Source organism: Pimephales promelas, chromosome 8, assembly GCF_988280905.1.
Source record: "Pimephales promelas chromosome 8, fPimPro1.hap1.1, whole genome shotgun sequence".
Taxonomy (NCBI): Eukaryota; Metazoa; Chordata; class Actinopteri; order Cypriniformes; family Leuciscidae; genus Pimephales; species Pimephales promelas.
Window position 1 is genome coordinate 38,284,176 of NC_142776.1, and position 137,636 is coordinate 38,421,811.

The window sequence follows — 137,636 nt, forward strand, 5'->3', positions numbered from 1 at the left end:
AAAAATGTTCCTCTGGGTTCTATATAGAACCCTGGGGTTCCATACTTGGCCAATAGAACCTTTTACCAACAAAAAAAATGGTTCTATATAGTGAGTTCCATATATGAAGCGGGGGATGGAACCATTTCTGGTTCTAAATAGAACCATTTCTTCTAAGAGTGTACTATAGTGCCTACTATTATACTTCAGAAATAGTATGTGAAGCAATATAAACATTTCAAATAGTATTACTGTATATGCTACATGATTGTCACACAAACTCAATATGTTGATTTTTTTTGTGCATTCACATATTATTTTGTGTAAAAATGCCAATGTTAGCAGTGCATCAGAAAGATATGTAAAATTAAAACAGTAGATATTGCTTTGAATGTGCATGCATTGCTGGAGTGAAGGACTTTTATTAGACACAAACACTCTTTAAAACTACCGCCAGAGGGCGCCACATCTTATTATAGCTGCAACACAGAAAATCTTCAATTATTGTGGCATGATGAATTGAATGTATATTTTATTTTGAAATATTTTGAACAGTACAGCTCACACAATACGTCTATAGTGCGAGTCTGGCTTGTGTTTTTATAGTGCTTAACAGTTTATAAAAAGCAGGAGATAATTGGCTGTCTGGAGGTCTGAATATTTTTAATAGACCCACATGGAAGATTTCACCACAGCTTTAGCCCGGGGCTAGTTGTCACATCCGTATGGCAGTAAAAATTGAATTTGAGACATGTTTATTTTGTCACATTAGTTTTGTATGTTGCTTCCGAACACTTCATTCAAAATGCATATATTTTGTGAATTACATCCTTTAAACTAATATATTTGTGTAGCTGCAGTTAAATAAACATATTCGTATCAAGTATTTTATATGATTTTGAGCATTTTTTTTCCAAATATATATATATATAATTAACATTTTTTTATTATATTTTGATGGGTTTTTTAATTATCAAAATGTATAATTAATTACTGCATGTAATTTAATTACATTTTTCTTTGAAAAAGTAAAGTCAGGGATTACTAATATTTCAGAAATTGAATTACAGTTCCTTCTGGTTTAATCACATTAAATACTGCATAGACTATATAAATCAATAGTGGATTTAACATCAACATTTTACATCTAATTTTAAAGGTTTATATTTTTAAATGTAACCTTTTGGCTGTACACACTTTAAGAACAATTTATCCAATTTTATTTTTTTATTTGAAAGTATTAAAAGAGCAGTTGTCTCCTTATATTGCTCAACTGGTCAGGGTTGATATGGGATTTAAGTCATTTGTAATAAGTAATGCATACATTTTAGAGAGAGTAATTAGTATAGTAATCTAATTACACTGTTGAAGATCTACTTACCCACTCTAAATAATGCTGGGCTGTTTTAACCCAAAATTGGGTCAAATATGGACAAACCCAAATGTTGGGTTAAAAGTTTAATTTAAAATTTTAACCCAACTTCAACTTTCACTTTCAACTGTACATTTTGGGTTTGTCCATATTTGACCCAAATTTGGGTTAAAACAGCCCAGCATTATTTAGAGTGTATACGTATTAATATATATATATGAAGAGTTCAGATGCAAAAGCCTCTAAATGCCATTTGAAATTTTCTTCTTTAATGATGATTTTTATCAAACTTGTATATTTTATTTCATTAATTTCACTTAAATAACAATTAATAAGTAATTATCATTGGCATTTAAGTGAAATTACTGAACTTAAATATACAAGTTTGATAAAAATCATCATTAAAGAAGAAAATTTCAATTGGCATTTAGAGGCTTTTGCATCTGAACTCTTCATATATATATATATATATATATATATATATATATACACACACACTTTAAAAAAATGCTGGGTTGTTTTAACCCAAATGTTGGGTTAAACATGTAATTTAAACATTTAACCCAATGGCTGAGTTTGACCCAAAGTCGGGTTAAAACAACCCAGCATTTTTTAGAGTGTAAAGCCAATGCTTCGATATTTTGTATATTATATATATATATAGTCAAAAAATATATATTATTTTGACTTATAAAGAAACCCACTCTGAAAAAAGCATAACAACTAGCCTTACTACAGTGCACAAAGATAAAGATAAGCATTCATTATCGCCAGCGGCTCTAAACGCGACTGACGTGCAGCATCTCCAGCATAATCCGGGGTTTCCACATCAGCCAAGACACAAATCCACCAGAGATCATGGTGCCGGTAAACAGGACACGTGTTAACCGCTGACTGACCCGTCTACAGCTCGCTTCAGTGCGTAATAATGCAGATCTGCACGTTTAGAGACGACAACAACTCCTGCGTCGTATTACACTATTGTTTTTTATCTTACAAAGCGGGTTCTGGAAATGATAAGAAAAAGCAATGCTTCGTCCACAAAAACACAGTTCTGAGTTTGCTAGCATGCTAACAGAGACAAAAACTAACGAGAACACAAATTCAGTGATTATAATGGACTTGAAGTATATGTGGCAAGACACTTATTATGAAAGTGCAACAAGACCTGCTGAAAGCATACAGTATGTGCACACATACACCTGGTGAAAGCTAGCAAAACCTAAGCTCAGATAAAAGCATTGTTGTCCAATGTCTGGAAGCATTTTTTATCTCTTGACATCAAAATAGCTTTTAATAGGCCATCTCCCGAAGGTCAGAGTGGCAGTATCAGCTGTCGGACGCTCTATGTTTAGCTAAGCCGACATATGGGCAACTTCACATTCCTGTCATTTTCTTACAGAGATTAATATTGTCTACAGTTAATATTTTAATCAGACTTCGGGTCAAACACACAGCAAATCAATCTGTCAGAATAAACTATCATCTCACAAATCATCGTGTTTAGCCTATATGAATGCAAATAATTATTATACGAAAGGAAAACACTGAAACCCTTGTTATTAATAAACAGACTTATGAGAGATAACGTAAATCTTCTGCAACTTCAGTGCATTATCAGTTGTTTCATTGAAGCATCGACTTACTTTCAGATGTTTCTTCTATACAACACAAATAAATGAGTCGATCACACAGTAAGAAGTGTAGAGCTATAAAAGTTATATTAATAGCAGATCATTTGATATTAGAGGAGTTGGATGAGAAATGTCTGACTTTGGTTTCTTGGCCAGTTTGAGATATCTTTCAAAAACCAATGCAATTATTTTACTAAAGGCTTTTTTCAGGCGAAACATCTGAGAAGCAGCAGTCTTAATGTGCTAAAAATGATTTTGTCTTATTTCCTAGTATAAATAAACATATATATATCGATACATGTGTAGAATTTCTGTCTCTGAAAACAGGATTATACAAGCTTTAGCCCATAGTGATTTTAGCTCTGTTAGGTTTACATCTAGACTGTGGAGACATTGGCGCACCTGTTTGTATATTGCAAATGAAAGGTAATGAATTTTGTATTTTATATTTATTTATTGCTTGTTGTAACTGGTGTTATGTTTTTGTTTTTTGTTTTGTTTTTTGTACTATGGACCTTTCTTTTTGAGTCCTGAATAAAGTAATATTATTATTATTATATATATATTAAATTTTTATTGTTCTTTACCTGCATTTTGTACTTGCTTTTAATTGTTTTGCCTGTAAAGCACTTTGAACTGGATTCATTTGTTTAGAAAAGTGCTATATAAATAAAATTTGCTTGCTTGCTTTGCTATATATATATATATATATATATATATAGTACTTGTTTTCCCTTAAAATTACTCCATTGGCTTTTTTATTTTTATTTAATTTGATCAATTGTTCAGAAAACAAGACATAATGTCTTCAGTTATTGCTTCTGAAGTAAATGTATATTGATTTTGAGTACAAATCTTTTTCCGAGTCAAATCGTTCGTTTCGTTTGTTGAATGAACCAAATGACTCGGAAAAAGATTCGTTCATTTTGATGAACGAGTTCGAACAGGAGAGTCCCAGAACAGAGCACTTGTGCTTATAAAACTAAAACTTTTTTATTTATTTATTAAATGAGCGATCGTTTCGCTTGATAAGACCCTTATTCGTCATCTGGTGTCATTTAAAGCCCTTTGAAGCTGCACTGAAACTCTAATTTGGACCTTGAACCGTTTGGACCCCATTGAAGTCCATTATATGGAGAAAATCCTGGAATGTTTTCATTAAAAACCTTAATTTCTTTTCGAATGAAGAAAGAAAGACATGGACATCTTGGATGACATGGGGGCGAGTAAATTATCAGCAAGATGGACATTTTCTTTTAATGAGATTGCTTTTTCTTCTTTATAGTAAGCTAAATGAGGTTGTAAGCATCGTGAGGAACCACAGCTGTCTGATAAGAGCCTATCAACAGCCGAGTGCTGGATAAAAGCTTCATGTGTGTGTGTGTGTGTGTGTGTGTGTGCTAATAATATCACCCAGTAACAGGCCGAGGATGAACAATAAGAGGGTGTCTTAAAAAAGAGAGGCATTGTTCTCGAGCATCACTTTGAAGAACATTTCTGCGCTGCAAAGGTAAGTGTATTCACTTTGCTTCCATGTTAAGTAATGTTAACTTTAATATACGTCAACTTTTATCGTCCTCCATGTTAATATTTCCAGTCAGCAAATGTAAAGATTTAAAAACCAATCATTGGAAAAACATATTCAACATTTTTAATGGAGACGTCAATGTGTCGGGCATGAATATCTTAATATTATGATTATCTTAATAATCTTTCCGATTTTTCTCTCTCAGATAATCACAATCTGATTTACTTTTGGCTTTTCAATATTGAGATGCATAAAACCTCATAGCAAATAATGCATAATGGTTTTAAAACCAAAACCACCTTTGGTGTTTGGAAAAACCAATCCGGATAAATGATGATGTGCTCTTTTTCGTTTTATTGCAACATTTAGAATATTGTGATAACAATGAGAACATCACTGAGGGGAAACGGGCCGGGTTAAGTCCTGAGTCTATTTATGGTGCATTGCAAGTGGATATGGGCTGGAGAAAGCTGGGATTGTTATCTGTGTGGCATAGTTACCATGCCCATATAACCACACCATGATAGGCGTCTGCCAACACCTCATTTCCTAGGGGACCACTTCAGGACTCTCAAGTGGTTAACAGATGACTAACAGACTTCACATCAATCAATTAGTGTCAGTTCATCCATTTTAAAAAGCAGCACTTAGATGCACGACAAATTATATATATATATATATATATATATATATATATATATATATATATATACACTACACTACCGGTCAAGTTTTAGATTGGTAAGATTTTTTATGTTTTTAAAAGAAGTCTCTTCTGCTCACCAAGGCTGCAATTATTTGATAAAAAAAACAAAAAAAAAACAGTAATATTATTACAATTTATAACAGTGGTTTTCTATGTGAATATATAGTGAAGTGTAATTTATTCCTGTGATCAAAGCTGAATTTACAGCATCATTACTCCAGTCTTCAGTGTCACATGATCCTACAGAAATTATTATAATATGATGCTCAAGAAACATTTATGATTATTATCCATGTTGAAAACAGTTTTTTACATTTTTATCTCAGGATTCTTTGATGAATAGAAAGTTCAAAAGAACAGAATTGATCTGAAATGGAAAGCTTTTGTAACATTAATCACTACCATTCAATAAGAATTTATTTTTTATTTTTGGGGGAAAGAAATTAGAAAATACTTTTATTCATCAAGGATAAGTTAAATTAATCAAAAGTTACAGTAACGACATTTATAATGTTAGAAAAGATTATATTTTTAAATAAATGTTGTTCTTTTGAACTTTCTATTCATCATTACATTTTTTTGGGGGAAAAATGGTACACGACTGTTTTCAACATTATGTTTTTTTAGCATAAAATCAGCATTTCTAAAGGATCATGTGACACTGAAAACTGATGTGTAATCAGCAACAGTAATGATGTTAAAAATTCAGCTTTCAAATTACATTTTAAAATATGTTAAAATAGAAAACAGCCATTTTAAATTGTCATAATATTTCACAATATTAATGTTTGTCATTATTTTTTTCATCAAATAAAGCAGCCTTGGTGAGCAGAAGAGACTTCATTTAAAAACATTAAAAAAATCTTACTGATCTAAAACTTTTGACCGGTAATGTATATATATATATATATATATATATATATATATCATAATAACGGCGATGATTTCAAGGGTCAAATACGTGAGATTCCCGTTGCTGGAGATAACGCTGTCTGATTAGCACACTTGAAGAGCCTCCCAAAGGTCCTGCCCTTTCCAAACAAATGCCTTTATTTTTATCTCCTAGGTTGAATCGCCATTGTAAAGATGCCCGAGTGAGTATACTGTGTCTCTGCTTTCTGTTGTTCGTCATCTTAGACAAAAGAGCTCTATTCTTGGATTTGGAGGCTGTGTTGTTTTAACTTAAGGCCTCAGTATTAAAGGTGCATTGCGCAAGACTCTGAGTGTTTGCAGAACTACGCCCCCTCTGGCGACAAGCGGAACTGCAACCAGAGGTGCACGCTCACGGACCACACACACACATAACCAAAGGAGCATCTGCCCCACAAATCTTTTGTTTACAGTCAGGTAATGAAGTTATAAATCTGCAAGTCATTTTAAATATATGAAAGGAAAGGTGAAGTAAATTAGACACTTGTGAGTGTGTGTGTGTGTGTGAGGGGAAAACGGGGGGTCGGTTTTTGTTTCCATCAATCTCCATGTTGAACTGTTTTATGTGTTTACTGTATCCACTTATGATTGTATTATTATGGAAACATGTTCATGAACAATATAAGTTATTACTATCCCGTTTGAGCCGTCCGGAGATCTCTCCATTTGTTGAAATCTTCCCGATGTCGACTCTCGTCTTATTCCGACGCCCGGCACTAGACAAACGTTTTATTTTCTTTGTCTTACGTGGAGTTTGCGTCGGGGTTTGGAATGAACTACAAGCCGGTCTCTCTGAATCAATCTTCTACTTTTGTGGAAAGTTGACTAAAGTTGTGTCGCTCGAGTTGTCTTCGCTGATACGGAGAATGGCGGCGAACACACAAACCCGCCAGACGAGCGTGAACGCGCATGTCTCAAATCCGTCCCGAATCCCTCTTATTCATTTTAAAGTACAGGATTATAGAGGCAATCGCAGTGATCAGAGAAGGGCTCATTTAGCCCATCAGGCAATCAGTTCAGCATGTATGGGTAAGAAAAACGGCTATTTTCATCATGAAATGTTGCGCAATGCACCTTTAACAAAGGAAACCTTATTGTAAAGAGTTACCGAAGCGTTTGCATTGGGGTCTTAGACTTTTGGACATTAACTTCGTTATGAATGAGGATTAAGATATTTATGATCTAATTATGTGTTTTATTCCTTTGCAGGCAAGAGGTAAGAGTCAAAAGCCGTCGTCGAATGCCACTTTTTCAATTAGTTATATAATAACAATAACACATGATATTATGAATGATAGTATTCGGAGTGATGCATATATAATGAGTGCTTTATATAACCAACGCTCATTTCAAATTTGACAGAAAAAGTCCAAGATCTCTGCGTCTCGCAAGCTGATGCTAAAGGTACATTTGCAATGCAAATCATTTTCTGCAATTGTTGTAGCTTCACAAATTATGTTTCTAACTGTATACAATATATTTTTTGTATTTTCTGAGGAAAAAGTAACAAGTTTGCCTGTGCAAAATGCCACATTTATGGCTGTTTGCTAAAAAAAATAATAATAATTAAGAAAGTGCATTATTATAATTGATTAAAGAGCATGTCTATGTGTTTGTCAGAGTCTTATGGTAGCTAAAGCAAAGGATGATTTAGAGCAAGAGCTGGTAGATAAAGAGGCAGAGAAGGAGAGATATCTGTCTGAGAAAACTCCTCCGATACACACGAGAGAAATGTCTTTCGCTGAGCTTCAGGTATGTCCACAACTCACAAAACTCTACTGGTATTATTATAGAATAGAAAATGACCACGATAAAACATGTTCTTCAATACGGAAGCGTATTGCATTCACTTGAAGAAACAAAATCTACTCTGTTTTTTAATGAATTATCTCAGAAGATCATTTTTCATGGAAAAAGTTTTCTGAATTAATGACTTGATTATCTAAAAAATGATAATTATCTTGTTAATTCAGAAAAACAGAGCAAAAACTTTTTTCCATTAAAAATGATCTCGTAATTCTGAGATAATTAACTTGTTATTTAAAAAAAACAGAGCAAAAACTTTTTTCCATGAAAAATTATCTTGTAATTCTGAGATTATTAACTCGTTATTTCAGAAAAACAGAGCAAAAACTTTTTTCCATGAAAAATGATCTTGTAATTCTGAAATTATTAACTCATTAATTCAGAAAAACAGAGCAAAAACTTTTTTCCATGAAAAATGATCTTGTAATTCTGAGATTATTAACTCGTTATTTCAGAAAAACAGAGCAAAAACTTTTTTCCATGAAAAATGATCTTGTAATTCTGAAATTATTAACTCATTAATTCAGAAAAACAGAGCAAAAACTTTTTTCCATGAAAAATTATCTTGTAATTCTGAGATTATTAACTCGTTATTTCAGAAAAACAGAGCAAAAACTTTTTTCCATGAAAAATGATCTTGTAATTCTGAAATTATTAACTCATTAATTCAGAAAAACAGAGCAAAAACTTTTTTCCATGAAAAATTATCTTGTAATTCTGAGATTATTAACTCGTTATTTCAGAAAAACAGAGCAAAAACTTTTTTCCATGAAAAATGATCTTGTAATTCTGAGATTATTAACTCGTTAATTCAGAAAAACAGAGCAAAAACTTTTTTCCATGAAAAATTATCTTGTAATTCTGAGATTACTAACTCGTTAATTCAGAAAAACAGAGCAAAAACTTTTTTCCATGAAAAATTATCTTGTAATTCTGAGATTATTAACTCGTTAATTCAGAAAAACAGAGCAAAAACTTTTTTCCATGAAAAATTATCTTGTAATTCTGAGATTATTAACTCGTTAATTCAGAAAAACAGAGCAAAACATTTTTTCCATGAAAAATTCTCGTAATTCTGAGATAATTAACTCATTAATTCAGAAAAACAGAGCAAAAACTTTTTTCCATGAACAATTAGCTTGTAATTCTGAGATTATTAACTCGTTAATTCAGAAAAACAGAGCAAAAACTTTTTTCCATTAAAAATTATCTTGTAATTCTGAGATTACTAACTCGTTAATTCAGAAAAACAGAGCAAAAACTTTTTTCCATGAAAAATTATCTTGTAATTCTGAGATTATTAACTCGTTAATTCAGAAAAACAGAGCAAAAACTTTTTTCCATGAAAAATTCTCGTAATTCTGAGATAATTAACTCATTAATTCAGAAAAACAGAGCAAAAACTTTTTTCCATGAATAATTTTCTCGTAATTCTGATATAATTAACTCGTTAATTCAGAAAAACAGAACAAAAACTTAGATTTTGTTTCCTCAAGTGAATGCAATACGCTTCCGTACTTGAATGCTATAGAGTTCCAAAAAGTGCTATTTAAGTGCCATGAGATATAAATATCATAATTAAACAATAGCATGCTGTATACTGTATGTAAACTACCATGATTTTCAGCTAAATTAATAAATGATTTTACCATTGTCCTCTAAAAATTATTTGTTGTCTCTGTTAGGAGCTGTGCCGCGAACTACACGCCAAAGTTGATGTGGTGGACGAGGAGCGCTATGACATTGAGGCTAAAGTGCTTCACAACACAAGAGAAGTAACGTTTAGCCTTTCAATGTATATAGGCTTCAGTAACAATGCTAGGAAAATGAAAAGTGTCCTAACCAGACATGACCGTTTCCAGCATTAATTATAATTTGTCATCACATGTTAAAAGCGAAATTGCTGACACAAACTTTTTATTTGATGGTTTATTTGAGTATAAAAAATATATTTGTAATAAAAAATAATTAAAGAATAAGAGTAAAAATATTTTTTATTTTTTCAAATTCAGTTTTTTCAGTTAAAATATTTCTGGATTCGGTTTTGTATTTTTCTTTAAATTAAAATGTACAATTTTAGTAATTTATAATTTTACGTTTTAGTTTTTCCTGAAATTCCATTTTATTTTTCTGTTTACTGGATTCCATTTTAATGGTTTAATTACATTTTAATAATCCAAAAGCATATCTAATTAATTGAATTCATAAAAACAACTTTTTTAGGGTAAAAAATTCTGTTTTGTTGTGTATTAAAAAAAAAAATTCTGGCAATAAAATGAAGGTATAAAACAATAATCAAATTTTTCTTTGAATCATATGAAATTAAACAATTTTTGGTCAAACAAAGTGCATATGATTATTCCTTAAAAATAAAAAATAAAAATTGTATAGAATTTTTTTTTTTAATCCAAACTTAGAACCTAAACAAACAGATCCAAGATGAATCCCAACTATACACAAATTTAAATACAAAATTAAATATTAAAAAGAAAGAAAATTATGTGTAAAAGTGCTAATAAATTATGCATTGCAAATGCCCTTATTGGTGAAAAAATAAATGCTGGCAATAACTCATGGATATAAACGACTTTAAAGGGATAGTTCACTTTGAAATTAATGTTTGGTATGTTTTAGCTTACCTCAAGGGCACCCAAGATGTAGGCGTCTTTGTTTCCACATTTTTGATATTTTTAGGTCAAACCGTTCTTGTCTGTCAGTCATATAATGGAGGTCTATGGTCACCACCTCAAAGAGCATGCACAGAGAAGTCCAAATTAAACATGATTTAATGACTCGTAAATGTAAGTACACATTGATGGCCTAAGACACGAAACGAGCGGTTTGTGTGAGAAAACGAACAGTATTTATATCGTTTTTACCTCTTGTAACCACAGCCACAAAGCGCCCGCACCCTCAGATCACTTGGACGTGGCTGACTGTGATTACACGAGGTAAAAACGATATAAATACTGTTCGTTTTCTCACACAAACCACTCATTTCGTGTCTTAGGCCAGCTAAAACATACCAAAAATTAATTTCAAAGTGAACTATCCCTTTAACACCAACTGTAAACACCAACAGACTGTGCCCAACTTGAACAGAACAGATCAGTCATCAGGAACAAATTACATTCATAATCTGGCTGACAGCCGTGTTGTGTGTTCCCGGTTTAAGAATGTAACGTTACGTAAGAACAGAACATCAGACTCATTCAATAGAAACGTGTGTATTATGAAACATGTAAACCAACCTGTTGCAGATCAAAGATCTGAACATCAAAGTCCTGGACCTGAGGGGCAAATTTAAGCGTCCCCCGCTGAGAAGAGTCCGAGTCTCGGCTGACGCCATCCTGCGCTCTCTGCTGGGGTCCAAACACAAGGTGTCCATGGATCTGAGAGCAAACCTCAAGTCCGTCAAGAAGGAAGACACAGAGAAGGTGAGCAGTGGGTCCATCTGGGCTGAAATGAAAGAGTTTATCGTTACTCAGACTGTTATTTTAACCCAATTCTGTGATGCATTTGTGTGTCTCTTTGTAGGAGAAGACAGTGGAGGTCAGTGACTGGAGGAAAAATGTGGAGGCCATGTCTGGAATGGAAGGGAGGAAGAAAATGTTTGATGCAGCACAGTGAACAAACGATCACAATCAACATCTGCAAACATGCAAGTATACAAGAGAATTCATGGCAATCAACATGAAGTCAAAATGGACCATATCTAATAAATTTTTTGTCTTTTCGTAGGAAATCAGATTGGGATGAATGGACAACGCTGAATATTATAGGAATGCATACAGGCCTACTTGTCAAATACAAAATGATTTGTCAGTGTGTTCATGTCAAATTAAAAGCTCTGTGATGTGAAGTGTCAAAAACGTATTGTAAATAAATGTAAACTCCAGATATGTATCAATAATTGTCATTTCATGTGAATGTTTGTACAGTCAATGTTTAGTAAGGACTAAAGCTGATAGTGTTTTGGGGAAACTGACTAATAAAATGAAATGATAAGTAAATAATCTGGAAATTCAGTGCGCCGGTGAAAAAAATAACATTTCTAAAGGGAGTTATCATGTGTCTGTAATGGAAAAAAAAAGTATGTGAATGATAAGGCCAAAGCGACCTGCACATTTCTCAGTTTACCAGTCAGGAGTTGGTCATCAAGTCCTCCTGAGAACTTCGTGTTTACGAATTGGGAAGTCGTGTTCACGACGGCTGGTGCGTTTCAGTCACTTCCGTCGAAGCAAGATGGCGGCGACATATCTGATTTAATCTTGTTTTTTTAAATCTTGTTTCTCATTTAATCTTGTAATCATGTTTTTATGGTTTACAATGATGAAATAGAAAGTCTGCTGCTTCAGTAAAACCAACAGGCCACTAGGAAACTGGTGGTCATACCTGTACCAGCCGCTAGAGTGCGCTGTTTACCAGCAGCATATTTAAAACACTGTTGAAACTTAAAGAACTTTATTTTTAAGAGTTTATCTGTTTGTGTTCTTTAAGCGGGTTCTTAATAATTTCATCATAGCCTACGTTCAATTTTAAAGGATTTAAGGAATGCCTGATAAGCGAGGCCAAAACCATTCACACAAAACGCATGTCCAAACAAAACCAGTTATGACATGATGCAAAGGTTAAAAGGTGAAACATTTCACTCCTAAATGACCGACTTTCCATTTCACAAGAGAAAGTTGCAATGCATTTTTGTGATTGCCCCTCCCTGGTCACATGATTCACCTCCAAACTATGAAAGATCTGACTTTATGAGTCGCTCGCCTCGCATTACCCCTGAATTGACTGTAACATAATGATGTTTTGCTCTAGAGCTGGAGTTTCCTCAGGATTAACCGGCTGAATAGCGTTTCCATCCAAGTAAACGTCTGTGTTCATTGATCTTTCTTTTATCGAGCGACTTAGCAAATAGAGCATGTTTCGTTTCGAAAGAGCAAGTGAAGACTTGAAGATGGTTTCTTGTCAGTGTATATTACACTAATAATTCTTAATAGTAGGATTAGGAATGTTATCTATTTTTTATATTGTAGGCCTATGTTATTTCTATGATACTTTACCCACTATAACACACACACATTGTGTTTTCATGTTTTATGGGGACTTTGCATAGACAACATTATTTTTAAACTGTAGCTACATGTTTTCTCCCTTTACCCTATAAACCTGAACCTACCCATCACAGAAACTTTCCACATTTTTACATTTTCAAAAAAACATCACTTAGTGTGACCTATAAGCGGTTTTCCTCATGGCATTTTACTGTCAAATGGTTGACCCTTTCAGTATAAAGGAATGTATGAAAGCAGTTCAGGTGAGGAGGGTCACCTTGAGTGTTGTTTGTTTATGTTAGTTTTTATTTAATATTCTTTATTTGGAAGTCAATAAAGATTTCACTGACTGCAAGCAGTGTCTCCTGTGTTTGCTCTGGTCATGTCTTCACAAATATGGACTCATTATGTTTATTTATTTATTATGTTGGTTTAGCACTTTCATATGACAATTTATATTAGCCTAATTAAATAAGTAGCTAAAGATTTAATATTTAAAACGACTAACTGCACTTGGATGTTTTATAAATGTAGCCTAAATGTAAGTATGTCATTATACCTCAAACTTACACTCTAAAAAAATTCTGGGTTGTTTCTTTAACCCAAATATGGACAAACATTTTTAATTAAATTTTTAACCCAACATTTGGGTTTGTCAATATTTGACCCAACTTTGGGTTAAAACAACCCAGCATTTTTAGATTGAACAGTAACGCATATTTGATATATTCACTAAACAATACTGGGTTGTTTTATCCCAAATTTGGATCAAAAATGTACAAACCCAAATGCTGGGTTAAAAATGTACCTAACAAAAATCACAGTTGAAAGTGAAAGTTGAAGTTGGGTTAAAATTTTAAATGACATTTTTACCCAACATTTGGGTTTGTCCATATATGACCCAAATTTGGGTTAAAACAACCCAGCATTGTTTAGAGTGAATATATCAAATATGCGTTACTGTTCACTCTAAAAATGCTGGGTTGTTTCAACCCAAAGTTGGGTCAAATATTGACAAACCCAAATGTTGGGTTAAAAATGTAATTAAAAATGTTTGTCCATATATGACCCAAATTTGGGTTAAAACAACCCAGCATTGTTTAGAGTGAATATATCAAATATGCGTTACTGTTCACTCTAAAAATGCTGGGTTGTTTCAACCCAAAGTTGGGTCAAATATTGACAAACCCAAATGTTGGGTTAAAAATGTAATTAAAAATGTTTGTCCATATATGACCCAAATTTGGGTTAAAACAACCCAGCATTGTTTAGAGTGAATATATCAAATATGCGTTACTGTTCACTCTAAAAATGCTGGGTTGTTTCAACCCAAAGTTGGGTCAAATATTGACAAACCCAAATGTTGGGTTAAAAATGTAATTAAAAATGTTTGTCCATATTTGACCCAAAGTTGGGTTAAAACAACCCAGCATTTTTTGTTTCGTGATGACGTTGCAGGATGTTCCGAATAATAAATAAAAAAAAATTGTCAAGCTGAATTGTAAATTGTTAATATTGTTTGTTCAATGCATATAGCCTAAATATGTTTATTTCTCAATAAAAATAAATAAAATGCATCAAGTGCGGTGAACTTCACCGGATCCCATATTCAGGGAATAGGGAGCACTGCAGTGAACACTTCATAGGGACCGCAGACCCACTCCTGTCTGTCCTCGTCAGACTCGTGTGTTGGTTTACTCTCTGTTTACTCTGTAAAGTCTGATCTCTCATCTCGGCTCACCTGTCAAGAAAAACTGTTAATCTGTGTAATGTTGTCCTGTTTATCTAGACCTGTCAAACCATTCAACACAACCACGCTTTGAGTCAGGAGACAATATATTTATATTGGCCTTTTATACTGGATATGATCATTTAATAAAGATCAAGTTGCTGAAAGTAATAGAAATACAAGCAAATATAGCCTTTTTTTCTATTCTTAATCTTATTTTGTATTAATGACAGTGGTGAATATCAAGCTGCCACATAACTGACAACCAAACCCTATTAGAATAAAGTTTTTCTTTCCTTTCCAAGTAAAAATAATACATGTGCAGTTGTCAGACTGCATGGCAAGTTGTTTAATGGGACTAAAGAGCGTCTGAGCAGAGATCCTGAAGACAGGTGTGTGTTACGGTGTGGACCTGCGAGGTTAACATCTGGTGACCCTTCAGACGGTCAACTGAACTTCAGACGTCAGACCGGACAAGCTAAAATGTCTAGACTTTTTATAGACAAATGATGTGATTAGAGATGTGAAAGATTGATGCATCAGTGCTGCAACATTACACTCTAAAAAATGCTGGGTTGTTTTAACCCAATTTTGGGTCAAATATGGACAAACCTAAAATGCTGGGTTAAAAATGTAATGTAAAAATTTAACCCAACGGCTGGGTTAGTCCATATTTGACCCAAAGTTGGGTTAAAACAACCCAGCATTTTTTAGAGTGTATGCATTTGTTAGAAAAAACAAATAATATGCAACTATCATTCCACCTAAATATACTTTAAGTCAATGATTTTTATTGTTATGTATAAATGCATCACTCCAAAACATTCAGATCTCATCATATGAGCACACAGTTGTCAGCCGATCTATTAATAGACACGATGCACAGCCACAGAGAATGTGTCCAATGTTTTGTGCATGTGCAGTGATGTAAATCCTCTGAAGACAAAACATCACAGTCATGTGATCTTTGGATAATTTATATATCATTGGGGTCCAGCTTCAGGAGCAAACCTTCGGTGACGGACTCGTGAGTATAGCATCACCTCAACCAACCTAAAGACAGGTACCATCTCTCCACCAAATGCATGATTTATTCAACCTTTTCATGTTGTCCGACTGCTATAATGACGGTAAAACTCACACATTCTTGTAATCTGCATATGAAACAGGTCTTAATCTATAGCATGTCATACAGAGAGGACGTTGAGAATGAGTAAGTGTCTTTGTGTATTTCATTAAACAGGATTTTGATAGATTTGAGAATAATTGCATACTCACGTTTAATCACGGACACGTTTAACGCAAAAGTTGAATTAACATCCTCATGTTGTTTGTTTCTGCAGGGAGAAAGAGGGTAAGTTTTACTCTTCTGTAAATAATGCATCTATTGAGCAACTCACAGAAGTGTCCATAACATTCATAAAAATCACACTGTAAAAAGTGAAAAGTAATATTACTGACTTGAGTAATGTAAATTTAGCTGTTTGCATCAAGTATAATTTTAGATTACATGACAAAGCTACATTCAACAATATACTGAAATAGCTATGGGGTAAAAAGATGTGGCTATTATGTCATAATTATGAACTAAACTAAAAAGATGTTCAAATAACTAGTTTTCATGTAGAACATTTCACCTTTTATGCAAACCCATTTCCAACAGATATAAGGGGTAAATCGTGCTTTGGTAAATGATAATTTTGACAGCCCTTATGAAAAAGAAGTTTATTCAAGTGTGCCATTAGTATACTTCTTTTAAACTAAAAAAAAGAAAGTATACTTTCAGTTCATTTTTCCTGTACTTCTCAGAAGTATACTATATGTACTTCTCAGAAAGTATAATTAAGTATAATTTCAAAGTATACTTGTATAAGTATTACAGTAAAAAGTAAACTACTAGTATACCGATAAATTCACTTGCAGTACACATGAGATACACAATTATGAACTAGTTGTGCACTTACTGGTATAGTACACTTAAACATATACTTTTATGTACTAACAGTGGGCCAATTTAGTCCCAAGCGGTATTAAAATAGTACACTTACAAGTTTACTACTACATAGTGACATTAGTATACTTACTACATAATGTATACTTAAAAATATACTTGAACATTACTTAAGTATACTACATAAAATTAACTTGAAATATACTTCTTTTTCGTAAGGGAGTGTATGAATTAAAAATATTACTGCCTTAAATGTTAAGTACAATCAACAAGTAATTTCATTAAACTGACTTTCTTTAAATACAGTGAGTCTTAGATAACATAAAAACGTATTTTGATGAGTTAAACCAATGTAAAAACATGGAATATCTTATTGATCTTTTTATTTATTTATTTATTTATTTTTTTACAAAAAGGTAGCTATTACGTTTCGTCATTTTGATCAAAATAATAATTTTGACCGTCATAATTCTGAGTTTTCTAATATTTTTGACTGTCAAAGTTATTAATTGTTATTACCATAGCATGTCAGAAATAAGATTCTTTTCACACAGATGGAGATTTACTGATAACTTGAACACTGATGATTGGCTTCAAACTATAAATCTATGCTATTGTGGGATAAAATGCGTATTATGTGGCGATCTTTCATTTTATAATTGGTTTAAAGAAACATGAGCCGTCCTTGCATGACCCAGCGTAAATACAGGTTGATGACCTAAACAACATTATTTAGAGGCACTTAAATGACACAGTTCTGAATATTCAGAATGACTAAAGTATGAAGAGAATGTATTTGAAACCTGTGATGGAGAAACTTCTGGAGTTTGTGGCGCGGAGAAAGGTTGGGGTGTGTGTGCTGTTGAGAGGGACTGTTGTTTTGGAGCACAATGGCGATCTCAGTCTGTCCCTCTCTCTTCGGCCCGAATGGGAATCATGTTTCCTCCGTGTAGATGATCCGGTTTGCACACCGGCTCCTGGGCTTTTACCCTGATACTCGAGTTAAATGTTAGCCTACCTTTATTGACCAGCGGCGAAGAGAGTAGCCTTTCTTGCTAGGTGAGATTCACAGTGAACAAGGTATTGCACAAAGAGATGCATTTCGAAAACAAACCTTTCATTATTTTGAGTGTTTAGCACTGAAAACACACCCTAGGAAACAATTAAGGGATCAGGGAGAACAATTTATCTGGAAATCTCCACAAACAGGACACTGCTATAAGTAGCATTAGCATTTGTATTGCCAGTAATTATCCTTCATCATAAAACAGTGATAGACAAATAAATAATCTCAATAACCAAAATAGTAATGTTTTAATAAGAAGTTTCATTCATTAAAATATACATATGGAATATTTATTTATATTAAGAAAAATATTTTACATGTTTTGTTTTATTATTATTATTTATGGGAAACTTGCGTCTATCCCTAAAAAAATTGTCCCAAACTATTGACTATTATATTATATTTAGGATTCAAATATCCATCCCTGTTACTTGGAAACACATTATACATTATGACAATTGCATTACTTTACAAAAAGGTTTCAATTAACATGGATTAAAATTAACAATTACTTCTACAACATTTATTAATCTAAATTAATGTTAATTTGAACACATTATAATTTAACACATTATAATTATCATTTAATACATCCACAACAGAACCAGAAGACAACACAAGGCTGAATAAAGTCGTAGTTTTTGTTATTTTTGGACCAAAATGTATTTTCGATGCTTCAAAACATTGTGTCACATGGACTACTTTGATGATGTCTTTATTCCCTTTCTGGACTTGGACAGTATACCGTACACACATGTTCAATGGAGGGACAGAAAGCTCTCAGACTAAATCTAAAATATCTTAAAAGATGAACGGAGGTCTGACGGGCTTGGGACGACACGAGGGAGAGTCATTAATGACATCATTTTATTTTTGGGTGAACTAACCCTTTAACACAACCTCTTAATTTAAAAATAAATCGGATTTTAAGCACCTCTTTTCACCGATCATTTGCTGAAAACAAAAAAATGACATGATGTTTTAGAGTTTGAACCGTCTTCATGAGAAGTGCCAGCTGTATTGAGTTGTGCTGCCTGAACCTGCCCGACATCAGAGCAGGAGAATGAGGTTTGGTGTGGTTTGGCAGCAGAAGCTGATATGAGAGAAGCTGCTAAAGAAGGGTGTGTTCATGTGTGGATTAGATGAAGGGTGGAGGATCAGGATTACATTATGCAAGGACACTGAGTTACATCATTCACAAGTCTAATCCTTAAATGTGGCACGATTTCCTTCCTCAGCCCTGAAACAACTCATGTGCATTTAAATAGTTAAATGACACTGAAGTACACTCACCTACCATACTAATACTGCGTTTGACCCCCTTACGTGGCATTGATTCAACAAGGTGCTGAAAGCATTCTTTAGAAATGTTGGCCCATATTGATGATCTATGTTATGTATGTCCTGGATTAGATTGAGAGTGTGTGTATTTTGCATGCATGCATTGCTCAGTTGCATCCATCTGCATGATCATTTTCTCATCATGCTTTCTGTCTGCATTGCACAGCGGAGTTGCAGGATGAGGAAGAGGAGCAGGAGGAGGAAGGTAGTGTGCTCAATGCTGTTGCTAAAGCTACGCCTAATAATAAAAGAGGTTTGCCAGAATGGACTCAGAATTAATAAACAGATTATGTTGTCTGGTGAATCATGAATTGTGTCATGCTAAAATAAAAATAGATAAATGGTGTTTTGCATAAAAACAAATATTTTGGATATTTTATGAAATTCAATGCTTAATTTTTCACACCATCAAATTATTTTTCATGATCGAAATATTTATTAGATAATTTCTTTTGATCATGGGGTGAAATAAAAAAATCCTTTATTTGTGTGCATGTATTGTGCACATTCTATAAATATTTATCATCATTTTGACTCACTGTAATGAATTCAAAGACATATATAAAACAAAGGTTTTTGACTGTTTTAAAAGAAAATACCTTTTTAGTGTTTAATTCAATGTGTTAATTCCCATATCTTTGTCATTATTTGTGAAAAATTCCAGAGTGAAAATTGTTAAATCTTACACCATTTTTTAAAAAATATAAATACTATAATTATAATCACTTAGTTAATTATTATATATAATGCACACCAATTATAATGATCAAAGGAAAGACTTTAAAACAGCGTGTTTTCGGATAAATCACTGTTTATGCGTTCATTTTTAGGGCTTGTAGAGGCCGCTGGGAAGCAAACACTCCATTCAGGTAAAAAAAAAACAAAAAAAAAACACAGGATCAGCAAGTGCTTCTAAACAACACCCAATAATTATACTTTCACAAAGTCTTTGATTAAACCAAGTGTGACACATTTGAGAAGAAGTTTCGAACAATGCCGGCTATTGTGTGCTTAATGGACCGATCCATCATGTCTAAAACCCTCCTGGCTCAAAATGACCCCAAAGCAGCTTTGACCTCTCTGAAATATAGGCCTATGCTAATTGTATCTATTATAAGTAGTCGAAAAAATGCACTCTTTGTGTTACGGAGTTGAAAGGTGACCACCCGAATTTTTTTGAACAGGTTTAGACAAAATAGCTTTTAGTCCAGATTCCCGTGTCTGATAAGAAGCGTGTCTCCAGGGCTTTATCCGTAGATTAGCACACTGCTGACAGGTGACATGCTGTCTTTTCTTATTTAGATGCGGCCGAGGAACATGGAGAGGAAGGTAAACTAATCCTCATTTAAAACTGGTTTGTCCCCGATGAGCAATGAACTAAACCACCTACATTACTTGTATGCAAGTGTTTTCATAAATCCACATTTCTCCCTTTCCCTTATGCAAACTGAATGGTACAGGAGAAGCAAAGCCAAAGCATAAGTGAGTGGTTTTTCAAATATAAATTAAAAGAAAAGAAAAAGACAGGTTTATGTTAGGACTTTTATTTTGTATCACATTTTTCTTTTCCTGTTTCTATGGTTCCCGCTATCTGTCTCCTATAGGTTTCTGATTGTTGTCATGGTTATGATTTGCACCTGTAGTTGCATTTGTTTAGTGTAATTTGTCCGTTCTGATTAATTAAAGACTTTAATTTTGACTTTAAATTAGTATTTTCTAGTGTGCATGTTGCTTACCACTCAACATGATACATAGCCTAACTATAAAATAACCAAAAATTCCCAAATAAAAGACCGTTTTATGAGAAAAAAAAAAACAAAAAAAAAAAAACTAATGCATTGTTGTTGATTTTAAGACCCTTTGTGCCAGCTTTAGTGCCTCCCAAAATTCCTGATGGAGAGAAAGTTGATTTTGATGTGAGTACATTTTGTTATATTTTATTTTATTATTTTTTATTTGTATTTTATTTATTTATTTTATTATTTTTTGAATTATTTTATTTTAATTAATATTTTATTTTATTATTATTCTTTAATGGTATATTATATTGCACCATAAACATGACATTTCCTTTTGTTTTCTCTGTCTACCAGCTATAGGCAGCAAATACTTTCTCAATACGAACATACGTTTACTGTCATACCAATAAATCACACTCAACTTCCAGTTATTAAACTAAACAATGTAATATGACCTGTAGATTTTAGTAGCACTGCCATTAAACAAGTAGTTTTTACTGCCTAGTCACCTTTAAACATGTATCCTTAGGATATTCACCGCAAACGTATGGAGAAAGACCTGACGGAGCTGCAGACTCTCATTGAAGTGCACTTCGAGAGCAGAAAGAAAGAAGAAGAAGAGCTAATCAACCTCACCCAGCGGATTGTAAGGCATTTGACAATTAATAATTAAATACCCGACCGCTGCAACCACGATAAGACAAGTGAAATGACCCTGCTGAATGACATGCCAGACCAGTCGGGTTTGTTGGTAAACAGTGAGTTATACTGGTCCACCGGCTCTAACCAGTTCCAGCAGGACTGGGATTATCCTCACAGAACCAGACTAACCACTACAACCTAGAAAACTGAATACATTCAGTAGATACACTCATATAAAGGCTTGTAAAGCTGAAAGAACTCACTCTTGTACAGTACATCCAAAAGTACTTCATATTTTACCAAAGCAAAATATGAGTGTCTTAGAAAACTATATCAAATTATATGTGAGTCTCCTGGAAGTGAATGCATAAATAACATTATTTTGCAAGTAAGAAAGATTATTCCATTCATGCACTGTAAAAAAAAAAAAACTTGTTGGTTTAACTTAAAAAATTAAGTAACCTGGTTGTTGAGTTAATACAATGAAAGAGATTGATTTAATCATCTGAAACTCAAAATATTATGTTATCTTAACCACATAAATTATTTAAGTTGATTTGACAAAAGAAAAAAAATTGTGATTACAAATCATAAACATTATTATTTATTTTTTTATTATTATTTTTTTACAGTGTGTGATAAAACGTGACATAGATTATCACTAAATAGATTCCAGATCCCATTCTGGAAATAAAATAAACGTGATACACTACCATTCAATTTGATCTTGCAAAAACACTTTTTATTCAGCAATGATGCATTAAATTGATCAAAAGTGACAGTAAAGACATTTGTGATGTTTCAAAAGGTTTCTATTTCAAATAAAAGCTGTTGTTTAGAACTTTCTATTCATCAAATAATCCAAGGATGGAAAAGTATCAGCTTCCTCAAAAATACGAAGAGTGTTTTCAACACTGATAATAATCAGTATATCATCATATTAGAGTGATTTCTGAAGGATCGTGTGTGTGTTGTGATCATCAGGAGAACCGCAGGGCCGAGCGGGCGGAGCAGCAGCGGATCCGCACAGAGCGGGACAAAGAGCGGCAAAACAAACTAGCCGTAAGTCTCTTCAAGAGGACGTCATGGCGATCCTATAGGAGGAAACAGTCGCTTATGGGATTGGTCATTTATTTATTTCAGGAGGAAAAAGCACGAAAAGAGGAGGACGAGGCCAAGAGGAAGGCGGACGATGACGCTAAGAAGAAAAAGGTTCTCGCAAGCTTTCAGTACACGGGATACATGCAGAGGGTAAGACGCCTCAGAGGTCAAAGGTCACAGAGATCAGGTCACCAATGCTCATGTGCTGTTTGGATTTGATTGACAGACAGATAAAAGGGGCGGACCTAAGAAGCAAACTGAGAGAGAGAAGAAAAAAACCATCCTGAGTGAACGGCGTAAGGAAATGAACGTGGAAAACATGAGCGTCGACAAGCTGAGGTAAAATCGTCAAACACCTCAGCCAGCGGGGAATATCCACCTTATTCTATTTCCCATGATTCATAGCGGGTTCAACTGACTAAACGGTTTTCTACTTCCGGTTGAAGTGTGTGTTTACATAGAATGCTAGCCATAGATATGTATATAAAGGCTAGACGTGTTACGGCGGAGTTTCCATCGTCATCACCGGCGGCCATCTTGTCACAGGCAGGCTTTCTGGCGGGCTCTGTTGGTATCTGGTGTAAGAAATACTCTTATCTCGTTGAAATCTTGACGGATTTACAAACGGTTTGGTTTCTTACAAACGTTATTAACGTGGCTATAATTATTTTATATAATTATATTTATCGTTTATAACAAAACAAACCGTTTGAAAATCGGTAGAAAATTGAGCAAGTTACGGTGATTTAAATCGTACATGTACCATTGTTACGAGTGAGCGAGCTGCCTGTGGCAAGATGGCCGCCAGGTGCAGACGTCGACCTCCATTGGCCAGCAGTGTGGGCGACATATCTAGCCTTTATATAGATATCTATGATGCTAGCACTCTAGTCCAGACATTAGAAAAATAGCAGTCTACATGCGTTTTATATTTAATATGAGCCAAATACACACAACACAACAAATCTTTAACTTTTAGGTGGCGAATTATTTTAATGAATTACAAAACAAAAGTAATAGCCTACTAACCGGATGAAGAAGGGTCGGCCTCCACAGAACATAAAATATTATTTTTTATTTTATTTTTTGTGTTCGCATTTATGAGAAAAAAAAATTGCTACGAGCGTGACAGTTCTCCATTACCGACATGAAGCGACTCGCAGAGAGAGCCTTAATTTCTTTAAGGTGAATTTTGTTTTGTATTAATTGTATCTTAATTTCAATCAATGTTTCTTCAACCAGTTGTCTGGTTTTAATAAATAAGTAAATATAGTAAATATAGGCTAGTAGAAAATAGATCATCATGAATAGATCATCTGGTGCGCAAACTGGACTCTGGTCTCATAAATGAAGCGAAACTCGGCGTATAATGTAGCTTACTTTTCCTGAGTCAACTAAAAATATTTAAAATGTTTTTCAGGAAAAAAAGATAATAATAATAATAAAGTTGTTGATATAGTTTCTGTTTCTCCTGTAATCTCGTACTGGAATAGATTATTCAAAAATGTATATTGGGAAAAGATTTTTAACAAATTAAGTAAAAGAAGCGTCCTTCACAATAATAAATACATTTTACCCTGCTAAATATTTCATGATTAAATATAAAAGTAATATTGACACGAGATGCTCATTTTGCCGAGTTCACACAGAAACTGTTTATCTTTTTTGGTCATGTTTCTACACTAAACAATTATGGGAAAATATGTCTTTTATTAAAGACAATGTCCAGCAAGATATTTCAGTAACCTTTGAAGAGGATACTCTGATTCTAACTGTAACTTTGTTACTAATTTAATTTATTTTATTGGCAAATTCTATAAATATGAATGTAAATTCACAAGCTATTTTTTATTGGGTTTTTTTTTTTTTTTTTTTTTGCAAGAATTTGAAATGTACCTTAACACCATCTCATCCTCAGTAAATAAGAAAGCATTAAAAACATTTTTATATGTATAAAATATCTTAATATCTTATTTATTTATTTATTTGTTTTTATTTGAGCAGTAACCATTCAGCTCAAAAGGAGAGAGCCGAAGCAACAGAGCTTAAAAATATATATCTTAATCTCTCTCTCATTTATTATAATTTCTTCTTTGTTTTAGATAATTACACATTGCTAACTTCTTTTCTCATTTCTCAATTTTGTAAAGACATGTTTTGCAATTTTGTTACAGAATTTTATGCTATGATTGTCATCTCTGTTCTGTTTGTAAGCATAAAAAAAGAGAAAGTGCAAAAAAAAAAAGAATAATGTGGATGGCGAGGTATAGCTTTAACATGTGTTAGTTAATCATGTTCTCATCATGCAGAGACGCTGCCAACGAGCTCTGGACGTGGATGCGCCAGCTCGAGGCCGAGAAGTTTGAGCTGCAATACAAATACATGTGCCAGAAGTACGAGGTGAGGTTTCTTACACACAATTATTGCATCACCAGATCGAGATGTTAAAGACGAAAGTCACAACATAAGAACAGGACGTTTATAACATGTCATACATCCATCACATGCAGTCACACCCAGCACAGACTCGACGCGACCGCTTGCCAGAGGCTCAGTTTGATTGACATGAGAAGAGGTTTTATACAGCAGTGATTCACCGAGATTAATTCATATGTGTGTTTTTTTTGTCTTATAGATCACCGTTCTCAGGAATCGAGTCAGTGACCATCAGAAAATGTAAGTGGCTGTGATGTGAGATGATGTCCCCATGCATTATCAATCGCTATTCACACCACAAATGAAAATACCCAGTTTTTATACTTTATTTTGGTGAGGTTGTTCACATGACCCGTATCAGACAGAAACCTGATGATTAAAGTTAGAAGAACTTTGGGTAACGCTTTAGATTACAGCCTGAAACGTACTGTGTAATTATGGGGAATTTACAGTGTAACTTTCTGTTATTATAGTCTACAATAAAATATAAGTATAAGGGAACAATATTTTAAATTTGGGGACAAAAGGGGAACAGCCAGGAGAATTAAAAGCAAATATTTATAATGTAAGTATTAAAGAACAGGGGGGTGCTTATTCTACTATTTATAATTTGGGAGCATTTTAGCGAGAACATACACTGCGTACCTTTTTGTAATAATTGTGTACCAGTATAGGCTTTTAAAAAAATGACAGGGTACATACAGTATCTATGCATTTATAAAAAATAAAAATAAAATGTTTTTTTTTTATTGCAAAAGTGCAGATGTTTATGTTTGGGCTAAGATTATTGTGATTTTTTTTTTTTTTAAATGTACTGGGAAATATATCTGGTTTCATGTGCAGGGAAAGTGGAGCTTGTATAATAAATAAAGGTTTCCGAATCAGTGATATAAGATTGTTTGTGTGCATTTTCCTTTAACAAGAGGGTAACAAACACCACTACATGAAACAAGAGTATCTCTCCCCAATATTTAAGCAAAAGTTGCAATAGTTTTCATTTTCAGTGCACTTTTGTTGTTATTTTTTCTACTAAATGCATAGAAATGTACCCTCACTGTAAAAAATATTTTCAAGATTTGTTATCACAACATATTTTCTTTTGTCATATCAACTTTATAATAATTTATTTAGTTTAGATAACTTATTATTTTGAGTTTCTGATGGTTAAATTAATCTCCTTCATTGTATTAACTCACTTTTTCCAGTTCAATCAACTTAAAATTTTAAGGCAACCAGGTTACTTACTTTTTTAAGTTAAACCAACAAAAAAAATTATAGTGTAGTAATCACAACATTTTTTCTTTTGTCAAATCAACTTTATAATAATTTATTTAGTTGAGATAACTTATTATTTTGAGTTTCTGATGATTAAATTAATCTCTTTCATTGTATTGACTCACTTTTTCCAGTTCAATGAACTTAAAATTTTAAGGCAACCAGGTTACTTACTTTTTTAAGTTAAACCATCAATATTTTTTTACAGTCCTGTCATTTTTAAAAAGCCTATAGAGTATGAACTGGTTCACCATTATTTTAAAAAGGTGTGCTCTTGCTAAATTGCTCCATTAATTATGCAGTACTTTCCGGGCTGTAATCTAAAGCGTTACTGAACTTTGCACTATAGTAAAAGAGTCTCTTAGCTCACCAAAGATGCATTTATTTGATCAAAAATACAATAAAAACTGTAAAATTATGCTGAATTAAAGCTGAATTACTCCAGTCTTCAGTGTCACATGATCCTTCAGAAATCAGGATTTACTGAAAATAAACATTTCTGATTCTTATCGGTGTTGAAAACAGTTGCTTCAGATTGTTGTTGAAACCGTCATGCATTTTTTCAAGATTCTTTGATAAATATAAAGTTCAAATATACAGCTTTTAGTTGAAATCGAAATCTTTTGTAACATTATAAATGTCTTTGCGGTCACTTTTAAGCATTTCTTTTACAAAAATCGCACTGACCCCAAGTGTGCATTGATATTTTTAAACATATCACCTCAAATAGTGCAATCCATAAATGAGGATCGTGCATGACCTTATGGTTCAGATTGTTCTGGCATTCTTCTATTGTCAATACAGCCGCATTCAACCTGTCTGGGTGTTAAATATCAAGCAACTGTTCAACAAGAAAACAGTCCTAAAATAACATATTGACCTCAGTGAAGGCCTCGGTAAAGACCTAGCTAAGATGCGTAATGCCGCTAAGATAATCTAGCATAGCATCGTGTTTCCAGAACTTTCTGTGTGAAATAACAGTTGCTGCTTTGTTGTAGCATGACCATTGATCAGATTGTGATCCTAAAAGCAGACAGATGACTCATTGTGTACATGCGAAGTACACGGTTCAATGAGAGGATCAGATGGTAATATGCTGGAATTTTGATACGCCTTTTTACTGAAGGATCATATTTATACAGCATTGAAAGGATAACATGTTACCATTCCAAAACATGATTATATGGGAGCTTATCGCAATTTATCTCACAATTCGGACTTTTTCCCTCACATTTGCGGTTTATAACTCACAATTCTGGCTTTCTTCTCACTTGTGAGTCAGAATTGTTTATCAAGAGTTAGAATTATGAAACATAAGCTTGCACTTTATGAGAAAGAAATCAGAATTGTAAGATAAAAGTAGCAATTCCTTCTTAATTCTTTGTTCCATGGAGGAAACAAGCTTTTATATAATATATTTTTATGCAAAATATACACGATTTTTGGTCAACTTAAGTATATAGTCAAACTGAATCAATCCAATGAAATTAAATGTATGCAAAAAATAATTTAATAATCAGATACAAATGATTACACCGAATTACCATATTTATTCATATCATAAATTGCACTGAAAGATACTTTAAAGAATATTACATCATGCTCCTGTCCAAAACATGCTATTATCATATTTTATATAATATATATATATATATATATATATAAATGTGTCAGGTTATATTAATCTAAAACAACTTGTTTAATTCAAGTAAAAAACACTGTAAAAAAATATCCGTGATTTTAACAGTAAAAGACTGTAAAAATGCTACAGTGCAAAACTGTTAATTGGTTAACAGAAAGTTTTCATACTTTATATGGTAAATAACTGTGATATAATTTTACAGTAAAATACCGTTAAATTTACAGTTTTTGAAAGTGAAAAAGAACAAATCGTTGTATAATTTACAGATATCAATAAGTTGGTAAATCAACATTTTATCAGAAAATAAAATACGGTTTATTACTGTAAATTTTAAGTTAAGTCTGTAAAACGATTAACGTTCCTACCGTATTTTTAACGGTAAAGTTCTGGCAACCACAGCTGCCGTTTTTTTACCGTAAAATTTACGTTTTATTTTTTACAGTGAATATATTATTTAACATTAATGAGTCATTCTATAATGCTATAAACATAATTGAATTATGTGGCAAAATGAAATTTAAATTACACTGTACACTGTAAAAAAATATTGTTGGTTTAACTTAAAAAATTAAGTAATCTGGTTGCCTTAAAATTTTAAGTTGATTAAACTGGAAAAAGTGAGTTAATACAATGAAGGAGACTGATTTAACCATCAGAAACTCAAAATAATAAGTTATCTGAACTAATTAAACAATTTAAGTTGATTTGACAAAAGAAAAAAAATGCTGTGATAACAAATCTTGAAAATATTTTTTTTTACAGTGGTACTGCCATGCTCGTGACCAAATGACACATTATAATGCAAAATATAACAAAAAATTGTCAGATAACTTCTTTAATTTAAGCAATATAGGGTACACTTTAATATTATTAAATCCCACAAAAATAACAGAATTGAATGCATGATACTAAAACATATGTGGGGGTGTAAAGCTCGTTTTGCATGCATGTGGACAGCTGCTGAACACTAACCCGGAGGTACAAACCAGCATTAACTAACAAACCAGCAGTCGATCCCATCATTCACAGGACTTAACAAAGCCTTAGTCCAACCCAGTGTTCAGATCGGTGATGTATCTCACGCCAAACACACATGATCCTGCTTGACTCATGCCAAATCTGTTCAGACTTGCCGAGTTGTGGCTAATCTGAGCGGCACTGAACTGAGATCAGCTTTAACAACCGCTGGAGCCTCGACTGTGGGAATAACACAGGAGTTTATGATGTCTCTACAGGCTCCAGTTATGATGCTGCCGATATCCACATGTCATGTCAGCGCATTTAAAGCATGACAGATCCGGCAGCTGTTCAAGGGGTTAAAGGGGTCAGACAGACCCGGGGCTCCTGGGAGATCTGCTCTAAGCCACCCGAGATGCTGCAAAATAACACTAATCTGATGCTGGCTTAAATACATGGATTTTGTTAACACCTGATGTGCTACCGGCATATACTGTATATTAGGTCATGCTACATTCCTGCAAATAAACACATGGATCCAAGAATCTTCACTTTTAAAAGAACTTTTGCTGATAATTTACTCACCCACATGCCATCCAAGATGTCCATGTCTGAAAAGAAATTAAGGTTTTTGATGAAAACATTCCAGGATTTTTCTCCATATAATGGATTTCAATGGGGTCCAAACGGTTCAAGGTCTAAAAGACACTCTCAGTGCAAACTGAAAAGTGTTCAAAGGGTTTTAAATGATTTCAGACGATGAATACGGGTCTTATCAAGTGAAACGAGCGCTCGTTTAATAAATAAATAACAAAGTTTATGTTTTATAAGCTCAAATGGTCGCCTTGCTCTGTTCTGTGATGCGTCTTTGTGACTGTCCTGTTCGAACTCGTTCATCAAAATGAACAAATCTTTTCCAGAGTCAAATTGTTCATTTCGTTCATTGAATTAACAAAATGACACGAAAAAAGATTCGTTCATTTTGATGAATGAGTTTGAACAGGAGAGTCACGAACTCGCATCACAGGCGAGCATTTGTGCTTATAAAACTTAAACTTTGTTATTTATTTTTTAAATGAGTGCTCGTTTCGCTTGATAAGACCCTTATTCATCGTCTGCTGTCGTTTAAAGCCCTTTGAAGCTGCACTGAAACTCTCATTTGGACCTTGAACCATTTGGTCCCCATTGAAGTCCATTATATGGAGAAAAATCCTGGAATGTTTTCATCAAAAACCTTAATTTCTTTTCGACTGAAGAAAGAACGACGTGGACATCTTGGATGACATGGGGGCGAGTAAATTATCAGCAAAAGCTTTTTTAAAAGTGAACTACTCCTTTAAGTTTAACAAATAACCTTTTTATTCTTTGTGACCTTGTAGATCACGACCTCAAATAGGTCACATGTCTATTCTGATCTGAAAATCAATATGCAACCATATTGATAATTTACACATTATTTATTTAAAATAAATAAATAATGCATTTTTGTTTTTCCCCCTTAGAACAAAAGGATCCAGGACTAAGAGAGGACTAAGAAAATAATACAGAGATGCCAGCAAACTCATCATACAACATCATTTGCATTGATAATACGTTTAAATATAATTCTGACTGAACTGAAGACCTACAGAGAAAGAAATCAGCAGTCTGAAGAGAATGAACCGAGTGAAGCTGGCTTTTAAGATTAAATGATCTTGTTGATTTAATGAATCATATGCATAATGTGAAAGTTGGCATGCATTTTCAAAGCACGACTATAAATCAAATATTACCGGGAAGTAAAGATGTTACAGTAAATCAGTTAAATCAGTTTCTTTTTGCATGGGTGAAATTGTGATTCTGTAAAAGTTATAAATATTTAACAATAAAGTGTGACAGAGACATGGCACTGTTGAAAACTTTATTGAAAGTCAATGTGAGCTGAAAAACATGATTTATCCACACCCTAAACAGAACAACCACAAGATTTGTAATGATGAACAGATGTCAAAATAGAGACGCCTTGATATACGTTTATATTGCTAGATATATATATATAACAATATATATATAACAATGTATAAAATATAATATAATTATATGATATGAACCTATAACATATAAAGTGACTGTAAAATGTCTTTAACATACTAAAGAGTAACAATGGAGTATTTAACACTATAAAAACTGCCAAACTGAATGAAAATACTACAGACATGTGTCAAAATGAAGACAAAAAAACAGTTTTTGTCATTGCATTCATCATGCATTGTTCTTAACAAAAAAGCATCTACTGCCCCAAAAGAAATTAAAGCTCATTCTTACCATTTCTTCTTAATACTTGAATGAAAATATTGATTTATTTACGCCTATTTTCATGGCGAAAACAACATAATTCATTCAATTAACAAAAAACTACTTAAGACATTTCGGGTTCTTAAACGACATTACAGTGCAATGCAATTAAAACGCCGTTCGTTTGTAAAGTGCGTCTCAGTCGACCACCTGGAAAGACTTGAAAGCTGCCGATGTGATGTCATTCACGAAGGACTTCTTATTCATGCCTTGCTGCAAGATAAACACACACGCCAGATTAGATATTTCACTGTGAATATTACTAAACATCAACAACAATCAAAATGTAGAATTCAGACCATGCACTCTAAACAATACTGGGTTGTTTTAACCCAAATTTGGGTCAAATATGGACAAAAGCTGGGTTAAAAACGTAATTAAAGTTGAAGTTGGGTTAAAATTTTAAATTACATTTTAACCAAATGTGGGCAAAATAGTTTTGATTTATTTTTTAAAAAATACTTCCCTTGATCTGAGCGGTACAAGACTTGGCTACTTTTCCTAAGTTTGCCTCCTGAACACAATTCTACAATATTAAGTGGGTGAAAAAAAACTTCTTAATCTTGTTTTTGGGTCAAAAATGGGCACCCATAGAAATGAATGGGAAAAACTGTAATTTAGCCAAAATAAGACAGCAAAGTCACTTCATCTTTAGGTTTGAGCTCTAAGAACTTATTGGGATGATATTTTAATGTAGTTAAAAAATAAAACATAAAAATAAGCATAATTTACATAGAAAATATGGTACTTTTTGAAGTAAATAAATTCAAAAATACCCCCCAAAAATAAAAAAACACCATAAATGGATAGACAAAACTTTATCAAAGACAGTGATATAACATTTATAATAAATAAAAGTTAGGATCACACCTGAGTCCTCTGTGCCCACATTTGTCCACAATTACAGGATTAAGGGCTATAAAGTCAATACGGTTTGAGGGCTACCCCAACATTTAGGTTTGTCCATATTTGACCCAAATTTGGGTTAAAACAACCCAGCATTGTTTAGAGTGTGTTATTAGCCAGCAGATGCTTGTGTACAAGTGCTGTGCGCTTTCCTCTCAATAACAAACACACACACACACACACACACACACACACACAACAACAGTGAGAAAACAGCAGCTGGATGTGTTAGCTCTCATATTCACCACACACACTGTTGTGATAACAGTTTACACACTTTGGTCCACTAAATGTGCTTAATAAATCAAATGTGTTTTAAAATCAACAAATAAAATGTTGATTGACTGATAAAAGTATATTTGAGACTCTAAACTATATAGATCTGGCTGTGTTGCACTAAACTACACTATAATCTTTTATCTTTTTCTCAGCAAAAACGTCCTTCACTTAGAAACTAGTCATAGAAGTCGGGGAAGTTTTGTTAAAAGCTGTTCATTGGCAATAATAAAACAAAGAAGTGATTAATACATGAAAGTTCTCACATTAAATACAGTAAACATGATCTAACAGCAGTATTTACCTGTATATGTGCACACAAAGACTAGCATGGCATTATCGGAGTATTATGAAACCAGTGAGGTTAGATTCTTTAGGTCATCTGCACACACACACAGTCGGTGTGGTGTCATTGGTTTTCACCCGTAAGCACTCTCACACACACCTCACATCTAGTTCTCCGTACCACACCCATCCACTAATCCACACCCGCCCGACACACACACTGACGCATAATATCCCACAGCCAGCTTCGGGAAGGACATACACACACTGACAAACTCTCACACTACTTTTCTTATATACGCATGCTTATAAATAAGAGGTGTTTACATCTATAACTCACCACTTAACTGTCACCGTCCCACAGGTGGGACGTTTGCCACTATATTTTTCAAACAATAATATCTTAGTAAATACCTTAAATAATATTGACAAACTATATATCATTTGAAAGCTTACAATCTCTAGTTTCCATATTTGGTGACTGATTTTCAAAATATATTACAGAGGAGCCATAATTTATCAATATAAAACAAGAATATTTTCATACTCATAAGGCGTGTTCAGACCTTTATTTAAAAATAGCAGTAAACATGAAAAATCATGAAAAAATGGTAGATATCTCAGTTTGTTTTCATGCCAAAAGTTCAAAAGATAGAATCCATTCAATTATTTTGGAAAAAAAGGTCTGAAAACTTTGAAATATCAAGAAAAAAAAAAATAAATTCACCATTTGTGACGTGGCAGCTAGCTATGACTTACATGCGTGTTCTTTGTGTTTCTTAGAGGTTCAATTCATATCAAAATCTGCCAAACTTCCCATGCTACTTCTGAATAGGATCTCTACTTCAGAAATTGTATGAAAATTGTGAAAATAATGGTTCATATCACTCAAAACAGGAATGGAAATGCAGGCGCCCTTATATGGGCAGTAATGGAGTCTGATTGTGCCCTAGTGAAAAAGTTTGGTACTGCGCTCAAACAAAATCTTACTGAAAGCTCATTTTTTGAGATATCAACCTAAAATTTGAAACACAACTTGTTCAGATTTTTGGCTTTGATCTTTCTGCCGTTTTAGAGTAGCCCAGGTTTTGAAAATATATATTTTATGTAAAATATGAATAATTAATATTTTTACATTGTACATTTCCATAAACTCAAACTTCTATAACTTTTTTTCTGTTTCACTTTCTTAATTTATTTCACTTCTACAAAAATCTGCCAAAATGTCTTCTTTAAAACAAGACCAATCATATGTCTATATTCCAAAGCATTCTTGAATTACAACCATTTAAGTTCGAAATGTGCATTTTCATGTCTATTCAAAAAAGGGGGGGTGACAGTTAACAGGTTAAACACATATTTAAACACATATTTAATCAGTTTCAGGAACTGTTTACTGTACATCTCCAAAGAAGCTTAAGAAACAGTTTTGATTCAAAGTTCAAAGCCAATATTTTGGAGCAGATATTTGGCAGATCTGGCTTATGTTTGCAGTCTTACCTTTTTAAGAAAACTCTGAAAGCTCTTTTCCGACCACAGACTGTGAAGGAGGACTCCGGCCGCAGCGCTGGACTTCGGCAGACCCCTGACGGAAAATTCAGACAGATGTTCCTCAGAAATCAATTCTTACCATTTTTACTTTTTTTCCCTTTATTTTTTCTATTTTCTGCAGCTATTTTGGACAAAATGTATATCTGTAATATATATATATATACACACACACATTTTTGGCCCATTTTTTTTTTTGCTATCAAAATGTACATCTGTAATACACACACACACACACACACACACACACACACACACACACTTTTGGCCCATATGTTGTTGTTTTTTTTTGCTTTCAAAATGTATATCTGTAATATATATATATGTATACACACACACACACACACACACACACTTTTGGCCCATATGTTTTTTGTTGTATTTTTTGCTTTCAAAATGTATATCTGTAATACACACATACACACACACTTTTGGCCCATATGTTTTGTTTTTTTTTGCTTTCAAAGTGTATATATTTAATACACACACACTTTTGGCCCATATGTTTTTTTTTTTTTTTTGCTTTCAAAATGTATATATGTAATATACACACCCACACACTTTTGGCCCATTTAGGGTTTTTTTTTTTTTTTTTGCTTTCAAAATGTATATCTGTAATACACACATACACACACACTTTTGGCCCATATGTTTTGTTTTTTTTTTGTTTTTTTGTTTTGCTTTTTTACAAAAAAAACCAAAAAAAAAAAAAAAACACACACACACTATTGGCCCATATGTTTTTTTTTTGTTTTTTTTTTGCTTTTTTTTTACACACACACACTTTTGGCCCATATGTTGTTGTTGTTGTTGTTTTTTTGCTTTTAAAATGTATATATATAATATATTAATATATATATATATATATATATATATATATTTATTTATTTATTTATTTATTTTTTTTTTTTTGCTTTTTTTTACACACACACACACACACACTTTTGGCCCATTTTGTTTTATTTTGTTTGTTTTTTTGCTTTCAAAATGTATATCTGTAATACACACACACACACTTTTGGCCCATATGTTTTTTTTTCTTCTAACTGTACGTTCACACCGCCGCCGTCGAGCACGCTCATCTATAGTACGGGGAAGCGCGTTGACGCTTTGAGCGCTCTGACGTTGCAGGAGAACAGAAGCGTCACAACAGAAGAAAAAAAAGCACACGCAATACATTGAAGAAACCCTTTATAATCACAGCATTTTTATTACCGTTTTGGTCACATTCGGACAGGGAAAAAAGAATAGTTAGCTGTTATTATTTGCATTAGGTCAAATCGGTGTCACCGTGAGCAAATGAATTGCGAGCGTTCGTAAATATTTGAAATAAAAGTTGCGCTCATAAGCAAGTCATAAATGATAGGAAACAGCATCGGCGATTATTAGCTTCTCTTCCATTTTCTCGGAACTAATGTTTTGGTCAGCCGGCGCGAAGGACGTCTATATTCTGATTGGTTGCTGGGGTTTTGCCGCAGCTCATTACCATAAAGTTGAGCTTCTTTCAACTTTCTGATTGACGCTCAAACGTTGACGCTCCTTGCAGCCGAGAGAAGCCAGAATGACCCCCGCCGCTTTGGAAGCTCAAAGGTGTGTGACAGAGATGTTCACAAGTCATTTTTTGGAAGTCCAAGTCTTAAATTAATTGTCATTGTCTAATTAAATATGTGCGAATTTGCATATATTTAAAAAAAAAAAAAAAAAAACGAAATCTAAATATAGCCTATTAGATAAAGCCAGGTTTAAAATAATTTTTTCATTGTGTTCACATACAGTAATAGATGGGGGGAAAATAGATATTTATGGATATCTACTTTCGTTATCCTGTTATCAGATAGATTTTCGCCATGTTTTTATAAAAACATTGTTATATAAATCAAGCTAGGAATAATATATTTACAAATCCATCTGTAATAGTCTTCCTAATAAAACTAGGTACAGGTTTGGTACATACTGTAGGTGGTACTGAAGTGGAGATTTCAGACTTGGAGTTTGAGAGAAAAGTCATTTTGAGAAAACGCAAAACGGGATCTAAAGATTTCCATCAGGCCAATGAGATTGCTCATTTAGAGTTAAATCCCCCCTTTTACTTTCGCGATTGGTTGCTGATTAAAAGGAAATGACCATATTTGGATCCGACAACATTGAACTGGAGAGAGAGAGAGAGGGAGTGAGAGAGCTTTCTAATGAGCGGGATGTTTTACAAAGCCAACTTTTGTTGAATTTATGAGAAATCTACAGACGCAAAGTCAATAGAGACGGTTGGATTGTTTTCCCCCGCTGTGGGCGTGGCCTAAATACGCTCTGTCTCATGCACAGTATGACAAAGGGCGGGGGACATGCAGCTCATCATACGCTTCCCCAACGTATGCGCCAATAAAAGAAAATAGAAATACATTAAAATGAATTTAGATTTAAAAAGCGATAATTGCATGAAAACAGGTTGCCGACGAGTCTTTTGGGTCGAGTCACGAGTCAAGTCTGAAGTCAGCTGTTTGTGTGACTCGAGTCCCCATCTCTGGTGTGTGACGGTGTGAACGTACAGTAATTCATCAAGACTCAACTGAACAGTACTCACAGATTGAGACTCATGTTGTTGAGGGAGTTGATCAAGCCGTTGTTCAGCAGACTCTTGCCGATCTCAGGATCGGCCTTCAGCAGGGAGTGTGCGCTGTGGAGAGCGGTCGCCATTGTGCTGTCGTGTTCGGGAGAGGAATCGCCCTTCGTGAGCCCCGAGTTCAGGAAACCGACCAGCTGCGGGAGAGTCTGACGGGCTGGACCATCAAAACACGTTCATCAACATCACGCTGACCTCAACATCATACATGTACCACACACCACAACAGTACTTGTACTTGCTCAATATAAACCAGACAAAAGCATACAGCACTAGTGATCAAGTTCTGTAAGCTTGATATGCTTGATTTTTGTAGAAGTTAAATAAGTTTGAGTTTATGAAAATGTCAAAACCTGGGTGACTGTAAAACGGCAACAAAATCAAAGCCAAAAAATCTGAACAAGTTGTGTTTCAAATTTTAGGTTGTTATCTCAGTAAATGAGCTTTCAGTGAGTGTGTGTGTGCGCAGTACCGAACGCTTCCACTAGGGCACAACCAGACTCCATTACTGCCCATATAAGGGCGCTGCCATTTCCATATGTCATAGCTGTCAACATTGAACATTGAAAATAAGGGAGTTTTCCCGGAATCCCTCCCCAAAATAAGGGATTTTTTTTTTTTTTGCACGATTCTCACCCACAAACTTTAAAAATAAAGCACAATCCTTAAAAGTCTAAGGTGTTCATAACTAGCCTATGTGTGAGAGAGAAAGAGACAGTGTCATTTAAAGGGAAAAAAATCTACATTTGGATTAGCGTGTGTTGCTCTAGCATTTGGACAACAATTTCAACATTTAGCCTATCACACATCTTCCAAAATCCGCAAAATAGGGAAGTGGGCTGTCTGTTTATTTTAATTACATTTACACATTTTGTGTAGCTTTAAAGAGCCTATTTAGCCTGATGGTGGACCATCACTCAGAAGACACACTATCTTTATATCCTCCTATAGGCCCAGAACGTTTTTTTTTTCAAGTTTTTTTTTTCTTCTTCATGTAATCACATTGTTAAGAGCATAAGAAACAAATGGAAAAAAAGAAAATATATTTTATTCATATATTTGAAAATCTATTTATAATAATTATTATTTGTTTAAATTACATTGATATCTGAATTTATGTAAAAACCTAGACTTTCAAACATCAAAATGTAATGTATTAATATGTATTCGAGTACAAAATTACATTCAGCTAGCCTAAACATCGTTTCCTATTTTTTATTTATTTTTTTGCCTGGAAACGCAAAGAAATTCCAGGCAAAGATACACGCTTGCCTGTCGCGTGAAAAATAGGCGTCAGTTCTATTTCTAGCATGCACGCGTTTTCTGGAGACGCGCGTGTCACGCAGGCAGCGTGCAATAAAAACGGACACGCCACGCAGCCAGTGTGTCTCCGGCCAGCGCGCGCGGCACCGCATCCGAGGATAAACGACTTCAAGCCGAATCTGTCCGAGCCCGTACGTCTCACACAATCAGAGAGTAAAAATACGGTATATTTTACGGGAAAATACTCAAACGGGAAGACAGCGGGAAAAGAGCTAAAATACATGAGAAACCCGGAAAAAACGGGAGGGTTGACAGCTATGCCATATGTGTTTAGAGTGATATGAACCATTATTTACACAATTTATGAACTAGACATCATGTTTAGAAGTAATATGAGAAGTGTGAATTCAACCTCTAAGAAACATAAAAATAACAAGTATGTGCGTTATAGTTTCCTGCAACATCACAAATGGTGAAACTATCATTTTTTTCTTTATTTAAAAAAAAAAATTCTTGATAACAATAATTGAGCGGATGCTATCTTTTGAACTCTTGGTATGAAAACAAAGTGAGGTTTGTACCCTTCTTTCATGATATTTCATGTTCATCACTATTTCAAAATAAAAGTCTGATCACGCCTAAGGAGAATGAAAATATTCTTGTTGCAAATTGATAAATTACGGCTCCTCTGTCATTTATTTTGAAAATCAATCACCAAATCTGTTTTCTCAATAGATTGCAAGCTTACAAATGATATATAGTTTAGGTTTAGTATAAGATATTACTGTTTTAAAAATGTAATGTATTTGGTAATATTATATATTTGTATTTCAGATATTGATATTGATGTCACTAAAAAACAAACAGTACTTTAAGTTATAATAATACCTAACCTCAGTATTTATTACTTTACTAATTACTAGAAACATACATGCATGCCACAAACACGGCAACATGTATCCAATGCAATCAGAAGTGATGCAAAACAACTAACCTCCCAGACCATGATGCAACTCTTTAAAACAATAGCATCACAATGTTAAGCCGTCTCATATGAATGATGAATGATGAACGATGGCCTGTTGACACTCACCCATGGTTTTGTTTGTGCGTGTGGACCTGGACAGATTCCCGAGGAGAGCGACGGCGCTGTTCTGTAGCGCGGGATTGGACGACTGCAGCAATGGACTGATGTACTTCAGGCCGTTCAGCTTCTGAACGATTGTGTGACTCAACACATTTGACACCTGCAAAATAAAACATAGGGAAAACTGATTTATTCTACATAAAAATAAAAATAAATCATGCTTAATATTATTAATAATTATCATATTCTTTGATTCCAACCATGGACATCAGCATGCAAAATCTTTTCAAATAAATTATTAAAATTATTAAATAGTTTTATTTAAATATATATACATAAAAAAAATTATTTTTACAATAAAAAATATATTTTTCATATAAAAACTATTTAATCGTAATAATTGTCATGATATTAGAAAAAAAAAATCAGGGGAAAATTTAATTAAATATTTTTAAATATATCACAAAACAAAAAATACTTGATTTTCTTTGAGTCTAATCCATGAACAGGTACATAAAAAAGGCTTAATATATAAAACATTACTATATAAATAGATAAAATACAACAACACACTAAACCAGGCAGATTGGTCATAGCCGGCGCAAATGACTTCGTACCCTGACGCAAGTGCAAAGTGGGCGTTTCCCTCCATAGACGCACGTCGGTAAACTAGGAAATGAACTCGCGCTCCCTGGGCGGGTCGGCGTGTTTCGGCGCAAACGTTCCCTAGTGCTATTTTACACTTCCAGAAAACACCTGGTCTAAAGTCAGTGGCGCGATGCTCGTTGTTCATAATGCTATTTTAAGCGCGCATGCTTGGCCATAATGTAGCAGGTGCACAACACACACACACACACACACACACTTTGATTCTCTCATCAACACAGATGCAGCAGTTTTCATCCATTAGAACAAGGAAACATACGAACACATGAGGGAGATCATTGTGGTGTCCATGAAGATGAGCCTGAAACTAGCTTACACATTCAGGCTAATTGTACACTCAGAAAAAAAGGTACAAATGCTGTCACTGGGGCTGTACCTTTTCAAAAGGTAAACTTTTGTCCATTTTAGGTGCTAATATGTAGATTTTAGGCCCTAATATGTAAATTTTAGGTGGTAATATGTACATTTTAAGTACTAATATGCACATTTTTAAGTGTTAGTATGTACATTTTAGGTGCTAATATGTACACCATAGGTCCTAATATGTATATTTTAGATGGTAATATGTACATTTTATGAGCTAATATGTACATTTTAGGTGCTAATGTCTATTTTAGGTGGTAATATGTACATCATAGGTCCTAATATGTATATTTTAGATGATAGTATGTACATTTTATGTGCTATTATGTCCATTTCATGAGCTAACCCAGATAGCAAACTGACATTGAATCAACGTGGAAATATGACATCGAAACAACGTTGATCTGACATTGTTTTGCTCATCGAATTAACGTTGAACCAACGTCAGATGCGTCATTCTTTCAAAACTAACGGAAAATCAACTTGAAATCAACGCGTTGTTTCAACGTTATGAAAGCAAACCAATTTTCGATTTCATTTAGCTTTGAAGAATGCCGCGTCTGACGTTGGTTCAACGTTAATTCGATGAGCAAATCAACGTTGTTTCAATGTCATGAGAGACGTCGTTTCCACGTTGATTCAATGTCAGTTTGCTGTCTGGGAATATGTCCATTTTAGGTGCTAATGTAAATTTTAGGTGCTAATATGTCCGTTTTAGGTGCTAATATTTACATCATAGGTCCTAATATGTATATTTTAGATGATAGTATGTAAATTTTATGTGCTAATATGTCCATTTCATGAGCTAATATGTCCATTTTAGGTGCTAATGTACATTTTAGGTGCTAATATGTACATCATAGGTCGTAATATGTATATTTTAGATGGTAATATGTCCATTTTATGTGCTAATATGTACATTTCATGAGCTAATATGTACATTTTAGGTGCTAATATGTCCATTTTAGGTGCTAATATGTACATCATAGGTCCTAATATGTATATTTTAGATGGTAGTATGTACATTTTATGTGCTAATATGTACATTTTAGGAGCTAATATGTACCACTAAGGTACCAATATGCAGCCTTTGGGTAGAAAAGTGTACCTTTTGAAAATGTACAGCCCCAGTGAAAGCTTTTTTACCTTTTTTTTCCGAGAGTGTAGTAATGACGGATCAGACCTGTTTGCCCAATAGTGGCGAGACACATATGTATATAATTTGTGTGTGTTTCCCCCGTCCCCATACACCGTCACTTCTGTCTTTCACTGTCCTGACAAGAGCGTCGGTCTCCACGGCCGTGAACGCTCCTGGTAAATCCGCCATTATAATATCAATCCGCTACCAGCTCTTAAAGGGTGTGTTAGATGACGCTCTGATTGGTTTATTTCACGTTACGCCCAAACCACACCTATGAATTATGAAGCTACTTCAGACCAACCCCTTTTAAACTTGAGAGTCATTTATCCCGCCGGTAAAATAACAACAAGACCCGCCCATAGAGATACTTGACACTTGCGTTTCAGAGGGTTAAAATAGGGCCCATAGTCTTACTAAGCCTTCGTTGGCGGTGAGGTTCTGCAGCGCTCCACAGCTGGCCTCGAGCGTGGCGGGTCTCTCACTGGAGCTCAGCAGATTGAGGTACATCTGCAGGGCTTTAGAGTGGAAGAGCCAGCCGGTGCCTTTAGGATTGTTGTCCTCTATCACAGGATAGTCAAAACCGCTCTGCAACACAACAACGAACATCCTTAATGCCACACTTCTGCACATTCATGAGTCTATATGGTCTAGAACTAAACTGTACTGTTGTATATATATATATATATATATATATGACCATGGCACTAACCTCCTGCTGCAGTTTCTGGCTCTGGGAGCTGAAGCAGCCGATCGGACCAGCGTCTGAAGGACTGGAGCGATCGCGAGCGTGACTTGCCAGCATGTTTATTTTAGTGAAGAGAGACGGCATCTCGGTCTCCAGCTGGTAGGTGAGGTTGTGCAGAATACACACGCAGTTCTCCAAAGACTGGGTGCAACACAACAACACAATATTATAGCATCATAATTAAAGAAAAACAAAGGAATGGTTGATGTTTTTGATGAAAACATTCCAGGATTTTTCTCCATATAATAGACTTCAATGGGGTCCAAACGGTTCAAGGTCCAAATGAGAGTTTCAGTGCAAACTGCTTTAAACTGGGCTTTAAAGTAATCTTTTTTTGTCAATGAACGAAATGAATGTGTTGAGTCAGCAAAAGATTCGTTCATTTTGATGAACGAGTTCGAACAGGAGAGTCACGATCGCGCATCACAGAAAAGAGCAAGGTGACAATTTGTGCTTATAAAACTTAAACTTTGTTATTTATTTATTAAATGGCCGCTCATTTCGCTTGATAAGACCCTTATTCATCGTCTGGTGTCGTTTAAAGCCCTTTGAAGCTGCACTGAAACTCTCATTTGGACCTTGAACCGTTTGGTCCCCATTGAAGTCCATTATATGGAGGAAATCCTGGAATGTTTTCATCAAAAACCTTCATTACTTTTCGACTGAAGAAAGAAAGACATGGACATCTTGGATGACATGGGGGCGAGTAAATTATCAGCAAAAGTTTTTTTTTTTTTTAAAGTGAACTACTCCTTTAACAATTGTATTGTATAATTGTAATGCATGCGATTTTTGTGGCCTCATATTAAGTAACTGTTAAAAACACATTAAAGCACTGTGTAAAAAAGTTCAATTTAACTTTGAATTCATTGTTACGCTAATAACATAATTTACATTTATGCCTAATGCATTCATAAATAAATAACGATTTACATAAATATCTAAATTCTACGTATTTTCATTGCATAAAAGTTAAATGTGCAGCAAGTATATAAGTGAACTTGTTTTGCAAAAAAAAAAAAAATGACAAGCACTAATTACCTCTAAATCCACTGAAACAGAAAGCAGATGTTGAAACATGCTGGCGAAGCTCTGATCAAATCTGATCGCCAATTAAGAGTGAGTAATGAAGAGTTTTTAATGTTTGGCTGTTGGAAACGCCTTGTGTTTCTACACGCTTTCCCTCGGGGGGTTTTAACGTTTCGGCACCAACATAATAAAGTTGATTAAATTAAAAAAAAAATCATCAATGCCACACCAACATTCTCCACCCAGACTATGAAAACAACTCTTTACTGAACTATTACAGAGAAAACAGATTTTGATTCAGACCGAATAATTCTAATAAATAGAAAGCTGAAGTTTTTCCACGCCTGATATTTCCATGTTTTCCATTTTCAGTAGCTCATAGAAATCAACAGAGATTTACCGTGTTATCTGGCATCCCTGCATTAACGCAGTACTCCGAGTAGCGCATGAGCGAGTCGATCAGACCTTTGCAGTTGCGCATGGCTTGCCGGTTTACCAGTTTGGAGGAGCTCAGGTTGCTGTCGACAAACAGAGAAACATTGTGTTTTTAGCAGTGGACTTCACAAAAGCAACACACAGTCTATTAGGACGGTACTGAATTAAGTGTCACCCCCCTTTTTTACACATTTCGAACATAAATGGTTGTAATTCAAGAACGCTTTGGAATATAGACGTAAGATTGAAAACATCTGGCAGATTTATGTAGATGTGAAATAAATTAAGAAAGTGAAACGGAAAAAAGTTATAGAAGTTTGAGTTTATGAAAATGTACAACTTTAAAAAAATATTATTCATATTTTATATATTTTCAAAACCTGGGTAACTCTAAAACTGCAATAATCTGAACAAGTTGTGTTTCAAATTTTAGGTTGTTATCTCAGTAAATGAGCTTTCAGTGAGTGTGTGTGTGCAGTACCGAACGCTTCCACTAGGGCACAACCAGACTCCATAGAGAGCCTAAGTCCCGCCCCTTCCGGTCGACCACCATGGGACCTTATTTCGGAAAAATATTGAATGGTAGTCGATGGCGAGAGACAACAAATATTTTGATGTGGTTTGAATTGTGCCCTGAATTACACATATGATGTTTGTCAATTTAAAAGACACATTTTAAAGTAAAGAAAGTCGCAGTTTGATGTAAAACCGTTGACTGTGAAAATACGTAAGACTACAAACCCCAAAGGCGCACATTTTCTCTCAATGAATGAATAACTTTACTGAGGCTAACGTCTGTCATTGTTTCTATAGTCTTACGTTATAATCGTAACGTTACGCCGTCATACCCGAGTGTTTTGTACCAGACTGCACACACACACGAGCAGCGGATCTCGTTTCGCTTCTGGGAGATGTAGTTCACAGAGCGATTTTCACATAAAACTAAATGTTGCTCTTCTGTTTTATGACAAACTGCGACGTTTTTGACTTTCAGGATTATCTTTTAAATCGACAAACATCATGTGTGTAATTGAGGTCACAGTTCAGACGGAATAACAAGATAATTTGTCTCTCGCCATTGACTACCATTCATATTTTTTTCGAAATAAGGCCCCATGAGCCGGAAGCGGAGGGGCGGGACTTAGGCTCTCTATTACTGCCCATATAAGGGCGCCTCCATTTCCATATGTGTTTAGAGTGATATGAACCATTATTTACACAATTTATGAAGTACACATCGTATTTAGAAGTAATATGAGAAGTTTGGCAGATTTTGAACTCTAAGAAACACATAAAAATAACTAGTATGTGCGTTATAGCTTCCTGCCACATCACAGATGGTGAATCTATAATTTTTTTCTTCATATTTAAAAAAATTTCAGACTTTTTTTTCTAAAATAATTGAGCAGATGCTATATTTTGAACTCTTGGTATGAAAACAAACTGAGGTTTCTATCGTTCTTTCATGATTTTTCATGTTCATCACTATTTCAAAATAAAAGTCTGAACACGCCATTGGAGTATGAAAATATTCTTGTTGCACATTGATAAATTACGCCTCCTCTGTAATTTAAGAGGAATGTTAATATGCTATTTTGATAATTTAAGCTTATACTGTAGCTACACTTCCAATAACTTCACTGACACTTTTATGGCCCACTCATCATGCAATGCAAATACTCGGCGTGTCAATATTGCGCCGGCCAAGAACCGCCCACTCACACAAAAGGGGACTTTATGATTGACATGTGAAGTGACCAATAGCAGTGTGTTTTGGTTTATGCGCTGTTTAAGGTTATACAGAACTTCTGATGGCCTAAAAGTCACCAAAAGACAAATGTTTTACCGAGTATTTGCTTGTGAATATAAGTTTAACGGGTGCCTTGAGAAATGAGAATATAGTAAATACTATATACATCAGCTCAACTAATAGATATCAGCATACTTCATTAGCGGATTAATCACAGTACTTTAAAAACATTTTTTTGTATCACATATGCTTAAATACTCAAAGGAGTCATTATCTAATTAAATATGCATTCATTTGCATATATTATTTAGTTCAGCTTTATTTTGTTGACATACTGTATCAGAGTTAAAGGTTTTTGGATATTTCTTTATCACTCCATAAATCAAACAAATATAACCCGAGTAAAAATACAGCCAAATTATCATATATATATATATATATATATATATATATATATATATTTTTTTTTTTTTACCATGTTTTTAGGAATAAAATGTCATAAATCAGGCAGATGATACATGAACAAACCTCTAAGTAAAAACCTTATAGGAATAAACGTGTAAAGTTTGGAGTATGTAAGAGATACTGAAGAAACAGCCTTTAAATAGATGTATTATAATTGAAATCTACAGACGGTTAAGTGTAGATAAAGTGAATTAAATTAAACGAATGTGTATTTTAGATGTGTTCTTACCACTATTCTGAAAGTAGACATGTTATGAAAGCAAAATAAAAATGCCTGTAGTGTCTCGCCTTAATATCTTAACAGCGCTCGCAGTTTAACCGTTTCCGCTCAAAAGTTCAATCAGTAAATCCAGAGATAGATGTCGAGTTTTGTTCAAACAGTATGTGGTCTGTGGGTGTGCCCAGGCTAATATAAACCCAGATAAAATATTTGAACAGCTCACTGGTCGAGTAAAAGGAGCGTCAGGTACTGGCTCTACAACAATAGTACTGTTATGAGTGTTTCTCGTGTTTACAGCAGGCAGAACACAATCCAGGACGTGTGACGTTACCGTAGGCATCCCGTGGCGTTGTAGAAGGCCTCTGGAGCCAGGCTTGTGTTGGCATTGTCGTCTAAGCTGGCTGTAAACGGCACGATGACCTTCTCCGTGAGCGCGGGCAGAGCCGTACGGAGCAGATCGGGCTTCAGGTTATCAGCGGAGGAGAGATTCCACAGGAGACCTGGACAACACACACACACAGATCAGTGTGACGACAACACAATACCATCTGATTTATACAGCACAAGTATTACAATGGCAATTCAAAGGGCTTTATATGATAAAAAAAAAAAATCACAGGAGATGCATGAGAAACAAAAAAATAACAATAAAAACTAGGGCTGTCAATCGCATCCAAAATAAAAGTTTGTGTTTACATAATATGCACTGTGTATAATTATTTTGTATAAATATATGAAGAGTTCAGATGCAAAAGCCTCTAAGTGCCATTTAAAATTTTCTTCTAGAATGATCATTTTTATCAAGCTTGTATATTTAAGTTCAGTGATTTCACTTAAATGGCAATGATAATTACCTATTAATTGTTATTTAAGTGAAATTAATGAACTTAAATATACAAGTTTGATAAAAATCATCATTAAAGAAGAAAATTTCAAATGGCATTTAGAGGTTTTTGCATCTGAACTCTTCATATATATATATATATATATAAATTCTCACATATGCATGTAAATCTAAGAAAAAAAATATTATTTAAATATAAAATATTTATATATAATACAACTTATATATAAATCTGTTTGCAGTATATACATGAAAATATTTCTTAAATAAATACAAGCATGCGTGTGTATTTAAAAATTTTTTTTTAAAAACTTTTATTTTGGATGCGATTAATCGTGATTATTCGTTTGACAGCCCTAATAAAAGCAAATATTAATAAAAAAAGATTAATTCACTTTACTCTGTGCTTTAGTAGGTGATCGAGTTCATTTCTGCATTTACTAATGCATTTTTAGTAGGTCTGAGTACCGATTAATCGCATCCAAAATAAAAGTTTGTGTTTACATAATATGTGTGTACTGTGTGTATTTAATTTTTATATCAAAATTCACACTCATGCATGTATATATTAAAGAAAAACTTGTTATTAATATATAAAATATTATTATTGATATTGAATATAAATCATGTAAAAATACATATCGAAAATTTCTTAACTATATACATGCATGTGTGTGTATTTATATATACAAAATAATTATACACCCACATATATTTTGTGAACACAAACTTTTATTTTGAATGCGATTAATCGGTGCCCAGCCCTAATTTTTAGCTTTTCAAATTGTAGAAGCTGAACAAACATTAATTAACAATAAACAACCCTATATTCACGAATTAACCAAGATTGTTTAACGCTCACCAAGGCTGTATTTATTTGATCCAAAAATTGAGTTTTCTATCATAATATATTATAAAATATATTATTATATTTAAAATGTATTTAATAATAATATTTAATTATTTAATATTTAATAATAATTATAATATTTTAATAATAATATTTAAAATATAAAATGTATGTATTTCAAAGCTGAATTTTCAGCAGGATATCATTAAATTAAAAATTAAATATATAATCATTTTAATATTTTAAGTAGAGCGCGAACATAATCTTGTCTACTATTCTGTCAAGTGCTTTAAATGGCTATGTGTGTGGCTTGAGTGTGTGTGTGTGTGTGTACAGGTTTGGCTGTACATTCGAGGGCCAAAAAAATCCAAGTGAAATATTATGATAAACTTTTTACTGGTCCTCACTAATATAGTGAAACAAACGTGTATGTGTGTGTGTGTGTGTGTGTGTGTGTGTGTGTGTGTGTGTGCCCATGTTTATATTACATTGTGAGGACCAAATGTCCCCACAAGAATAGTAAAACGTCAAATCACACACATTGTGAGGACTAGCCGGCCCCCGCGTTTTCTTTTTTAGAAAATGTAAAAGAGCAGAATGTTCCCTGTGACGGGTAAGGTCAGGGGTCGGGTTAGTGTAAGACGATAGATTATACAGTTTGTACAGTATAAAAATCATGGAGTCTCCATAAAGACATAAACATGACGTGAGTCACCTGTCAGGTGTTTCTGTGTCTCAGAGTTGGTATCGCTGATCATCTGCACAGCCTGAGGGATTCCTCCACAGCGCTGCACTTCTTCTTTATTGGCCTGGTTTTTGAAGACGGCGTTTCTCAGGGCAGCGGCCACCGTCTCCTGGATCTGAGGACTGGGACTGCTCAACAGGTTGACCAGCGGTTGAATGCCCTTCAGGGTCAGCACCTGGACACCATAAACCACTGTGATCAGACCACACTACAGTGATGCTACATGCATACAACTAAAACTAGAACAATTCAAAACATTACTTTCGGTCCTTCAAATAAAGCAAACTAAATAAAAGCTAATTCAAAATATTAATAAATACTACAATAGTATATAAATTTGATGTAAAAAATGTATGCTCTTTAGTATTTCAAAGAATACCATGGTACCCGTCCACATAAGTTTACCATGGTATTACTATCATAAAATTATGGCAACACCATCAGACAATAATACGATACAAATATTTATAATATTAAATACTACGGTATTGACATGGTACAACCATTATGCTGCATCCATTCAAAATACTACAGTACTGACAGTGGTACTCGAATATTTTGTAAAGAAATACGTTAAAAGCATGGTAAATGTCCAAAACAATATTTTTTATGAAGCTCGTCTAAAAAACATGGTAATTATTTGGTGTTTACCTGGCCCATTTTTGTCAATTCACAGATATTTTTCCAAATTTATTATCATAAAAAATACTATGAAAACATGTATGGTATTTAAAGGATTAGTTCACTTTTAAAAAAACTTTTGCTGATAATTTACTCGCCCCCATGTCATCCAAGATGTCCATGTCTTTCTTTCTTCAGTCGAAAAGAAATTAAGGTTTTTGATGAAAACATTCCAGGATTTTTCTCCATATAATGGACTTCAATGGGGTCCAAACGGTTCAAGGTCCAAATGAGAGTTTCAGTGCAGCTTCAAAGCGCTTTAAATGACACCAGACGATGAATAAGGGTCTTATCAAGCGAAATGAGCACTCATTTAAAAAATAAATAACAAAGTTTAAGTTTTATAAGCGTTCGTGTCTCTCCTGTTTGAACTCGCTTGTTAAAATGAACAATCTTGTTTTGAGCTATTTGGTTCATTCAAAGAAAAAGAAAAAAAAGAACGAAATGACCCGAAAAAAGCATTTGTGCTTATAAACTCTCATTTGGACCCCATTGAAGTCCATTATATGGAAAAAATCCTGGAATGTTTTCGTCAAAAACCTTAATTTCTTTTCGACTGAAGAAAGAAAGACATGGACATCTTGGATGACACGGGGGCGAGTAAATTATCAGCAAAAGTTTTTTTAAAAGTGAACCTTTAAATCAACATATAGTGCAATACCATGTTAACTATCCTAAAAACATATTATTTCTCTTGTATGCATTAAAAAACCCATGATAAAGCATGGTGGTGTGTGGTGGAGACCTCTTGCTTGGCCTTGTCGTCGGTGAAGGTGCTGTGCTGGATGTAAGCCGCTCCACACTGCTGGTAGTTCTCATCCGGGCTGAACAGAAAGTCAACCGCCTCTTGCATCGTCAAATCGGCCATAAGCTTCTCCGCATTCATCCTGCCGACACACGAGTGAGTGTGAGACCTGGCCTACAGTAAATCACCACATCATGACCACAACACTACAAACTCACCCAGAAATATCCTTGACTTGTCCATTCCTGATCATAGAGGTCCTGGACTCCGCGTTGGACTGCAGGGAAGACGGGCGTCTGCTGACGGCCTGGAAGGAGCCGACCTGATTGCTGTTGGTCATTCTGCCGAAAGTGCCGTTCCCGAAAGCCTGGTTAGGCTGACTGAAGGCCTTCTCCATCCGGAAGGTCTGTTTGGCGGTTTGGCTGCGTTGAGTGGCTCCGACTCCTCCACCGTTCACTGCGGGCTGGAAGCCCAGGTCCGGGGCGCTGCGAGTGGCTTTATAGCTGTACAGCTGGTTACTGGACCGTGCCTGGACCGGGAGGGTGCCAGAATTGGAGAACAAGGGCCGATCCCCCCTGCTGGCGTTACTGGTCACCCGTTGAGCGCTGGAGCTGCGGGAGTTGGTGGACTTGCGCACAAAGGTTTGCCTTTGCATATTCTGGACATGGAAACAATGATTTTAAAGTCAAGGTGATATCGTCATTTCTCATTAAGAAATTGCATGCAATAAAAATTTTAATGCAAAAAGAAATAATGCAACACAAAAAACAACAACATGGTAACGTTTTACATTTTAATATTTCATTAAATGCAAAAAAGAGCATTTTAACTAGTGCTATCAACCTGTATAAGTATACTTTGTTTTAAAGTCAATTATGATAATATCTTATTTTTAAATTGAAATGCAAAAAGTGAATGCAAAGAAATTACATGCAAAAATGCACAAATTACATGCAAAAAAAAATTTAAATTTGAATTTTAATTAAATGCAAAATAGAGCATTTTAACTGGTGCTATCAAACTTTATAAGTATACTTTATGTTTTAAAGTCAATTATGATATTTTATTTTTAAATTGAAATGCAAAAAGTGAATGCAAAGAAATTACATGCAAAAAAGCACAAATGACATGCAAAAAAAATAAATAAATAAAATAAAATTTAATTAAATGCAAAATAGAGCATTTTAACTGGTGCTATCAAACTTTATAAGTATACTTTATGTTTTAATGTCAATTATGATAATATTTTATTTTTAAATTGAAATGCAAAAAAATGAATGCAAAGAAATTACATGCAAAAAAGCACAAATGACATGCAAAAAAAAAATAAAATAAATAAAATAAAATTTAATTAAATGCAAAATAGAGCATTTTAACTGATGCTATCAAACTTTATAAGTATACTTTATGTTTTAATGTCAATTATGATAATATTTTATTTTTAAATTGAAATGCAAAAAAATGAATGCAAAGAAATTACATGCAACAATGCACAAATTACATGCAAAAAAAAAATTAAATTTTAATTAAATGCAAAATAGAGCATTTTAACTGGTGCTATCAAACTTTATAAGTATACTTTATGTTTTAAAGTCAATTATGATAATATTTTATTTTTAAATTGAAATGCAAAAAATGAATGCAAAGAAATGACATGCAAAAATGCACAAATTACATGCAAAAAATGCAAAATAGAGCATTTTAACTGGTGCTATCAAACTGTATAATTATATTTTATGCTTTAAAGTTAATTCTGATATTATTTATAATTAGAAATTGAAATGCAAACAAATGAATGCAAAGAAATTACATGCAAAAAAATCAACAAACATTTTATTTAAATGCAAAATAGAGCATTTTAACTGATGCTATCAAACTGTATAAGTATACTTTGTTTTAAAGTCAATTATGATAATATTTTATTTTTAAATTGAAATGCAAAAAAAATGAATGCAAAGAAATTGCATGCAAAAATGCACAAATGACATGCAAAAAATACATTTAAATATTTAATTAAATGCAAAATAGAGCCTTTTAACTTATCAAACTGTACAGGTATACTTTATGTTTTTAAGTCAATTCTGATATTATTTATAATTAAACATTGAAATGCAAACAAATGAATGCAAAGAAATTACATGTAAAAATGCACATTTTAATTTATGACTAAACGCAAAATAGAGCCGTTAACTAGTGTGATCAGACTGCATGCTAAAAAGTATACTTTAGTACTAATTTTAAGTATACACTAAAAACGATTCTGAAATCAACATTTTAAAGGAAAAATTCTCTCATCATTTACTCGGAAGAACCTGTATGAGTTTCTCTCTTCTGCTGAACACAAAATACAATATTTGGAAGAATGTCCATTAAAATAATCCTATAGAAATGAACAGAGACCATCAACTGTTTGGTTACCGCATTATTCAAAGCATCTTCTTTTGTGTTCATACAGGAATTCAAACTTTTTTTTTTATTTATGAGTGAACTATCCCTTTAAATGAATCCTGAAAGTGCGTCCATGGATTAAAATGCCTACCTCTATGAACCAACAGTGTTGGGTTTACGAGATAATTACTGATTATGGGAGTATGTTCGTGCGTAATTACATCTTTTGCCACATTATAGTTCACATAATATTCAGCAATATCATTGATTTGACAGTATTAGATGAGAAGTGAACTGAGCTAGATGATGACATCGCTGATGAACTGTAAACGGTTAATGAACCGTACTGAGTCAACACTTAACTGAACAATGACCCCGTTGTCTTCTGAGAGCTCTGTTTGCATCCGTCATCACTACTTTCCTACTTGTTACAGTAAAGCTGCTTTGAAACACTTTAAAGCACTATAAATAAAGGTGATAACTTTTGCAGGATGTCAAAACAGGGTTTTACGCAAATAAAAACAACATAAAAAATTAGGCTGGAACACAACACGGCTGGATTAGACGCTCCACTAAAGCCAAACAAGACTCCCATGGATACACCCAACATGTAAAGAAAAATTGGCAGAATACCTAGAAACCAGGCTGTTTGGTAACACAACACTGATGAGTCAGAAAAGGGAAGGAGAGGAGTGGTTTCATTTAGCTTTTTCCCATGATTCTTGCTTTTTCTGCCATAACTAACTAGAAAACAGTGAACTAGACAAGTGTCGACAGTAGCAATGAATGTATTAGACTCAACAGACACACTGATGGATTGTTTTTTCCGTCCTCATGTCCAAAACTGTAGGAGGAGTTCGTTAAAGTACGAGGCCTGAAAATGGCAAAAACGGCACAAAAATCGGAGAGGAAGATCAAAATGGCTCCAAGAGACTTTTATGTAGGTATTGGGTCATTACATGCATGTACCCAATTTCGTACACGTACGTGAAACGTAGCGGGAGGCGCACTCCGTTGAACCTTTATAGGTGGCGCTATCGAGTCATTTTGCCCCGCCCAATTCTGAAACGCATATCAGATCTAAATTTTCACCAGTTCTGACGTGTGTGCAGTTTTCGGCCCTCAAAAATGCGATCGATTTTGGAGAATAATAATAATAAACAGAGCAATTCTCTCACCATCGGCGCTCAGGCCCTAAATATTAGGGCTGTCAAACGATTAATCACGATTAATCGCATCCAAAATAAAAGTTTGTGTTTACATAATATATGTGGGTGCACTGTGTAGAATTATTTTATATAGAATATATAAATACACACCCAAACATGTATATTTAAGAAAAAAATATGAGTTATATATAAAATATTTATATAAGTATATATAAATCTGTTTGCAGTATATACATGAAAATATTTCTTAAATATATACAAGTATGTGTGTGTATTTATATATATACTTATATAAATATTTTATATATAAATCATATTTTTTTTCTTAAATATACATGCATGTGTGTGTATTTATATATATAAAAAATAATTGCACCCACATATATTATGTAAACACAAACTTTTATTTTGGATGCGATTAATCGTTCGACAGCCGTACTAAATATGCGTAACCAGGTTATTAGTTACAAGCTAAAGCTCGTTTGGCATTCCACAGATATCTATTGTAATCTGGAATCGATGACTAAAAAGAGAAGCGCTCAGCCTAATGAATAAAGAAATGTGTTTTACACACCCAACCGTGGGAAAATCACAACGATGTATACACACCCGAAGTTCCTCATTAGCAAAATACAAATAAGCGAACGTGTGAAGAATGAAATGACTGATGATTTACCCCATTGGTCATGGTTCCTCCTCTGCTGAACGAGGCTCCGGGAGAAAACTTGAAGTCGTAAAACACACTGTCAGTTTCAGGACCTGCAATCGAAGAAACTGTTTTAGGGCGTTATAATTCTTATCCAAAATAAATCATGCATTGAGGGACGTTTTGAATATTTGCAGTATCATTTAAAAAACATGTTAAAGACCTATCTCTTTAAGAAAGCTTTTAATCTTTAAAACCTACATTGCCAAAGTTAAGCTCCTGACACTCTTTTATAGTGCTTTCTTCTGGCGTTCTTAGCATTTTACTGATTTATTTGTAACATGTATTAGCCTACTATGAATTTAAATGTATTTTAATATGTTATCCTTTTTTTAAAAAGTCCTCCGAAACATGTAAGATGTCCTTGGGTATTTAGAAAGGCGTTGGCCAAATAAAATGTATTATTATTATTAACCTATAACTAATGTAATATAGGAAGGGACATATTTTACAGAGCGGAGGTACATATTTTAGGAATATTAATATAGGAAGATACATATTTTACAATTAAAGGGATTTCTTTTTTTAAAAAGAAAGAAAATCATGCACATTTTCAGTTGCACGGTATTGGATTGTCTATCGAACATATAAATAGAGTTTATAATAGAAATCAATAGACAATTTGATTCAGTTGGTGTAATGTTCTCCTTGAAATATTACTTTAGAAGTTTTGGTAATGGAAATATTACTATGGTACCCCATCTAAAACAAAAAATCCATGTCACTTTTTTGTGACCGTTCCTGTAAAAAGTGCATTTAAGTTCAGAAAAAAAAAAAGTATGACGTGAAAAAATATGCTAATACCATGTTATCAAGCCTTTTTGCCCCAAGGAAGGTGCCTTAAATGTCTTATTGAGCAAAGGCCTCAGATATACACTAAATATAAATCCACATACGGTATAAATGGGTCTTTATAGATGAACATACAGTATAAACATTTTCTACAGAGAACAAAAATGCCAATCAAGTTGAACAAGTTGATCTGAGCAACTCCACATAATATCATTTCACTTTCACTGCACTAGCACTGCAGGCAGAACAAAATGTGGGTTGCACTTTATTTTACAGTATGTGCACTTAACAATGAGAAAGTACTGGTTAATATAAGGAAACTACGGATAGCTTTTTTAATAATATTGGAAGCCGTCAGTTTCTGGTCCCCGTTGACATCCATTGTATTTTTCCTAAAACGGAAGTCGATGGAAATCGTCAAAATATCTTATTTTGAGTTCGACAGAAGAAAGAAACTATAAAATATGTGCATGGGGAACAAGACTGTAAAATAAAACGCAACCAAAATGTGTCTTTTGTTCTAATAGCATGGAGGTTTTTTAGACTCTTTAACAACCAAACTATCAATTTAAACTAAAAAAACACCTCCTGGTTTGACTAGGAGGAATGCAATCCGTCTGGTATTAAATGCAATGCCGAGATGAACTCACTGGTGGGTGAGGGGAGGCCGGACACACTCTTGCTGCTGTATTTGGACTTGCTCCTCTTGATAGTGTGCACCTGGTCCAGGACTCTCTGTTGCGCGGATCTCGCGGATTGATCGGACGGGAGCGCGAGCGACGTGTCCTCCACAGTTCCTATCGAAAGAGCCGATTTTAAAGGTTCGGGCATCATTTTTGCTTTTGCCTCTCCTCCAGAGACAGGTGAGGTCCGATTCGTAAAGCTCCAACTATCTGCTCCGTCTGACTGTAGTGCGTTTGATTCAGGGTTTGACTCACAGAGAGATTGAACTAGACCTGCCCTAATTCACGCCCATGTGACGCCCAAATGCCCATTCAACACCTTTTTCTGCTCCTCTCACTGATGATGAGTCTAAGAAAGCCCTTTAATGATAAAACAAACTGTCACTTTTAATAAGGATAATAGATGTGCTTTAAAAGCGTTTGATTTTTAACGTAGCATTGTTGTGTAGGATAAAGGGCGTTGTAAGGCACGGCGTATTTATTCACAAAACATAGTTTTAATTGCTTTTCTACTTGTTTATGCTTTGATACAGTATTTTAAAGTACATAAAAATATCAGACGAGACGATTTCAAACTTAAATATTTTTTTTAAAAAATACGCAAATGGTCAGTGACACACTTCCGCTAGAAAATATAGTCCCTTCGTAAACAATAATAGAACGACCACATTGTATTTAGCATCCAAAACTATTTCTATAAAAATAATAAAGTCAGATAATAAATTTGTTATATTGAATAAATTGGTAACACTTTACATTAAAGTCTCATTTGTTTACATAAGTTAATGTAGCCTATTAGCTAACATGAACTAGCAATACATTTGTTGCAGTATTTATTAAACCTTGTTATACAAATCCAGCTTTTTATTATTCATGTTAGTTCATAGCCTACACTAATGATAACAAATACAATAATGTTGAAAATAACATTGACTAAGAAGATTAATAAAGAAGTAAACTTATGTTAAATAATGAAACCTTACACATATTATTTGATATATTTGCTACACAGGCTAAATCAAAGGAATTACGTTCATTTATATGCATTGTGAAGTAAATATGACCGTAAAAAAAGCATGTTGCGCCTACAATTAGCTTACTATACCATTCTAAAAATTAAGTTGATATCATTTCTCACATTTTTCTCTGTACTGAAGTCTATACCATCTGTGACAGACAGAATAGTCTAAAAGACCTGCTTTTGGTCATAACTTGGTCAAAATGTTACTGTGTTTTTTTCCCAATGAATGTGCCTTGAATGTTTTACTGTGCAATCCCAAACCTTAAATATATACTATTGAATATATATGAAAATATAGATCCAAATGTGTTTTCGCTCCGATCTATTTATTTGAGACACTATTTTCCAAAATGAACAAAAGACTGCAGCCATGAGAGCTCAAGCTGAGAACCTCCATGACTAAGAGTGAAGACTCATTATTTGGGCCATCAGCCTGCATTAGTAACCGCACATGTGCAGACAACAGTCGGACACACCCAGACGAGTGTACGGGCGGGTCTCGTCTCAATGCGTCACCTGCACATGACAGCGTATACTTTCAGACAATCAATGTTTGTCCTAAGTGACAGAGACGAGGAGAGCTCACTTTTCTATTCTTGTACTTAAGTGAGAATAAATAACCATAATAAACACCAATTAAAAACTTCATTTTGCTGTGATTATTTAAGTTATTGCGTAATATTTTATGCAAACTCTGAGAAAGGCCAAACTTCATCCTCAAACAAAAGTTCAAATATCCACTAAATGCCGTAACTGACAATATACTGGATATTTGGGTAATAATAATTAACAGCTACCATGAGACTTTTTCTAAACTCACCAAAGATTCGTATGTTTCTTCTAACCAACACTGCACCCTTGTGGCAAGTATCACATTAAAATAAACATAAAACATCACCTTGCTGAATTTTCTTTTTTATTTAAAAGGTAGACTTGTGTAACAGAACAGTTATATTAGAGATAAATGAGGTTGTTGCCAGGTTAAACAAAAGGAAAATAACTTTATGGATTGACAAAACAATTTAAATGATAGGCTATGATTTATCTTTCTCCACTTGGTTGTTTCTGGTATCGCGAAATGGCCGTATCATGAACATAACTGTTCACATTCACAATAAAAGCACACTTCAAAAGTGGATGATTGGAAACATTTAACATACAAAGGAGAGGAACGCCTGCTCAGCAGGTCTCCATTTAAAAAAAGTCAACAAAGGAATATTTAATTAGTGGTAAATTATTCTAAAGCAGTGGTTTCAAATCTATATGTATCCATAAATACATGCATACATATGATTTCAGAAGTTTCAAGAACTATATGAAGAGTTCAGCTGCAAAAGCCTCTAAATGCCATTTGAAATTTTCTTCTTTAATGATGATTTTTGACAAACTTGTATATTTAAGTTCAGTAATTTCACTTAAATAACAATTAATAGGTAATTATCATTGTCATTTAAGTGAAATCACTGAACTTAAATATACAAGCTTGATAAAAATCATCATTCTAGAAGAAAATTTCAAATGGCATTTAGAGGCTTTTGCATCTGAACTCTTCATATGTTTTTCGATAAAAAATACTTGATTAGTTATTGACAAAAAAAATGCAATTAAGTTTGATTTAATGTTTCTTTTTTAAGCATTTTAATTGTTATATAGTTGAAAGTAATCGTATAAATCTACACTAAATTTATTATTAATAATATTTCTTTTATTACTAAAAACGGCTTCCCCATTATATTAACTATATTAAGTGATTATTATATGAATATATAACATTTTAAGTCATCCTGCAGCCTCAGGCCCCCTGGACTGAACAAATGAAGTGAAATAGATATGTCATGGAATTAATGATTTTGTCTAATTTTCTGGTTTCCAGAAGATTTATCCTCAATGTATTGTAAAAAAAACCCTGAAAAAAACGCATAGTTTGTGTTGAGTTCAGTTAAGACATCAAAAATAGTGACCCATTGTCCTTCTCATAAAGTTTTAGTTCAGTATTCCTTCAGATCACCACATTTAGTTCAGCTTTTTTGCTACAAACGCACCGAATCCTTGCCGTCGAGTGAATTTTGCAAATGGTCCGATGATGAAGCCTTGGGGTACTCCTTAATCCGTTCCTGAAGGCTACTTAGTGCCAGTCTCATCTGGTCCTCAGTGCCTTCCAGTGCCTTGACCTCCATGCTGTAGAAGATGTACAGCATCAGTGTAGAGAGGAGGACGGCAAAGCACAGCGCCCCCAGCAGGTAGAAAGAGGCTTTAGGGAAGGGCTGTTCAGCTCCCAGAGCAAACAACGGCACAGCGGCGATGGCTAACTCAAGTACTAGCAGGACGAGACCCATGATGCCTGTGCGAGCCGCGGTGTGGCGCATGCGCTCAGAGCAGTGCAGACCCACCTTTACTTCAGTACGAGCTTCATTGACTGTGTTGACCAGCTCAGGAAGCTTATCTGAGAGAGAAACATACATAGACACTATTGAAAAGTTTACATTTAATTGACATTTATCCTTTCCCTTTCAAATAAATGCTGTTTTTTAAAACCTTTCTGTTCATTAAAAGAATCCTGAAAAGAAAAATGCATCATGGTTTCCACAAAAATATGAACTGTTTTCAACATTGATAATAATCAGAAATGTTTTTTTGAGCAGCAAATCATCATATTAGAGTGATTTCTGAAGTAATGATGACAGGAATAAATACAATAAATACGTAACATTTATTTGAAATTGCAATAATATAATGTATTTTTGATCAAATAAAAGGTGGTCCATAAATACATACATACGATTTCAGAAGTTTCAAAAACTATATATTTTTCGATAAAAATAATTGATTAGTTATTGAGGGAAAAAATGCAATTAAGTTTGATTTAATGTTTCTTTTTTAGCATTTTAATTGTTATATAGTTGAAAGTAATCGTATAAATCTACATTAAATTTATTATTAATAATATTTCTATTATTACTAAAAACAACTTACCCATTTTATTGACGATTCACAATATTACTGTTACTGTATTTTTGATCAAATAAAAGATACTTCTTCCAAAAACCTCGTTTTAAAAAACATATTACCAGCCTCAAATAGTTGATGATGTCAAAACAATCTTTAAAGAAGTAGTTCACCCCAAAATGAAAATAATCATTTAATAATAAAAAAAATTATAATCAACAATCATTTTTTGTACTACCTTCTCAGGCAAGTTATGTGAAGATTTCTCATTTTCTCCTTAATGCATTTCTCAGGAAAAAAAATAAAAAATAAAAATAAATAATATATATATATATATATATATTATGTGATTTTGGAACAATATGAGGGCGAGTACATGAATATTTTGGGTGAAATGTTCCTATAAAACACCTTGACATCCAAAAAACAGAGTCAATTTCCAAACTTCATTATGGAGCAGAAAATAGCACAGCATGTGTTTATTGTGTTGTTGTTGTTGTTGCATGCAAAAATGAACGTAATAATATTTCAAGACTCCAAATACCTGGAATACAGCCAAATTCTCTCTCTTTGCATCCATTTCCCTTTTTAGTTGGTGTAAACAGGAACTCGGCAGTGAGAGCTTCGTGGTCTGAATAAGGAAAGGGCTGTCCAGGAACTGGACCCTTAGTGGTGGACAAAGACTCACAGCGCACATCTACTTCCTCTGATCCCTGCAAGAAACAGCGCTGTCAGTATTTGTGTGTACGAGCAAAGAAAGACAAAACTATTAGGTAGAAGAATCTATCGTTCCAAGAATAGTTCGAAAACTAGAAAGTTGTCAAAGTTTAATATTTTGGGTTTGTACAGACCATTAAACCAGATTATAAGCAACAGTTTGAGTCTCAGAAAACACCACTTAAAGGAGTAGTTCACTTTTTTTTAAAAACTTTTGCTGATAATTTACTCGCCCCCGTGTCATCCAAGATATCCACGTCTTTCTTTCTTCAGTCGAAAAGAAATTAAGGTTTTTGTTGAAAACATTACATATAATGGACTTCAATGGGGTCCAAACGGTTCAAGGTCCAAAAGACAGTTTCAGTGCAGCTTTAAACGACACCAGACGATGAATAAGGGTCTTATCTAGCGAAACCATCGCTCATTTAAAAAAAATAACAAAGTTTATGTTTTATAAGCTCAAATGCTCGCCTTGCTCTGCTCTGTGATGCGCATTCGTGACTCTCCCGTTTGAAGTCGTTCATCAAAATGAGCGATCGTTTCACTCGATAAGACCCTTATTCATCGTCTGGAATCGTTTAAAGCCCTTTGAACAGTTTGCGGTTTGCACTGAAACTGTCTTTTGGACCTTGAACCGTTTGGTCCCCATTGAAATCCATTATATGGAGAAAAATCCTGGAATGTTTTCATCAAAAACCTCCATTTCTTTTCGACTGACGTCTTGGATGTCATGGGGGCGAGTAAATTATCATACTAATAACTACGTAATAGAAATTGTTTTACCTTGAACAGGACGTAGTCTATCCGGACTCCTCCCCCAAAAGGAACGAGACCATCCGTGTGTGTGAAAGGGTTTTCAGATATATGGGTGAATCCTTCCTCACATCCCTGGTATTAGCGACAGACAGGATGTCATTATAAATCATAACTTGAGCCCTGTTTACTCCTGCTGTGCCATTACGATGCGTTCTGGTCGATCGGATCACAAGTGGACGACGGAAACACATATACGTTTACGGTAGTTGAAAACACATTCGACCGGATTGCTTTTGTACTGTAAACACTCATGTGTTCGAATCCATTAAAACAACCACACGAGACGCCTACTGACCTTTAAAGATTATGGGAAGCGCTCTAGCCAGACGGGATTTAAACTTGCTCGGCTTGAGACCAAACTTTGGTTCTATAAAAAACGAACCATCACAATGTTCTCTCATCATTCCTGATATCTAACACACACTCGCAGCGTTCGTCTGGTCTTGAGTCTGTCCGAGAAACTAAAGCCGCTGCTCTCCGTGTGTTTCTTCCGATCTGAAAACAAAAAAACATATTTCCCCACCCATAAACACTCCCCTCGAAGAAATCAGGACAGAAGTGATTGAAAGAGGACAAAAGAGCAGTGTTGGGTAAGTTACTCTAAAAAAGTAATTAATTACTAGTTACTAATTCAACAGTGTAATTAGATTACTCTCTCTAAAAAGTATTTAATTACTAATTATCAATCTCAACCAGCAGAATAAAACAAGGATAGACATGAATCTGCTTTAATTCTTTCAAATAAATACTATAAAATTGCACGAATTATCCCTAAACGGACCAAGGTGGAGAAGGTTACATTATAAAAACATACTTTTTAACATCAGACAATACATTTTGATGTTAAACCCACTATTGTTTTATGTCTGATCTCACACATTTTCATGCATATTTTACAATAATTCATACGAATTTGTACGAGTGCGGTCGCCTCATAAGTATTTACCTCAATTACATCAGAAGTAACTGTAATTAAATTACAGATAAATGAAGAGTAATCCCTTACTTTACATTTTCAAGGGAAAAGTAATTAAATTACAGTAATTAGTTAGTAATTAGTTACATCCAACACTGCGAAAGAGACACCAGGTGTAAACGGGGATGTGTCTGCATCGTCTACTCATGATCCGATGGACCAGAACGCATCTTAACAGCAGGAGTAAAGCTATGCAACATATCATCATAAGATCACACTGCATTACTAACGTCAAAGTGGGCGGCCTCACTGAAGCCATCCAGCAGTCCGGTGTAGTTCCTCAGCAGTCTGGTGCCGAGGTCGCCCGGGTGCATGTTCAGATCTCCAGCCAGGATCACCACGTCCGCTCCAGCACTCGTGTGCCTTTAAGTCGTATACATTGAGGAATCAGAGCAGGAATCTGAGTGGCTTACGTTTGTTTTCAACAAAAACCCTGATCAGATCAGTGTGATCTCAGGCAACTTTCATTGAAAGATTAAAAAAAAACTACACTCACCTAAAGGATTATTAGAAACACCTGTTCAATTTCTCATTAATGCAATAGAGAGCCTAAGTCCCGCCCCTCCGCTTCCGGCTCATGGGGCCTTATTTCGAAAAAAATATGAATGGTAGTCAATGGCGAGAGACAAATTATCTTGTTATTCCGTCTGAACTGTGACCTCAATTACACATATGATGTTTGTCGATTTAAAAGATAATCCTGAAAGTCAAAAACGTCGCAGTTTGTCATAAAACAGAAGAGTAACATTTAGTTTTATGTGAAAATCGCTCTGTGAACTACATCTCCCAGAAGCGAAACGAGATCCGCTGCTCGTGTGTGTGTGCAGTCTGGTACAAAACACTCGGGTATGACGGCGTAACGCTACGATTATAACGTAAGACTGTAGAAACAATGACAGACGTTAGCCTCAGTAAAGTTATCCATTCATTGAGAGAAAATGTGCGCCTTTGGGGTTTGTAGTCTTTGTAATTACGTATTTTCACAGTCAACGGTTTTACATCAAACTGCGACTTTCTTTACTTTAAAATGTATCTTTTAAATTGGCAAACATCATATGTGTAATTCAGGGCACAATTCAAACCAGATCAAAATATTTGTTGTCTCTCGCCATCGACTACCATTCAATATTTTTCCGAAATAAGGTCCCATGGTGATGACCGGAAGGGGCGGGACTTAGGCTCTCTATTATCTAATCAACCAATCACATGGCAGTTTCTTCAGTGCATTTCGGGGTGTGGTCCTGCTCAAGACAATCTCCTGAACTCCAAACTGAATGTCAGAATGGGAAAGAAAGGGGATTTAAAGGGCACCTATTATGCCCCTTTTTACAAGATGTAATATTGGTCTCGGTTGTCCCCAGAATGTATTTGTGAAGTTTCAGCTCAAAATACCCCATAGTTAATTTATTATAACCCTTTGAAAATGTCATTTTGGGGCCTGTTTGAAAATGAGCTGTTATGAGGCCTGCCACTTTAATGCAAATGAGCTGCATATTCCCGCCCTGCCTTTGGATGAGGGCGTAACTTGAAACCTATGGCCGTCGGTAAGCAAAAGGGGAGAGTGAGAGACGCGCTGTTTTGTCTGTCATTCAGCGTACGTTTGAATCGGAATATATAAATAGCACAAAGAGACTCCTGCAGAATAAACACAAATGAGAATGGACCAGTACGTCTCGGTATGGTTATTTGATACATTTATGTACTTACAGAGTTGTAATTGCGTCTTCTTTGCAAGTATGGAGGAGCAACACACACACACAGACACACAAACACTAACGCTGGCGCATTTTTTTAAAACTAACGTTACATACACATGCTGTGATAAAATTTGCTACGTAACTTACAAGCGAAATTACATTTATGCGAGGGAGCTGTGGCGTCATGTTTACTTGTCATACAGGTGCTTCTGTGGCAAATGTGAGAAGATGGCTAACTTACAGAACAAGAACATATATGCGGTTTTTAATACAATATCTTTAAAAATATATATTTATAAACGTGTGGTTACACACTATACAAACAAGGTTTAAATTATATACACTGACATTCTACGACGACAACAATTTTAGACGCTTTTGTTGTTGAATTGGCTGACATCGACTGAAAACTATTTGCTCAAAAATCATAAAATACACTTACTGTTACTGGAGGTGACGGTGGATCGCAAACAGTAGATGACGATCCACACTTGAGGATTAAATTTTAAGCCACAACAACAGGATTAACCCACGAGTCGATAAGTTATGTTTCCAAGAGACATTACAGGCTGTGTACAGATCACCGAGGGCGGGGTCTAGGCCACAGCCACACTGTCAATCAAACCCCTGTCTCCCGTTCTACGTCACAAAGATCTGAATCTCAGAACAGCTCGTTCTGAGGCAGTGCAGATGATTTATTGAGATTGTAAAAAAACCACTGGGTGGATTTTTATCAGTCCAGGGTGGTTTTGCTCACACACTGCCAACACACATTTATGTTCAAACACCATGTAAAAGTGAATTTTCCATAATAGGTGCCCTTTAAGCGATTTTGAGCGTGGCATGGTTGTTGGTGTCTGAGTATTTCACAATCTGGGATTACACACAACCATTTCTAGGGTTTACAAAGAATGGTGTGAGAAGGGAAAAACATCCAGTATGGGTCAGTCCTGTGGGCCAAAACGCCTTGTTGTTGCTCGAGGTCAGAGGTCGACTGATTCAAGCTGATAGAAGAGCAACTTTGACTGAAATAACCACTCGTTACAACCGAGGTATGCAGACAACACACACAACCTTGAGGCGGATGGGCTACAACAGCAGAAGACCCCACCGGGAACCACTCATCTCCACTACACATAGGAGAAAGAGCCGACAATTTGCAAGAGCTCACCAAAACTGGACAGTTGAAGACTGGAGAAATGTGGCCTGGTCTGATGAGTCTGGATTTCTGTTTAGTAGAGTCGTAAACAGAATGAGATCATGGATCATCATGCCTTGTTCCCACTGTTGGGCTGGTGGTGGTGTAATGGTGTGTTTTCTTGGCACACTTTAGGCCCCTTAGTGCCAATTGGGCATCGTTTAAACGCCACGGCCTACCTGAGCATTGTTTCTGACCATGTCCATCCCGTTATGGCCACCATGTCCCCATCCTCTGATGGCTACTTCCAGCAGGATAATACACCATGTCACAAACGTTTCTTGAACATGTCGATGAGTTGACTGTAGTAAAATGGCCGCCACAGTCACCAGATCTCAACCCAATAGAGCATCTTTGGGATGTGGTGGAACGGGAGCTTCATCCCACAAATCTCCATCAACTGCAAGATGCGATCCTATCAATATGGGCCGACATTTCTAAAGAATGCTTGTTGAATCAAAGCCACGTAGAATTAAGGCCGTTCTAAAGGTCAAACACAGTATTAGTGTGTGTTCCTAATAATCCTTTAGGTGAGTGTATGTTAGGCTTGAAATAAACCCACAGCCATCATGGGTAAAACTGCAAAAATAGACTGACCTGATGAACTGTTGCAGCTCCCAGGATTGAACCACTCGGTGCGGGAGATATGAATCTTTCTCTCTGCAATATTCTGCATGCAGCTGGAATGAACAAACATTAATGCCAGTGTTGTGTTTTATATCAATCAATTCGGACTTTATACCTCACAATTCTGACTTTATATCAATCAATTCTGACTTTATATCAATCAATTCTGACTTTACATCTCGCAATTTCGACTTTATATCAATCAATTCTGACTTTACATCTCACAATTTCGACTTTATATCAATCAATTCTGACTTTATATCACAAAATTCTGACTTTATATCAATCAATTCCGACTTTATATCAATCAATTCTGACTTTATATCTTACAATTCTGACTTTATATCTCGCAATTCTGACTTTATATCTTACAATTCTGACTTTATATCTCACAATTTCGACTTTATATCTCACAATTCTGACTTTATATCTCGCAATTCTGACTTTATATCTCGCAATTCTGACTTTATATCTCACAATTCTGACTTTATATCTCGCAATTCTGACTTTATATCTCACAATTTCGACTTTATATCAATCAATTCTGACTTTATATCTCGCAATTCTGACTTTATATCACGCAATTCTGACTTTATATCTCGCAATTCTGACTTTATTTCTCGCAATTCTTACTTTATATCTTACAATTCTGACTTTATATCACGCAATTCTGACTTTATATCTCGCAATTCTGACTTTATATCTCGCAATTCTGACTTTATATCTCACAATTCTGACTTTATATCTCGCAATTCTGACTTTATATCTCACAATTTCGACTTTATATCAATCAATTCTGACTTTATATCTCGCAATTCTGACTTTATATCACGCAATTCTGACTTTATATCTCGCAATTCTGACTTTATATCTCGCAATTCTGACTTTATATCTTACAATTCTGACTTTATATCTCACAATTTCGACTTTATATCAATCAATTCTGACTTTATATCTCACAATTCTGACTTTATATCTCGCAATTCTGACTTTATATCTCGCAATTCTGACTTTATATCTCGCAATTCTGACTTTATATCTCGCAATTCTGACTTTATATCTCGCAATTCTGACTTTATTTCTCACATTTCTGACTTTATATCTCGCAATTCTGACTTTATATCTCGCAATTCTGACTTTATATCTCACAATTTCGACTTTATATCAATCAATTCTGACTTTATATCTCGCAATTCTGACTTTATATCACGCAATTCTGACTTTATATCTCGCAATTCTGACTTTATATCTCGCAATTCTGACTTTATATCTTACAATTCTGACTTTATATCTCACAATTTCGACTTTATATCAATCAATTCTGACTTTATATCTCACAATTCTGACTTTATATCTCGCAATTCTGACTTTATATCTCGCAATTCTGACTTTATATCTCGCAATTCTGACTTTATATCTCGCAATTTCGACTTTATATCAATCAATTCTGACTTTATATCTTACAATTCTGACTTTATATCTCACAATTTCGACTTTATATCAATCAATTCTGACTTTATATCTCGCAATTCTGACTTTATATCTCGCAATTCTGACTTTATATCTCACAATTCTGACTTTATATCTCGCAATTCTGACTTTATATCTTACAATTCTGACTTTATATCTCGCAATTGTGACTTTATATCTCACAATTCTGACTTTATATCTCGCAATTCTGACTTTATATCTCGCAATTTCGACTTTATATCAATCAATTCTGACTTTATATCTTACAATTCTGACTTTATATCTCGCAATTCTGACTTTATATCTCGCAATTTCGACTTTATATCAATCAATTCTGACTTTATATCTCACAATTTCGACTTTATATCAATCAATTCTGACTTTATATCAATCAATTCTGACTTTATATCTCGCAATTCTGACTTTATATCTCGCAATTCTGACTTTATATCTCGCAATTCTGACTTTATATCACGCAATTCTGACTTTATATCTCACAATTCTGACTTTATATCTCACAATTCTGACTTTATATCTCGCAATTCTGACTTTATATCTCGCAATTTCGACTTTATATCAATCAATTCTGACTTTATATCTCACAATTTCGACTTTATATCAATCAATTCTGACTTTATATCAATCAATTCTGACTTTATATCTCGCAATTCTGACTTTATATCTCGCAATTCTGACTTTATATCACGCAATTCTGACTTTATATCACGCAATTCTGACTTTATATCTCGCAATTCTGACTTTATATCACACAATTCTGACTTTATATCACGCAATTCTGACTTTATATCTCGCAATTCTGACTTTATATCACGCAATTCTGACTTTATATCTCGCAATTCTGACTTTATATCTTACAATTCTGACTTTATATCTCGCAATTCTGACTTTATATCTCGCAATTCTGACTTTATATCTCGCAATTCTGACTTTATATCTCACAATTCTGACTTTATATCTCGCAATTCTGACTTTATATCTCGCAATTCTGACTTTATATCTTACAATTCTGACTTTATATCTCACAATTTCGACTTTATATCAATCAATTCTGACTTTATATCTCGCAATTCTGACTTTATATCACGCAATTCTGACTTTATATCTCGCAATTCTGACTTTATATCTTACAATTCTGACTTTATATCTCGCAATTCTGACTTTATATCTCGCAATTCTGACTTTATATCTCGCAATTCTGACTTTATATTAGTGTTGGGCGATATGCTCCATTTTCATATCGTCCTATCGTCAGCCTGTGAGATCGGCGATACACGATATTATCGTGAGGGGGCGGGGCTAACTTATTTGATTATTAACTTGATTATTTAGCCTACTCATTAATTTGCTTGTTTTATTAGCCTACTTCGTTTTATATACGAGAATCTTTTTTCTATTTTGCTAGCAAAGGTGGAGTGTTTATTAATAGGATCAGGTTATTTCCTGGTATAGTGAAGTAAAAAAAAAGAGATCCTAATAATCCTTTTGTTTGTCAACGGGAAATTTACGGACACATTAGCCTCATGCCATTACATGCAGCATTTTGGTCTATTTCTGCACGAGATGAAAACACGTTTTAATAATTTCTTGGGTCAGAAAGAGTCGAAGTTTGCGTGTGTGTGTGCCCCCCTACCAGTGCGTTCTCTGCGCACTTCACATGCGCACTTCAGTAAGCACGAAGTACGCGGGTTAATGTGTTTTAAATGCCGATAGAAACAAGAGCAAGGGCCAAACGTCTAGCTGAGTCGATCGGTTTATACTTATACTTATGACTTGACTCTGATAAAGGAAACGTTTACATGACCACATGCATTGTCAAGTTTATTCAACATAATCAGGTTAAGAACGTCGTCGCATGTAAACGCGCTCTATCTCTGAAAGTGAAAGTAAAAACGGACTGCTTTCGGCATCTGCATTAACGCCGCGTTCCCTCAGAGACGACGATGATAACGGTAATACTATTTTAGTGATATTATTATTAATACTATTTAGTAATTGTATTGTTTTTAGTGTTAGTGTCATTAAACGTTTTGTTAATGTGTTACAGAAACAAATACTGACGAACAACGATGCCGTTTTCATCTCGGATCTGTAGGAAATTTAATTTTGCGTCTGTTAAAACGAGCACACTTGATAATTTGTGAATGGATCACCTTGCAATTGAATTTTGATGTGGGATGTTTTTTAGTCTGTTTTAAAAACATTCTCTAAGAGGAGTCCTCATTAGTGCGTGTGTTGTTGATGTCGTTGTAAATTTAGGCAAGGCAAATTAATTGTAGTTCCTAATATTCATTTAATAACAATACTAGCTTTATAATAATAATAATAGGCCTAATAATAATAATTTAATACATTATGGTAAAACGAGCCAATTATCGTATTGATATCGTCAAAGGCATCTGCCATCGGCGATATGTCAGACTATCGTCGATACACGATACTATCGTCTATCGGCACAACCCTACTTTATATCTCACAATTCTGACTTTATATCTCGCAATTCTGACTTTATATCTTACAATTCTGACTTTATATCTCACAATTTCGACTTTATATCAATCAATTCTGACTTTATACCTCGCAATTCTGACTTTATATCTCGCAATTCTGACTTTATATCACGCAATTCTGACTTTATATCAATCAATTCTGACTTTATATCTCACAATTCTGACTTTATATCTCACAATTCTGACTTTATATCTCGCAATTCTGACTTTATATCAATCAATTCTGACTTTATATCTCACAATTCTGACTTTATATCTCACAATTCTGACTTTATATCTCGCAATTCTGACTTTATATCTCGCAATTTCGACTTTATATCAATCAATTCTGACTTTATATCTCACAATTTCGACTTTATATCAATCAATTCTGACTTTATATCAATCAATTCTGACTTTATATCTCGCAATTCTGACTTTATATCTCGCAATTCTGACTTTATATCACGCAATTCTGACTTTATATCACGCAATTCTGACTTTATATCACGCAATTCTGACTTTATATCTCGCAATTCTGACTTTATATCTCGCAATTCTGACTTTATATCTTACAATTCTGACTTTATATCTCGCAATTCTGACTTTATATCAATCAATTCTGACTTTATATCTCACAATTCTGACTTTATATCTCACAATTCTGACTTTATATCTCGCAATTCTGACTTTATATCAATCAATTCTGACTTTATATCTCACAATTCTGACTTTATATCTCACAATTCTGACTTTATATCTCGCAATTCTGACTTTATATCTCGCAATTTCGACTTTATATCAATCAATTCTGACTTTATATCTCACAATTTCGACTTTATATCAATCAATTCTGACTTTATATCAATCAATTCTGACTTTATATCTCGCAATTCTGACTTTATATCTCGCAATTCTGACTTTATATCACGCAATTCTGACTTTATATCACGCAATTCTGACTTTATATCTCGCAATTCTGACTTTATATCACACAATTCTGACTTTATATCACGCAATTCTGACTTTATATCTCGCAATTCTGACTTTATATCTCGCAATTCTGACTTTATATCTTACAATTCTGACTTTATATCTCGCAATTCTGACTTTATATCTCGCAATTCTGACTTTATATCTCGCAATTCTGACTTTATATCTCGCAATTCTGACTTTATATCTCGCAATTCTGACTTTATATCTCGCAATTCTGACTTTATATCTTACAATTCTGACTTTATATCTCACAATTTCGACTTTATATCTCACAATTTCGACTTTATATCAATCAATTCTGACTTTATATCTCGCAATTCTGACTTTATATCACGCAATTCTGACTTTATATCTCGCAATTCTGACTTTATATCTTACAATTCTGACTTTATATCTCGCAATTCTGACTTTATATCTCGCAATTCTGACTTTATATCTCGCAATTCTGACTTTATATTAGTGTTGGGCGATATGCTCCATTTTCATATCGTCCTATCGTCAGCCTGTGAGATCGGCGATACACGATATTATCGTGAGGGGGCGGGGCTAACTTATTTGATTATTAACTTGATTATTTAGCCTACTCATTAATTTGCTTGTTTTATTAGCCTACTTCGTTTTATATACGAGAATCTTTTTTCTATTTTGCTAGCAAAGGTGGAGTGTTTATTAATAGGATCAGGTTATTTCCTGGTATAGTGAAGTAAAAAAAAAGAGATCCTAATAATCCTTTTGTTTGTCAACGGGAAATTTACGGACACATTAGCCTCATGCCATTACATGCAGCATTTTGGTCTATTTCTGCACGAGATGAAAACACGTTTTAATAATTTCTTGGGTCAGAAAGAGTCGAAGTTTGCGTGTGTGTGTGCCCCCCTACCAGTGCGTTCTCTGCGCACTTCACATGCGCACTTCAGTAAGCACGAAGTACGCGGGTTAATGTGTTTTAAATGCCGATAGAAACAAGAGCAAGGGCCAAACGTCTAGCTGAGTCGATCGGTTTATACTTATACTTATGACTTGACTCTGATAAAGGAAACGTTTACATGACCACATGCATTGTCAAGTTTATTCAACATAATCAGGTTAAGAACGTCGTCGCATGTAAACGCGCTCTATCTCTGAAAGTGAAAGTAAAAACGGACTGCTTTCGGCATCTGCATTAACGCCGCGTTCCCTCAGAGACGACGATGATAACGGTAATACTATTTTAGTGATATTATTATTAATACTATTTAGTAATTGTATTGTTTTTAGTGTTAGTGTCATTAAACGTTTTGTTAATGTGTTACAGAAACAAATACTGACGAACAACGATGCCGTTTTCATCTCGGATCTGTAGGAAATTTAATTTTGCGTCTGTTAAAACGAGCACACTTGATAATTTGTGAATGGATCACCTTGCAATTGAATTTTGATGTGGGATGTTTTTTAGTCTGTTTTAAAAACATTCTCTAAGAGGAGTCCTCATTAGTGCGTGTGTTGTTGATGTCGTTGTAAATTTAGGCAAGGCAAATTAATTGTAGTTCCTAATATTCATTTAATAACAATACTAGCTTTATAATAATAATAATAGGCCTAATAATAATAATTTAATACATTATGGTAAAACGAGCCAATTATCGTATTGATATCGTCAAAGGCATCTGCCATCGGCGATATGTCAGACTATCGTCGATACACGATACTATCGTCTATCGGCACAACCCTACTTTATATCTCACAATTCTGACTTTATATCTCGCAATTCTGACTTTATATCTTACAATTCTGACTTTATATCTCACAATTTCGACTTTATATCAATCAATTCTGACTTTATATCTCGCAATTCTGACTTTATATCTCGCAATTCTGACTTTATATCACGCAATTCTGACTTTATATCAATCAATTCTGACTTTATATCTCACAATTCTGACTTTATATCTCACAATTCTGACTTTATATCTCGCAATTCTGACTTTATATCTCACAATTCTGACTTTATATCTCGCAATTCTGACTTTATATCTCGCAATTTTGACTTTATATCTCGCAATTCTGACTTTATATCTCGCAATTCCGACTTTATATCTCACAATTCTGACTTTATATCAATCAATTCTGACTTTATATCACGCAATTCTGACTATATCAATCAATTCTGACTTTATATCTTACAATTCTGACTTTATATCTCACAATTCTGACTTTATATCAATCAATTCTGACTTTATATCACGCAATTCTGACTATATCAATCAATTCTGACTTTATATCAATCAATTCTGACTTTATATCAATCAATTCTGACTTTATATCAATCAATTCTGACTTTATATCTCACAATTTCGACTATATCAATCAATTCCGACTTTATATCTCGCAATTCTGACTATCACGCAATTCTGAGTTTATATCTCGCAATTCTGACTTTATATCTCGCAATTTCGACATTATATCAATCAATTCTGACTTTACAACACGGAAATCTGAGAAATAAAGTCAGAATTGCGAGATAAAAAGTCTCAATTACCTTTTTTATTTTTTCATTCTGTGGCGAAAACAAGCTTCCATACATAAGTGCTAATGGCAAAAGCACATAATAAAATAACTAAAATGAAAAATAAACAGTAAATTCAAAATATAAATAAATACTTCAATAGTAAAATAAGACTCGTACACACATTTTGCATGAACTTACATGAGTTACAAAGACATGAACATTCAGCCCACTGATGTTAAGCAGGACCTTCCCGACAGCCTTGCCACCGAACCAGTCTCCATGCTGAGCCTGATTCAAGATCAGATCATTAACAAGCCTCAAACAGAGCATCAATCAGCCCTGACACAGTTTATTAATAAGTATGTGTCAATAATGGATCTATGGTTTACAGTTTTGACTGATTAGGATGTAAAATATTGTTTAAAACCATAATATGTTTATTATGTACATTATTAAGTATTTTATAAATGCAATAAGGTACTCAATAATGTGCTATATTGTGAATATGATCATTTCTTGTAAACTTCATTTATATTAAAGTAGAAAAGCAGGATGTCTGTACACATAATTGATCAGACCCACCATGTACGGGTATCCGTTTAATGAGTATCTGTACAGAAAAGCGTCATGGATTCGATGTCTGGAAAACACGGCCAGTCCACTTCCTATAAATCCACTGAAGACGAGAAAATGCGTTCACAACTGTGTCCCAAATTTGTGCATTAAAGCCTGAAGAACTTTTCAGGGACTTCATGGATATATTCATGCATTTAAACATGATTTACCTTTTAAAATAATGGGAAAACGGATAGACGCTGCCGAGCTTCTTCTTTAAAAACAGAAAGTCTTCCTCACACCAGACCTGTAACCAAAACATGTCATTCTACAGTACAATCCTGTTTCAACCATCAGCTGAAAGGCAACAGACGCATCTGAATCATATTCGAAATTATGAATGTGTGTGTGTATGCTTGTAAACATCTATACTTGTGCAAGTTTGCTTCACCTCCTGCAGTAACGCTATATCCAGCTGTTCCTGATTCAGCAGATCTCCGATCAGAACAAACCGGTCCCTGCAGTTCTTACTGAGGTATCGGACCCCCCTAAAACAATCACAGCAAACTCAGGCACTCATCCTTTACACATTTAGCACTTCATGATATCAATTCAGTGCATACACATTTGAGGGAAAAATAAAAATATCCATTTTAACAGTAAGAAATGAAAAATCACAAATCTGCATATGCAAATTTCTGAAACACACAGTAAAAAGGTTTATTTACATGTTTTCTGTTTTATATTTTTTTATGAAATGAAAATTATTTATTATAAATATCTAAAAAAAAAAGGTATTTTGTCACTTGGTATGAAAAATATCTTGTAGAAAGATAGGGAAGATAAGTAAGTGTATTGCATTCACTTGAGGAAACAAAATTGACTTCTGAATTAACAAGTTAATTATCTCCCAATTATGAGATATATTTTTTTTCTTGACGATAATTAAGTCATTAATTCAGAAAAACAGAGCAAAAACTAGTTTTTCCATTAAAAATTCTCGTAATTCTGAGATAATTAACTCGTTAATTCATAAAAACACAGCAAAAACTTTTTTTCTTGAAAAATTATCTGGTAATTATGATAAAATTAACTCGTTAATTCAGAAAAACAGAGCAAAAACTAGTTTTTCCATTAAAAATTCTCGTAATTCTGAGATAATTAACTCGTTAATTCATAAAAACACAGCAAAAACTTTTTCCATTCAAAATGATCTCGTAATTGTGAGATAATTAACTCGTTAATTCATAAAAACACAGCAAAAACTTTTTTTCTTGAAAAATTATCTGGTAATTATGATATAATTAACTTGTTAATTCAGAAAAACAGAGCAAAAACTAGTTTTTCCATTAAAAATTCTCGTAATTCTGAGATAATTTACTCGTTAATTCATAAAAACACAGCAAAAACTTTTTTTCATAAAACATTATCTGGTAATTCTGATATAATTAACTCGTTAATTCAGAAAAACACAGCAAAAACGTGTTTTTCCATTAAAAATTCTCGTAATTCTGAGATAATTTACTCGTTAATTCATAAAAACACAGCAAAATCTTTTTTTCATAAAACATTATCTGGTAATTCTGATATAATTAACTCGTTAATTCAGAAAAACACAGCAAAAACGTGTTTTTCCATTAAAAATTCTCGTAATTCTGAGATAATTTACTCGTTAATTCATAAAAACACAGCAAAAACTTTTTTTCATAAAACATTATCTGGTAATTCTGATATAATTAACTCGTTAATTCAGAAAAACACAGCAAAAACGTGTTTTTCCATTAAAAATTCTCGCAATTCTGAGATAATTTACTCGTTAATTCATAAAAACACAGCAAAAACTTTTTTTCATAAAACATTATCTGGTAATTCTGATATAATTAACTCGTTAATTCAGAAAAACACAGCAAAAACGTGTTTTTCTATTAAAAATTCTCGTAATTCTGATATAATTAACTTGTTAATTCAGAAAAACACAGCAAAAACTTGTTTTTTCATTAAAAATTCTCGTAATTCTGATACAATTAACTCGTTAATTCAGAAAAACACAGCAAAAACTTGTTTTTCCATTAAAAATTCTCATAATTCTGAGATAATTAACTCGTTAGTTCAGAAAAACACAGCAAAAACTTGTTTTTCCATTAATAATTCTCGTAATTCTGAGATAATTAACTCGTTAATTCATAAAAACACAGCAAAAACTTTTTTTTCATGAAAAATTATCTGGTAATTCTGATATAATTAACTCGTTAATTCAGAAAAACTGAGCAAAAACTTGTTTTTCCATTAATAATTCTCGTAATTCTGAGATAATTAACTCGTTAATTCATAAAAACACAGCAAAAACTTTTTTTTCATGAAAAATTATCTGGTAATTCTGATATAATTAACTCGTTAATTCAGAAAAACACAGCAAAAACTTTTTTTCATGAAAAATTATCTGGTAATTTTGATATAATTAACTCGTTAATTCAGAAAAACTGAGCAAAAACTTGTTTTTCCATTAAAAATTCTCGTAATTCTGAGATAATTAACTCGTTAATTCATAAAAACACATCAGAAACTTTTTTTCATGAAAAATTATCTGGTAATTCTGAGATAATTAACGTGTTAATTCAGAAAAACAGTAGATTATTGTTTTCTTCAAGTGAATGCAATACACTTCCGTAGTAAGCTAATACAAAGTAAATATTTTTCAGATAATATTTTAATAATTTGTTTTGGCTTTTTTGTTTTTTAAGTTGGAACCCTATAAAATATTCCCAGTAGGATCCGTTAGATAGATTAATTATGAATATCAGAATACCTCAGCAAAAGGAGCCGCGTATCGACGTAAAGAGTGAACTTACCAGCAGTTGAGAGAGAAGACACGTAATCTGATTGGCTCTGGGGTTGTCATGGCGATACGTTTTATGGGATGGTCTGTGAGGATAGATGAGAGAATTCAGTTCCAACACACAAAACAAAACGGGGTTGATTCAGTTGGTCATTTCTCAGAATGAGCGTTACTCTACGCTCGACACTGTTTACACTAAACACTGCACTAAAAGCTGAACTTAGTTTGTCTTTAGCCATGTTGAAACATACTGTGAAAAAAAAAAACACTATATAATAATATAAAATACATATTTAATACATAATTTCATATTTACCTGACCTGGCTAAAATCTGTATTAAACCGAGACGGTGTGTTTGGTCAGTAGCTTTCTAACAGGAACTAGTTCACAGGAACCATGCGAGTCATTTAAACACCTTTGACTGAGTAAATCCACAAACAGAGATCAGCGCTCATAAATCATAAAGCGCGGCTCCTGGTGGATATTATTATGGCTCCACCTCAATCCCGAGGGTCAAAGGTCCACTTACTGTGTTGCCATGGTGACACTGTACACAACACACCCTGCAGACGGGCTGTGACCATACACTTATATACACATTTTAATGTAATATACTGTGTGTTATAATGCAGTGTTGTATAATTCATTATAACACTGATCTATTCATTGTTGTAATGCATTCAATCAAATGACAAACATTTCAGTACTGGCAATATTATAATGCATTTTAACTTTGGTTACAATTATTTATGACAAAATTTAATGCATTATAATTGATTTTAATTGACACATTATGTGATGGTATTATAATGGGATCACACTATGGTAATACTATGGCATATCATTCACTACTGACATTAATTTATGAAATTATGACACGAGATTCTTGCAAATCCCCTAAGATCGTTCTAATATAAACTCACAGTAACACACACACACACACACACTGAGTGATCTGAATAATGCAGCATGTGTTTGTGATGACAGTGAATCAGTGTGTATTCATTTTACACCAGTACAGTACACATCAACATTTGCTCCAACAGCGTTATGATCTCAGGGACAGTAAACACAGACACAGCTGCTCCACACACACACACACACACACACACACACACACACTGACAGGCGCCAGGAGGATCTGTGTTTACTGACTGAGATATGAAGGAGACCAGCCACTGAGCCTGTATATATGTGTATGTGTATGTATATATATATATATATGCCTAAGCATATGTATAAAATTGATACTCATTTGCAAACTGGTAGTGTGCTGGTCTTTTTTTCTGACACACCTTTCACCTGCAGGTGTGCGATGGTGTTTGCTAATTGATTTATTATATGTTTAAAATGTAGTTATTCATGTGGCATAAATTCTCAGCAGTTATTACTATGTTTTTTATAAGGTATCTCTAGAGAGAGAGAGAGAGAGACAAGCCCATATTAAGCAACATAGTAAATATATATATATATATATATATATATATATATATTATAAAAAGTTTTAAATGTTGTATGTAATCATACACCATATGAATAAATATAATACAAAAGAAAACCGTTCTTTTAAATGTAATATTTGACTGTTTTTACAGTGATCAAAAATGAAGCATTGCTGAACATAAAATACTTATTGCAAACACACACAGAGACATAGACAGGGACATTATTGAAGGTAGTGCAGACTTATATATAGACGCTTAAATCACACTTTAAATTGAATGTCAGTGCAAAAAGCAATCAAATGATGGAGGATCTTTTAACCCTCAGGTGCTCTTCGTTTCGGAGTCACACTTGTTATCTTCCCGGTCAAAAGTGACCGGACACCTAAAAATGAAACTTTCTCCATCCCAGTAAAACCAATGCAATTTATTTTTGTTCTATAATTTAGTATTTAGTATTTTGAGACAATTTAATTGAATTTATTAATATTTATGCAATAATTATGGTTTATTTTTGCCATGGAAAATATATATATATATTTCTATATATATATTATTTTTTTCAAAAAAATATTAATGCAGTATTTTAGTTTAATATAGAGTCTAGGCCTTCAGAAAAAAAATATTTTTTGAAGAAAATTAGCACCATCTGGTTACAGTATAGAGAAAAAGCGTAGAATCATGGTGTAACCACTAGATGGCATGTACAGCTCTCTATGGAGAGGCATGTGAATTCCCCAGCTGTTTATGAACACATTTTTTGTTGTTGGATTTGAATACACAGTTGAAACAATCTCAAAAACTATTTCTTATAAAAAAAAATGACAAAAAACAAAAATTCACAATTTTTTTTGTTTTTTTTTTTGACAATTTCCCATTCATTTCCTATGGGGGTCATTTTTGACCAAAGACCACAAGTGTGACTATTTTTTTTAAGACCACTTAGCATGCTCAGATCATGACCTCAATTTTTTGTGTGTTCACATACATAATGCCATAAAACTCACGAAGTTTCGTAACATTGCGATGAAGCTGTGATTTTTAAAATTTCAAAACATACTTTTTGTAATCAAAATTTATTGGTGTGTATGTGCATAAAAGTGTGTTTGTATGTGTGTGTGTCTGTTTTGCACTCTAGATGTAGATTGTCACCCCTTTCCTGCGGTGTACTTTTTTTTTTAGAAGTGTAGTCGATTTGTCGATTGTACATACAAAAATTCAGAGAATTTTTTTTTTTTGTCAATTTCCCATTCATTTCCTATGTGTCGGTAATTTTTGACAGACCACCTAAATTGCTCGAATCATGACTTCATTTTTTTGTGTGTGTGTTCACATACATAATGCCATAAAAGTCACGAAGTTTCGTAATTTTCTGAAGAAGCTGTGATTTTTAAATATTCAAAACAGATTTCTTTAATCACAATTTATTGGTGTTTTTGTGTATAAAAGTGTGTGTAGGGATGGGTATGTCTGTTTTGCACTCTTGATGTTTTAGAGTGTCACCCCTTCAATGTTGAGCACTTTTTTTCTGCATCGTGGCCGATTTGAAGATTGTACACACAAAAATTCTCAAAGTTTTTGTGTTTTTGTCAATTTCCCATTCATTTCCTATGGTCGGTCATTTTTGACCGAAGAGCACAAGTGTGACTATTTTTTTTTTCATGACCTAATTTTTTTGTGTGTTCACATACCTAATGCCATAAAAGTCACCAAGTTTCGTAACATTCCGATGAAGCTGTGATTTTAAAAAATTCAAAACAGAAAATGTTTCGGTCAGAAATGACCGAAGAGCACCTGAGGGTTAACTTAAATGGGATTACATGCAATCTTATATGCTGGAGATCCGATCTTACCTTTATTAACTTACTTGAAAAGGTTTCACTCAATCAGTCCAAAACAGTCTTCGGCGCTTTAGTATAATCTCTGGTATGGACAGTTTTTCATGAGCTTTTGAGTCTCATATCCTGTCCGACCGCGACTTCCTCATCTAACTTACTGATCTAGCGTCAGATGTCTCTGAAGAAAAGACATTCGCTTTATCAAACGCGTTTGTTGGACATTTATTATTTAACTTCAACCTGTAACATGAGTAAACGTGTTCACGTGAATCAAAATAAAGCTTTATCAAGCGTCTCTCTTTGGCTGACACGCGTTTGAATGGCGCATAATCAGAGTTTTGCAATACAATGGTCAAAGGAAGTGTTTTATTCGTTTGTTTTCCCATAAGAGCTATTTTGCAGCAAATGCGTTGAAGTTGGTGACGTCACGCGTGAGTCCGGCGTCGACGTAGCGGTTTCGTCATCAACAAGCGCCTCGATGATGACTGGATTGCTGGGAAAATGAGTTCGTTTACTTTTCTCATTTAATCTGTTCGGTCAGGTACGACAGATCAAAATAATAGTTGTTCTATTTTAACTATTCCCTGCCTTATTTCAATTAAATTCATTATTCGGGTGAAATTTTCTAGACTGTTACTTTTCTCAGCGCGTTGAGATGTTTTTAAAGGGATAGTTCACCCAAAAATGAAAATTCTGTCATTTACTCGCCCTCAATTTGTTCCGAACCTAAATAAATGTCTTTGTTCTGATGAATACAAAACAATATATTATGAAGAGTGTTTGTAGCCAAACAGATGACATTTAAAGGAAACACTTTGGAAGTCTGTTTGGTTAAAATATCATCTTTAGTTTTCAGCAGAAGAGATACAGGCTCAGATCATGAGGGGGAAATGACAGAATTTTATCTATCCCGTTAAAATCTCTTTAAATGTATTTGTGTGTGCCAAAAATAACCCTGAAATATTTACACAAAAGTACTTTCTAGATAAAAAAAAGAAGTTTCTAGTCAGTTTAACGTAATTTGAGTTGAAATAGCTTAAACATCCAAGATGATTGTACTTCATTTAAGGCAGCAACTTATAAATATATATTAAAACACCATAGTACTTTGTTGTAAGAGGAATATTATCTATTTCTGAACAGTCAGTAAACCTGCAGTGGCGATAATTCATTACAAAATACAATCAACTCTCACAAGTTGTTATAAGCTGAGATACTCTGTTGTTCAGTACTGTGCTTTTTGTCAAAGAGAATAAAGACACTTTTACAAAGTTGTAAGTGTGTTTTAAGAAATATGGTCCAAGGAGACCCATGCCATTTTATTGGTATTGCTATACATTGTTTTGATTATATTGTACAAACCCTAACATTGAAGATATTCGATACATAACTGCAATGCACAATTGGCAACCAAGGCCACAACGAATTGTTAAAAACAGGGGAAAGCTTTTGCCAACACCACTTAGATTATGGCATAAAATAACAGAAGTAACAATTTTCAATGTATGCATATAGGATCAAACATAAAATTAATAATTATAACAACAATAATTATAAAAATGGAAACAAAAAGCCTGTAAGAAAAAACACAATTGAGGAAACTCTCGTCATTGAAGTTCAAACATGAAAACGCAGGTTAAGATTGTACCAATATACATTACATTTCTGCTTTTAAGGTGTACCCAAGAATTAGCAGTACCTTCAAAACTTATCTAGACATAAAACTGCAATCAGCGAGTGCCAACTCATGACCAAAAACCATCCATACAAGAACATTTCCATACAAACGGTGCTGTCTTTCGATTTAAAGGGCGAAAATGCTACATGATTTTATCAAGTACGGGTATTTGAAACATCAAATCAGAGCTAAAATTCAAGTTTTTAGTTCTCTGTGGGGAAAATAAACATGATTTCATTTTCAGTAGTAGCAAAAGATACCCATGACCCATTAAAACGGCAGTTCTGTAAAAAAACACACCTGGTGCATTCATGTAATCCAAACGTAATTGTAAAGAAAGCGACTTTTTTAAGGGAGTATGCGCAAACAATAAGAACTATAACATGGTGAAATTACTGACTTTCCCTTTTACACTATACTATAGTAAAAAAAAAAACAGTCGTTTAACTCAAAACGAAAGCATCCGACGGGTTGCAGAAGAAGGTAAACAGTGCAGGGACGACGTGAAGGTGAAGATGAACGAAAGAAGAAACACACATTCTCTTTGAGGGTTTAAAGCACCAGAAAGCACGACAGTAATGCAACATTCTCAGATTGAAAAAGACAAAAAACAGGCAAATCTATCGAGGTATTGTTCCAGGATTAAACATTTAAAATCTCGATGGGCAGCAACTGTGAAGCCATTTCTCTTTGTACCAGAGTGACATTTAAAGGGATAGTTCACTTTGAAATTTATTTTTGGTATGTTTTAGCTGTCCTCAAGGGCATCCAAGATGTAAGTGTCTTTGTTTACGCATTTTTGATATTTTTAGGTCAAACCGTTGTCTGTCAGTCATATAATGGAGGTCTATGGTCACCACCTCAAAGAGCATGCACAGAGAAGTCCAAATTAAACATGATTTAATGACTCGTAAATGTAAGCACACATTGATGGCCTAAGACACAAAACGAGCGGTTTGTGTGAGAAAAACGAACAGTATTTATATCGTTTTTACCTTTTGTAATCACAGCCACGTCCAAGTGATCTGAGGGCGCGGGTGCTTTGGTAAAAACAATATAAACACCGTTCGTTTTCTAACCCTAACCGCTCGTTTCGTGTCTTAAGCCATCAATGTGTACTTACATTCACGAGTCATTAAATCATGTTTAATTTGGACTTCTCTGTGCATGCTCTTTGAGGTGGTGACCATAGACCTCCATTATATGACTGACAGACAAAGACACCTACATCTTGGATGCCCTCGAGGTAAGCTAAAACACACCAAAAATAAATGTCAAAGTGAACTATCCGACGCATCTTAAGAAAGCTTCAATGAACAGCAGAGTCAAACACTTAGTCATGTTGTAGCATAAAGAAATGGATCGCTTTATCTATTCCTACTATTTTACGTCGAGAGGTAGTCAAAAGGCACTTCAGAGTATCAATCAACTTGTGTTCTTTGAAGAAAGGCACTCACATTTGGGTCAGCTACTCAAAATACTTTAGTACGGTTTCTGACGCCCCCTCTGTTGTTCAAACGACATCTGCAGAACTGAAATCTTGTGTTGTTTGGTTTAAGGCCGTGCAGTGTGTTTTCAGTAGGTCTGTCTTAATAAAAAATGAACGTAAACCCTCCGCTGGCCGACCTGGTACTCATTTACAAATCAGGTGAATCTCATGAAACCTGTCAGGTCATATTTCACCCCAAAATCAAATCAAATAAAAATTATTTTCTCATATGGATATATATATATATATATATATATATATATATATACATGTTCTATATATTCTCATATTTATATATATATATATATACACTAGGGCTGTCAAACGATTAATCGCATCCAAGATAAAAGTTTGTGTTTCCATAATATATGTGGGTGCACTGTGTATAATTATTTTATATATATATAAATACACACGCATGCTTGTATATATTTAAGAAATATTTTCATGTATATACTGTATATAGATTTATATATAATTTATATTATATATAAATATAAATATTTTATATAAATAATATATTTTTTTTAAATATACATGCATGTGTGTGTATTTATATATACAAAATAATTATACACAGTGCACCCACATATATTATGGAAACACAAACTTTTATTTTGGATGCGATTAATCACAATTAATCGTTTGACAGCCCTAGTATATATATATATAATTTTATTGCATTATGCCATTTGAACACATTTCCTCCCAATTCTGAGTAATGTAATGCTATGTTAAACCAAAATCACTGCATTCAGACAGGATGATTTCTGCTAGTGTCTAATCAGAATAGCATTTTCTGTTGCATGATGATGATAGGAATTTATTAAAATAATGTCAAAATGCAATTTTCTTCTCTCTAAAAACAGCCTTTATTCAAAGGTATATATGTTTAATCTCTTGATTTGAGAGTAAAATGAGATTTCTTCATGAGATTCACCCTTCTTATATCACTGTAAAATGCTGCATGCACCACTTATGAACGGCACACATTGTCTTCCATGACATTCTTTCCCATCCACACATTCACATTCCCTCCATGGAGACGCAACAAAGCTTAACACGACATCTATGATCTGTATATGTAACAAAACCAATGTGACCCATTTAAGGCAAGTTTTTTTTAAACAGAGTAATACTATATTTTTTTTATGTCCTCAAAGACTCGATCAAATTGTGCACCAGGATCAGAACAGAAGCAAAACATTTGGTTTTGTGTAACATTTTGGCGTATTCCTCCGATGTTTGGACAATTTGGCATATTCCTCCTCCACACGTGTGACGGAGGGAGTGTGCAAAGCAACAGAAGTTTGTTGACAGAAGCGCGCTAGTCCTTAATGAGCCTATAGACGTGGTATTGTGCCCCGTGTTCACTCGTCGACACTTCGAATACAAACGCTATACACAGTAGTGTCTCCTGGGTTTCCCTGTGGGTCACCACCTGCAGCGAGGCAAACAGAAGACAAGAACATTCAGAGAATTCATATTAGAGAAGAATAAAACAATGGTTTCATATACTAAAAAAAATAAATAAATAAATTTAAAAAATATATACATATAATATATATAATTTTTGTAGTGTCTATTTGATGCTTTTCTCACTTAACACAATAACAATATCTTTTGGGAGTCATTTCTCAGCCAAATTTAATGTGTGATTAATTTGCGATTTATTAGATTAATTAATCTGCATATTGTGTAATTAGTAAAAATTAGAGCCCTATCGATACAAATATTTTTTGGTTTTAAAATCCGATATATCTGCCGATATTTATTTATTTTTTTTTATTTTAGAAAGGCGCAACAAAACATTAACAGATTTCCCTAACATTAGTTATTTAATTTTTTTAGCCAAAATAATACGATAATGCATTTTAAAAAGAAACTTTCTAAAAATTTCTTTTATTGTCACAACAGAACAGACGGATGATAGTGGTATTAGCTAGCTTTATGGTTAGCTAGTCTATGATGAACCATAATTTAGCAATGGATTATGTCATACTGCAAATTGTAAAACATACATTTTCAATATAACAGGCCAAGGAAACTTCCGCCGGCCACAAATTTTGTCATGTTTATTTGAGTTTAGAGAACTGATGGGGATGTTCTTTTAATTGTTATTCAAGCAATGTATGTCTCGTGACCAACTTAATGAGTGTTGCCAACAGGGACGGTGTAGAGTGCCCTCTGGTGGACAAACTATACAACACTCATGACATGGTTCAAGCGTGTTTTGTCTGTTTTTATTTTATTTTTGAAATATTCATTTATCGGCCATTATAACTGCCGATACCGATAGTTTGGAAAATGCCTAATATCGGCCGATAATATCGGTCTGGGTCTAGTAAAAATGTAATCGCTTGACATCCATAATAAAATCAAAACACTGTATAGTCTTCACTGTATGAATTAAATATAAACTGATTCTTATTAAAGAGACAAATGACAGACAGCAGGTATATTAAAATAATTAAATAAATGTTAGTTTAGCTAATTTTACTATATACATATTTATTTTATTTTGTGTTTCCAATAAATTATAGGGGAAAAAAATCTGCCAAACTATATATTAATTCTGAGTTAATGCCTCACTTTAAATGTTATGAAAAGTACTTTAGGTGGAAAACAATATCTTAATATATAATCTTTCAAAATCAACAATGAAATATTCTTGGGCCTTTTACCTGTAAGATGGTGAAGTTTTCTAATACGCTGTTCATCATGTATTTCTCAGGCAGGTGCTTGAGCTTGTGGATGAAGTTGATCATATATTCGCACATGGGAGAACGATGGATGCGATACAAACACTTCCCTCCCTCAACACGAGCGAACTCGGTCTGTAAACGCAAATGGGCTTTTTAAAAGAGAAGCACTGGCACTTTTCAGTCATATTAATGGTGTTGGCGATCACACTCACCTCCACTTTTTCCACCACTTGCTTCCCGAAGGAGCAGACTTTGGTTGAGACGGTGATGGTCATGTTCTCTGAGCTGCTGTACTGACTGCTGACTCCGTAGAAGGAGCCCGGCCCATCCTGGACGCCACTGTTATTCAGATCCGCCTGAGAAAATACACACTCAGTATTATAGCGCATACCATGCTACAACCTATGGAAGCTTGTTTCCGCACTGAATAAAAAAATGAATGATAATAATTGCGATTATATAATATTTTTTTTTTATCTCAGAATTGCGAGATATGAAGTCAGAATTGTAAGAAATACTTGCAATTCTGAGATATAAAGCTATAAAGCAAGATAGCAATTGCGATACATAAAGTCGCAGTTCTGAGAAATAAAGTTGCAATTGCAAGATATAAATTTACAATTCTGAGAAATAGTCACAATAACGAGATATAAAGTCGCAATTCTGAGAATTAAAGTCACAATAGCGAGATATAAAGTCGCAATTCTGAGAAATAAAGTCACAATGGCGAGATAAAAAGTCACAATTCTGAGAAATAAAGTCACAATTGCCAGATATAAAATCTCAATTCTGAGAAATAAAGTCACAATTGCCAGATATAAAATCTCAATTCTGAGAAATAGTCGCAATTGCAGATATAAAATTGCTATTCTGAAAAATTCAATTCATCACAGAACAGAGCAAGGTGAGCATTTGTGCTTATAAAACTTAAACTTTTTTATTTATTTTTTAAATGGCCGCTCGTTTCGCTAGATAAGACCCTTATTCATCGTCTGGTGTCGTTTAAAGCCCTTTGAAGCTGCACTGAAACTCTCATTTGGACCTTGAACCGTTTGGTCCCCATTGAAGTCCATTATAAGGAGAAAATCCTGGAATGTTTTCATCAAAAACCTTCATTTCTTTTCGACTGAAGAAAGAAAGACGTGGACATCTTGGATGACATGGGGGTGAGTAAATTATCAGCAATTTTTTTTTTTAAATGAACTAATCCTTTAACATTTTTTCAGAACCTCTAGTAAATCATGTTATTTTGTTTAGTTGTCAATTCAGAATTGTGGGAGAATAGTGATCTAGAAAGTCCTGTAAATGAGTCGTGCAGCTGTAAATGAGATGTCGCTGATGTGACGCACCCAAAATTTGACGAGGAAGAACGCGTTTTGAGGGCCCTTCTCGTACAACTCCTTGAGTCCTCCCTTCTTCTCAGGGAATTTGTCGTAGATCTGTCGGATGTCCACCGCCTCCAGCAGAGGGTCGCTGTAGGACGGGTTGGTCTGGCCAATGTGAACAAACAGGTGTTTGCTGTACTGTAAATAGACATGCAAAATATATTGTTATTAATTTAAATATCCCCAACTGAGCAAGCCAAAGGCAACAGTGGCAAGGAACCAAAAAACTCCACCAGGTGACCCAATGGTGTCCTAAAACTCTATCAAGTGACACAATGGTGTCCTAAAACTCCATCAGGTGACACAATGGTATCCTAAAACTCCATCAGGTGACCCAATGGTATCCTAAAACTCCATCAAGTGACACAAAGGTATCCTAAAACTCCATCAGGTGACCCAATAATATCCTAAATCTCCATCAGGTGACCCAATGGTATCCTAAAACTCCATCAAGTGACACAAAGGTATCCTAAAACTCCATCAGGTGACCCAATAATATCCTAAATCTCCATCAGGTGACCCAATGGTGTCCTAAATCTCCATCAGGTGACCCAATGGTGTCCTAAATCTCCATCAGGTGACCCAATGGTATCCTAAAACTCCATCAGGTGACCCAATAATATCCTAAATCTCCATCAGGTGACCCAATAATATCCTAAATCTCCATCAGGTGACCCAATGGTGTCCTAAAACTCCATCAAGTGACACAATGGTGTCCTAAATCTCCATCAGGTGACCCAATGGTATCCTAAAACTCCATCAAGTGACACAAAGGTATCCTAAAACTCCATCAGGTGACCCAATAATATCCTAAATCTCCATCAGGTGACCCAATGGTGTCCTAAATCTCCATCAGGTGACCCAATGGTATCCTAAAACTCCATCAAGTGACACAATGGTATCCTAAAACTCCATCAGGTGACCCAATAATATCCTAAATCTCCATCAGGTGACCCAATGGTATCCTAAAACTCCATCAGGTGACCCAATGGTGTCCTAAATCTCCATCAGGTGACCCAATAATATCCTAAATCTCCATCAGGTGACCCAATGGTGTCCTAAAACTCCATCAAGTGACACAATGGTGTCCTAAATCTCCATCAGGTGACCCAATGGTATCCTAAAACTCCATCAGGTGACCCAATGGTGTCCTAAATCTCCATCAGGTGACCCAATAATATCCTAAATCTCCATCAGGTGACCCAATGGTGTCCTAAAACTCCATCAGGTGACCCAATCGTGTCCTGAAACTCCATCAGGTGACCCAACGGTGTCCTAAACCTCCATAAAGCGACCCAGCGGTGTCCTAAAACTCCATCAGGTGACCCAGTGGTGTCCTAAAACTCCATCAGGTGACCCAATGGTGTCCTAAACCTCCATAAAGCGACCCAATGGTGTCCTAAAACTCCATCAGGTGACCCAATAATATCCTAAATCTCCATCAAGTGACACAATGGTGTCCTAAAACTCCATCAGGTGACCCAATAATATCCTAAATCTCCATCAGGTGACACAATGGTGTCCTAAAACTCCATCAGGTGACCCAATGGTGTCCTAAATCTCCATCAGGTGACCCAATAATATCCTAAATCTCCATCAGGTGACCCAATAATATCCTAAATCTCCATCAGGTGACCCAATAATATCCTAAATCTCCATCAGGTGACCCAATGGTGTCCTAAAACTCCATCAGGTGACCCAATAATATCCTAAATCTCCATCAGGTGACCCAATGGTGTCCTAAAACTCCATCAAGTGACACAATGGTGTCCTAAAACTCCATCAGGTGACCCAATGGTGTCCTAAATCTCCATCAGGTGACCCAATGGTATCCTAAAACTCCATCAGGTGACCCAATGGTGTCCTAAATCTCCATCAGGTGACCCAATAATATCCTAAATCTCCATCAGGTGACCCAATGGTGTCCTAAAACTCCATCAGGTGACCCAATCGTGTCCTGAAACTCCATCAGGTGACCCAACGGTGTCCTAAACCTCCATAAAGCGACCCAGCGGTGTCCTAAAACTCCATCAGGTGACCCAGTGGTGTCCTAAAACTCCATCAGGTGACCCAATGGTGTCCTAAACCTCCATAAAGCGACCCAATGGTGTCCTAAAACTCCATCAGGTGACCCAATGGTGTCCTAAAACTCCATCAGGTGACCCAATGGTGCCCTAAACTCCATCAGGTGACCCAATGGTGTCCTAAAACTCCATCAGGTGACCCAATGGTGTCCTAAAACTCCGTCAGGTGACCCAATGGTGTCCTAAAACTCCATCAGGTGACCCAATGGTGTCCTAAAACTCCATCAAGTGACCCAATGGTGCCCTAAACTCCATCAGGTGACCCAATGGTGTCCTAAAACTCCATCAGGTGACCCAATGGTGTCCTAAATCTCCATCAGGTGACCCAATGGTGTCCTAAAACTCCATCAGGTGACCCAATAATATCCTAAATCTCCATCAGGTGACCCAATGGTGTCCTAAAACTCTATCAAGTGACACAATGGTGTCCTAAATCTCCATCAGGTGACCCAATGGTGTCCTAAAACTCCATCAGGTGACCCAATGGTGTCCTAAAACTCTATCAAGTGACACAATGGTGTCCTAAATCTCCATCAGGTGACCCAATGGTATCCTAAAACTCCATCAAGTGACACAATGGTGTCCTAAAACTCCATCAGGTGACCCAATGGTGTCCTAAATCTCCATCAGGTGACCCAATGGTGTCCTAAAACTCCATCAGGTGACCCAATAATATCCTAAATCTCCATCAGGTGACCCAATGGTATCCTAAAACTCCATCAGGTGACCCAATGGTGTCCTAAAACTCCATCAAGTGACACAATGGTGTCCTAAAACTCCATCAGGTGACCCAATAATATCCTAAATCTCCATCAGGTGACCCAATGGTGTCCTAAAACTCCATCAGGTGACCCAAAGGAGGAAAAAAAAACCTTGGAAGAACCCAGGCTCAATCGGCGGCCAGTTCTCCTCTGGCGTTTATGAACTAGATGCTGGATTTACAGTAACTGTAAGGTAAAAATGTATATGAATGTCTCTAAACAGACTTTGATAAACGCTGATGGTGTTCACATGCGCATTAAGAATTGATTCTATAGTTATGCATGTTTGAATATATATGCACAGGTTTGTAATTCCCTACAAAACCATGCCTGAACAAACTTGTCTTGTCTATAAACTTGATATAGAATAAGCACATTTGTGGAGAGCTCCTCTCTACTCACAGAGTCCTGGTCCTGCGGGACCTCCATGAACGCGGAGTACTCCAGAAGACGCAGTTTTGAGGAGGCAATGGTGCGATCCTGCCACACGGGCACTGCGGTGGCCACCGGCGGGGGAGGAGGGGCCAGAGGCTCGTATGCTGCACAAACACAAGGGGGCGCCAGTGAGACTCAACCACAGGCATAAACCGAGAAGAAATGGTGGCAGGCGTGAGCTGTGCTCGAAATGGACTACTAGTGTACTAGTACACTTACATGATAAGGGTTGAACAGGTCCTGATAGGTTTGGGTAAGGAGTTTGTGCAAATGGCTTGATGCTGAAAAAGTGTTCAGGATTTGTTAGAATCAAATTCAAGTTATTATTTAAAGTTGTGCACTTGGGTTAAACATTCTCTTATTAGGGTTCCCACACTTTTTGGCCATTTCCAATCATTTTTGACTACTTTTGATTGATTGATTGATAGATAGATAGATAGATAGATAGATAGATAGATAGATAGATAGATAGATAGATAGATAGATAGATAGATAGATAGATAGATAGATAGATAGATAGATAGATAGATAGATAGATAGATAGATAGATAGATAGATAGATAGAGGTTCAAATAAATGTTTTTTTTTCTTTTGAACTTTATCCTATACAAGCAAACACAAAAAGCATAAATCAAAATATATCACACTTTCCACACAATTATTAAGCTGCACAACACTGACTGATTTGTTAATCAGTTCAAGTGAATCAATTGGAAAGAACTGACTCAAAAAAGTGATTCACTCACAAATCGAATATCACAATAGCTTACTAACAAGTTTTATAGACAAAAGCAATATCCATCTGATTAAATCATTCAGAGAAGAGAAGAACTAGAAAATGTCTATTAATTATAGAAATGGTCATGACTTATATAAAAAAAATTTCCCGTCCATACATTTATTAAAGGATTAGTTCTTTACTCTACTTTCAAAAAAACTTTTTTCTGATAATTTACTCGCCCCCGTGTCATCCAAGATGTCCATGTCTTTCTTTCTTCAGTCGAAAAGAAATTAAGGTTTTTGATGAAAACATTCCAGGATTTTCTCCATATAATGGACTTCAATGGGGACCAAACGGTTCAAGGTCCAAAAGACAGTTTCAGTGCAAACTGCAATCTGTTCAAAGGGCTTTAAACGATTCCAGATGATGAATAAGGTAAACAAATCTTAAAGATAAAGATTACAAATCTTTTCCCGAGTCAATTCGTTCATTTTGTTCGTTGAATGAACCAAATGTCATGAAAAAAGATTCGTTCATTTTGATGAACGAGTTCGAACAGGAGAGTCACGAACGTGCATCAGAGAACAGAGCAAGGCGAGCATTTGAGCTTATAAAACTTAAACTTTGTTATTTATTTTTTTTAAATGACCAATCGTTTCGCTTGATAAGACCCTTATTCATCGTCTGGAATCATTTAAAGCCCTTTGAACAGTTTGCAGTTTGCACTGAAAGTGTCATTTGAACCTTGAACCATTTGGACCCCATTGAAGTCCATTATGGAATGTTTTCATCAAAAACCTTAATTTCTTTTCGACTGCAGAAAGAAAGACACGGACATCTTGGATGACATGGGGGTGAGTAAACTATCAGCAAAAGTTTTTTTTAAAGTGAACTACTCCTTTAATTCGGTATATAGCAGTTTAATACATAGGATAATGAACAAAAAGCCAGGCATTATCACCAAGACCCTAAAGGGTCCTGATCACCCTGCCTGGGGGTTAGTTTGTGATTATGACTAGCTGACTGTATATTATCACTTGCTAATCACTTTCCAACTTTTCAAGTCCTACAAAAAACAAATTCCCTGATATCTTCTTGTTGTCCATGACTGTGGGAACCCTTTTTTTGCACTGAAATGTTTTTGGTTGGTATACAAAGTGGTATATTTCACAACTGTTCGATTCGGCCGTATCAGCTAAGCGTAAGTTCACCTACTTCAGTGACAAAAGTCATGTGCGCTAGCTCACGTCTGATCAAGAGATCTCAACAGAGGCTTGAGACCACAGTATGTTGCCAATGAAAAAGGCTGGGAATCAAAATTTGGGAAAGGATCTACAGTAAAATCAAACCAAGTTTCATCAGTTGTGAGCTTGAAATTGAATCCGAATGTGATGAGAAAGAGTAGCCCTCATAAAATAACACGGCTGGACCATGTGGTAATACAGTATGTCGGGCAGGACAATTCAAAGTGTGGGAACATTTCGAGATGGTAAAAAATGACCACAAAAAACATGATCGAACTTAAACATGATCTATCATTTAAAACTTGTAAATGGTAACCTATTTCCATTACTTTCTCAGTTGATCGTTCAATAACATTGTACTTAAAAATGAAATATTTTCAGAGCTAAGCACAACTAGAACCATTGGTAACACTTTATTAATTAACTACATTAGTTTATGATGAACTGCACTTCTACAGCATTTATTAATCTGCTGTTAATTTAAAGATTTACTAATAGATTATTAAACTCAAGGGTTGCGGTTAATGCACTGTAAACATGAACAAAAATGAATGACTGTATTTTAATTAACTAACAAATATCAACAAATACAGTAACACATGTTTTGCAAACGGTTAGTTAATTACGCTTCCATAATAATGATTTTGTTAATTTCTATAGTTTTTCCAAGCAAATGAAGTTCCCTAATATATTGATTTTGGACAAGGACACCTTAATGATTGAGTGTCAATGTCAAGCCCATGTTGCTTTTGGCAAATAAAACAAAAAACTAGTTTGGTAACCAAGACCAAAGCCATTAACAATAGTTTTCAGTAATAGAAATTGACCAAATCTTGCCTTAGCAGTGAACTGAAATAAAAAAGCTGAAGTACTAACATTTAAATAAAAAGTTTAAAATTAAAGCTAAATAATTTTTTTTATAAAACACAAACATTAATAACAAAAGCACCTACAATTACTAAAAATAAAGGATAAATTCTATGTCTCAAACTCACGAGTCACTGTTTGGACTTAAAGGAGTAGTTCACCTTTAAAAAACTTTTGCTGATAATTTACTCGCCCCCATGTCATCCAAGATGTCCGTGTCTTTCTTTCTTCAGTCGAAAAGAAATTAAGGTTTTTGATGAAAACATTCCAGGATTTTCTCAATATAATGGACTTCAATGGGGTCCAAACGGTTCAAGGTGCAAAAGACAGTTTCAGTGCAAACTGCAAACTGTTCAAAGGGCTTTAAACGACACCAGACGATGAATAAGGGTCTTATCTAGGACCCTTCGAGTCATGACTCGAAAAAAGATTTGTTCGTTTTGATGAACGAGTTCGAACAGGAGAGTCACGAACGCGCATCACAGAACAGAGCAAGGCGAGCATTTGTGCTTATAAAACTTAAACTTTGTTATTTATTTTTGAAATGACCGATCGTTTCGTTAGATAAGACCCTTATTCATCGTCTGGTGTCGTTTAAAGCCCTTTGAAGCTGCACTGAAACTCTCATTTAGACCTTGAACCGTTTGGTCCCCATTGAAGTCCATTATATGGAGAAAATCCTGGAATGTTTTCATCAAAAACCTTAATTTCTTTTCGACTGAAGAATGACATGGGGGTGAGTAAATTATCAGCAAAAGTGTTTCTTAAAAGTGAACTACTCCTTTAAATTGGTTAAGTGTATCTGGAATCTGAATTATAATCGTTAAATCCTTTACGATTGCCATCTCTTGAGGCAGTGCTAGCTAAATATCAGGTCAAGCTCTGTGAGGGAACTTACGCGTAGCTGGTGCGACCAAGCCCAGGACTTCTTCCTGGGTTGTGCTTAAGAACCAGCCTGATGCATAAAAACGTGATCCATTAAATATGCCAGATACACAAACACACCGAGAAACACAGAGTATGAGTTCATGAGTTACTCACTCCTGAGAGGGTCCAGGTTGACCCGGGATGGGGGTCGGCCAGAACTGGAAAACAGAACAACGAAAACAATCAAATGACTTGATGATTTGTTGGAATGGTTTAATCTGGAAGTAAGCTTCTGAAGCGTACTCGTGCAGACGGCGGGTACGGGGACTGTGGGAGAGGAGGAAGAGAGGTCTTGATCAGACTCGGAGACACGATCTGAGCGGAGGAGAGTGCCGCCATGTTCTGGAGAGCCTTGTCTTTGGACGCTTGATCCTGAGGAGACGAAGACCCAGGTGAGCAGAATAATCCAGGAGAAATTCATGGCAAAAATAACGGTTAATTGTAATGCAAAGCAGCCTGCTGATTTATGACAAAGCCAGGAAGAAGCATTAGAAAAAGGGGAAATAATAGGAAATCAGATTTGCATTTCCAAGGAAATGTGTTAAAGTTTCGGGTAAGTTGATGTTTTAACCCTAAAACCGTATTCTGGGCAAATGTGGGCAAAATAGTTTTGATTTATTTTTTAAAAATACTTCCCTTGATCCCTTGAGCTACTTTTCCTAAGTTTTTTTTAACTCAATTCTACAATGTTTAGTGGGTGAAAAAAAACTCCTTAATCTTGTATTTGGGTCAAAAATGGGCACCCATAGAAATGAAATGAATGGGAAAAACTGTATTCTAAAATAAGACAGCAAAGTCACTTCATCTTTAGGTTTGAGCTCTAAGAACTTATTGGAATGATATTTTAATGTAGTTAAAAAAATAAAACATAAAAATAAGCATCTTTTACATAGAAAATATGGTACTTTTTGAAGTAAATAAATTCAAAAGTACCCCCAAAATAAAATAAAAACACCATAAATGGATAGACAAAACTTTATCGAAGACAGTGATATAACATTTATAATAAATAAAAATTAGGATCACACCTGAGTCCTCTGTGCCCACATTTGTCCACAATTACAGGATTAAGGGCTATAAAGTGAATACGGTTTGAGGGCTACGGCTTCACATGTTAGGGATGTCAAATTAAAATATTTGTCGAATTTAAAATTAAAATCCACATTCGAATGCAAAAACGGTGCATTCTTCATTCAAAGCACTGCATAAATAGAGAAGTTCAATGTGGATCTTGGTTACATCAAAACCAAAACCAAACCGCATTTCCTGTGCCGCTTTTCCATTGTTTTCCATGTAAACAAACGCTCGACGACGCAAGCGCAACAGAGATGGCACGTAAAGTTATAAGAAGCTCAACTTTTGGGTTTTTCCCATTCCACTGCATCTCAAAAAAGCACTCTGCGCTTTGTATCTTTGTATTAAACTAAGAATAAATACAAGATGTTTAGTTTATAATTTATGCAATTCACAGAATTATATTTGCAAACGATATTTTTAACGGTATGCACTTTTTTTGTACAGACAGTCATGCTTTCATTTCATTGCTTTGAATAAACAATTCAATGCGATGCATTCATATTCTGCTCTTTGTGGCCTCGGGAGGCATCTGAAATTGAATATAATTTGAATATTAGTAATATTTAAGTATAAAATTCGAATTTAGTTTAAGTCATTTTGACAGCCTTGTTTTCTTTCAGCTGTACACGAAAATCAACACGTATCCTTGCATCTCTACAGCATAAAGGCAGATTTAGATGGTTAAATGGATGCAAGAAATAGACCAAAAAAAAAAAATACAGTATGCAAACAGATGTCAGAAAGAAGACCAATCACAAGTCAGTATGCAAATATGATGTCAAATGGTAACATTTTTAGAACGCTGAACATTCTAACAATACAAGTCTAAAAAAAAATAGGTCTATAAAGTCTATAGAAATTAAAATGATACAGTATATCTAAGACTGAAACTATCGTTAAGCTGTTCAGGTTGAATTAAGCCCAAAAGCTTAATAGTAGAGGTCGACTGATTCATCGGTTTCGCCGATTAATCGGCACCGATAGTTGATTGGTGGAACTATCGTTAGCGGCAAAAATCGTTTTTTCCGGGTTGCGTCCGTTGCTGGAGCGGCTGAGAAGTGTGCGTGGTCATTACACAGCACGTGAGCGCATTTGCATTATTTTATATCCTAACTAACATAAATGATAAAGGTACAAATGTATTGCTAATATTAATACATGCGGTAAAAACGTATATTGCATAATGCATATAGTTCACGAAAGCTAGCTAAAACATCCTTGTTTACAAATGGGACATGCAATGTGTTACCTATGAAATATAGGCATGTTTCTAGGTTACAGCTAACGAAACCTGTAATTTTTTAACGTTTAAATTATTTTCTGTAAAAAAGATTTAATATATTCATATTTATTTATTTATTTAAGCAAATTTCAGTTCAGCACTGTTTTATTGCGAGTATTATGTTTGTTTTTAATCCAGAATCCATAAAAAAAAAATATCGGTTGAATTATCGGCATGCACAGTCAAACCTAAATATTAGGGATGCACGATATATATCGGCATCGGCCGATATATGTTCATTTTTAATGTTATCGTTATCGGCCTGGTAAGAAAATGTGGCCGATATATTAAAGCAGATAAATAATTTATTATTCCCTTTAGCTGAGACACTTGTTGAGCACTGTTTATGTTTTTGAATTTCTTGAAATATGATTGAAATCTCTTCAAAAAATGAACAACATGTGCAGTGCAAATCTGTCATATCGGCTATACAACACTATAACATGGACATGGAGTTAACTGTGAGACTTTTGTTTTTGTAATCAAGCTCCCAAAATTAGATAAAAATTTGGATTTAAGTTTATCGGCCGATATATCGGTTATCGGCTCTCAAATATAAAGAAATATCGGTTATCGGTATCGGGCAAAATTTTCAAATCGGTGCATCCCTATTTTTTTACAAAGATTTTTTTATTACATTTTTTACCCAACAGTTTTATTGATCTGATTTTATTGATTTTTAAATTAGATAAAAATTTGGATTTAAGTTAAGTTTATCGGCCGATATATCGGTTATCGGCTTTCAAATATAAAGAATTATCGGTTATCGGCCAAAAATTTTCATATCAGTGCATCCCTACTAAATATCGGTATCGGTAAAATCCAATATCGGTCGACCTCTACTTAATAGTTCAGGCAGTGGTTTAGTACAAACCCTAAACATAATGTTTAAACTTAAAGAACATCAATTCAGTGCTGCCCTGCCAACACTATAATGATGTGGCTATTTCGGATATTGAACATGCAGTTTTTCCTATAAGCCTCTCAAAATCATGTGTAACTAGCATCTGTGGTTTTCAATTTTAATGAGAGGAAAAAAGCAAAAGCAATACAGATATCTGACAGATATCAATTATAGCACAGCCAACAAAGCAACAGCAACAGCCAGGGATATGTCAATGTTTTTGAAACAGTCATTCACCGAATACAAGCTCCTTCGTCAAGGATATTAAATTATTCCCGATCAAAAACAAGCCTCACAAATGAAATGACGATATAGCCTACGTTTGGCACGAAATCCCAGTTTTCCAAAGGCTGAGCTTGGAGCATGTCACAATTAATGAATGTGGATAATAAAAAGACTCGGAAGCATGACCACAATAAGTGGTGGCTCACAATTAGGTTTCTTGAATTTATAATGCCTGCGGTACATCATAAAACGGAGGGACGACGAGGAAACTTCAGAGAGCAAAAAGGCCAGGCACATTATTTACACAAGAATTATGAGCAATCGATGCACACCGCAGGCCCAGAGGAGAGGACTTTATAATGGCAGTGCTGGATGTAAGCTGAACCTGAGCAGGACAGCCAAGCAAAGCGAAGCAAAAATCAAGTCAACAATAATTCGCACAATTCAAATCCACACTTACCAAGTTCATGGCCTGAATCAAAAGAAAGAAAGACCATTAGTACAATATTTTGAGAGCAATTTCACTAAACCTATTGTTTCTGACAGAAAATAAAATCTTTGGATGGACGCTAAACACAAGTCACAGTCAATTCTATTCTAGATTTTCAGAGACTATTGCACTTAAAATGGTTTGCACTTAAAATATGTGCCTTGCACAAAAATGAACCACAAACTGCAAGTTCATTTATTCAATGTTTTCATAATCTACATTATGATGAGCAGTCAGCTTAAAAATATTGTGCATTTCTGAAAAGAATGTGCTTCTGTCTTGTAGTTCATGTACACACTGGCAGGGGGCGCTAAACACAACCATATAAAATGCAACGAGGATAAAACATGAGAAAGTTGTCAAAAATACTGCATGGCTATTAATGCATAGTCTACATATTAATGTTTATAATTCATTATATTTGTGAAAATTATGTTTTTACTATTTAAATTTTACATAAAAAACTCTTTTGTCTGGATCCAAATTTATACACAATTTAAAAATAGTAAGTTCTGTAAAACATTTTTTTTTTATAGCATTAACAGACCTATTCATTTATATGCCAGGCCAGTTCATTTAAATAAGATTTCATTTAATTTCAACAAATTTAAGTCTCGGTCAGCCTGATCATTATTGAAATTCAGCTGAGACACTTGTTGAGCACTGTTTATGTTTTTGAATTTCTTGAAATATGATTAAAATCTCTTCAAAAAATTAAAATACGGTTCGGTACAACATGCGCAGTGCAAATCTGTCATATCGGCTATACAACACTGATCAGCCTGATCATTATTAAAAAATAATTTCGGTCGAGCGCTTATACGCAGTCTAATCTCAGATTTTATCAGGCCTGTTACGATAACTTGTCACACGACATATGGACATATAAGGCGAGACACTACAGGTGAATAGGGTAATTTTTTTTATAAATAGCAGATATCACCATGAAACTTTCCCAGTTGATTACCTACATTAAGATGAGGAAAAAATATTTTAAAAGTTTTCTGTAATTTAATGTTTAAATATGCAAATGAGGCATTATCTAATTAAATATGCACTAATTTGCATTCATTTTAAAAAATGAAATCTGAGTATTGGATAAAGCCAGGTTCAAAATTATATTTTCATTGTGTTCGCATATTAGTACAAAGGGATTTATGGATATCTGCTTTTGTTATCCTGTAAATCAGAATATACTGTCAGTAGCCTTAAAACAATTATTTTCACCATGTTTTTTGGAATAAAATGTTATATAAATCAGGCTAGGAATAATATATTTACAAATCCCTCTGTAAATGTCTTCATAAAATAACTAGGTACAAGCCTGGAGAGTTTGGTGTACAGTATATCGGTGCGACTGAAGTGGAGATTTCGAGGCTTTAAAGATTTAGCATCAGCCAATGAGATCGCGCATTTAGAGTTAAATCCCCCTTTTACTTTCACGATTGGTTGCTGATAAAAAGGAAATGACCATATTTGGATCCGACAGCGTTGTACATGAGAAAGAGAGCTTTCTAACGCTGTGTGTGATGATCGCTGAGCAGCAGGATGATTTATAACGACAACTTTTGACGAATTAATGAGAAATCTACAGACAAAGTGTAGTAAAATAAAGACCTAAATGTGTATTTCGGACTTTTTTCACCACATGTCTGAAAGAAGACATGTTATTGAAGACAAATATCCCAAAATCTCAAAATTGACCAGTGAAAAAAAAAAAAAAAAAACTGTAAAAAAATGTAAACTCAACAGGTATGAAATATTAATAACACTGTTAATGAGAAGATGAGCACTGGACTGCTGCGCGTTAGTGGGGAAATATGTTTGTTCATTCTAGTATCTAAATATTCTTAAGAATTAAATGTTTGTTTGTCATTTAAAAGTGTTTAGGCCAACTTGCATCATTATGCTGTTATATTAGCAATACGTTTCATTATGACGGGCCTAGATTTTACAGGTGAAAACTGTGTATTGGTGACAGACAAATGAAGTCTGGATGCAAGGAAAGGAAGGTTGAGAAAACAGTGAGCCTCAGGAAAGCCAACGGGCAAAGATCTCAGCCAATCATGCACTTTCAGACTCGATCTATATGACATGCAGCAAAGCACTATTGCTACTGCTTCCGTAGCACTTCTATCTTGGTTTTTTCACCAATGCAAACACTCGTTCCTCTGGATTTCATTCAGCCGACAGATTCCTGGAACTTACAGCGATCTCTCATTGGTTTGTGCAAAGGCAAACGCCATTAAGCCCCGCCCCACCCGCGGGAAAGCGCATACCTTCAGCTTTGACTGTATCTCGCGAGATTTTCTCCGGGCAAGAACCTGCAAATGGCTAGAAACCTGCAGAACAGAAAAGCCAAAGAGGAAGAAAAGAGAAAAGAGGAGGTAGAAGAGGAGAAAGAGAGAGACGCCGTAACCAAAGAGGGAAACGATGCGCCGCAGCAACCCCAACCTACCTTTATACCTGCTTGATACTCTCGAACTTTCTTCCGTGCTAACACCTGTATGTGACTAGATACCTGAAGGATTTTGAGACAGTTTAACATAAAAACACAACACACTATTTCACCTACAACTGAAAACTGAAGTCATTAAATCACATTATTTGATGTTAGGCAAACAGATATTTAACCCTAAAACCGTATTCTGGACAAATGTGGGCAAAATAATTTTGATTTATTTTTTTTAAAATACTTCCCTTGAGCTACTTTTCCTAAGTTTGCCTCCTGAACACACAAATTTTTTTTTTTACTCAATTCTACAATGTTTAGTGGGTGAAAAAAAACTCCTTAATCTTGTATTTGGGTGAAAAATGGGCACCCATAGAAATGAAATGAATGGGAAAAACTGTATTCTAAAATAAGACAGCAAAGTCACTTCATCTTTAGGTTTGAGCTCTAAGAACTTATTGGAATGATATTTTAATGTAGTTAAAAAAATAAAACATAAAAATAAGCATCTTTTACATGGAAAATATGGTACTTTTTGAAGTAAATAAATTCAAAATTACCCCCAAAATTTAAAAAAACACCATAAATGGATAGACAAAACTTTATCAAAGACAGTGATATAACATTTATAATAAATAAAAATTAGGATCACACCTGAGTCCTCTGTGCCCACATTTGTCCACAATTACAGGATTAAGGGCTATAAAGTGAATACGGTTTGAAGGCTAATGTGATCAGTATTATAAAGTGCATGAACATTAAATACCTGTTTTCGTGTGCGGGTTTTGCCTGTTCTCAGCTTGATGTATCTAGCAATAAGCTCATTGCGACCTGAGGGAGGGGAAAGTTAAAGTTTCAGTGACCAAAAGGTGGCGACAAAAGCAATGAAAGAGGTGCACATATCTCTCAACAACACTTGCAGACTTCATGAGACTGAAAACCACACATCGAAAAGTAATGGAGTAACGTTTTTGCCTTTTTATATTTGATTTGCCTGAACCATGGACCATCTTATTACCACTGCACTCAGTCATGTCATTTTTAAAACCTTTAAAAAAGTGACCATTCTGTAATGCATCAAGTAATCAAGATATGCATCATTGGCTATTAACGTTTCACAGCATCATTATTCAGGTTTTAAAAAAAACGACTTAAGACTTGTTTTGAGTTTGCTTAGATTTGATTTACAGTCAGACAAATATAAAAAAAATTGCAGTGTGATTATAGCATGCTCAATATTCACCATTTTTGTGTAATATACTATGGTCATTTAAGCAGAAATAAGTATATTTAAGAGTATAATAATGATAAAAACTATCCCCCCTTTAAACGTTTTTAAAGAAACCAATTTAAACCAATTATAAACAAAGGTAGCGTGTGCATGTTTTGTAAATTAACTTGAGTGCTGGGTAAAATTGTATGTAAGATTGAGTTTTATGTCTGTATTGTGATATACAGTGGTGTGAATAAGTTTTGGCAGCCATGCTAAAGTTGCCTAAAAAGAGGAATAAAAAATCATCTTTTGGATATTGATCTTAATGCCTTAATTAGAAAAATGAGGAAAACTCCAACCTTTAAGGACACCAATTTTCTTTGTGAATGAATAATGTATCATAAATAAATAAATGTTTTTCCTTAAAATACAGGGTGCATAAGTCAGGACACCCTTATGTTAAATTCCCATAGAGTCAGGCAGATTTTTATTTTTAAAAGCCAGTTATTTCATGGATCCAGGATAATATGCATCCTGATAAAGTTCCCTTGGCCTTTGGGATTAAAATATCCCCACATCATCACACACCATTCACCACACCTGGGGTACTTTCCATAAGATCATCTTTAAATGCAAATCAAACCAGCTATTAGGCTAACTGAAGTAAAACCATGCCAATCTCTAGGTGTGGTGGATGGTGTGTGATGATGTGGGGATATTTTAATCCCAAAGGCCAAAGGAACTTTATCAGGATGCATATTATCCTGGATCCATGAAATATCTGGCTTTTAAAAATAACATTTGTTGATCTGTTTGTCTGTTGATGTATCGAAATCGTCTTCCATTGCAATTTCCTGTATATCTAAATATGTTTAGATCTTCACAGTGAAAGGTAACATTTCCGAAACCTCGGAAATGTGTAAACATGTGTAAACAATGAGTGACGTAGACGCGTTCCGGCGCTCGCCCGCGCCCTCAGATCACTTGGACGTGGCTGTGATTACAAGAGGTAAAACGATATAAATACTCCTCGTTTTCTCGCACAAACCGCTCGTTTCGTGTCTTAGGCCATCAATGTGTACTTACATTCATGAGTCATTAAATCATGTTTAATTTGGACTTCTCTGTGCATGCTCTTTGAGGTGGTGACCATAGACCTCCATTATATGACTGACAGACAAGAACGGTTTGACCTAAAAATATCAAAAATGCGGAAACTAAGACACCTACATCTTGGATGCCCTCGAGGTAAGCTAAAACATACCAAACATTAATTTCAAAGTGAAATATCCCCTTTAAGAGAATGCAAATGTTGTTTTTTTTACTCGAGGCGGAAACAGGCTTCCACAGCAGAGAGAGCTGGACTGATTTGAGTTTGGTGTCTGTACACCCTTCCCCAGACACACCCTCTCTCTCCGAACCTCCGCATTCCTCGCATTCCTCTGCGCCTGTGACATCTGCCCCACACAACTTGATTTGATGAGGGCAACAGCCTGGAGCGTGCGTTCAGAGAGCGAGAGAACGGCCTGAAAAAAAAAAGCGAGGGAGAGAGAGAGAAACAAAGAGCTTTGCTGTCTCGGCCAACAACTGGCAGCTGAAGATCGTCCGACCAAACGGACACCCACACCTGCCACGGACCGTCCCTGCAGGAGGCAAAGAACAACACAGACCCCCCAGTGTCCCATATTCTGCTCTGATTCCCTCGCAATCTTTGCTCTTTGAGTGCGTCTGTGAAAGAAGTTCACCTGATGACTTCTTGGGGTGGTCAAACCTCATAGCTGGCCACTGGGAGGTTGCTGGATCAATCCCTGGAAGGATTGGGCTGTGATCCACTAAACAAACTACAATATTAAAACCCCTTAAGTGTCACGGGCCCACCGGGGGGCCCAAATCCATTACATTTTTAAAACAGTATTATCCTATACTAAACCTAAACTATATATCATTTGAAAGCTAAATTTTGAAAGCTGATTTTCAAAATATATTACAGAGGAGCCGTAATTTATCAATTTGCAACAAGAATATTTTCATTCTCCAAGGCGTGTTTAGACCTTTATTTTGAAATTGTGACGAACATGAAAAATCATGAAAGAAGGGAAGAAGCCTGTTTGTTTTCATGCCAAGAGTTCAAAAGAAAGCCTCCATTCAATTATTTTATAATTATAATAATTATTATTTCATATGGAAATGGAGGCGCCCTTATATGGGCAGTAATGGAGTCTGATTGTGCCCTAGTGAAAAAGTTTGGTACTGCGCCCAAAACAAAATCTCACTGAAAGCTCATTTTTTGAGATATCAACCTAAAATTTGAAATACAACTTATTCTGATTTTTTAGCAGTTTTGAAAATATATATTTTATATAAAATATGACTAATTAAATTTTTTATATTGTACATGTTCATAAACTCAAACTTCTATAACTTCTCTTCCGTTTCATATTCTTAATTTATTTCACTTCTACAAAAATCTGCCAAATGTCTTCTTTAAAGCTTCTTCTATATTCCAAAGCATTCCTGAATTACAACAATTTAAGTTCCAAATGTGCATTTTCATCTATATTCAAAAAAGGGGGGGGTGACACTTAAGGGGTTAATATCAAACAATATGCATCAGACTTGCCCTCCCTTCGAATGCCTGAGACGAAGAAGATGTTGAGCAGAGACGACACCTAAAGCCTGGTTCATACGGGACGATTGTAAAATTCTCGGCGACTTTTCAAACCCGAGAGACGCTACACACGGCGATAAAAAAATGACAGAGTGTGGTGCGCTACCACACGGCAAAATCAAAACATCACACACAAACCGATATGAAACCCGAGCATTCCCAGACGGAAAATCTCGCAAAGTCCCTCAAGACAAACAATCATGGCGGACGAAGACGATGCAGTGGCGATAGTTTGTAGTTTAACCAACAAAAAAGAATCTCCGACGTCCACCGGACTTTCTGGTGCGTCATGCCGCGGCTGTTTTGATTTTGTTTCCCGCTGCTTCCTCTGTGCCTCGTCGCCTCGCTTTCTGATTGGCTACACTGCGTGCTCGTTCGTCCAGCATTCTTAACACACCGCAAACGGCAGGAAAATCCCATCTGATTATTTTACGATTCTTCAGTCGAAAAGAAATTAAGGTTTTTGATGAAAACAATCCAGGATTTTTCTCCATATAATGGACTTCAATGGGGTCCAAACGGTTCAAGGTCCAAATGAGAGTTTCAGTGCAGCTTCAAAGGACTTTAAACGACACCAGACGATGAATAAGGGTCTTATCTAGCGAAACGAGCGATCATTTAAAAAATAAATAAAAAAGTTTAAGTTTTATAAGTAAAATGACTCGAAAAAAGATTCGTTCATTTTGATGAACGAGTTCGAACAGGAGTCGCGGACACGCATCACAGGCGAGCATTTGTGCTTATAAAACTTAAACTTTTTAGTGGCCGCTCGTTTCGCTAGATACGACCCTTATTCATCGTCTGGTGTCGTTTAAAGCTGCACTGAAACTCTCATTTGGACCTTGAACCGTTTGGACCCCATTGAAGTCCATTATATGGAGAAAAATCATCAAAAACATTAATTTCTTTTCGACTGAAGAAAGAAAGACATGGACATCTTGGATGACATGGGGGCGAGTAAATTATCAACAGCATTTTTTTTAAAAGTGAACTACTCCTTTAATGTGGATCGGATAAGTCAAGGAGTGTATGGTACTTTTGCAAGCCTCAATTCCCATTGAAGCACAGGTGGAAAAATATCTCAAAAGGTGGAAAATATCTTGCCACCATAACAACTATAAAACCAGACAGACGGCATTTCTGCCATTCAATTGGGCTGTAAATCAACTGGGCAAAGCCAAGAAGGCCAGGTATCATCACAACTTGTACAAAAAATAATACTCAGATGGATGAGAAGATCAAAAGACTATCTTCATTTATTTCTTTAGACTGAGACCACAACTAGAAAATATATAGGTGCAACTCTGCGATATAGCCGTCATTACAAAATAGAGTTACTTTTACCAAAAAAAAAAGTTGCTATCGGGCGACGATTTGAAATACAACTACAAAAACGCTAATGCTAATGCAAAAACGAGGCATTTCCAGCTGGAGAGATGACTAAATGAAATTTCATTCAAAGTTATCTCAGTGCAACACACTCATTTCAGTGTTTGTGGAATAAAAAAAGTGGCGGCTCTGCACTTCACATTACAGACGGCGTTCCCGAGGCCTCGCGTCAGCAGTGGTATTATGGGCGCTGACGTCATTCCCCTCGTGAGTGGGCTTCTTCAGTGGCAGATGACTGCATGTAAATGGATAAGGTGTTTACAGTCGCTCTCCATGAGGCCGGCACACGCTTTCCTGGACGTGGCGAGAGCAAAGAGTGTCAATGACATGCTGGGATACGTTTAAACCTTGATTTATTAATAAATCCAATTTGTGGAACTTCACGTGATTGGCACGATGACTTGTGGAAAGTCAATGACTCGTGGCTAGTGGAAATGAATTGCTTAAATCAGTAAGACCTCAATGTCGAATTAACTCGCACACCAGTTTTCCCCATTTGAAATAACCAAACCTGTGGCGTATGAGTCAAACATACCGTGACTGGACCAAGGTTACCGACATAAGGCCACATGGTTTCAAGGGAATCCCTCAACAAAAAGAGCTTTCAGAAAATGCTAACAATGTCCTATCATCAATGTCAATATTCCAGAATTTTCTTATCATCAACCAGCCTCGGCATTTGCGACACCGCACAGTGCAGCGCAACGTCCTTCTGACTTCATAGTGAGTCAGTATATGTTTAGATTTACCGGCGAGAGGAGGATAAAGCCCGGATGATGTAATCCCTGACTAAAGAAGAGACTCTGGAGGCTTGGTTACAAGGTTTAGCGCACCAACACAAGCAGCTCTGCACCGGCTAAGGCACGATGAAACAGACTCGTTTGCTCTACAAAAGGCAGAAGCTTTGTTGACATTCACTCACACATGCTACATAAATGAAGTCTTGCATGAAGTCCACAAGAGACGCACTAACGCTCACAGTACATTCTAATAGACTGGTGTTGACATGCAGCAAGGCTAAAGAAAAGCTATAATAAGCAAAAACAAAAAATGTTCACTTTTAAAAAAAAACTTTTGTTGATAATTTACTCGTCCCCGTATCATCCAAGATGTCCGTGTCTTTCTTTCTCCGGTCGAAAAGAAATGAAGGTTTTTGATGAAAACTTTCCAGGATTTTTCTCCATATAATGGACTTCAATGGGGACCAAACGGTTCAAGGTCTAAATGAGACTTTAAACGATTCCAGACGATGAATAAGGGTCTTATCAAGCGAAATGAGGGGTCATTTCAAAAATAAAATAACGAAGTTTTTTCCAAATGACTCGAAAAAAAGATTTTGTTTGAAATGGAGAGTCACGAACGCGCATCACAGAACAGAGCAAGGCGAGCATTTGTGCTTATAAAACTTACACTTTTGTATTTATTTTTGAAATAAGCGATCATTTTGCTTGATAAGACCCTTATTCATCGTCTGGTGTCGTTTAAAGCCGTTTGAAGCTGCACTGAAACTCTCATTTGGACCTTGAACCGTTTGGACCCCATTGAAGTCCATTATATGGAGAAAATCCTGGAATGTTTTCATCAAAAACCTTAATTTCTTTTCGACTGAAGAAAGACAGACACGGACATTTTGGATGACATGGGGGTGAGTAAATTATCAGCAAAAGTTTTTTTAAAAGTGAACTAATCCTTTAAATTCATTCATATTAATTTAGATGGAACTATATATACACACACACTTCATAGGCGAATATTAATATATAAAAACTTAAAATTGACATTTCCCTCAACCCAAGCCCTGTCCCAAATGCCAAGCTCGAGTTTAGCAAAAGGCCACACAGTGACCCTTTAGAAATCTAAAATTACCAATAGAAAACCCTACAGTAGGGCTGTCCAATCCTAGTCCGGGAGGGCCAACGTGGTGCCGCAGATCCGAGGAAACTACCTGCAAGGAACGTGCGTGATATGAAGTATAAGTGCCAAAAAATACAAATTTTGAATTAAAAAACAACCTTGTTTTAAGAGTAATGCACTAGAAATAGGAACGATTCTGATCACAAGAGTTGCGTTTGACATGGGGTTCTCCAAGGAAAGACAACCACAACCCTAAAAGATCCTCAAAGTTACTTCGCCAACACTGGTTTGTGTTCTGGACGCTCTCTGTCAGTTTGCCATGGCTTCTCGCGGTCTGTTTTGTATCGAGGGTTGGCTTGCTAATTCAAACCAGTGCTTGGGTTTTGTCTTGTCTGTTTCTCGGAGGAGAAGAAAGGAGAGCAAACAGTTTGAGGAGGGGGGGGGGGGGGGCGACACCAAACACCTGGACCCTCCCAATTCCAGCCAAACTTAAGCGTCCATCTGCCGTTATGACTACACAACTGTAAAAAAGAGACATATCGCTCAAGACAAGAGTTTACCAACCAGATTTGGTAACTTTTGCAATAGATTTACTGATTCGGTCCTGTTAACTTTTGGATACAGACGTTTTATAATCAATACATTTAAAAGGAGTAGTTCACTTTTAAATAAAACTTTTGCTGATAATTTACTCGCCCCCATGTCATCCAAGATGTCCATGTCTTTCTTTCTTCAGTCGAAAAGAAATGAAGGTTTTTGATGAAAACATTCCAGGATTTTTCTCCATATAATGGACTTCAATGGGGACCAAACGATTCAAGGTCCAAAAGAGAGTTTCAGTGCAGCTTCAAAGGGCTTTAAACGACACCAGACGATGAATAAGGGTCTTATCAAGCAAAACCATCGCTCATTTAAAATTTTTTTTTTACAAAGTTTAAGTTTTATAAGCTCAAATGCTCGCCTTGCTCTGTTCTGTGATGCGCATTCGTGACTCTCCTGTTCGAACTCGTTCATCAAAATGAATCTTTTTTCGAGTCATTTGGTTCATTGAACGAACGAAATTAATGAGCTGACTCGGGAAAAGATTCGTTAATTTTGATGAACAGGAGAGTCACGAACGTGCATCACAAAACAGAGCAAGGCGACCATTTGTGCTTATAAAACTTAAACTTTATTATTTTTTTTTAAAAGACTTTGTCTTATTTTTTAGATAAGACCCTTATTCATCGTCTGGAATAGTTTTAAGCCCTTTTGAACAGTTTGCAGTTTGCACTGAAACTGTCTTTTACACCTTGAACCGTTTGGTCCCCATTGAAGTCCATTATATGGAGAAAAATCCTGGAATGTTTTCATCAAAAACATTAATTTCTTTTCGACTGAAGAAAGAAAAACAAGGACGTCATGGATGACATGGGGGTGAGTAAATTATCAGCAAAAGTTTTTTTTTAAAAGTGAACTACTCCTTTAAGCTAATAAAGAAGACTGCTTTAAACTTGCCTTGACTAATTAGCAGTTTTAGGCTAGAAACTTTCTAAGGAAGATTATCTTTGATCTGTTGCTCCACCATAACAGAAAATTGACAGTACAAATTGCCAATTAACTCAAATGACTGATGTTCAGACATACTTGTACTGTGATATTAGACATTTCGGGAACGCAACAATCAACTAGAAATGTGTGCGTTCACATACTTGAACAAATTCTTGTCCTCAGTCTAATGAGAGTAACGATTCACTGGAAATACTACTTTGCACCTGGAGTTATTAAAGTGCTCTGCCTCAGGGGAAGACCTACCTTGTTTAGGAGGAAGAACTGGTAAAAAAAAAGAGAGGAGTACAAGAACATGGAGGAGGGAGGGTGAGTGAGATCTTATGGGGGGGAAAAACATTGATTGAGCAAGACAAACAGAGCTGGTTTAGCCACTTTTTCAACTGGGTGAGAGGGAGGAAGAAGGAAAATAAACGACAACTGTCTTACAGGGCTGAAGAAAAAAGAGTTGCTAGTGATCGGATGTGACAAATAAAACCAGTTTGAGGGTGAATTGAAAAAAACAAAAACGAGAGGAGGGGGCATTCAAGGGCAAGCAGTGACAAAGAGCCAACAGAAAGAGTGATATGTTCTTGAAAAACCTGTCTGTTCCCAAACCTGTAGTCCACAGCACAAGTGCAGGCCTGTTGCATCTGCTCTGAAAAAACACAACTGCTGGCTAAGACATGTTTGTGAGTGTATTAGTGAACGAGAACCTCCGTTTATCGAACATAACATAGTCAGAAGCCATTGCTAGACTGAATACAGGATTATGTAAGAGAGCAGATGGCGTTCGAACGAGAGACACTTTACGATGCTTTATAAAACAGTGGAAATGGTTTACGCATGCATGGATTTCGCTGGTGGCATGCGCAACGGGATCCTCGAGTGTGTCGGATATCACAACCCAGCTCGATCTGCCCATTACCCTCTTATCTTTTTTCTAGTTTCCATCCCTCCTTTCACCAGCCCTCCCCATGATCTATCTAGAAACACTCGTCTTGCATCCTTTAAATACAAAAACCTGTACTGCAGTGACACAATCTCAGCCGTTGAACACTCATCTCAGTCCGTGAGTTCATAAATACTACTTGGGCGGCACAAATTACAAAGCCAAATATTGCGTAACTCAAATCACAACAAAACAAACAAGGACTTTACAACAGGTATTACCCGGTACAACAGGGAAAAACTAAAAAAAGTTTAATTTTAGATTAGCATTTATGAGACAAAAGAGAGCAAATCAAAAATAATAATATGTATATCATGGCTTATAGGGGTGGTTAATCTGTCTGATTTCCCGATTCGATTACGATTATTGAAGTCCTGATTCGATTACAGTCGATTTTCGATTATTAACGATTCTCGATTACCGATTATTGATTTTCCATTTCACAACAGTAAACGAAAATACACTAGACCAACATATGATTATATTAGCAGCAGCAACATTTTGGTATTAATTGCACTTTTTATTTGTTTGATATTCATTGAAAATATAATGATGGTTATAGTGAGGACATGCAAACATGCTTGTTGTCTACTACTTAGGCAACTCATTATCTTTACATTTAATAACTTTAAAAAAAAATTCAAAAGCAACTGTGTTGCATTATAATGCAAATGCACCTGGTTCTATTAATTGACAGCATTAAAATGTATTTTGTGATTTCCTTCAATTAAAAATATTTGAAGCAAGTTTGGGGGACTTGAAGGGCACCCGATTCAGAGAATCACCTAGAAATTCAAAAGAACAGCATTTATCTGAAATAGAAAGCTTTTGTAACATTAAACAATACTGTTCAAATGTTTGGAGTCGGTAAGAATTTTTATTTAATTTTTTGGGCAAAAGAAAAAAAGAAATCTATACTTTTATTCATCAAGGATAAATTAAGTTGATCAAAAGTTAAAGTACAAGACATTTATAATGTTACAAATCGATTATCTGAATCTTTTGTGTGTGACTATAAATAATTTGCTTTAAAAGCACAAAGTAATGACCCATAAAGAATTAATGTACAATATATTTTATTAACATTACAAAGAACGACCAGGAAAATAAATGTGTGCTTGAACTAGGAGCATACTTGTAGTAAATAAATAATATAACGACTGGTGCAGCCGAGTGTTTTTCCTCCTCTGGCTGGAAAGGTGTCATATGGCTTATCATATTTGTTGGTTTTATTCCACAAAGCGTACAACTAGTGCGGCTCTTGTCCAGCTCCTTTCCCCTTCAACTTCAGAAGCCAAAATATTTCAACACGTCAGCTTTTAACCTAACAAGGAAGGTGTTTGGATCTCATCTCTGTTATGTGCACGCCACAGACAGTCCGGCCACTGCACTTCCGCGCTTCAGAGTTCCGTCTTTCGCGTTCCGTCAATATTACGTTACGGGATTTTGGATAATGGATTGGATCAAATCTTGAAAATGGGTTTTTCAAAAGAAAAAAAATGGATTACATAATAAGATTAGATCACGTAATCCAATCTTGGTTTTGATCCGGATCAAACCTTTAGTTTGGGTTTTTCAGAACTTTTTTGTAGGATTTGGATCACTCTGATCCAAAAAATCCAGATTAAACTGATCCCATCAGAAGGGTGGATTCAAAGTGGATTTCATGCCCAAAATGTAATGAAAACCTTAAAGATGTATCAAATAATACTATATTGGGATCATGCAGTATCTTCCAAGATATCCTATTTATTCATAAGTTTGTATTTTATTTGTTCATCCATCAGGCTACAGTGACTAGGTAGGCTTTAACGTATTCAGCCTTTCAGTATAGGCCTACAGCAAAGTAAAACGAGCAAACCAAGGCCAGACTTGGTATTCGCCTCCTAAAGACAAACTGGTCTCTCCACATCAGATGAGGAGGTCTGAAATTATTGTGGAGTATTTGACATTAAGTCTTTTTTTATTATTCAATACATTTATTGTTACTTGTTTTGTCTACCTGTTGCTCTTTATAAAGTTCTACATTGTGATTTGCTATCCTGTTTGAGCACTGGTTATCCAGATTTGGTGATCCTGAAAAGTTCCTATCCAGATCAGATTGATTCAATCCGATGTTGCTTTGAAAAACTGGCTCAAAAGTAAGCTGGATTAAATACATTAAATACATATAACACATTTTTTTTTGGAAATCGATTTTTTGACGTTTGTGAATCGATTCAGGATCGTCCACGTCCGCATCGCGATGCATCGAGAATCGATTTTTTTCCCCCACCCCTAATGGCTTATGTTCTCACATTTATTGAATTTACGTTTAACTTAAATGACAGACAATGTTGGGCCGGATGTGGAATATTATGTTATCGTCAGTAAAATATTTAATAAAAATTGGTTTTATCCAATCAGACCAGTTAGCCAGATATCAACATAAATGTTGCAGCCCTAAAAGAAACCAAAAATAACAAAAATAGTCACAGTTTTTGTTATTTTTGGACCAAAATGTATTTTCGATGCTTCAAAACATTGTAACTAACCCACTGGTGTCACATGGACTTCGATGATGTCTTTATTTCCTTTCTGGACAAGGACAGTATACCGTACACACATTTCCAATGAAGCTCTCGGACTAAATCTAAAACATCTTAAATTGTGTTCTGGAGGTCTGACGGGCTTGGGACGACATCATGACATCATTTCTGGGTGAACTAACCCTTTAAATGCATTGCAAGCTCACTTACCGTACATCTTTCCCTCGTCCGACAGGATAATCTTGCGGCGTCCGCAGGGCGGATATATAGCCAGCGCCTCCTGAAAACTCTGCTCGATGTCGGGGCTCCACACACCCTCGGCGTCTCCGTCCATGGCCTTGTCCAGCTCATCACCCCCATCCTCCAGCCCCTGCTCCGGGCTGCCGCTGGCACTCCACTTGTTGGACGCAATGGTGCCGGCTCCTACCGGGCCCTCCCACGAGCCCCCACGCTACACAAGTACTGCGAGAGAGAAGCAAGGAATGAGGGAATGAAGAGAAAACCGCTCTCTTTAGTCGAGCCATTTTCGAGTTTAATTCAGCTGATGAAGACCCTTATTACCATTTCCTCTCCTCAAAGGCTCCCAAAATGACAAATGAATTTTTAAACATTATATAAAGCCCCATTTAAAAGGATTAGATAATTAGGAGTAGCCTGCAAAAATGCTTGTGGTCGGGAGTGTGGGTGTCTAAACGTCTGAAAATGGTTAAGCGTTTTCCAGGCTGCCTCTTTTTCGCATGGTATTGTGCGACTCCCGAGAGTCACTCGTGTGCCCACATATTTCATTCTTTTATTTCACTTTCTGCTGATGTTGACGAAAAAAACGCGGCTTGGGTAAATACGGCCGACTCCGATTGAGAGCTTCCTCGGGGGATATTCAAGCGCTCTGGTTACACGCACGCTGAAAGAATAAGCTTGACTTGGCAGCCCCGAAGACACAGAATGAGCAAAACAACGGAGCGGAGAGCGGTCTAATTACTTTCCGACATTGCAGACCTCAGACCAATGCTGCAGGACAATTAGCGATACACTTCTAAATCTCACTTGCCTCTTAGACGACAAGAAACAATGTTCATGAAGTGGTTGTAGTCACTGGATCCTGCAGGAGACCCAACATTTGGTGCAATTAGCCATCAGTTTCCAAAAGACTATGATCTAAATAAGCTTTGAATGCACTTGTTAAACTAGCCCAGGGTGTTGCTATGCGGTTGCTAAGCTGATACGAGAGACTTTTAGTGCATCGCTAGGTCAAAAGTATGCCTTAATGGTTATTCTTATGGCATTAACATTCATTTTGTATCTGGATGATATTTTTTTGTTTTTTTTGTTTTTTTAGCAGGACTGAATTTACTGGATTTCAAAGCATCTCCAAAATCACTATTTGCATGTCACATTAAAGGATGCATTAATAGAAACATTTCCTTTATTTACCGAAATGTAAAAAACAGTGGAAGATCTTTGTCAATTTGTCAATATAGTTTTTAAAGCACTCCCTTTGGGAAGACAATTAAGAGAAAAGAAATTTCACATTAATTAACATTCATACTCAGATATATTTTTTAAAAATATTCTTCAATTAATCGTTTTTATAATGCGTTTCTTAAAAGTCACAAATATTTTTTCCCATATTTATTTATCTATCACCCAAAAGCCAGTGTTAGTTTTTTTTAATTTTTTTGTTAGTTTTTTTTTTTTGTTAGGTTTTTTTTTTTAAGTTTGTTAGTTTTTTTCTTAGTTAAAAAAAAACAAAAAAAACAAAAAAAAACACCCAAAAGCCAGTGTTAGTTTTCCTTCACCGTTCACTGTCCATGTTACAGCTAATGCTGTGAGATTTTACGTTTGTTTTATCTTAAACATAAGACATTTATCTTAAACATAAAATAACCTGATCCTGTTAGATCAAGGCATGCGACTGTTCTGACTTGCTCAATTTTCAACATACTGTACATTTTTCATCTTGCAAAAAAATCCTTGCATTGGATTTGGATTCTGTTTTAATGTACCTAAAATAAAGAGTTTAATATACAGGTTTGTGGCTCTTTATTTCTTTTTTTATGAATTAACCACTTGTAAACTTATGTTCATTGTTCTTTTCTTTTTTTTTATATAAATATAGAATTTGTATTAAATCTATATTCATTGAGGCGAATCGGGAATCAAAATCGAATTGAAACATCTGAATCGATAAACCCAGCCCTATTAAATAGGTTGATCAGCATTGTTATTCGTATTTTGAAAATGTATTAATTTTGAAAATGTATTCATATTTAAAAATACTATTAATGTATTCATATTTTCAGTATTAATTTTAATTATAGCTCAAGTTTCAATAATTTGGTTATGTGCTTTTGACATTTTTTATTAGTTTTTGTTTTTTTAATATTTCTATTTAGCTTTAAAACTTTTTTTTTGGCGAAACAGTGACAGTGGCGAAGAACCCAAACTGCATCAGTTGACAGAATAAAGAATGAATGAACGAACGAACATTGTATCATAGTGAATCATCACACCGATATGGAGCTGAAGCTCGCCATACGCTCTGGATTCTACACATATTATCAGTGATTTCTGCCATGTCATCAAATAAAATCACATAATGCAAGGTAACACAAACAAGCTAACTTTTCAAGTCAAGTATATTTGAAGAGTTCAGATGCAAAAGCCTCTAAGTGCCATTTGAAATTTTCTTCTAAAATGATCATTTTTATCAAGCTTGTATATTTAAGTTCAGTAATTTCACTTAAATGGCAATGAATATTACCTATTAATTGTCATTTAAGTTAAATTACTGAACTTAAAAATACAAGCTTGATGAAAATGGTCATTTTAGAAGAAAATTTCAAATGGCATTTAGAGGCTTTTGCATCTGAACTCTTCATTTATATATATCACTTTTCACAATATAGATCAAAGCAGCTTCACAGTCTCAATCAGAACATAATAACAATGTTCGTTTCTTAGTGGAAAAACATCCATGTTTTGTAGAGCTGATCAATGGTATTAATGATTGGTTGATTCATTTGAATATCCCCAACTTCAACAAAAAAAAGGCATGGATGCATGCCCTGAAAAAGCAACACTCCATTTAGTGTGTGTGTGTGTGTGTGTGTGTGTGTACTAGGGCTAGGGGAGAGGGTGAGAGACGAGTGTGTGCATGGGGAGCACGGAGAAGCCGTTCTGTTGGAGAGTTGGACTTAAATTCCAGACATGTCCTTATTAAGGAAGTGCGGCGTTGAGCTCTCTCTCTCTCTCTCTCTCTCTCTCTCTCTCTCTCTCCCTCTTATGTCAACCGAGCCCCCTCTCACTCTACTCTCTTCCCCACCCTGCACTTCCAAGCACTCTGCCCAAATAAGGAGAGGTGAGCAAAGGATGAGGGGAGGGGGAGGTAGAGGAGGGCGGAGTGTGGGAGTCGGGGGAGCGGAGGACTGACCAATTTAGACATCCACTTCAGAGTCTGAAAAACAGTGGGATTGTTTTGGACAAAATGCAACATCAGCACGCCTGGGGACCGGATAAAGAAAAGTTGGTACTACTGCTAACAGTGGGAATCTGACATGGCTTATTCATACAGAAAATAAAACAAATATCACTGCACTGTAAGGTACTTCAAAGAACACTATGGTATTAAGATTTTTTAAACAATGAGTATTGTGAAAAGCACGATACAAACAGACAGCAGGAATATTAGGCTGCTGTCACTTTAAGACATAGAGTAGCTAATGCATGGATCCAAAATACTGATAGTGTTACATATGTGTTGTCTTTCTCAACTGTATAAGTCCGCCTGTGGTGAAAATGTCAAATGAAAGTGTGGTGTTTTTAAGACAAAAATATTCCGCCACAGGAATTTTTTACGCACATGACGCGGCTTTGCATTGACTTAACATTGAAATCGCTCTCGCCTGGCGCGCTATTCATGTCCAGGGCGAATGCACCATTATGCTACACTCTAAAAAATGCTGGGTTTGTTTCAACCCAAATTTGGGTCAAATATGGACAAACCCAAATGTTGGGTTAAAAATGTAATGAAAAAATATTTTAAAAAATAGGGATGCACCGATATGAAAATTTTGGCTGATACCGATAATTATTTATATTCGAAAGCCGATAACCGATATATAGGCCGATAAACTTAAATCCAAATTTTTCTAATTTTCTAAAAATCTAATTTTGAGAGCCTGATTACAAAAACAAAAGTATTCTAATAGTTATATTTAGCATTAAGGCCGTCAAAATCAACGTGGGAATCAATGGGAGCGTTTTTTTCCTGGCATCCTTTGGCTATAGCATTATATTATATGATCAGCTAACATACATTCAAGTGCTTTTAATTCATTCAAGCATGATATGATGCAAAGGAAAACTAAAATATATAGCTTACCGACGTACATTCAGATCAATAAAACTGTTGGGTAAAAAAATGTAATAAAAAAATATTTTAAAAAAAACATAGGGAAAATTTTGTCCGATACCGATAACCGCTTATTCTTTATATTTGAAAGCCGATAACCGATATATCGGCCGATAAACTTAAATCCAAATTTTTATCTAATTTTGAGAGCCTGATTACAAAAACAAAAGTCTCACAATTAAATCCATGTCCCAAGTGCACAATTATAATGATGTTCTCAGTCGATATAACAGATTTGCGTTGCCCAGATTTTCATTTTTTTGAAGAGATTTCAATCATATTTCAAGGATTTCAAAAACATAAAAAGTGCTCAACAAATGTCTCAGCTGAAGGGAATAATACATTATTTATCGGCTTTAATAAATCGGCCACATTTTCTTACCAGGCCGATAACGATAACATTAAAAATGAACAAATATCGGCCGATACCGATATGCTGGCCGATATATCGTGCATCCCTAAAAAAAATATATATATACAGCTGAAAGTGAAAGTTGAAGTTGGGTTAAAATTTTAAATTACATTTTTAACAATTACAATATATATAAATACATATATATCTGGACTTGCATTAATGCCTGGTCACTTTATCGCTCTAGCACTTTAATACTGGACTCAATACTTACACTTTTTTATGGTCTTTTTTCTTTTGTTGATATTTTGACTATTATTGTTATTATTATTATAATTATTATTGTTATTTTGTTCTTTGTACGGTCTTCTTTTTATTCACTATTCTCCTTCTCTTTTCTTGCTAAAACTGCTGCTGGAATTTTCAATTTCCTTTTGGGAGTCATCCCTAAGGATTAATAAAGATAAGTCTAAGTCTAAGTCTAACCCAACATTTGGGTTTGTCCATATTTGATTAAAAATTGGGTTAAAACAACCCAGCATTGTTTAGAGTGAATATATCACACTGGTAGTGAAAAATAAATTGAGAGAAAAATTAGAAATTCAAATTCTCTGTCCTGAAGGAACAACAAAAACACACACACACACAAACCAGCAGTTGCAAAACACACTGATGCAATGCCCTGCCAACAAAGAACAAAGAATAAAAGTTTATTTTTAATAGGCAACTAACATCTGGCAGTGCATTCTCTCTATCTTACCCTTTTATCTTGAATCAACTTTTCCAACATGAACTTTCAGTTTCTTTCAAAAAGAGACATGGCAAGTGAGCAAGAATAGGTCAGATGGACACAACTGCAAAACATCTGTTGCAAAACAAACACGCTCATCCTTTAACGCTAAAGGCCATTCAGCTCAACGTGAGGCAGTCGATGCGGACACAAAAACTTCATTTTCCCATAAGGCAACTTTGAATGGCATGGTACACATATTTAGTCCAACTCAGGCTCACTTTCCCCGCCTCCTCTCTCTCCCTCCCAACCAAACAGAGCTCTTAGTCAGTATATAATGCAGAAGAATTTCCATGTGGTCCAGGAATGTAAATAATGCAGTAAAAGCAATGCAGCACACACATTCATTGAATGAACACAAGCCCTCCCTGCCCACTGTCTCGCAGAGCTCCAACACAGTGCGTATTGTTGTCCGCTGAAGTACTGAATTGACAATCTCAGTAGGGGAAAGTCCAGGGAAACGCACTTCAAAAAACAGCATGATCTCTAATATCAATTACAACATTGATATTAGATTTATATCCAGGTTTTCTCAGAGCTGACACTTCTAACCAATGGGCTCGGGCATGGGATAATGGAGGAGTTTGGGGGGGGACTGACTATTCTTACCAGAATCATAAGGACTTAGTCATACGGCCGTTCCGGGAAAGGGGCAATGATTGAGGTTTGTTTGGTGGCCTCTTCGGATTTTCCTCTCAGAGAGGTTGTTTATGACTCAAAGTCAGACACTGTGGTCATATTGCACATGGAAATGCAATAAGAGAAACTGAAGGGTGTCATCAAATTACACAGCTGATATAGATGTTTTCACTGTAGTTATGGTTTACTGGTGAAGAGATCTAGATGGTGCCGTTACCAGACAAGTGTCATAGAATACAGGCTTGAGCTACAGACGGGTCATCGAGACTGGAGCCAGACCGATATTATCGGCCGATATTAGGCGTTTTCCAAACTATTGGTATCGCAGTTATGATGGCCGATAAATGAATATTTCAAAAATAAAATAAAAACGGACTAAACACGCTTCAACCATGTCATGAGTGTTGGAGTTGTATAGTTTGTCCACCAGAGGGCACTCTACACCGTTCCTGTTGTCAACACTCATTGAGTTGGGCACGACACATACATTGCTTGAATAACAATTAAAAGAACGTCCCCATCAGTTCTCTAAACTCAAATAAGCATGACAAAATTTGTGATTATCATGCCCAGTTTAAATAAATAAATAAAAAAATAAAAATATCGGCCGATATATCGGAATATCGGATTTTAAAACCCAAAAATATTTGTATCGGTATCGGCCTTCAAAATCCTTTATCGGTCGGGCTCTAAGTCTAATAACAAGTACAAACTGTGTTAAATAGAATTTGAACGCTATCTGTCCTACAGCGTTTTTTTTCTACGTGAATATAATAAACCTAAGTATTTTAAAAGCATAAGGAAAAAATGTTTAATTCCCTGCAGAAATGGGTGAGACATCAGTGAAGATTTGAGAAAAGACGCAAGAAATTCCACGTCCAATGGAGTAGGGATATTGTTACATTTGCAGAAAAATCGCAAAACAGAATAAAAAAAAGCCAGAAAAAAAATAGGACCAAAGCCAAATGCCAAAATAACACATTATAAATAACTGAGTTTTGAAGACAAAATTGGTTTTTAGCTTTATTGTTTGATGTATATTAACATTATCATTTATATTTTGAAGCAGATAACCACTTAATTTGATCTATGAGACTAATCTAGATCTTCTCCATCTATAATATCAATCTGCTTCAAATTTTAAAAATCAGTGGAAAAAAACAGAAAGAAAAATCTCTTAATCCACATTAGAATAAATTTAGGCCTACAAAAATACATGAATAAACTATAATTAAATAAAATATAACTAAGATAGTTTATAAAAATATGATTAAAAAAGTAATAACAAAATGATAAAAAAAAAAACTTTGATGCCCTAAATAATAATTTGTTATTAGGTAAGTTAACTAGAAATGTGATTATATGGGACCACCAATGCAGATAAAATTAAAAATTCACATTTATCAGCCAATATCAAGAAAAGATATCAAATTTTAGGTGAGTGATTAACAAATCTTTACCATAAGTCACACGGTTACAATCTCATAATGTGCTATGTTTGTAAACGAAGCAAGATCTCCACGTCTTGCTTATTATAAAGTCTCTTCCACTCTCAATAATCTTATTACATTTCAGGGTCTCCGCTAACCGTCAGAGGAGCGGAGGGACTTTCCAGTGCAAAGAGCGAGCGCTGGAGTCCATCTGCGTGTTAGTCATCTCATCCCAGCCGGACTTTTTTGGAGGGAAACAAGCGAGTGGCGGATCTTGTCCAGGAGGGAGGTCTACACACCATCCTGCCAGCGAAAGAAGGGATCGGGGGAAGGTAATGGGAGCCAAACCTAATGGCCGAATCCGACCTTTTGCTTTCCCGTCAGTTGGATATGTTAATAGCATATAATCATGTTATGGATATTAAAGGGATAGTTCACTTTGAAATTCATTTTTGGTGTGTATTATCTGACCTCAAGGGCATCCGAGATGTAGGTGTCGTTGTTTACGCATTTTTGATATTTTTAGGTCAAACCGTTCTTGTATGTCAGTCATATAATGCAGGTCTATGGTCACCACCTCAAAGAGATATGTACAGAGAAGTCCAAATTAAACATGATTTAATGACTCGGAAATGTAAGTACACATTGATGGCCTAAGACACGAAACGAGCGGTGTGTGTGAGAAAACAAACAGTATTTATATCGTTTTTGTCGTTTATATCGTTTAAGTGATCTGAGCGCCCTCAGATCACTTGGACGTGGCTGTGATTACAAGAGGTAAAAATGCTATAAATACTGTTCGTTTTCTCACACAAACCGCTCGTTTCGTGTCTTAGGCCATCAATGTGTACTTACATTTACGAGTCATTAAATCATGTTTAATTTGGACTTCTCTGTACATATCTCTTTGAGGTGGTGACCATAGACCTCCATTATATGACTGACAGACAAGAACGGTTTGAGCTAAAAATATAAAAAATGCGGAAACAAAGACACCTACATCTCGGATGCCCTCGAGGAAAGCTAAAACATACCAAACATTAATTTCAAAGTGAACTATCCCTTTAAATCAACAATTGGCGAATGTTACATTTTTTACTGTTCTATTAATATTATATTATAATAGATCATTTATTCAATGTCTAAATCAATTAAAAACATGATAATGATACATTAGAACGTCAAAGCTCTTAAGTAAGTAAAGTAAGTACTTTATTAATCCCCAAGGGGAAATTCTTTGTCACAGTTGCCCTCATATATAATAAACAACAAAAAAAATTAGAAAAACATTCCGTAATATGGATAAGAATTAAAATAAAAAATATTCATAAAATCAAATATTCCAATGAATACTTGAATACTACACATTAATTTAAGATAAAGATAATTTTGCACAGCAACCAAATGAAGAGTTCAGATGCAAAATTAAGCCTCTAAATGCCATTTGAAATTTTCTTCTTTAATGATGATTTTTTATCAAACTTGTATATTTAAGTTCAGTAATTTCACTTAAATAACAATTAATAGGTAATTATCATTGCCATTTAAGTGAAATCACTGAACTTAAATATACAAGCTTGATAAAAATGATCATTCTAGAAGAAAATTTCAAATGGCACTTAGAGGCTTTTGCATCTGAACTTTTCAAATATAAACAATTTTAAAAACTCACTAAATAATGGTTCCTATGTAATGTCAGACACTTATATGGAAGAGTTATGAAGCTAACGAACATTAATATATGGTACCAATTAAATCGTGCATCCCTTAAGAAAAGAGACGGACGACATAGTCTACGCAAACATGAATTCTTGGTCACTTCCGCGCGGATATGAAACCTAAACAGAGAGATGCAGGAGGGTACTTCACTAAAGGTGTCACGACTAGCCTGGTATTTACAAAACAGCGAATTCCCTTTTTTAGTATTGGAAGTAAAGCACAAAGCTCATTCGACAAACTGTTTTTGCGTCTAACGCAGCTCATAATGTGAGATTTGTTAGGAAACTGTTGCAGCTGGAACACTTGTTGGCAATAGACGCCTCCGGGGAGCTTTATCCCTCCGGGCAGCCTCCAACACACACCCGCCCTTCACTCTTCAGTGTATTCTGCTCCGTCACACACACACACACACACACACAGAGTCAGCAGCGAGAGAACAACAGGGCCGGACAAGTGTAGCAGCAGCTGCTGGTTGGGCTCAGATTACAGATAAAGACGTTAAGAGCGTTTCCTTCTCTTCTCCGGCACAGATTTCCAAACACACACGTGGTTCACACCATGAGACTCTTCTACTTCCTACTATAGTACGATTCGGATAACCTTATAAACTAGGCGTTCGTCTTCCCAACATCACTCTTACCTTTTGTGGCTGGCGACGAGGTTCATTGGATCTGATCAAAATCCGAGACTGTGATTGGTTCAAGCTTCAAGCATGTGTTCACATGATCGTTGCAGCGGTTCAAGTCTGAACACGTCTATGTGGATATACGTGGGCCTCAAAAGTGACAAACATCCATAAACCTGCCATTCGCTCTGGTTGGTTTCTCTTTTTTAGATCGTTGGCTTTGATGGTCTACACACTGTTTATGGGCCACACACCAGGAACTGGATATCACAAAACCTATGGGTGGCCAATAGGGCTGGGTATTGAGACAAATTTCACAATTCGATTCGATTTCGATTCACAAGCTTGCAATTCGATTCGATTTCGATTTCGATTCGATTCAATATCGATTATTTTGGATATTAGTTACAATAAATGGCCATTTTTCTCAAGGGAATCAAATCTCTTAACTAATGCTGTAAACTATGGGAGTCTAGTTGTAGCCTATAGGCTTCATTACCCTAATATGAAGGTAATAATTAACTGTTTTGTAGCTATACAAACACTTAAATTACACTTTTATTTATTTTTATAATAAGAAGATTATATGAAATATAAACATTTAAATGGTGGCTGTCATAAAAACTTGCCAGATTTATTCAAATATGCATTAAATATTGAAGAACACTAACGAGTGTGGACTAATGAGTTTATGTGGCGTTTTCTGAGGTAAATATGACGATGACATTGATTACAAGCTGTTTAATTGACGTCCTTCCATGGTTGAAACGCAGATTGAGCGAATCAATGTGACATGATACGGATTTCGATAAGTTGTACTCTATCTTTTAACACACTTTCAGAAGCTCATTCATGTTTATTTGGCGCTGTAACTGGTATTATTAAGCCGGAAGAGAGATCAGCGCTGCTGCTTCTCTTGAGCCACAGCGCCAAAACGCTATTTATGTTTTTGAATTTCTAAAGAAAATGGACGTAATTTGAAAATTGAGACTTTGTTTCATATCAATAGTAACAAAGGACAAAGATTATTGCGATTTTTTGGATGCGCGCAGCCGCGATACAATGATCCATTCATTCAAATGAAACAGGATGACTAATCGATTCTTGAGACTTATGAATCGATATCGGTTTGTAAAAATGAGAATCGATTAATATCGAGAAATCGATATTTATATTACCCAGCCCTAGTGGCCAACCAGTCGATCAACCTAGTTTGACTACAACTACATTTTGTGAATTTTCAAGTCATTATCTAAAATGTACCGGACTATAATGCCGAGTTACTACAACTCCGCCAACTAGAGCGGCCTCTCGCGGCTGTAGACGCTAAAGCCGCCTTTCCACTGCACACGACAAACGACCGCGGTCGGACCGGAAGTCGTTCATTTCCAACGGAGAGTCGTACGGGAGGTGCGGGGAGTTCTGATCATATGCGTATGCGGAAAATTCGGATCCGCTTTGGATCCGTTGAAATATCTGAACTTCTGCGGCTAGACCGTATGCGACCTGCCAACCGGAAGTGATGTATGCTAATAAAAACTATGAGCGCGAGGCTAGAATTACCAATATTTTAACTCTTTAATGTTTTTCTGTAAACGCTCGCACTGTAAAATGTTGGTTATAATTAACTATAGCAGAAAAAATATTTTATAACTATTAAACCAATATTTATACTACTATATTTTTATTTGAGATGAATTGAGGGTCATTTGTAGATATATTCATGCATGCATTACATTTATTAAAATCATTAACTTTACCATTGTGAATATCCTAGGGTAACGGTTGCTTCACGACCAATTTCAAAGTTCCGTGCGACTGACACTAGGGGGCGAAATGCGACAATCGTATGCGAATGTCGTGTGCAGTGGAAAGTAGGGCTGGGTGATAAATATCGATTTCTCGATATTAATCGATTCTCATTTTTACGAACCGATATCGATTCTTAAGTCTCAAGAATCGATTAGTCATCCTGTTTCATTTGAATGAATGGGACATCGTATCGCGGCTGCGCACATCCAAAAAAAAAAATCGCAATAATCTTTGTCCTTTGTTACTATTGATATGAAACAAAGTCTCAATTTTCAAATTACGTCCATTTTCTTTAGAAATTCAAAAACATAAATAGCGTTTTGTCGCTGTGGCTCAAGAGAAGCAGCAGCGCTGATCTCTCTTCCGGCTTAATAATACCAGTCACAGCGCCAAATAAACATGAATGAGCATCTGAAAGTGTGTTAAAGATAGAGTACAACTTATCGAAATCCGTATCATGTCACATTGATTCGCTCAATCAGCGTTTCAACCGTGGAAAGACGTCAGTTAAACAGGTTGTAATCAATGTCATCGTCATATTTACCTCAGAAAACCCACATAAACTCGTTAGTCAGCTAGAAAAAATAACTCTAGAGAGGAGCATTTTGCTAAATATATACACCATATTACATATGCATTATAATCTTAATGTTCTTCAATATTTAATGCATATTTGAATAAATCTGGCAAGTTTTTATGACAGCCACCATTTAAATGTTTATATTTTAACTAAAATTAAATAATGTGTACTCATAACCAGTGTTGGGTAAGTTACTCTAAAAAAGTAATTCATTACTAGTTACTAATTACCTCTTGAACAATGTAATTAGATTACTGTACGAATTACTCTCTCTAAAATGTATTTAATTACTTTTAATTACTTTCAAAATCCCATATCAATCTCAACCAGCTGAATAATACAAGGATAGACATCAATCTGTTTTAATTCTTTCAAATAAATACTATAAAATGTTTTCATACATATTTTACAATAATTCATCGGTCATAATATTTAGACGCCTCATAAAATGCATGCGAATCGCTGTGAGATCGGATTGATCTATACACAGTATTTACCTCAATTACATCAGAAGTAACTGTAATTAAATTACTGATAAATGAAGAGTAATCCCTTACTTTACATTTTCAAGGGAAAAGTAATTAAATTACAGTAATTAGTTACACCCATTCTGTCAGCCGCGACGTCGCAGAAATAGGAAGCGTTTCTAAATTAGAAACTTCGCGTGTCACCGTCGCGTCTGGTTACGACAAAAACTCTGATTAACATAAAAAGATACTTTTTTCGCGTGTAGTTAGGACACGGTGTAATACTTTCTCTTGGTTCGTCTCAGTCTGAATTCGTTTTGATATAAGTCGCACCTGACTATAAGTCGCAGGACCAGCCAAACTATGGAAAAAAGCGTGACCGCCATTTACAAATAAAGGTAAAACAACAATGTCCGGGTGATTTTGAAGTTGGAGGAGAAAATGAGATGGAGTTACTCTACATTATGTGACCTTTCCAAAGTTATTAATTAATGCGCTAGAATGCATGACCAAGCTTGTGTAGCTAGTAATATCAGCCTACACATACTTGCATAGAGTAGTTCAGAGCCGTAGATGTGATCTTAACACAGTTTAATAGGATTAAATCAAGTCTTGCAGGACTTCCAGCACATAATGTACGCTATTATATAAAGTCAGGGAACTAGCCGAGATGCATCACTTCAACTTCCTTCCAGTGCGATATGCTTGTATGAGAGAGTAAACACTTTCGGTCGCAACACATCTCTCTTGGTTTGTATCTCTTTCTTCAATTCTCCATCTCCCCGCCACACTCATTCACCCGCTTTCGTTCTTTCCTTCTCTGCATTTAGCTCTAATAAATTCTACCCTTCTCCTCCAACAACTTCCTCTTACTTCCTTTCTGGCTCGGCACTCAGGAAACAATCACTGTTGAAGAGTCTGGTCTGTGTGTGTGTGTGTGTGAGAGAGAGAGAGAGAGAGAGAGAGAGAGAGAGAGAGAGAGAGAGAGAGAAAGAGAGAGAGAGATAGTAAGAGAGAGAGAGATAGTGAGATAGTAGGTGTGTGTGTGTGTGTGTGTGTGTGTGACCTCAGTGTTTCCCTAATGTCCACCACAGTGACCCCTAGTAATGTGTGTATATATGTGTCAAAACACTGTGGTATCAAACGTTCATAGAAATTATAATCTGTTACACTGTTATTTTTTGCAATTAATTTAATTTGTACATTTTAATTTAAGTTGTTATAATACTTTGTTATTATTACTGTCTTCACTATACTATGTGTTACAAGCTTTGGCAATATTGTAAATATGTACAGTCATGCCAATAAAGCAATTTAAATTGAATTGATAGAGAGAGAGAGAGAGAGAGAGAGAGAGAGAGTGAGAGAGAGATAGTGAGAGAGTGAGAGAGAGAGTGAGATAGTGAGAGAGAGAGAGTGAGAGAGAGAGTGAGAGAGTGAGAGAGAGTGAGATAGTGAGAGAGAGAGAGTGAGATAGTGAGAGATAGTGAGAGAGTGAGAGAGAGAGTGAGATAGTGAGAGAGAGAGAGTGAGATAGTGAGAGAGAGAGAGTGAGAGAGAGATAGTGAGAGAGTGAGAGAGAGTGAGATAGTGAGAGAGAGGCCCCGTCCACACTACTGCGTTTTCGTTTAAAAACGGAGACCTTTTGCTACGTTTGCACCTCCCGTCCAGACTAAAACAGGAAAAAAGAAAAGAAGTTTAGAAAAGTTTAGAAGTTTAGGAGAAGTTTAGAAACGCTGCAGCTCCGTTTTGCGTTTTAAATCTCCGGAGGGCGTTTTAGTGTGGACAGTAGGTGTCGTATTCATTTTAATTCTCCGTTTTTAAACGAAAACGCAGTAGCCAGACGGGGCCAGAGATAGTGAGAGAGAGAGAGTGAGAGACAGAGGGAGAGAGTTCATACAACATTCATACACATGTATATAATGTTCAATATTGTTTTTTTTACATGCTTTTTATTTTATTTATTAATCTTTGTGTATAATATTATTATTGTTTCATGATATCAGTATTATTATGTTTGCGTACTAAATGTTCTAAATCATTTTCTATGTTGTTTTGATGCTTTGGCAATACAAAATGTTTTTTTTTTTTTGCTTTCTGAATCAAAAATTGAGAGAGAGCGCGGCCGATCTGCTCGACAGACGATGAAAGTGTAAAATTACTTAGAAATTTAACGCTTCCTTTTACAGTACATGTACTTGCATAGAAAGTACTGGCTAATATAAGGTAAGTACATGGGTAGGGGTAGGTTTAGGGTTGGTACTAGTTATTACCCAGTAATTGTAGTTACTAAAACAAGTACATAGTATTTACATGGGTAACTGGACTGTAAAAGGAAGCGTTACCACACACGGTCCCACTTTATATTAAGTGGCTTTAAGTACGATGTACTTACATTGAACAACAAGTACAATGTATTATTGTGTTCCTGTTGTATTGTAAAACACTTTTGCTGCTATTGAGGTGTGATACGGGTAAGGTTAGGGACAGGTGTGGTGGTGTGGGTCGGTTAAGGTGTGGGGGAGGGTCAACTGTTGTAATTACAAAAATAATTACATAAAGTAATTATAGCTGTAATTACATGCTGGAATTTTAAAATGTAAGAACATGTATGTACACAATAAGTCCATTGTATCAAATTATTAATTTCAATGTAAGTACATAGTACTAAAAGCCACTTAATATACTCTTTACACGCACACAAGACCCTGTTGGAAATAACCCTTGATGCAAACGAGACAGCTGGACATGAATCTCCTGTATATTACCAGCTTCCGACTCCTGACTTTCGACATTATCCATGGGGGTGACTTTCCAGGACGGCGTCTGCTCTCAGATCTCTCCATATGGTTTACTCCAGTGCTGATTCAGACAGCAGAGGAAAGACTGACACAAAGAGCGCCGCGTGTGCCAGAAGACTCGCTCGAACGTCTGATTCAGCACTTTCCGAGGAAAAGCGTCAGGCGAATATGTGAAGGAGTGCTCTTGCCTGACTTGGTCATTTAGCGGCTGAGGCAGGGGCTCGTGCCAAACCCCATGAAAACCCAAAAGACACGCATAAGGAGACAAATGCTCACAGGACTCTCGGGATGGCAGAGAGAAAGAGGCCAAAAAGATACAATCTACTCAAGTTCATACAAATTATATCTGCAATCTCATTTCTTGAGTACACTGTAAAACCGATTTTCGAAAAGTGGTAAATAAAAGAAAGATTAGAGTATGTTTTATGAGAAAACACTAGTCTTAAAATGTTTATTTCAATGCGTCACTTGCCATTTATTTGTGAAAAAGGTTTCAAAGTAAATCCTACACCAAATGTTTTTTTTAGTATTTTACAAAACTTACCATAGAGGTTTCCAAAACAGACATTGCAAAAGTGTAAAGTATAGAAGATAGACAGCAAAATAGAAAAATTAATTGGTTTGATCTAAAATGGTAAACAATCTGACTCTAAAAACTCTTCAATAAGCCTCACGATCTTACATCTCATTGACAATTTAAAGAGACGGTTCACTCAAAAATAAAAATCCCATGTGTCATTCCAAACCTGAATGACTGACTTCAGTGGAACGCAAAACATGGAAACTAATTGGGGTCCAAAACAACACTGTATTCCAACCAAATCAATGGGTCCAATGTTGTTTTGCACCATATTTAGTTTTACACAAGACACTCTTCTTTTGTGTACAGGTTTTGAAAAAAGACTTAAAGGAGGAGTTCACTTTTAAAAAAACTTTTGTTGATAATTTACTCGCCCCCGTGTCATCCAAGATGTCAATGTCTTTCTTTCTTCAGTCGAAAAGAAATTAGGTTTTTGATGGAAACTTAACAGGATTTTTCTCCATATAATGGACTTCAATGGGGTCCAAACGGTTCAAGGTCCAAATGAGAGTTTCAGTGCAGCTTCAAAGGGCTTTAAACGACACCAGACGATGAATAAGGGTCTTATCTAGCAAAACGAGCAGCCATTTAAAAAAAAAAAAAAAAAGTTTTATAAGCTCAAATGGTCGCCTTGCTCTGTTCTGATGCACATTTTGTTTGTTGAATGAACCAAATGACACAAAAAAGATTCGATTTTGATAAACGAGTTCGAACAGGAGAGTCACGAACGCGCATCACAGAACAGAGCAAGGCGAGCATTTGTGCTTATAAAACTTAAACTTTGTTATTTATTTTTGAAATGGCCGCTCGTTTCGCTTGATAAGACCCTTATTTATCGTCTGGTGTCGTTTAAAGCCCTTTGAAGCTGCACTGAAACTCTGTTTTGGACCTTGAGCCGTTTGGACCCCATTGAAGTCCATTATATGGAGAAAATCCTGGAACGTTTTCATCAAAAACCTTAATTTCTTTTCCACTGAAGAAAGAAAGACATGGACATCTTGGATGACATGGGGGTGAGGAAATTATCAGCAAAAGTCATCAGTTCACTGGGTTTTTTTTTTAAAGTGAACTACTCCTTTAAGGGTGAGTTAACGATGATATTTTCATTTTTGTGTGAATTAATCTTTTAGTACTGAAGAAACTAGGGGTGCAAACGGTTAATCAATTATCAATTAATTGTCGACAAAAATTTACTCGCTTAAATTAAATTAACTGTTGGCTAATTGAACATTGCGAACGTGACACGAGATGCTCACGCGACAAATTTTGAGGCGGCAAAAAACAAAAATGCTATCCTCGAAAATCCAGCTATATTTATTCTAACAATAACTTAGCTCACCTGTCAACACTCCCGTTTTTCCCGGGTTTCTCCCGGACCCCTTACGGTTTGTTATTTTTTGCGGAAAACTAGTCTGTCTGTCACACGTTCGTACATGGGGTGTTGGCATACACAGCAAAATTAGTGTTCGAGGCACACGACACATACGCGCGCAGCTCTTAAAGGGGCCACACCTTATTTCCACTCGTTAAGTTGTTGTACATATTTTTTCAAGTATTTTAATTTTCTGTACATAATTTATTTAGTTAAACTACATAAATGCCATTATCCGTGACGTATCCCAACTGTTACAATAAAACATCAATTGAGCAATATAACATGCATTTTTATTCAGTATATAAGCAATATTTTGCTTTTTATGCTAAATTGATACCGTGAGAAATTTACATTCTCAGGAAAATAGGCGCTTATCAGTTAATCGTTAATCAATTGATAAGCTTGATAAACTAATGATTAGAGCCCGACCGATAAAGGATTCTGAAGGCCGATACCGATACAAATATTTGTTGGTTTTAAAATCCGATATTCCGACATTTCGGCCGATATTTTTTATTTTATTTTTTTTTCAGGAACGCACAACAAAACATTAACAGATTTCCCCAACATTGGTTATTTGTAGTTATGTATGAGTGAGTTTTAATTAAAATAATATGATAATGCATTTTAAAAAGAAATTTGTTTCTTTTATTGTCGCAACAGAACAGAGGAGGAACCAAAGCTCATTAATTAATTAACAAATCTCATTAAATTCCACTGATGATGGTGGCATTAGCTAGCTTTGTGGTTAGCTAGAATGTGTTGCGCGTTATAAACGAGTGTTGCCAACAGGCCAGGGATGGTGTAGAGTGCCCCCTGGTGGACAAACTTATACAACTCCAACATGACATGGTTGAAGCGCGTTTCATCCATTTTTATTTTATTTTTGAAATATTCATTTATCGGCCATTATAACTGCCGATACCGATAGTTTTTAAAATCGGCCGATAATAATATCGGTCTGGCTCTACTAATGATTAATGAATATATTGATAATTTGCATCCCTAGAAGAAACCCAAACCCTCTAAGAATGAGCCATACCTGACATTAATTAATATATACATTAAATTATGATGATATGACAAAAAAATGCCAACAATGTTCACTGAAATGATTATCACACTCTGATAACGAAACCATGAAAGATCTTCTAAGCAAACAATGTCAAATAAAAAGAATGACGAGGGAAAGCTAAAAAAAAAAAAAATCAACTTGCCTTCCTTTTTTCAATTCACATTTTTAGATTAGATGCAACTCAGGTGCATGCGAGTGTGTGTGGAGCGTATATGACTGCCCCGTGAACCCCGGTGCACTGCCACAAACAGTTGGTTTCAAGAACAACTGGAAAGTTTAGCAACTTCAGACAGACAGAAACAAAGGCTATACTGTTCTAGCCCACGGCTCGCCCCTCCCTCAATCCAAAAACGGCCACGGAGAAGCCAGAAAATCTTATCTGCCAATGTCTCACGCATGTAAACAAGTGTTAATTTTCAGCGCAACGTAAACACGCTTTCATAGGCCGCCTCTCCATCATCATTAATAAAGCATAGCGACACATTCTGTGTGCTTTGGCTCGCGTCTCGCCACTGGCTCCTTCGACCGCGACGTGGAAAGGGACTTTAATTTGAAAGGGAAAAATTTAATTTCGACCGTATAAAATGTTTCCTTCTGCAAACAAACAGGGAGGTGAGGAGGCCAAACGGCAGGGCATCATGCAAGATGTGCTCTTTCTCTCAAATGCTTGAAAACACACACAGCTAGATATTTGTTCAGAGCTCTGGTAAGTGGTCACCATTTGGAGAGCCACTTCTGCGGCGGGTGCTAAAAGGCCGCTTCAGTCTGGACAAATGGAAAGAGGCTCATTACGCTCTCAGCTGAGCCCTTAACACGAACCAGCTAAAGGAACTGTCAACTGGCCAGCAACATAAACACATATGGCACAAACAATCCGCTCGATCCTTTTAGGAGGATACGCTCGGGGCTTTCTGCATCGAGAACTAAACTTCAGGACTGGTTTGGGTACTGGATTGAAAGCTCAGTGCAAGAACAAACAAATCATTAAAACTGATTTGTTAGCTTATTAAACAGTGAAGCTCTATTTAGCATGGAAGGGCGAATGCCTCGCTCGGCAAAGCTCGACAGTGGAGGGAGTTCGGGGTTAGTTTGTGATGTCTGAAAAAAATGAGGACAGCAAACAGAAAATTTGCAGCTGAGAAACAAATGTGGCCCATCGCGGAAGCCATAAAAGGCAACGTGCGTGCGGCATCTGTTTAAATTCACCCCCCCACTAAAAAAAATAAATAAAAGTGTATGTCTTCTTAAAATGCAATGCACAAATGTTTTGCCATTTTGAAAAACAGACAATTGTGCATAAACTAATATACAAAATCACTTCCTAAAAAAATTTGTAAATACTAAAGGAAATCATTTTATTTCCTAAATGTTGTTCATGTCATTTGCGATCATTGAAGGAGTAGTTCACTTTTTAAAAAAAAAAACTTTTGCTGATAATTTACACGCCCCCGTGTCATCCAAGATGTCCGTGTCTTTCTTTCTTCAGTCGAAAAGAAATTAAGGTTTTTGATGAAAACATTCAAGGATTTTCTCCTTATAATGGACTTCAATGGGGTCCAAACGGTCCAAATGAGAGTTTCAGTGCAGCTTCAAAGGGCTTTAAACGACACCAGACGATGAATAAAGGTCTTATCTAGCAAAACGAACGCTCATTTAAAAAAAAATAAAAAGTTTAAGTTTTATAAGCACAAATGCTCACAAAGGTGTCGTTTAAAGCCCTTTGAAGCTGCACTGAAACTCTCTTATGGACCTTGAACCGTTTGGACCCCATTGAAGTCCATTATATGGAGAAAAATCCTGGAATGTTTTCATCAAAAACCTTAATTTCTTTTCGACTGAAGAAAGAAAGACATGGACATCTTGGATGACATGGGGGTGAGTAAATTATCAGCAAAAGTTTTTTTTAAAAGTGAACTAATCATTTAAGCCTAAAATTAAAAGTCTAAAATAATTAGCATTCTATTATTGTGAGTGACATGATGTGAAGGCCAAGTATAGTGACCCATAACTCAGAATCTAACCCATTCAAGTGAAGTAAGTGCACAAACATTAGGAGCAGTGACTATTGAACACATACACCCCAGTCATTTCCTGACACCATTGAGAATCGAACCCACAACCTTCAGGCTACCAGTCTGCCTCTCTAACCATTGGGACATGACTGCCTGTGTTGAGGCTTTAGCTTACATATTTACCCAAAGGAATTTTTCAACAGACATTTCCGTACCACAGCACTGACTTACAGTAAAGTGCACATATCACTTAAGTGGCAAATACCAGGACAGGTTGCCTAAAGTGCACATCACACGCTAAACTAGACGAAACTTTAAAAAGACTTTAGGTGAGCAATGTTTTTGAGCAATGTCTCTGGGCAATCCTGTTGCCTGGGCACTTTCCCATTGAAAATGGGCAATACATTTCTATCTGAATAATTTAGATTGGTCGTGGGCCCTGTGTTTTTAGAAAAAAATGCTCAAATTTTCCTGTGTATCACCACGTTTAGTGTAAATCTCTTGATTGGTTTCATTTGTTGCAACATTTCAGAATTTAAATATGCAACAAAAAAAATATTTGGCTCTAAATTAAGCAATCAAAATATAAACAAAAATTAGACAAAACAAATTGGAGCACATTTAGTTACTTCAACTGTTGACTAAACAAAAATCACCACAACATCTGGTGTTCAGTCTCTTTAAAGAGAAACAATATACAAACATAGAAAAAAAATTCACACAACAACAATCACTTCTAAGCAAAAATTAACACCACTTGACCTATATCTAGATGGATTTCAGCCTTTTTTAAGAAGCCCAACCTTTCAAAAAGGAGTTAAAACAGAAGTCAACCCTACCAAGCGGCAGGACTTGAAGAAGCAGTTTGGGCTGAACTGACTAAGTCGAACCTGAAGTGCAGCATTTCTGTTTAACGAAACCTGTCCATTAATAGTAAGTCGGAGGAACAATCAAAATGTGGAGAGCATCATTACACATACTTGCAAATGTGTGGGAGAACTAAAAACAAATTCACACATTTACGAGGAGTACAAAATTGAAAATACTTAGGTCTCACCAATAAAAAATAACTGTACAATGCAAATTAATACACTGATGAGATGGAAAAGTTATTAATAATGCGAGAAACCCTCCAATTTTCACAATTGTCATTGTTTTTTTGTTGTTGTATTTCATAGTTTATGTTACTATATGTTTTATAATACGTTGAAGGCTCATGATTCTTTGACAAATTTGACCATAAAGACCAGATGAAAAATGTATATTTTACATTTTTTTATTACAAAAAAAAAGTTTTAGACCAAAATGTAAACTGCTATTAGTTTTTGTTTATATTCTTAAAAGTGTCACAAAGCCAGCTTCAGACACCAAAAAGAGTCAAAATAATCTCTTAAAACCATTGAAGGGTTAAAATTTGAAACCTTTAAACTTTATTTGGGCGGGAAGATCACTCAACGTCACTGCTTTACCTGAGGTAAACTGATCGTTTTTTAAATTATTATTATTATTGGCAAAAATGTTTTTTTTTATACTAAAAAAAAAAAATTATATCATAAACAATATATTACAGACATTAAGCCCCATACCATACAATAATATTAAAATTATATAAATCGGTGTTGATAAACCAGTTGGCTGCCATATGAAAAGTGCCTGAAGGCACTTTCCACAGAAATCAGTTTAACTGAAATCATTAACATTTCAAATATTGTATAAAATAGGTTCAATGTAAAAATATTTAAATAGTTTACTAAACCCACAAAATATTTTTCTTTCCAATTAGTGTCATTTGTTTTCATTTTACGTTATGAAATAAAAACTTATTTACAAGAAAATCTTGTAAACAAATAACATAACGTTGTATATGCATATATTTCTCCACTCTTAAAACATTTATCAGTGTTAACCTTTCTAAATGTTAAATCTTAGTAACACTTCTTGAGCCTGTCAAGTGAAACAAACACACTTACCTGATAACGCAGAAAAAAGGGCGAACGATCTCTCCAAACACTTCTGTCGTTTCTCTCTGACAATTTTCTGGAACAACAAAACCTCGTTGCTTATTTTGAAATACAAGTGTTTGGAAAATCCTGCCACCAGAGTAAATAAGAGCCTGTGCAAACGAGCATGACATTTTCGCCTCAACTTCTACGTGCAACAATGGAAGCGTTAGTTGGAATAATGTTTCTAACTTAAAAGTCTAATTCTGAGGCAAAAGTTCCCGGTTACCACACTAAAACGGCTTCCTCGCTCTCACACACGCACAATTACAGCATATCCACACGGAATCGTGTCCCTCATCCCACCCAACGCAGGGAGTTCCGAGGAAAAATGCGAAATATGACAAAGATCTGAAAACTTCGCTAGTGAAAAACGCGATCAGACAAAGGGAACGAGTGAATCTAAAACTCACCTTTATTAGGAAACACCTCTACCGAAAGAACTGGACGAGGTTTATGTCTTTAAAGTTATATTTATCTTGGTGCTCTATTGTTTTCAGTTATATTTCTCCCGGTTTGACAGTAAAGGTGGAATGCGAAGTATGGGTTTGGTATGAAATTCACGCACTTCAGTGGAAAACGAAGGAGGGAAAAAAAGTTTAAGGAGGGGCCACTGTGGAGCGTCAATCAACACGGCTGGGGGCGGGGTTTTCTCCAGACGCCACGCCCACTTGGGGGGCCACATGAAGAAAAGCTGTACTTGAGCTACTGTACTGTACAAAACCAAGTTTAGATTAATGCAATGACTTTTTTCGTTGGGTAGATCATATTAAATGTATTTAATATGGACGGTTGTGTAAAATCCTTAGAACACTCTATCTTAATCCATGTTTTTCTTTAAGACTGATCAAGTCAGTCACATGAAAAGGTAGATTTACTGTAGTCTAATATGAATCTGAAGATAAATAATTAACTAGTTATCAGTCAGACTAGTATGTTTATGCAACTGGCCCCTGGTCCTAATTATTTATTTCATGTGAAATGCAAAAATAATCTTGACAAGAAAATGCAAAAAAATAAGAGAAAACAATTCCTTAAATTGCACTTTTATCCCCAACACAGGTTATTTTATTATTGCACATTTTTCTAAAATATTCAAACAACCAATTTGTTACTGTATTCATAAATTAAACAATAAGTTAGACTTTTACAAGTTAACTAATTCAGTATTTTTCTTTTGTGGATAAATAAAAGATACATGTTTTGGATTTCATTGCAACAGGAATGTTTCTCCTTTGAAATATTTTTCTGAATGTATATTTTTAGATTTGTTCATCAACATGTTAATGAACCGATGATGATCTTTGTTATCTTTGCAGGTCAAATACAGCATGGTTCCCGAACCCGTTTTAGAACCCTCTGCATCATCATCATCATCATCATCATCATCATTGTCCAGGAATTCTAATAGAATCCATGCAACATTCCAGAGCGATGAGTGTGAACTGTGAAACCTCTTCACCACAACCACCGTCTCCGGGGAGCAGAACAGTCAAACTCAGTGATGTAATATCCTGGAAGGAAGCCTGAGATTATAATGCATATGCTGCTTTAACATGCATCTCGACAGGCATAGAGCTCCGTCTGTAGGTCAAAACTGAGACATGTGAGTAAACAGTCCAAAGTAAAGATCAGCTAAGAAAAGTTAACATTTTACAAAGGTTACAAAAAGCAACAGGGACCAGATGAGGAAGTAGTTGAAACTCTCACAGCAACTCTACGTGGTGGTAAACTTTTCTCAGATCTACAAGTTTGGACAACCAACCCAGCAAGCTGTGACAGATCCACTGGTCTGGCCCGAGGCTGACAGTTTAAAGAGTGTAATATCACAGCTAAAGCTGAGCTAAAGTGACTTTCATTTGTTGTGCAGTTCATTCATTCGGCCATGCAATAATCTTCAATATGTTTATTTTTTACTTTACAAGCGCTTTAGAAAGGCATTTACAGTCCCACTCTAAAAAAAGCTGGGTTGTTTCAACCCAAATTTGGGTCAAAAATGGACAAACCCAAAAATGTAATTAAAAAATGTACAGTTGAAAGTGAAAGTTGAAGTTGGGTTAAAATTTGAAATTAGATTTTTAACCCAACATTTGGGTTTGTCCATATTTGACCCAAATTTGGGTTAAAACAACCCAGCATTGTTTAGAGTGTATATATCTAATATGTGTTACTGTTCACCCTAAAAAATGCTGGGTTGTTTCAACCCAAATTTGGGTAAAATATGGACAAACCCAAATGTTGGGTTAAAAATCTAATTTCAAATTTTAACCCAACTTCAACTTTCACTTTCAACTGTACATTTTTAACCCAACATTTGGATTTGTCCATATTTGACCCAAATTTGGGTTAAAACAAC

At 35.2% G+C, this 137,636-nt stretch overlaps 5 protein-coding genes across 14 annotated transcripts; 2 read left to right on the top strand and 3 right to left on the bottom strand.

The window, feature by feature from the left end:
• Positions 1 to 6,821: 6,821 nt before the first annotated feature.
• On the top strand, positions 6,822 to 13,360 carry tnni1b (troponin I type 1b (skeletal, slow)). 2 transcript variants are annotated; one of them, XM_089134521.1, is made up of 6 exons: positions 6,822 to 7,553; positions 7,770 to 7,901; positions 9,641 to 9,730; positions 11,216 to 11,392; positions 11,493 to 11,620; positions 11,697 to 13,360. In XM_089134521.1, the coding sequence occupies exons 1-5, from the start codon at positions 7,545 to 7,547 to the stop codon at positions 11,583 to 11,585; spliced, it is 501 nt and encodes a 166-aa protein (XP_088990647.1). In that variant the 5' UTR covers positions 6,822 to 7,544; the 3' UTR covers positions 11,586 to 11,620; positions 11,697 to 13,360. The 2 variants fall into 2 exon arrangements, with proteins under 2 accessions (XP_088990647.1, XP_088990646.1); XM_089134520.1 differs by having other exon boundaries at positions 6,829 to 7,553; positions 11,493 to 11,616; positions 11,697 to 13,357.
• Positions 13,361 to 19,270: 5,910 nt separating this feature from the next.
• On the top strand, positions 19,271 to 30,777 carry tnnt2b (troponin T type 2b (cardiac)). 2 transcript variants are annotated; one of them, XM_089134523.1, is made up of 11 exons: positions 19,271 to 19,304; positions 20,402 to 20,428; positions 20,560 to 20,581; positions 20,955 to 21,015; positions 21,368 to 21,484; positions 22,465 to 22,542; positions 22,624 to 22,731; positions 22,808 to 22,920; positions 24,891 to 24,981; positions 25,217 to 25,257; positions 30,394 to 30,777. In XM_089134523.1, the coding sequence occupies exons 5-11, from the start codon at positions 21,386 to 21,388 to the stop codon at positions 30,431 to 30,433; spliced, it is 570 nt and encodes a 189-aa protein (XP_088990649.1). In that variant the 5' UTR covers positions 19,271 to 19,304; positions 20,402 to 20,428; positions 20,560 to 20,581; positions 20,955 to 21,015; positions 21,368 to 21,385; the 3' UTR covers positions 30,434 to 30,777. The 2 variants fall into 2 exon arrangements, with proteins under 2 accessions (XP_088990649.1, XP_088990648.1); XM_089134522.1 differs by lacking the exon at positions 19,271 to 19,304 and adding an exon at positions 19,560 to 19,968.
• Positions 30,778 to 55,885, bottom strand: pkp1b (plakophilin 1b). The gene is made up of 13 exons (XM_039653842.2): positions 55,592 to 55,885; positions 54,120 to 54,202; positions 50,105 to 50,544; positions 49,887 to 50,028; positions 48,431 to 48,635; positions 46,353 to 46,521; positions 43,552 to 43,669; positions 42,087 to 42,263; positions 41,792 to 41,962; positions 39,214 to 39,367; positions 36,819 to 37,014; positions 34,193 to 34,277; positions 30,778 to 31,438 (listed from the first exon to the last, which is right to left on the bottom strand). The coding sequence occupies exons 1-13, from the start codon at positions 55,773 to 55,775 to the stop codon at positions 31,364 to 31,366; spliced, it is 2,199 nt and encodes a 732-aa protein (XP_039509776.1). The 5' UTR covers positions 55,776 to 55,885; the 3' UTR covers positions 30,778 to 31,363.
• Positions 55,886 to 57,544: 1,659 nt separating this feature from the next.
• On the bottom strand, positions 57,545 to 80,196 carry smpd2b (sphingomyelin phosphodiesterase 2b). Of its 2 annotated transcripts, none has more exons than XM_039653902.2 (11): positions 79,785 to 80,196; positions 76,488 to 76,560; positions 74,090 to 74,186; positions 73,869 to 73,945; positions 73,666 to 73,759; positions 73,282 to 73,371; positions 65,593 to 65,675; positions 62,331 to 62,463; positions 61,092 to 61,196; positions 60,136 to 60,304; positions 57,545 to 59,088 (listed from the first exon to the last, which is right to left on the bottom strand). In XM_039653902.2, the coding sequence occupies exons 2-11, from the start codon at positions 76,535 to 76,537 to the stop codon at positions 58,676 to 58,678; spliced, it is 1,311 nt and encodes a 436-aa protein (XP_039509836.2). In that variant the 5' UTR covers positions 76,538 to 76,560; positions 79,785 to 80,196; the 3' UTR covers positions 57,545 to 58,675. The 2 variants fall into 2 exon arrangements, with proteins under 2 accessions (XP_039509836.2, XP_039509827.2); XM_039653893.2 differs by having other exon boundaries at positions 79,771 to 80,196.
• A 3,335-nt stretch (positions 80,197 to 83,531) lies between these two features.
• tead3b (TEA domain family member 3 b) lies at positions 83,532 to 135,861 on the bottom strand. Of its 7 annotated transcripts, XM_039653933.2 has the most exons (15): positions 135,694 to 135,860; positions 135,251 to 135,317; positions 112,823 to 113,074; positions 101,248 to 101,312; positions 100,488 to 100,550; positions 98,000 to 98,011; positions 94,295 to 94,423; positions 94,166 to 94,209; positions 94,023 to 94,079; positions 90,512 to 90,573; positions 90,260 to 90,396; positions 86,977 to 87,150; positions 85,840 to 85,983; positions 85,607 to 85,759; positions 83,532 to 84,363 (listed from the first exon to the last, which is right to left on the bottom strand). In XM_039653933.2, exons 3-15 carry the CDS (start codon positions 112,944 to 112,946, stop codon positions 84,250 to 84,252), a joined length of 1,278 nt encoding a protein of 425 aa, XP_039509867.1. In that variant the 5' UTR covers positions 112,947 to 113,074; positions 135,251 to 135,317; positions 135,694 to 135,860; the 3' UTR covers positions 83,532 to 84,249. The 7 variants fall into 7 exon arrangements, with proteins under 7 accessions (XP_039509867.1, XP_088990651.1, XP_088990650.1 ...); XM_089134525.1 differs by lacking the exons at positions 98,000 to 98,011; positions 100,488 to 100,550 and adding an exon at positions 100,309 to 100,371 and having other exon boundaries at positions 135,694 to 135,861; XM_089134524.1 differs by lacking the exon at positions 135,251 to 135,317.
• Positions 135,862 to 137,636: the final 1,775 nt, after the last annotated feature.

Excerpts from the sequence above, each read along its gene's own strand:
- tnni1b (XM_089134521.1), top strand. Across the intron at positions 7,902-9,640 it reads TGTCTTTCGCTGAGCTTCAG|GAGCTGTGCCGCGAACTACA; the intron begins GTATGTCCACAA and ends TGTCTCTGTTAG. Across the intron at positions 11,393-11,492 it reads AGAAGGAAGACACAGAGAAG|GAGAAGACAGTGGAGGTCAG; the intron begins GTGAGCAGTGGG and ends GTCTCTTTGTAG.
- tnnt2b (XM_089134522.1), top strand. The coding sequence starts at position 19,914 with ATGCGTTCATTTTTAGGGCTTGTAGAGGCCGCTGGGAAGCAAACACTC. Across the intron at positions 20,429-20,559 it reads CGAGGAACATGGAGAGGAAG|GAGAAGCAAAGCCAAAGCAT; the intron begins GTAAACTAATCC and ends TGAATGGTACAG. Across the intron at positions 21,485-22,464 it reads TCAACCTCACCCAGCGGATT|GAGAACCGCAGGGCCGAGCG; the intron begins GTAAGGCATTTG and ends TGTGATCATCAG.
- pkp1b (XM_039653842.2), bottom strand. The coding sequence starts at position 55,775 with ATGATGCCCGAACCTTTAAAATCGGCTCTTTCGATAGGAACTGTGGAG. Across the intron at positions 50,029-50,104 it reads CAAGTCAAGGATATTTCTGG|GATGAATGCGGAGAAGCTTA; the intron begins GTGAGTTTGTAG and ends GTGTGTCGGCAG. Across the intron at positions 39,368-41,791 it reads TCACCGCCAACGAAGGCTTA|GTGTCAAATGTGTTGAGTCA; the intron begins GTAAGACTATGG and ends TTTATTTTGCAG.
- smpd2b (XM_039653902.2), bottom strand. The coding sequence starts at position 76,537 with ATGACAACCCCAGAGCCAATCAGATTACGTGTCTTCTCTCTCAACTGC. Across the intron at positions 74,187-76,487 it reads GTCTTCTCTCTCAACTGCTG|GGGGGTCCGATACCTCAGTA; the intron begins GTAAGTTCACTC and ends TGATTGTTTTAG. Across the intron at positions 73,946-74,089 it reads ATATAGCGTTACTGCAGGAG|GTCTGGTGTGAGGAAGACTT; the intron begins GTGAAGCAAACT and ends TTTTGGTTACAG.
- tead3b (XM_089134524.1), bottom strand. The coding sequence starts at position 112,946 with ATGGACGGAGACGCCGAGGGTGTGTGGAGCCCCGACATCGAGCAGAGT. Across the intron at positions 101,313-112,822 it reads GGACGAGGGAAAGATGTACG|GTCGCAATGAGCTTATTGCT; the intron begins GTAAGTGAGCTT and ends CCCCTCCCTCAG. Across the intron at positions 85,760-85,839 it reads AAGTGGTGGAAAAAGTGGAG|ACCGAGTTCGCTCGTGTTGA; the intron begins GTGAGTGTGATC and ends TTGCGTTTACAG.